At 48.9% G+C, this 127,232-nt stretch overlaps 1 protein-coding gene and 1 pseudogene across 2 annotated transcripts; both read left to right on the top strand.

Moving 5' to 3' along the window:
- Positions 1–28,816: 28,816 nt before the first annotated feature.
- sync (syncoilin, intermediate filament protein) lies at positions 28,817–120,203 on the top strand. Of its 2 annotated transcripts, none has more exons than XM_072500066.1 (4): positions 28,817–28,826; positions 84,651–85,424; positions 111,051–111,175; positions 117,774–120,203. In XM_072500066.1, exons 1-4 carry the CDS (start codon positions 28,824–28,826, stop codon positions 117,868–117,870), a joined length of 999 nt encoding a protein of 332 aa, XP_072356167.1. In that variant the 5' UTR covers positions 28,817–28,823; the 3' UTR covers positions 117,871–120,203. The 2 variants fall into 2 exon arrangements, with proteins under 2 accessions (XP_072356167.1, XP_072356175.1); XM_072500074.1 differs by lacking the exon at positions 28,817–28,826 and adding an exon at positions 70,338–70,434.
- Positions 39,393–39,868, top strand: LOC140429617 (small ribosomal subunit protein eS12 pseudogene; annotated as a pseudogene).
- Positions 120,204–127,232: the final 7,029 nt, after the last annotated feature.

Below are 127,232 nucleotides of genomic sequence, written 5' to 3'. Positions count from 1 at the left end.
AGTCCGGAATCGCCCCCAGTACCCTCTTTACAAACCCCGCATCGTCCCAGTTAGGCGCGCATACCGGTGACCCCTCCAGCACCCCATCACTATCGCATACCTTCCCCCCGGGTTCTGCACCTACCTGGTCCCCACAAACCCCGTTCTGTTGCTCAAGCAAATGTCTAACCCCCCCGACTTCGAATCAAACCCCGAGTGAAATACTTGCCCACCCATCCCTTCCTCAGCTTAACCTGATCCTCCACACGGAGATGTGTCCTGCAAGGAAGTCATCTCCGCTCTCAAACCTCTCAGGTGTGTAAAAACCCGGGACCTCTTGATTGGTCCATTTAGCCTCCGGACATTCCACATCACACCTCTTACAGAGGCTTACGCTTCCATCCCCCTCTATCGGCAGCACGGTAGCACATTGGGTAGCACTGTTACTTCACAGCACCAGGGTCCCAGGTTCGATTTCCGGCTTGGGTCACTGTCTATGCAGAGTCTGCAGATTCTCCCCGTGTCTGTGTGGATTTCCTACGGGTGCTCTGGTTTCCTCCCACAAGTTCCGAAATTAGGTGAATTGGATGCTCTGAATTCTCCCTCTGTGTACCCAAGCAGGCGTTGGAATGTGGTGACTAGGGGCTTTTCACAGTAACTTCATTGCAGTGTTAATGTAAGCCTACTTGTGACACTAATAAAGATTATTATAAAAAATTATTATATTGTCCGTCATTATCCCCCATCAGTTATGCCTCACCTAATCCCACTGTGAACTGGGTTCATCCAAGAAGGCCCCCCTCTCTGCCCATGGCCACATTCGGTTTCCAAACCTGCCACATTGCATTCCAACCAGCCCCCCATTTCCCTCCCATGTGGCCATCCCTCACGACCCCATCCCCCTCCTCACCGCCGTTCACTAGCATTGCTTGCTAGTGTCATGGGAGTGCCCCTTTAAGAAATGTTTTTGTCTTATCACATGGCTTCAATTATGTCATTGTGTGGGTGGAGCTAGGCTGTGGCTCTGTGAGTTTTCACTTCCGCTTTGAGTTTCGGACTGGTTTTGAACTGCACGTGTTGGAGGAAGTGTCTTTCTCTATCTTCATTTTAAAAGCTGTTTCCAGACTGCTTGGTAATTTAAAAGAGATAATTGCTTTCTGGCAGGAATACAAATCTGCTGTTTGAAAAGGGGAAAGAGTATGAATAACTAGTCTTATACCAGTGAGAATGCTGTGTGCTGGGCCACACCTTTGAAAAGGGGTTTCTGGTTTTACTTGGATTTTGTTATTGAATTGGAACAGTTAAGGGGGAATTCATTAAGTGTTATACATAGATTAATGTAGGTGTGTGGGGTTTTTATGTTTGTAGTTCATAAAAATTCTTACTGTGTGTGTTTATAAAAATATTAATTAAATTTGTAGAATTAAGCATGGTTTTTGATTAAAAGCACCTAAGAACTCAATTGAATAACACCTGAAAGGCAGGATCTTGTGCTTATCCTAGCCAAATTCAATAAATAGTTGTCGGTCAGGTGAACTCCATGATGTACTTTGGAGTTTTCTAAACCCTGGCCCTGAACACTAGCATGGCAACTCCCACCTGAAGGCACCCCTTGCACCACCACTGCCTCCCGCAACCATTCCCTCCTTCACCTTTGCTAACGGCCCTTAACCCCCCAGAACTACAGAAAATCTATCGACACCACCAAAGGGCCCTATTACATGGAAAACACACCAAAATTCACAAATAACCTCCTCCCAAAAACAAAACAAAATGTGGGAGGGTGTAGCGATTGCCCCCCTGACAAACATGCAGCTTTCAAAAATCCCCCCCTTTGGCAACACAGAACAGCCGTAACACCCACCTTTTGCGGGCCTAACTTATCCATCCCACACCACCCCTCATTTCTCCACACTCTATGGTCCCTTAGAAAGTCATTCGCTTCCCTCAGCATCTCAAAATACTACTCCCGGCCATCATGCGCTACCCAGAGTCTGGCCAGGTACAGCACCCCAAACAAATCCATCAACTGTACAACGCTGCCTTGGCCCTGATGAATACCGCTTGCCTCTTTGCCAGCTCCGCGCCAATGCCCTGGTAAATCCAAATTCAATTATCCTCCCATTCACAGACTCGCTTCACCCTGGCCCACCTCAGGATATCCTCCTTGTCCACAAACCTGTGCAACCATACAATCACCGCCTCAGTGGCTCCCATGCTTTCGACTTCTCCCTCAAGGACCTGTGGCCTGGCCCACCTCTGGGCCTTGTCCAGTACCTTCTCCTCCACCAACCCGGCCATCATCCCCGAAACGTACTTCGTGGCGCTCGTCCCATCGTCACCCTCTGGCAGACCCACAACCCGCAAATTCTGTCATCTGTTCTCCTGTTCCTCCACTTACACTCGCAGTGACTTGCATAGATCACCCAGGATCCCCACGTCAGCCTCCAACGTCACAATACAGACACTCTGGTCGTACAGTACCATTTCCCCCTCATAGATTGGCGGCCCTTGTGCTTCGAGGCACTTCTCCACCCGATCCTACAAATCTCGAAGAGTTGCCACTGCTCCCTCAGTCATTCTCGACAAGTCCCTGTGCATCTCCTTCCTCTGCTGTCAAAATTCCTCCTTGATGAAGCTCATTAATTGGTCCATCTGAGACTTTCCCCCGACGATGCCCCTTCCCCCTCCGCCATTCTCACAATTGGTGCTGTGCCACAGGCCTCCTCCAACTCCTTAGCCCGGTCCTTCACTGTCGTAGCCAGGTCCTGAACGGTCTTCTGCCAGGTCTGATAGCCAGAAGACATGCCAATCCAGGGTAGAACCTCTTCTCCTCCACCTTCCGCTTCACATTTCTGCTCAAACTACCCCGCTAACGGGTAAAATGTCTTCAATGCGGATCTGCCCTGTGCGACCACTAACTCCATGGCCGCCACCAGAAATCCGGGCTGTATTGCGCATTTTTGTCAGTTTTCCTGCCTCAGGTGAATGCACTTTCAACATGCCGAAGCAGGCAAAGAACGATCACCGTACAACAATGGTACAGGAATGTTTGAATGGTCTCGCCGTGCCTAATATCAACTGTGACGTTGCACAAAAGCTAGATTTTTCCTCAACAACTAGTGAATTTGCACAAAGAAATGGCTCGGAAAGTGTTTGTTATATTTTTAAAATTCAAATCAGGTCTCATTTTTTTTGGTGCTCTATTTTGTTTTCATGTGTCTTCATTTTTAAATTATGATTAGGGGCCTTTAAAGCTGAGAGCGGGCCGGACCTTTCTGGACCTCGAAGAGAGTCTGTCCATGAGGCTGTTTAAAATTATGAATAATTGATTAGTTAGTACATTGCCAACTTTGAATGCGGCCCAACTTGATGAAATGAAAATATCCAGCAGCTGTTTCCTTAGGAATAGGTTTTGGTTATTTTAAACGATCTGTCATAACCCATCAATACTGCCGACATATAAACATGTCCCAGGAGATTCCAGCACCCAACTTCAATATTTTCCATCAGAGGAGAGGAGGAATCAGCTACAAAAGTGAGAGCAATGATAGCTGGTATGTTACCATCAATTAAATCATTGCAGGAGGAATAATGAAAAGAACTGAGAAAAGTGGAAATGTGTTGATGATACTAGCATAAAAGTAATAAATAAAGGGCATGATTCAGCAACCCCTTTTCCCCTGGGAACTCGTACTCAGTGAGCCCCACAGAGGGATCAATGAATGATTCCTCATGATCCTCATGAAGGTTATCATACAAGACATCTTTAAAAAATACAAGGATGTTTTCCAAGATGAGTTAGGCAAGATTCAAGGCTGAAAGCAAAGATTTACAAGGATCTTGAGGCCACGGCCATGTTTTACAGAGCCCAACACATCCCTATGCCTTCCATGAGAAGGTTAAGTCTGAACTCAAGCTGCTAGAAGAAGTAGTCATCAAACCTGTACAATTTTCAGAGTGGGCGGCTCCCATCGTGTCAGTGGTTAAATCAGATGGAGAACGTGTGAGGATTAAAAATTAACTGTGAACCAGGTGACAAAATTGGACTGATATCCAATTCCAAGGATTGAAGGTTTATACGCTAAATCACCAGAAGGTTTAACTTACACTAAACTTGATATAAGCCATGCATACCAGCAATTAGAATTGGAGAAAGCTTTCAGAGAGTTTGTTATCATAAAGACCAACAAAGGCTTATACTAATATACCTGGTTACCCTTCGGAGTCTCATCGGCGTGCACAATTTTCCAATTACTACAGGACCTGCCCAAGGTGGATACACTGATAATGGGAGAGTCCAAAGCAGAGCACTTAGCAAATCTTGAAGAATTTTAAAAAAGATTTAAGAAGATCGAAGTAAGGTTGAAAAGAAAAAAAATGGAGTTTCTGAGCTCAGGAAGTGACCTACTTAGGATTGAAGGGAGTCGCCAAATGGTTGAACCCTATGGAGGGGAAGATAAAATAAATTAAGGAAGCATCGGCCCCAAAAAATGTTTCTGGAACCTTCCTCTTCATTCACCTGAGGAAGGAGCAGTGCTCCGAAAGCTAATGATTCGAAACAAACCTGCTGGATTTTAACCTGGTGTTGTAAGACTTCTTACTGTGCCCAAAAAATACATCAGAATTGAAATCCTTTTTAGGAATGGTGAATTATTACAGCAGATTTATTCCTAACCTTTTTATACTGTTGTCACCCCCTACACACACTGCTCAAGTAGCACCAGAACTGGTATTGGAGACAGCATTAGAAAGAGGCCTTCGAATAGGTCAAACTAGCTTTGTAGTCATCTAGTCTTTTGGTTCATTTTGACCCCTCAAAAGAGATCATTCTCACCTGCGACGCATCTCCTTACAGGATCAGAGCAGTTTTATCGCATAAGATGGAAGATGGCGCAGAAAAGTCCATCGCCTAATGCCTCGAGGACTCGACCCAAAAGTATATTGCGTCCACCAGTACCACAGGAAATCGTTCTTGCTTTAAACTTTCTTGATATGTTGTCAGAGTTGGCGCGACAGCTCCCGTTTTGGTTCTAAAACAAAACCAATATTATCCCACGTCAAACATATGGTCCTCCACAGCTGACCTCATGGTCTGAGCAGTTACCTCCATTTCTGATAAGAAAAGATGAGTTAAGTTGTTATTATCAGGAGCCAGGTGGTCATTCCCTCTGCCGCTAGACAACTATTATTGCAAGAGTTACACCTGCCCATCCTGGGATGATAGAGGTGAAGATGCTCACATGCAGTTATGTGTGGTGGCCAGGGATGGATGTTGATTTAGAGAATCTGGACATATATAGAAACATACAGAGAAAATGGAAGCAGGAAGCGGCCATTAGGCCCTTCGAGCCTGCTCCACCATGATCATGGCTGATCATCAAGTTCAATACCCTGATTCCTACTTCCCCCAATATCCCTTCAACCCCAAGAGCCAAATCTAATTCCTTCTTGAAATTACACAATGTTTTCACCTCAACTACTTTTTGTGGTAGTGAATTCCACAGATTTGTCAATCTCTGGGTGAATAAGTTTCTCCTCACCTGTCCTAAAAGGTCCCTTATCCTCAAACTATAATCCCTAGTTCTGGACTCCCCCACCATCGGGAACATTCTTTTTGAAGCTACCCTGCCTAATCCTGTTAGAATTTTATAAGTTTCTATAAGAACCCCTCATACTCTTCTAAACTCCAATGAATATAATCCTAACCAATTTAAACTCTCCTCATCTGACAGTCCCGCCATCCCAGGCATCAGCCTGGGTAACCATATCTGCAGTCCCTCCATAACAAGAACATCTTTCCAAACAATGTGAACCAGTGTTAAATGCAGTGAAACGTGGCATCTGCAGCCTTAATGCACCCTCAAAAGTGGCCAGGCTGACCATAGATGTGGCTACACGTCAATTTTGCAGGTCCATTCATGGGTTTCATGTTTTTGCTCTCCATAGATGCTCACTCCAAGTGATTGGACATACACAAAATGAAGTCCACGACCTCGTCAACAGTGGCATATAAATTTTGACAGATATTCGCCTCCCACAGGTTGCTCAAGATGTTGGTCTCAGACAATGGGACTGTTTTTACTCGTGGCGAATTCCAACATTTCATTCTGAAAATGGCGCACACCGACGAGACCCAAAAAACAACCGGGTATATTCTTAGAGGTCCTACAGTGTATTAAGTGCGACATATTGGCGAGAGGACCTGTATAGTTCTAGCTGTAAACATGCATTGCTCATGTCCAATTTGGTGACGACACACCCACCAGCCAGCTTGGCATACAGGTCCTCTATGCGAGGCATGGGATAGCAGTCCAGCCTCAAGGCGGTATTGACTGTCAGTTTGGTCAATACAGCAAAGGCAGACCATCCCGTCCATTTCAGGACAAGGACCACCGGCGCCACCCAGTCGGTGAAGCGCCAGGCCGAATGATGCCCAGACACTCCTATCAGTCAAGTTCAGCATCCACCTTGTCCACCAAAACAGAGGGAATGGGGTGTGTCCGGAAATAATGCGGCTGAGCCACCAGGTGTACCTGGATTTTAGCCACGGCATCTCTGATGGTCCCCGGAGCGGGTTGGAAAAAGTCCGGGAACATCCCGAGCACTTTGTACACGTCACTGGACCCTAGCTGCAGACCGAGTTGTCAGTCCAGGTGCAAGCGACGCAACCGATCGCACCCCAGTAGGCTGGGGCCACCCCCTCAAATCACAATAAAGGGTAGTTGGACTGACGGCCATAGACAACAGAGGCCAGCACCGTCCCCATGATCTGTAGTTGCTCTCCCATATATGTAGCTAAACGAGCCGCTGTGTCCATCAAATCCAAAGTCTGGACTCCCCATCAGGCGTGGTTGAAAGTGCTCTGGGTCACCACCGACACACCGCCCTAGTGTCCACCTTCATTTGCGGCATGGCCCCGTTCACCTGAACGAGGACATGAATGGGGGCAATGTGGGCTGCCACCAGGCAATGCAATTGCATTGCATTCTCTTCGTCTGGATCGTCCAAGTGAAAGTTACTATCTCTAGGCAGACGTCTATCCAGGCCAGGGTGCCTGGAATCCTCGTTACCTGTGGTCACGCTAGGGCTGTTGGCCGTACCTCTCGCACGGAGGCGAATCGCCCTCGACCAACTCCAGAGAGGGCTCCTGTTGCAGTGAACGGGCCTGTGCTCATGGGCCAGGGCCCCGCCGTCTCTCAGACTGGGAGGGGGGGGGAGGGTGCAGCATGGGAGGGACCTCATTCCAGGGTGTTTACCTCCATGCTCTGTATCTCCTGAACCCCATGCTCTGCGCTCCCTTGAGACAAGGAGATCTGTAGCACCTGTTGAATGTCAGGCAAGGCTTGTCCAGGAACCTCCATTATATCTCTGATGCTGCAGACGAGGCAATCGCGCAACATCTCGGATAGTGAAGTCCTGTCTTCGCAAATTTCGGCGAGTTTCTGCAACTGGCTCATGAACTCAGTGACTGACCCACGCAGGACTCGATCTGCCAGGTTAAATTGATACCGCTGGACGATTACGGACGGTGGTGGGCTAAAATGCTGACTGACGAGCTCCCAGAGTTAGTCAAATGTGCAGGTGACCCGGCACTGCTTGTTACGTGAGGCTCTGGATAATCCCATAAGTATGGTCCCCACAAGTGGTTAGCAAGATCACCGTTTGGTGCGCATCCTCCGTGATATTGTTGCTGCAAAAATATTAGTATATGCGCTCTATATACTCGGCCCAACCCTCGACCCCGGCATCAAAGGCGTCCAGCCGCCTGAAAAACGGTATGGCAAAGAAATGTGGGCTCCGACTTGTAACACGAGCATGAGGTGGTGGCTGAGGTGCAAGGCCTCAGTGTCGATAGTTGACCAAGTTTACTCCTCTTCGCCACTTTTGTATCTGCAAGAAGGGGGCATCCACACCGCATTGAGTGAAATAATAATGGTTCAATTTGGCGGCCGTCAAAATTTGGGGCGGCCCTCATAATTTGGGGGCAGTGGAGGCGGTATGGGGGGACGTTGGGGCCTCGGCGTGGACCCCATTATGGGGGAACCACCCGTTCGCCCCAGGAAGAACAGGTGGAGGGTTTTCGGGGTGGCACAGGGCAGGGATACGAAAGTTGGGGGACCTGTTTGTGGACGGGAAGTTCGCGAGCTTGGGTGAGCTGGAGGAGAAGCACGGAAGTTCCCCCCCCGGGCAACATCTTCAGGTACTTACAGGTAAGGGCGTTTGCCAGACGGCGGGTGGTGGAATTCCCGCGGCTACTGCCACACACAGTACAGGACAGGGTGCTCTCGGGGGGGGGGGTGGGAGTGGGGAATATCTCGGAAACCTACCAGGTGATGCAGGAGGAGGAGGAGGCCTCGGTGGTGGAGTTGAAAGGTAAGTGGGAGGAGGAGTTGGGAGAGGAGATCGAAGAGGGGACGTGGGCAGATGCCCTAGGGAGGGTGAACTCTTCCTCTTTGTGCGCGAGGCTCAGCCTCATACAGTTTAAGGTGCTGCACAGGACACACATGACCGGGACAAGGATGAGCCGGTTCTTTGGGGGTGAGGACAGGTGTGTTAGGTGCTCAGGGAGCCCAGCAAATCACACCCATATGTTCTGGGCATGCCCAGCGCTGGAGGAATTTTGGAAGGGCGTAGCAAGGACGGTGTCAAGGGTGGTAGGATCCAGGGTCAGACCGGGCTGGGGGCTCGCAATATTTGGGGTGGCAGAGGAGCCGGGAGTGCAGGAGGCAAAAGAGGCCGGAATTCTGGCCTTTGCCTCCCTGGTAGCTCGGCGAAGGATTCTCCTTCAGTGAAAAGATGCGAGGTCCCCAAGCGTGGAATCCTGGATCAGCGATATGGCAGGGTTCATTCAATTGGAGAGGGTGAAATTCGCCTTGAGAGTGTCGGTACAAGGGTTCTTTAGGCAGTGGCAACCGTTCTTAGACTTTCTGGCAGAACGATAGACATTTATCAATGGCAGCAGCAGCTCGGGGGGCGTGGGGGTTTACTTTATTTTTGTTTATGTTATTTACTCTGGAGGTTCTGAGGGGGTGTATACACCTGTTGTCTTAAGTCGGGGTATTAATGTTAATTTATTATTTATGTACGGGGGGGGGAGGGGTTTGGGGGGTTGCTTTTTTAGATTGTGTTTTGTACTTAACCCTGTTGGGTTCTTTTTTCTTTCTCATTTTGTTATTGATATTTTATGAAAACCTTTAATAAAAATTATTTTTTAAAAATAATGGTTCAGTTCAGGAGCCCTGGATAAACGGCACTCAGCACTACCCAACTGAGTGAGTGCCCAGTTGGCTTTATACCGGAAGTACTCAAGTTGCCCGCCCCCTTAGCGGGGAAGAGCGTATTCCCCCAAGGATTCTGGGAAACCGAGATCCCCAATGCCGGAGGTCTTGTATGAAAAAAGCTATGGCAGTTGTGATGTGTTAAGGAACTTAAAGAGGGAAGGTTGTGGTAAAGCATGGCCCTTTAAGTGAGCGAGTTCTTGGGAGGTCACATGACCTGTTGGCCCTATTAGGCCTGAGTACGTGAACCCTGGAACTGAGCACGGGTTTCACTGTTAGTTAGGGATTTGGAGTCGTGGAGTACAGTCGTCTTTATCACATCTTAACAGGAGAGCTATGTTGCTAGACCCCACGCCAGCGTGAAAACGGTGGCGTTTCACGGCGGAAAAATCATCTTGAAACAGCCATCAATTCCCCGTTCTGGGGTTGGGGGTGGGGCTAGCACCTGGCTCTAGCTGCCGATACGGCCTGGAGAATTGCCAGGTCCGTGGCCGCACATACGCACGGTGGCAGCCTGCAGCAGCTGCACTGTGTTTCAGGCGGATGCCGCTCGCCGGCCCGGCCCGTGAAATAGTCCCCCCCTTCGACTGGCCCGCGGACCCCGGACCGCACCACTACAGTGCCCCCAGCCCCGAATATGTCCAACTCTGTCCGCGGATCAGCCCTCCCCAACTGTGACGCCGTTGGACTGAGTCCGCAGCCGCCACGCCGAGTTTCCGACGGGTGAGACTACACTTGTCCACGCCATTGGGAACTCACCCGGTCAGGGGCAGAGCATCAGGGGGCAGGCCTGAGCCAATATACGAAGGCCGTGGATACGGCATGTGGCATACTCTGTGAGTGCGCTGCTTTTCAGGGGGCGGCGCAAAGCGAAAGCAGCACCGCCCCCGATTTCGCCGCCATCGGGGATTCTCCGTCCCCTGTGCGATTTAGGCGTTGGGGATCAGGGAATCCAATCAAACATCTGTACTGATGAAAAGGCTGATCCCGTGTAAGAATGGTGGGGCCCATGAGTGAGGAAGATGGCCTTTGCATTGTTTATATTTGTATGTACACTGTTTCTTCTGTTATTTTACAAAATCACAAATATCTCATTAAAATGTTTTGTAAAAAAAAAGAAAAGCCTGATCCCAATGATCCCAGCTTTGACAAAGAGTCACCTGGACTTGAAACGTTAGCTCTTTTCTCTCCCTACAGATGCTGCCAGATCTGCTGAGATTTTCCAGCATTTTCTCATCAAGAGGTTCCAGGTAGCAGTTAAGCAAATCCACACGATGCACTGAGGAATATAACCACTGTCCAAAACTGCACAGTTGAATGCCATCAAAATAAACATCACTGGATTGAAATCATCAGTGACAAACACAATTCCCTCGTGGCTTTCCCAATCATCATTTTCAGCCTTGGAATTCTCCGCTTCATGCATTATTTCAAAAACATTATTCTTTAGTTACGGGCAACACATCTCACAATGATGCTTGGAGTCACCATTCCCTGTGCATTTATCAGGTTTAAGCCTCTGTGGTCATCTTCTCAGACCCGCTTTTTGTCTGGACTCTCAAATTAGTTAAAAGTGCAGCCATCTTCAGACAGGCTCCTCAATAACTCCACAGTTGAACTGAAATCCGTGTCTCTTATTTTGACGATCTCTAAACTCGGCATCATTAAATTTTATTGCAGAGTTGTCTGTTTTCAAGAGGAAAGTAGCTGGAAATGACGGCCTTCCCAGAAATCTTTTTAAGGCAGCAACCATTTGGTCTAAAAGAGTCTTTGCTTCGAAATTGAACCCCCGTCAATATTAAAAGTCCATCAACATGAGAAATGCATGCACAATCAATTAACTTAAATGCCAGTACCAAATCCGGGATGTCATTCTCAAATTTCTTCAGTTTTTTATAGGATCTGCCAAAGTCCATGATATACCCCCCCCCACCCCCCTGTTTATTTAAAAAATCTATCAAAGGCTGACCAAGCTTCATATGCTTCCAATAAGTCACCCTTTTTATAGACCATATCCAAAAACTGTAACAGAAGGGCGAGCACCTCTTCATTATCCAAATCATTCACAATCCACCCTGAAAATACTTGATTCTTAATTTTACTCTTTGTTGGTAAAGCCATACTTTGCTTCTTTTTGGGTAATGAAGCTAACCTGAGTCCACATCTTAACTTCAGATTTCCATTGCTCATATGGCTCTGCTTCTGAGAAAATTGGATATTTTGCATCTTCCTTCTGCCATCCTGTAACTTAAATTTGTAAGCAAAATTACACTTTTTTTCCTTCAGAGATGAAGACAAAAACCTCATTTTGTAGCAATCAGTCACCAAGGCTTAATGTTTACCATCTGCCATCATGTTAATATCAAATGCTAGTATGTGATGGACGCATAATGTAGTAGCTTGTCTTTTACCTTCAGCAAGTTTATTCTAAATCCAGCTCAGTAGAGGTACAAACTCCTTGTGATACCCCCAACTCCAACTGCTCCAGCTGTGTCCATTTATAGTCTTTTAGAGGTTGAACCAATAATCATCACTTGTCTTTAATAAGGCAATTATCTTAGCAATGTAATTGCCAAAGCATGACACATTGACAGTGTCATCCTCAACATGCCAAGTTGGATTCAATACAGCCTGAACAACAGTAACTACAGATCCAATCAGTGTTTTTCAAAACCCCACATGTGGCTTATTCAAACCTGTTGGACTTTAACCTGGTGTTGTAAGACTTCTTACTATAGATTATAATTAGCTGAGGTCTCAATACTCCACTCGTCACAGCCTGACAACTTGCAATTGCCCCATTTATTCCTATTCCCTGCTTTCTGTCCATTAATCAATCCTCCATCCATGCTAATACATTATCTCCAATCCTATGCTCCGTGAACCTGCGGGCACCATATCGAATTCCTTTTGAAAATCCAAGTATACTACATCTACTGGTCCCCTTTAATCTAACTTGTCCGTTACATCCTCAAAATACCGCGAATAACTTTGCCAAACTCTTTTGTTGATCACATTATCTCTGGCTCTGTAAACTTTAACAAAGCTCGGAGGTTTAAATCAAATATTAAAGGCTTTTTTAAAAAAACAGTTCTATTTACAGGCATTTTTCCATAAAGTGAATCTTCTGTTATTCAACAGTGGTGCAGGAAAGTGTAAAATGTGACACCAAAGAAAGAGTAAGAATTCCTCTGAATCCCTAGTATCAATATCATCAATAGGTTGGTGAAATTTTCATCTATTCGGTCTTTCCAGCAAACCTGTATCAAGATTAGATGCATGATCTTTTAGAACATTTACACATTTTATTGTTAGAAAGAACCTATAATCTGACAGTCATGAGGCAGAATATAATACCTTCCTATGAGACGAGTTTGGAGATGAGGGGACAATAATCAGCAGGGAGTTGCCAGGTGGGGACCCCACTTCCTGATAAAGTATCACATGAAAGGTTAATACGCAAGACAAGGGGTCATAGGATTGGAGGTAACATATCACTTTTGTTTGCACTGAGTGCTGGTTTTGGGTGCATTTGAGTGCTATAGTCATAGTTTGGTGACTAAGGGAGTATAAAGGTTCATTTTTATCTGAAGTCTAGTCTTTCTTTTATTTAATTAATTAACTTAAAAGTTGCTGTTTGGTTTCGAAGAAGGTAAATTTTCAATCGGCTTTAAACAAAGGTTCTACTTGTAGGTGCTTGCAGCTGGAGCTTGTTAATTAGTTAATTGGATTAGGCCAGTTTTCAGAGGCTAGTTTCACAGTATAAAAGTGAGCCAGCTACAGTGCAGACTTTGTTTGCACTGAGTGCTGATTTTGGGTGCATTTGAGTGCTATAGTGAGAGTTTGGTGACTGAGGGAGTATAAAGGTTCATTTTTATCGAAAGTCTAGTCTTGCTTTTTTTAGTTAATTAACTTAAAAGTTGCTGTTTGGTTTAGAAGAAGGTAAATTTTCAATCAGCTTTAAACAAAGGTTCTACTTGTATTTGAGTGCTATAGTGAGAGAGAGTTTGGTGACTGAGGGAGTTAGGTGAGGAGGGAGCAAGGTGCTCCTTTCATTTTATTTCCTCAAAGAGTGAGAAGGGAGCCAGGAGTTTACAGAGAGTGCAGCTGACTGGGAACAGAGTCGGAGGGCGGAGTTCCAGTTGGTCCACAGGGCAGCTATAATCTGTAAGGTAAGAGGGGATGGAGGCTAGGGCAGTTGCATGCTCCTCCTGTAGGATGTGGGTGGTGAGCGATACCACCAGTGTCCCCACTGACTATACCTGCGGGAAGTGCACCCAACTCCAGTTCCTCAGAGACCATGTTAGAGAACTGGATCTGGAGCTGGATGAACTTCCGGGAGGCAGAGTGGGTTATGGAGAAGAGATAAAGGGAGGTAACCACACCCAAGGTACAGGACAAGAGTTACTGTCAGGGGAAAGAAAATGAACAGGCAGACAGTGCAGGGATCCCTCGTGGCCATTCCCCTTCTAAACAAGTACACCATTTTGGATGCTATTGGGGGGGATGACCTACCAGGGGAAGGCCCTAGCGGCCAGGTCTCTGGCACTGAATCTGGCTCTGGGGCTCAGAAGGGAAGGAGGGAGAATAGAAAAGCAATAGTAATAGGAGATTCAATGGTTAGGGGAATAGATAGGAGATTCTGTGGTCGCGAGCGAGACCCCCGGAAGGTATGTTGCCTCCCGGGTGTCAGGGCCAGGGATGACTCAGATCGTGTCTTCAGGATCATTAAGGGGGAGGGGGAGCAGCCAGAAGTCGTGGTGCATATTGGTACCAACGACGTAGGTAGGAAAAGGGGTGTGGAGGTAATAAACGAGTTTAGGGAGTTGGGCTGGAAGTTAAAAGCCAGGACAGACAGGGTTGTCATCTCTGGTTTGTTGCCAGTGCCACGTGATAGTGAGGCTTGGAACAGGGAGAGAGTACAGTTGAACACGTGGCTGCAGGAATGGTGTAGGAGGGAGGGCTTCAGGTATTTGGATAATTGGAGCACATTCTGGGGAAGGTGGGACCTGTACAAGCAGGAAGGGTTGCATCTGAACCAGAGGGGCACCAATAACCTGGGAGAGAAGTTTTCTAGTACTCTTCGGGAGGGTTTAAACTAATTTGGCTGGGGAATGGGAACCGTATTTGTAGTCCAGCAACTAAGGTAGCCGATATTCAGGACGCCAAAGCATGTAGTGAGGCAGTGGGGGAGGTAACACTGACAAAGGAGAGTACTTGCAGGCACAGAGATGGGTTGAAGTGTGTATACTTCAACGCAAGAAGCATCAGGAATAAGGTGGGTGAACTTAAGGCATGGATCGGTACTTGGGACTACGATGTGGTGGCCATCATGGAAACGTGGATAGAAGAGGGGCAGAAATGGTTGTTGGAGGTTCCTGGTTGTAGATGTTTCAATTAGATTAGGGAGGCTGGTAAAAGAGGTGGGGGGGGGGGGGTGGCATTGTTAATTAGAGATAGTATAACAGCTGCAGAAAGGCAGTTCGAAGAGGATCTGCCTACTGAGATAGTATGGGTTGAAGTCAGAAATAGGAAAGGAGCAGTCAGCTTGTTGGGAGTTTTCTATAGGCTCCCCAATAGCAGCAGAGATGTGGAGGAACAAATTGGGAAACAGATTTTGGAAAGGTGTAGAAGTCACAGGGTAGTAGTCATGGGTGACTTCAACTTCCCAAACATTGAGTGGAAACTCTTTAGATCAAATAGTTTGGATGGGGTGGTGTTTGTGCAGTGTGTCCAGGAAGCTTTTCTAACACAGTATGTAGATTGTCCGACCAGAGGGGAGGCCATATTGGATTTGGTACTTGGTAATGAACCAGGGCAAGTGACAGATTTGTTAGTGGGAGAGCATTTTGGAGATAGTGACCACAATTCTGTGACTTTCACTTTAGTAATGGAGAGGGATAGGTGCGCGCAACAGGGCAAGGTTTACAATTGGGGGAAGGGTAAATATGATGCTGTCAGACAAGAACTGAAGTGCATAAGTTGGGAACATAGGCTGTCAGGGAAGGACACAAGTGAAATGTGGAACTTGTTCAAGGAACAGATACTACGTGTCCTTGATATGTATGTCCCTGTCAGGCAGGGAAGAGATGGTCGAGTGAGGGAACCATGGTTGACAAGAGAGGTTGAATGTCTTGTTAAGAGAAAGAAGGAGACTTATGTATGGCTGAGGAAACAAGGTTCGGACAGGGCGCTGGAGGGATACAAGATAGCCAAGAGGGAACTGAAGAAAGGGATTAGGAGAGCTAAGAGAGGGCATGAAAAATCTTTGGCGGGTAGGATCAAGGAAAGCCCCAAGGCCTTTTACACATATGTGAGAAATATGAGAATGACTAGAGCGAGGGTGGGTCCGATCAAGGACAGTAGCGGGAGATTGTGTATTGAGTCTGAAGAGATAGGAGAGGTATTGAACGAGTACATTTCTTCAGTATTTACGAATGAAGATACATATTGTTGGAGCGGACAGTTTGAAACAGACTGGTAAGCTCGAGGAGATACTTGTTAGAAAGGAAGATGCGTTGGGCATTTTGAAAAACTTGAGGATAGACAAATCCCCCGGGCCTGACGGGATATATCCAAGGCTTCTGTGGGAACAAGAGATGAAATTGCAGAGCCATTGGCAATGATCTTTTCGTCCTCACTGTCAACAGAGGTGGTATCAGGGGATTGGAGAGTGGCAAATGTCGTGCCCCTGTTCAAAAAAGGGAATAGGGATAACCCTAGGAATTACAGGCCAGTTAGTCTTACTTCGGTGGTAGGTAAAGTAATGGAAAGGGTCCTGAAGGATAGGATTTCTGAGCATCTGGAAAGACACTGCTTGATTAGGGATAGTCAGCACGGATTTGTGAGGGGTAGGTCTTGCCTTACAAGTCTTATTGAATTCTTTGAGGAGGTGGCCAAGCATGTGGATGAAGGTAAAGCAGTGGATGTAGTGTACATGGATTTTAGTAAGACATTTGATAAGGTTCCCCATGGTAGGCTTATGCACAAAGTAAGGAGGCATGGGATAGTGGGAAATTTGGCCAGTTGGATAATGAACTGGCTAACCGATAGAAGTCAGAGAGTGGTGGTGGATGGCAAATATTCAGCCTGGATCCCAGTTACCAGTGGCCTATCGCAGGGATAAGTTCTGGGTCCTCTGCTGTTTGTGATTTTCATTAATGACTTGGATGAGGGAGTTGAAGGGTGTGTCAGTAAATTTGCAGACGATACGAAGACTGGGGGAGTTGTGAATGAAATGAAATGAAAATCGCTTATTGTCACAAGTAGGCTTCAAATTAAGTTACTGTGAAAAGCCCCTAGTCGCCACATTCCAGCGCCTGTTCAGGGAGGCTGGTACAGGAATTGAACTGCTGGCCTGCCTTGGTCTGCTTTAAAAGCCAGCGATTTAGCCCAGTGTGCTAAACCAGCCCCTTAGGGATAAATGTGGATAGTGAGGAGGGCTGTTGTTGGCTGCAAAGAGACATAGATAGGATGCAGAGCTGAGCTGATAAGTGGCAGATGGAGTTTAACCCTGAAAAGTGTGAGGTTGTCCATTTTGGAAGGACAAATATGAATGCGGAATACAGGGTTAACGGTAGGGTTCTTGGCAATGTGGAGGAGCACAGAGATCTTGGGGGTCTATGTTCATACATCTTTGAAAGTTGCCACTCAAGTGGATAGAGCTGTGAAGAAGGCCTTTGTTGTGCTAGCGTTCATTAGCAGAGGGATTGAATTTAAGAGCCGTGAGGTGATGATGCAACTGTACAAAACCTTGGTACGGCCACATTTGGAGTACTGCGTGCAGTTCTGGTCGCCTCATTTTAGGAAGGATGTGGAAGCTTTGGAAAAGGTGCAAAGGAGATTTACCAGGATGTTGCCTGGAATGGAGAGTAGGTCTTACGAGGAAAGGTTGAGGGTGCTAGGCCTTTTCTCATTAGAACGGAGAAGGATGACGGGCGACTTGATAGAGGTTTATAAGATCATCAGGGGAATAGATAGAGTAGACAGTCAGAGGCTTTTTCCCCGGGTGGAACACACCATTACAAGGGGACATAAATTTAAGGTGAAAGGTGGAAGATACAGGAGGGATATCAGAGGTAGGTTCTTTACCCAGAGAGTAGTGGGGGCATGGAATGCACTGCCTGTGGAAGTAGTTGAGTCAGAAACATTAGGGACCTTCAAGCGGCGATTGGATAGGTACATAGATTACGGTAGAATGATGGGGTGTAGATTAATTTGTTCTTAATCTCGGACAAAAGTTTGGCACAACATCGTGGGCCGAAGGGCCTGTTCTGTGCTGTATTTTTCTGTGTTCTATCAGCATAGATGGAGGATTGAATAATGGACAGAAAGCAGAGAAAAGGGATAAATGGGGCATTTTCAAGTTGGCAGCCTCTATAGTGCTATTGATTAAGGGAATGTACAATGTGGGATGAAATCTGTGTTATCATGCTAAACAGAGCTAAAGAGCTAGATTTTATGCAGCACATCGCCGCAGGAACCATGGCGACAGAGCCCAGTCAATCATGTCAGAAGCCCCATATCAATCTCCCAGTGACAGGAAACCACCGCCTGATTAAATCAGAGGGCAGAAGGAGCTGTAGCAAAGGGCGGGATTCTCTGATCCTGAGGCTAAGTGTTGACGCCGTTGTAAATGCCGTCGCGTTTCTCGACGGTGTCAACATGACCTCAGAAGCAGCAATTCTGACCCCTACAGGGGGCCAGCACGGCACTGGAGCGACTCACGCCGCTCCAGCTGCCAATCCCCGGCATCAGATGGGCGCCGCGGGTCTGCGCATGCGCAGTGGGACCGGCACCAAGGCGCGCATGCATAGTGGGACCAGCGCCAATGCGCGTTTGCGCAGTGGCTCCCTTCTTTGCACTGGCCTCGACGCAATATGGCGTAGGGCTACAGGGGCCGGTACGGAACAAAAGAGGCCCCCAGCCTGAGAGGCCAGCCCGCCAATCAGTAGGCCCTATCGCGGGCCACAGCTGAGGCCCCGCCCAGGGTTGGACCCCCTCCCCCCCCCCCACCAGGCCACCCCCGGATCCATGCACGCCGAGGTCCCAATGGGTAAGAGCAGGTGTGAACGGCGGCGGCGGCACTCGGGTATTTTTGCGTGGCCGCATAGCCCATCCCAGGCGGAGAATCGGCGCCCCAACCGGCACTGCACCAGCACCAATGGTGCCGATTCTCCGCTCTCCGGTGAATTTGCAGACCGGCGACGGGGCAGCATCACACGATTCGCGCCCATCCCGCCGATTCTCCGGCCCGGCCTGCGCTGAGAGAATCCCGCCCAAGGTTCCCGTAAACCAGCTGGGATGTTAATTAGATTCATTAATAAGTCAATGAATCCATATTCTCTGAACACACTGCAATTTAGCGGTGACTCAGGGATCAAATGCAGGCTACATGGGTCTCCTGAACCACCAAATTCGCCCAGCAAACCCTATCAGCAGCTTCTTGCGGTCCACTCTGTGTCTGATCGATGAACTTGACATCAAGAATTGGGATGGCTGCTGAAAGCCACTTCCTGCCCTTACCTCTGATGCCCTTCTTCCCCCTCTCCCACAACCCCTACCTCATAACCCCCATCCTGTCATCAGGCACACTTGACCTTAGGGATCTTAGGCCTCAGATGGTTGCAGTGCCGCCAGCAACCATTGTTCCCGTCTGCGGCAATGATGAGCTGCCTGTCTCTGACAGGGATCGGTAGGTGGAAATTCTTTGCCATGGGCCTCAATTGTGAGGAGGTCCGATGATGTCTGATTAAGTGCCTGAATAGCATTTGATTCTGTTGTGCCTCCCCCACAGAACTGATAGCGGGTTCAGTGGAGGTGACCCAGTCAGCCTGACAAAATCCTGCCTAGAGTTTCTATGGCTCCATGTGAAGATCAGCCGATAAATCAAAGAATAGAATCATACAGCGCCGAAGGAACACATCGGCCCCTTGTGTCAGCTCTTTGTAAGAGCTGTTAGTGAGAGGAAAACTGTTTCAAGTAGGCTGTTTTCATCTGATAAAAACCAACAAAATATTCTGGTTATTATTCATGGCATTTCCCATGTCCAGATTTATTTCTGATGCAAACAAATTAATTAATTGAACATGAAACAAGTAGCTTTACAAGCCTTTAAAGAGCACAGACATTAACCTTTTACAAAATGCAATGATTTCTAAGTTTCACACATGCAATCTTCACTTGAAAACACATTGATAATCCTGTTACAAAAACAGAAAATACTGGACAATCGCAGCAGGTCTGACAGCATCTGTGGAGAGAGAAGGGAGCTAACGTTTCGAGTCTGGATGATTCTTTCACTCCACAGATGCTGTCAGACCTGCCGAGATTGTCCAGTAGTTCCTGTTTTTGTTTCAGATTCCAGCATCTGCAGCTCATCTCCCATCAAGGTGAGCTCATTGCTGTGCCACAACATGGCCTCCTCCACTCCATTCATCTTCTCACTCTGTTCCCTCACCTCAGCCGATGCCTTTGCAACAGCTACCTTCACTGGAGCAATTGCATCCTCTACCAATACCTTCAGCGCCACTGCCATCTCCGTTCTCATCACCTCCATATGCTTTGCAAACTGCTTTTGGAGCTCTAGAGACACCATCTCAGTCACCATCTTCTCTGCTGTAAGCAGTGCGGCTCCACCCAGCGGCCCGGCCTCTGCCCTCGTGTCAGCCCTCGGGCTGGTCCTCACACTTGGTGGCGAGCTCTCATTCTCACCCACCTCATCCTCTGATTTTTGGACATCTTTCTCCTCTTTGCTGGTTGTTAGTCCATCATGAATTGCCCCCAGGACCGGGCATTACAAATTTCCAAAACGGGAAAAAAAACATATAAGCCTCAAGCAGGAGCCACTCAACGTGTTACGACCCCTCTACATGCTGCTTTTGGCTGCCTCGTGTACTGGGCCCTGCCCCACTGCTCCGGCTGCTTCAAGCACTGACCTCAGTCTCACTGCTCCTGCTGTTCCACACTTTATCTTCAGTCCCGCTGCTCCAGCTGCCTCACCCACTGCCACCATTTCGGCTGCCTCACTCCTGGATTCTATCTTGACCAACATTGTGCAAATGTTGAGGCACATTATAGTACTATTCCCATGATAAAAAGGTGCTTTATACATTCAAAATGTAGAAAATAAGGCTTGGGAACTTGTGTCATTATCTACATTGATTTAAATGTCCACAGCACTTTAACTTTGAAAAATAAATTGGCCTGCTACTTAAACTTAGAAAAACTGACAGCTACTTGCTCCTGGATTGCATTCAATGAAAGGCCACCTGGTGTAATTTGTTCTTTCAGTTTCAATAGACTCCATTGTCTAGAGGGTTGTTTTGAAAGCTGTGCCCCCTTATGAATGCTTGGCTGAGATTCAATGCTGTGGAAGCACTTAGCTCAGCAGGTGATTGTGTACAGTTCGATTGACAATTTTGAGAGGTTATTAAAGGATTATCTGTCTTTGATGTGGTTTCTGAATAGATGTGTTTGTTTTCAAAACTCATGACCAGCCTGGAGCCTCCCTGTGTGAGTGTGGAAACCCCTCCCATTGAATGGTAGGAGCTTCACATTCAGATTTCCTTCCTTCACAATCCTCCCACTGTATTCCTTGATCTCACTCTGTTTAGAAACATAGAGAAAGGAAAATAGGAGCAGGAGTAGGTCATTTGGGATTCAAGCCTGCTCTGCCATTCAACATGATCATGAATGATCATCCAACTCAGTAACCTGTTCCCACCTTCCCCTCATATCCTTTGATAACTTTAGCCCCTGTTGTTGAAAATTCACCACTATTCTTAGAAGTCCCCCTATACCAAAAAGGGCCGACATTCTAAATGGTGAACAGGGATTCTCATTCCCTGACTCCTATGCAGACTTAGATGGGTGCTATTCAGGTCAAATTATATTTTCAAGTGATCCCCCGGTATAACCCATATCTTCATAGAAGAATTTTACCTACTTCCCCTTAGTAGCATCGATGTCCTGAGTCCTGCGTTGCTAAGTAAGTAAAGTAGGCTTTGGAATCACCACTGTTTCAGGTTAAAACTTTTAAGTTATTTTATTATTATATTTTTTCTTTTAAAAGCTGCAATCACTGTCTTTATAGAAAGGTAAAAGGATCTTGCTTCTGGACCCTCCTGGTTGGTTGAAGGGACCTTCAGGCCCACCTTGACAATCAATCTTCTTTAAAGTCTGGTCTTCTTTAGATGTATTCGCTGGTTAGCTCGGTTGCTATGTCTTGTCAATCCCATGTACCGAGCTATGAGAGCTGACTCTGCTGACTCTACCCGCTGCCTCTGAGCTGACTCTGCCTCCTCTTTTTAACTTTTGGAGGTCTTTCTCAGTTGGATTCACTGTTCTGCTCGGCTGCTTTTCTCTGTCCCTTTCCCATGACCGAGCTATGAGAGCTGACTCTGAGCTGACTCTGATTCCTTCTCTGCTTCTCTGCCTACCGTCCCCTTTCTCTGGGTTTATATATATTTCTAACAATTATTAGGTTTTTATGACTTTATTGTAAAGTAACTTTTATTTCACTTGGATTGTAAAAGGTACCTTTAATCTAAATTTTTCTAACACAACCAAGTATTCGTTTTGGGCATGACGTTAGCCCATAGATCTGATTACATTGTGTCCTTTGTGATGTTCAAAATGCTTTTTTCAATAGGGGTATGAATTTTGGTTCCTGTCATTTCTATAATTTTATTATCGAATTGTGTCCCCAGCTCTTAATTTTGACTTTGATTTGGGTCTAATTTGCGTTCTTGTAGACAGGTTGTCTCCAGTTTTCTTTAATTTACGTGATGTCAGCAGAGCTTCACACCTATACATTATCACCTAATTCAACTGAAAACCTTATCTATTCTTTTCCATCTGCTTACTAAGATAGTTAACTTCAATGAATGTGCGAAACATTGCTTTTAGCTGTATGCTAAAATCCACTTGGTTATGACTTGAAAGTGACTGTGCTAGGGGGGCATCTTGCCTCAGGCAGGAGATGGGCTGCAGGACCAGACCTGCACTGGGGGCTACAAGTGCACTCAGGCACATGACTGGGGGGGGCGAGGGGTAGAGTGTGGTATCGGGTGGGGTAGCATCTTCAGAGCCATGATGTGGAGGCAGAATGTTCTAGATTTACATGAGCCACTTGGGGCCAGAATTGAAGGAGATCAGAGTGAAGAAGTGCTTCAGTTCACATTGTTCATAAAGAACAAAGAACAATCCAGCACAGGAACAGGCCCTTCTGACCTCCAAGCCTGTACCGGTCCTTTTCTCAGTCCAGGTAGAGGAAAGGGGGAAGGGGTGGAATATCAGGCCAGTCTCAATCCATTTTGTGAGAAAGGGGTGTCGTAAAATCAGTCCATGGGGTTTCTGGAATCATAATGGGCCACAGCTGGCACTCTCAGTCTCGGGAGGCATCTGCAGTTTGCAGATGGGAAAAGGCATTGTGGGGGTATTCAAGGGTGTTGTAGTGATGGTGGGGTGAGTGAGGGGTGTGGTATATGTTGAACTGTGCAAGTGGAGGGGTGCAGTCCAAGCGAAACATCAGCACATCCATTTCAAGATGTTTAGGAAGAAGTCTTACAACACCAGGTTAAAGTCCAACAGGTTTGTTTCGATATCACTAGCTTTCGGAGCGCTGCTCCTTCCTCAGGTGAATGAAGAGGTATGTTCCAGAAACATACATGTAGACAAATTCAAAGATGCCAGACAATGCTTGGAATGCAAGCATTAGCAGATCCAGAGATAGGGGTAACCCCAGGTTAAAGAGGTGTGAATTGTGTCAAGCCAGGACAGTTGGTAAGATTTCACAGACCAGGTGGTGGGGGATGAATGTAATGCGACATGAATCCCAGGTCCCGGTTGAGGCCGCACTCATGTGTGCGGAACTTGGCTATAAGTTTCTGCTCGGCGATTCTGCGTTGTCGCGCGACCTGAAGGATGCTTTGGAGAACGCTTACCCGGAGATCAGAGGCTGAATGCCTTTGACTGCTGAAGTGTTCCCCGACTGGAAGGGAACAATTCTGCCTGGTGATTGTCGCATGATGTCCGTTCATTCGTTGTCGCATTGTCTGCATGGTCTCGCCAATGTACCACGCTTCGGGACATCCTTTCCTGCAGCGTATGAGGTAGACAACGGTGGCCGAGTCGCACGAGTATGTACTGCGTACCTAGTGGGTGGTGTTCTCACGTGGAATGGTGGTATCCATGTCGATGATCTGGCACGCCTTGCAGAGATTGCCATGGCAGGGTTGTGTGGTGTCGTGGTCACTGTTCTGAAGGCTGGGTAGTTTGCTGCAAACAATGGTTTGTTTGAGGTTGCGCGGTTGTTTGAAGGCAAGTAGTGGGGGTGTGGGGATGACCTTGGCAAGATGGTCATCTTCATCGATGACGTGTTGAAGGCTGTGAAGAAGATGTCGTAGTTTCTCCGCTCCGGGAAAGTACTGGATAACGAAGGGTATTCTGTCAGTTGTGTCCCATGTTTTTCTTCTGAGGAGGTCGGTGCGGTTTTTTACTGTGGCGGGTTGGAACTGTCGATCGATGAGTCGAGCGCCATATCCCGTTCGTACGAGGGCATCTTTCAGTGTCTGTAGATGTCTGTTACGCTCCTCCTCGTCTGAGCAGATCCTGTGTATACGGAGGGTTTGTCCATAGGGGATGGCTTCTTTAATGCCATCTAGGATGGCAACTCTAGGATGGAAGCTGGAGAAGTGGAGCATCGTGAGGTTATCCGTGGGCTTGCGGTAAAGCGAAGTGCTGAGATGACCGTCCTTGATGGAGACGAGTATGTCCAAGAATGCAACTGATTTTGGAGAGTAGTCCATGGTGAGTCTGATGGTTGGATGGAACTTATTGATGTCATCGTGTAGTCGTTTCAGTGATTCTTCGCCGTGGGTCCAAAGGAAAAAAATGTCATCGATGTATCTGGTGTATAACGTCGGTTGAAGGTCCTGTGCGGTGAGTAGGTCTTGTTCAAACTTGTGCATGAAGATGTTGGTGTATTGGGGTGCAAATTTGGACCCCATGGCTGTTCCGTGCGTCTGGATGAAGAACTTGTTGTCGAAGCTGAAGACGTTGTGATCCAGAATGAAGCGGATGAGTTGCAGAATTGCATCTGGAGATTGGCAGTTGTCGGTGTTGAGTACTGAGGCTGTTGCAGCAATGCCGTCATCATGGGGGATGCTGGTGCAGAGTGCCGAGACGTCCATTGTGACGAGGAATGTTCCTGGTTCAACTGGTCCATGGGTGCTGAGTTTCTGTAGGAAGTCCGTCGTGTCGCGACAGAAGCTGGGCGTACCTTGTACGATGGGTTTCAAGGTGCCCTCGATGTAGCCAGAGAGGTTCTCACACGGGGGCCCATTGCCTGAAACGGTAGGACGGCCTGGTGTTATGGCCTTGTGTATTTTCGGGATCTCTCCAGCACAGGCCTAGCCCAGCAGCCCATGAGAAGCTATCCCCACCTCGTAGGTAGAGATTTGCCTGTGACAACCCCTTGAAAGTGCTGTGGTGTTGCGAAGCCTGGTGCTGATTCCCATGAGCGCTGCATGATGCAAGATAGATTAACAGACCACAATGTAAGGAGCAAAAGTCGGCAAGTGCATGTCGCTTGTGCACTGTTGTGAGATACGTGGTTCTAATTGCTTGTCGCTGTGCCCAGCTGGTCCAGTGAGGGGTGGGGGGGGGGGGGGGGGGGGGCGGCAGGGGGGGGGGGTTTGATCAAGCAAGGAGACCTAATAATGAGAAGCAAATGTGTTGAAATGATGTTCTCAACGTGGGGAAGTTGGAAATGGGTTAACAGACTGAACTTTTGTCCTATAGAAAGTGAGTCTGGGGAATTCATAAATCCCTAAAGTGGTCATTCAGGAGGCCATTCAGCCCATTGAGTCAGCACCGACCCTCCGAAACAGCACCCCACCCTGGGTCAGGCCCGCACTTAATCCCCATTACCGAATAACCCCACACCTGATCTTTGGACACCAAGGGGCAATTTATCATGGCCAATCCACTTAACCGCCACATCTTTGGACTGTGGGAGGAAACCGGAGCACCCGGAGGAAACCCACATAGACAGGGGGAGAACGTGCAAACTCCACACAGACAGTGACCCAAGGCCGGAATTGAACCTGGGTCCCTGGTGTGGTGATGCCGCAGTGCTAACCACTGTGACAACATGGAAAATTAAAGTTTGCAGATGAATTGAACATATATCTTGCATCTAAAAGTGAAATACTGCAGATGCTGGAAATCTGAAATAATAATAGAAAATGTTGGAAAATCTCAACCGGTCTGACTGCATCTATACACAGAGAAACGGAGTTAATGTTTCAAGTCTGTATGACTTCTCCAGGACTGAAGAACACCTCTTCACTTCTGGAGGGGAGTCATACAGACTCGAAACATTAACTCTGTTTCTCGACAAATGCCGTCAGATATTTTGCATTTGGCTTCAATACAGAGGCTACAAATAACATCCCAGCAATAGAACATAAGAACAAAAGAACTAGGAGCAGGATTAGGCCATCTGGCCCCTCGAGCCTGCTCCACCATTCAATGAGATCATGGCTGATCTTTTGTGGACTCAGCTCCACTTTCCGGCCCGAACACCATAACCCTTAATTCCTTTATTCTTCAAAAAACTATCTATCTTTATCTTAAAAACATTTAATGAAGGAGCCTCAACTGCTTCACTGGGCAAGGAATTCCATAGATTCACAACCATTTGGGTGAAGAAGTTCCTCCTAAACTCAGTCCTAAATCTACTTCCCCTTATTTTGAGGCTATGCCCCCTAGTTCTGCTTTTACCCGCCAGTTCATTCAACCTGCCCGCATCTATCCTATCTATTCCCTTCTTAATTTTATATGTTTCTATAAGATCCCCCCTCATCCTTCTAAATTCCAACAAGTACAGTCCCAGTCTACTCAACCTCTCCTCGTAATCCAACCCCTTCAGCTCTGGGATTAACCTAGTGAATCTCCTCTGCACACCCTCCAGTGCCAGTACGTCCTTTCTCAAGTCAGGAGACCAAAACTGAACACAATACTCCAGGTGTGGCCTCACTAACACCTTATACAATGGCTGTGGATCAGGAATTGGAAAGGAGCGAAGAACTCAAGAAAATTACAATTACCAGGAAATTGAGTCAGCACTCACCTGATGGAGGAGCTGCACTCCGAAAGCTAGTGATTCCAAACAAACCTCTTGGACTTTAACCTGGTGTTGTAAGACTTTAAAAATGTTATAATAGGGCACTTAGATAAATTCAACGCAATCAGGCAGAATATTCATAGGTTTGTGAAAGAGAAATCATGTTTAACCAATTTTCTGCAAATAAAGGGGAACCGGTGGATGTGCTGTATGTAGATTTTCATAAGGCTTTGATGAGGTGCCTTATCAAAGGTTATTGTGGAAAATAAAAGCTCATTGTGTAGGGGGTAACAAGTTTGGCATGGATAAAAGATTGGCTAACTAACAGGAAACAGAGAGCAGGCATAAATGGGCATTGGAAGTAGTTCTAAGAAGGTTTACTAAATTAATATAAAAGCAAAATACTCCGGATGCTGGAAATCTGAAATAAAAACAGAAAATGATGGATAGACTCAGCAGGTCTGGTAGTATCTGTGGAGAGATAGAGTCATATGGACTCAAAACATTAACTCTGTTTCTCTCCACAGATGCTGCCAGACCTGCTGAGTTTATCCAACATTTTCTGTTTTTATTACTCGATCAATACCTGAAATGAACAGGTTGGCTTATGAGGGAAAGTTGGACAGTCAGGGCTTGCATCCGCTGGAGTTTAGAAGAGTAAGAGGTGACTTGATTGAAATATATAAGAGCCTGAGGGGTATTGACAGGGTAGGCATGGATAAGGGGCGGGATTCTCTGGGAATTGGCGGGGCGGGCAGAAACGGCGCAGTGGAGTGGCGGGAACCACTCCGGCGTCGGCCTGCCCCAAAGGTGCGGAATCCTCCACACCCTCAGGGGCTAGGACGGCGCCGGAGTGGTTTGCGCCCCGTCGGCCTGCGTGGAAGGCATTTGGCGCCGCGCCAGCCGGGGCCGAAGGGACTCCACCGGCCGGTGCGCGTCCGCACATGCGCGGGAGCGTCAGTGGCTGCTGACTTCAATCCCGCGCATGCGCAGGGGGGTTCACCTTCGCGCCGGCCATTGTGGAGGCCTACACGGTGTAGGAATAGAGTGCCCCCACGGCACAGGCCCGCCCGCGGATCGGTGGGCCCCGACCGTGGGCCAGGCCAACGTGGGGGCACCTCCTGAGGCCAGATCCCCCCGCGACCCCCCAAGAACCCCGGAGCCCACCCGCGCCACCAGGTCCCGCTGGTAAGGGACCAATTCCAATTTACGCCGGCGGGACCGGCATAGAACGGGCGGGACTTCAGCCCATCGCGGGCCGGAGAATCCGGACAGCCCCGGGGCCCATTGAGTCGCGCCAGACCCCGCCATTCTCCGAGGCAGGCGGCACGACTCGCGCCACGCCGGTGTTTGGGGGGTGGGAGAATTGGGAGGACGGCGGGGTCGGGATTCACGCTTGGAGATTGGCAGGATTATGAAGTGAGGTTCATAGACTCCCTACAGTGTAGAAGGAGGCCATTTGACCCATCAAGTCTGCACCGACCCTCTGAAAGAGTACTCTACCTAGGCCCACTCCCCCGCCTTATCCCCATAGCTCTGCGCATTGATCATGACCAATCCACCAAACCTGCACATCTTTGAACTGTGGGAGGAAACCGGAGCACCCGGGAAGTATCTGGGTCCCAGGCACTGTGAGGCAGCAGTGTTAACCACTGTGCTGCCCAAAGTGCACCATCTGCTGTGGTGGGATTCGAACCTGGATCCCCAAAGCATTAACCTGAGGGATTGGATGACTAGTCCAGTGCCAAACGACTAAGCCACCACCTCCCTAAAATTAGGTTAGATTAAAATTAGATCAGCCATGATCTTATTGAATGATGCTCGGCGGGGTCTGTACAGTAATTACAGAAATTAGAAGAGGGTGTAAGTCTGGTTAATTAATGCTGGAAGACAACTGGAAAATCGGGATTCTCCGTCGGCGGGTTTCTCCACTCCGCCGGCAGCACACCCACGCCTGCGGGTTTCCCGACAGTGTGGGGTGGCCCACAATGGGAAACTCCATTGGTGGCTGCGGGAACGGAGAACCCCGCTGCCGGCGGGGCGCGCCGTGCCGGAAAACAGGCTGGCAGGACAGAGAATCCCATCCGGGAAGTTTGCAATTTAAATTGCTAACCTTACCTGGGAACAACAGTGGGGGGTTCCCCAGCGCCTCTTTGGGGTTTCCCCCGCTAGTTCGAAGCCCTAGAGCTCACAGGTGGTGGCCCATTCATTCAGCTATTTATTAAGTTAAATATTCGATCTGAAATTAGCGCGCAGAAATTATTTTGAGTTATGATCTAATCAAAGAGCTGTGGATGTGAAGTATCAGTTAGCAGCCGGTGGTGTAACTAATCTGTCTCTGAGGTCATCCTTCTTCCCTATTGGCTGTTCTTAAGAAGAGTCAACACTTTATTTTTGCACTTGCTCACTTGCACTTACACGAAGGCAAGACCATGGTGAGATCTCTATTTTGTCCTACTCTCTCCTTATGCAATAACATGGGAACAAATTTCAGCATAAAGTTTAAATTCACCCTTTTTATATTTACAGTGAATGACTTTGCACCATTTAAATGATGAAAGGCTAAGCATAACTAAGAATTGTAGCGGGCAAAGCAAACCAGAACAGAGTTTTAAAATACTACCTCCCCTTATATTATCTGTTTGTGTGGCACATGCAAATCTGCCAAATCTTAGAAACTCCCCAACCTGCGGAACCCTTGAAGGACTGCAGCAGTTTCTTCACAGTTCCCAAATCAGGACAAATCTACCTTTGGGATTTTGTATTTCTTTCCATATATTTTGTTGCATCTGTTATGTTTAAACAGATTTGCTTTGTTAAAAAGACGTAGCTAGAGATGTAAGAAGTTGAAAAATGCATTCGATTATAAAATGTGATAGTCATTGCAAACGTTACTTAAATTACTATTCATTTTATTTTGATCTAAATATTTGTACTCTTTCAAATGTCTTTAGCTAAATGTTTAACATATTTTGATTGCTATGGTACAACTGAGGTCCTAAAGAAAATGTTTAATCACCAGTGTTTAGTAATTCTGAAATATAATTGACTTGAACAATTAAAAGAATGACCTTGCGCTGTAAAAGCCAGTGCATGATAAATAAGCCATGGTAAGAGACAATAACTGCCTGAGGTCTGCCTGTGGTTCAATTGGTAACGCCACTTGGGTGGAATTCTCCACCTCGCGATGCCGCAAACTCGAACCGTGATCAGGCGGAGAATCGGGCGTGGGCCAAAACTGAGGGACCCACCCGGAGCCCATTGGGGCGCAATGCTGGTGCCGATAATGCCTTTTGCGCCCAGCGCCGTTATGGGCATGCAAAACCAGCATTTACATGCATTTAAATGTATTTAGTATGTTTGACCCACTATGCTCCGAGCCTCTGCAATGCTCCGCCCTCTCAGGCGGACGTCAGTCAGATGCCGTTCACCACAGGTATTTACAAACGGGGACTGGGCACCATGGCTGCTGAAGGAGAGACCGACGGTAAGCAAAGTTTGAAAGACTGTTTAAAAATAGTAGCACTTGCTTGGGGGGGGGGGGGGGGGGGGGGGGGAGCTGCGGTGGCCGGGGGGGGGGGGGGGAGTAGTGGGGGGCGAATTGGTCACAGCTCCGTGGATTTAGGGTGTCTCCCTCGGGCTCCGGCTGGCCTGGCTCAGGCTGCCATTGCTGCAGTATTTGTTTTAAACACATCCATTTGGTACAGGTTACAGGCCCCTGGCTGCTCACACTGCTGGCTGCTCATTGTGTCCTGTAAGTGTTCACAGAGCCTCCGGTCATTTGGGAGCCCACCCAGGCCGCCCCTCTGGAAACCCTCATACCCCAGCTAATCCATCATCAGGATGGGCGTGGCCCACCAGGTGGCCCACCAGGTGCTGCCACTCCTCAGTGGCCCACCAGGTGCTGCCACTCCTCAGTGCACTCATCAGAAACGCTGCCCCACTGCAGGGGGATCAGGGGAATAGCAGAGCTCACCCGAAACAAAGGACACATTCACCCTTGGCACTGCCCCATTCAAAGAAGAGGCCTCACCAGTGACACTCCACAGGACCACCAGCTGTCTCCCTGCCTGCCCACTGCCCCCATCCATCCTGCCCCCAGGCAGATTGTCACAAATTGCGTGTCACACCCAGGACCCAGATCACACTGCTGCCAAGCTCCCAGCAGACACACACTTTCCTGCCTCACCCCCATCTGTGGGACCTGCCCACACACAAGCCTCTCAGCATGGAGGTGATGTTAAGGAAAATCCCAAGGCTTTTTACACTTACATAAAAAGCAAGAGGGTAGCCAGGGAAAGGGTTGGCCCACTGAAGGATAGGCAAGGGAATCTATGTGTGGAGCCAGAGGAAATGGGCGAGGTACTAAATGAATACTTTGCATCAGTATTCACCAAAGAGAAGGAATTGGTAGATGTTGAGTCTGGAGAAGGGTGTGTAGATAGCCTGGGTCACATTGTGATCCAAAAAGACGAGGTGTTGGGTGTCTTAAAAAATATTAAGGTAGATAAGTCCCCAGGGCCGGATGGGATCTACCCCAGAATACTGAAGGAGGCTGGAGAGGAAATTGCTGAGGCCTTGACAGAAATCTTTGGATCCTCGCTGTCTTCAGGGGATGTCCCGGAGGACTGGAGAATAGCCAATGTTGTTCCTCTGTTTAAGAAGGGTGGCAGGGATAATCCCGGGAACTACAGGCCGGTGAGCCTTACTTCAGTGGTAGGGAAATTACTGGAGAGAATTCTTCGAGACAGGATCTACTCCCATTTGGAAGCAAATGGACGCATTAGTGAGAGGCAGCACGGTTTTGTGAAGGGGAGGTCGTGTCTCACTAACTTGATAGAGTTTTTCGAGGAGGTCACTAAGATGATTGATGCAGGTAGGGCAGTAGATGTTGTCTATATGGACTTCAGTAAGGCCTTTGACAAGGTCCCTCATGGTAGACTAGTACAAAAGGTGAAGTCACACGGGATCAGGGGTGAACTGGCAAGGTGGATACAGAACTGGCTAGGCCATAGAAGGCAGAGGGTAGCAATGGAGGGATGCTTTTCTAATTGGAGGGCTGTGACCAGTGGTGTTCCACAGGGATCAGTGCTGGGACCTTTGCTCTTTGTAGTATATATAAATGATTTGGAGGAAAATGTAACTGGTCTGATTAGTAAGTTTGCAGACGACACAAAGGTTGGTGGAATTGCGGATAGCGATGAGGACTGTCTGAGGATACAGCAGGATTTAGATTGTCTGGAGACTTGGGCGGAGAGATGGCAGATGGAGTTTAATCCGGACAAATGTGAGGTAATGCATTTTGGAAGGGCTAATGCAGGTAGGGAATATACAGTGAATGGTAGAACCCTCAAGAGTATTGAAAGTCAAAGAGATCTAGGAGTACAGGTCCACAGATCACTGAAAGGGGCTACACAGGTGGAGAAGGTAGTCAAGAAGGCATACGGCATGCTTGCCTTCATTGGCCGGGGCATTGAGTATAAGAATTGGCAAGTCATGTTGCAGCTGTATAGAACCTTAGTTAGGCCACACTTGGAGTATAGTGTTCAATTCTGGTCGCCACACTACCAGAAGGATGTGGAGGCTTTAGAGAGGGTGCAGAAGAGATTTACCAGAATGTTGCCTGGTATGGAGGGCATAAGCTATGAGGAGCGATTGAATAAACTCGGTTTGTTCTCACTGGAACGAAGGAGGTTGAGGGGCGACCTGATAGAGGTATACAAAATTATGAGGGGCATAGACAGAGTGGATAGTCAGAGGCTTTTCCCCAGGGTAGAGGGGTCAATTACTAGGGGGCATAGGTTTAAGGTGAGAGGGGCAAAGTTTAGAGTAGATGTACGAGGCAAGTTTTTTACGCAGAGGGTAGTGGGTGCCTGGAACTCACTACCGGAGGAGGTAGTGGAGGCAGGGACGATAGGGACATTTAAGGGGCATCTTGACAAATATATGAATAGGATGGGAATAGAAGGATACGGACCCAGGAAGTGTAGAAGATTGTAGTTTAGTCGGGCAGTATGGTCGGCACGGGCTTGGAGGGCCGAAGGGCCTGTTCCTGTGCTGTACATTTCTTTGTTCTTTGTTCTTTGTGATTGGTGATACACAGTAACCCTCTTCACCCTCAACCCGGTGCCACCCTGCTGGCGGGATAACACATGGCCCACCCAATGAGGACACCCACAGTAGACCCCACTGGAGAAGCAGGACAGGGACCGCAGAACCTATCGCTGACACGAGTTGTGGCATATCAGGGGAAAACGGCTAAGGGGTGGGTTTGGGGTGACATGTGGAGAGTGAAGCTGAAGTGTAACTCAGGGTCACCATGCAGCCTGTTGGATTTAGATGGTCAAGGGAATACACAACTTGCTAACACGTCTTCGCTTTTCCCACCCTGCAGAGAATGAATTTCATTGTGGAATGCTCACTGTTTACCTGGCCGCAGCTGCCGTTGTGGACACACAGAGGCTGGAGGCACTGGGCCTGCTCAGGGAGGGCCCTACACAAGAGGAGCCTGGCCTAGAGGCGGCTCGACTGCTGGCCGTCCAATAGGCCGAAGAGGAGATGCGAAGGAGGCGCTGCATCAGGTCAGGTGTATACTGTTAGCGCCTGACCTTCGAGGAGCTGCCAGACTGTCAGTGCCGCCGAAGACTGCGACTAACCAGGGAGGCGGTGCACCACCTGTGCCAGATGGTGGTGCACCAGGAACCATGGGGTATGGAGGTGGATACCTCCTCCAGGTGCCTGTCAAGGTGATGGTGACCCTGAACTTTTATGCCTCTGGATCTTTCCAGGGGCTGAGCAGGGACCCATCTGGGATTGCTCAGACATCCATACACAGATACATCCATGCTGTGATGGATGCCCGATGAGTCCGGGCAGCGGACAATGTAAGCTTCAGTCTGGACCAGGCACATCAGGAAGCCTGGGCAGCAGGATTGTCTGCCATTGCTTGCATGCCCCAGGTCCAAGGGGGGGATCGGTGGCACACAGGTCCCCCTTCTACTCCCGGAATGTGCAGTTTATGTGTGATCGCCAGCTGCACATCCTGCACATCTGCGCCTGATATCCAGGCAGCGTGTATGCCGCATACATCCTGGTCCACTCGTCGATTCCCAGCACCTTTGAGGAGCCCCCTCGGGTGAGGGGTTGGTTCTTGGGCAACAAGAGCTACCCGCTGAGGTCCTGGCTAATGGCGCCTGTCCAGAGGAGGCCCCAGACCGATGCGGAGAACAGCTGTAATGACACTCATGCAGCAATCATTGAGCGGTGCAACGGCGTCTTCAAAATGCACTTCCAAAGCAGTTCTCCAATATTGCCCCAGGAGGGTCACTAACATCATGCCGGCCTTCTGCATCCTGCACAACATTGCGCAGCAGAGGGTGGGACATTCTGCAGGAGGAGGAAGAACGCCAAGTCAAGGAGGATGGCCAGGAAGAGCCGGGCATGGAGCCCAGGCTGGTACGGCAGGTCACCTGGCACACCCTCTACACACAGCCCAGCCCATCCCTCTTAGCCTTGTTGGTGTGACCCCAGACAGCACATCAGATGTGGAGGTGTCCTGCTGCGGATCCTTCCCTCTGACCTTTGACAGCTGTCCTCTGGAGGCTCTGGAATTGGGCGGCCCGCCCGACATTCAGGTGTCACAGGTGGTGAAGTGCCACCCTGTTCTGCCCGCTGTCCATCAGATGCGCCAGTGTCAATTGGGGGGGGGGGGGTGGTCAGAAGTGCTGAGGTGTTCCAGCACCTCTCCTGTGGGAGGCTCTGACAGGGGCCCCATCACTTCCTCCTTCCTCGGGATGCTCGATGGCCCCCCGGGCTACTCCATGGGATGGAGGTGAGGCCAGAGTGAGGACCGGAGGCTCCACAGTCCCCTGGCACTGCCAGTCCTGGAGGCCCACCCTTTTCCCAACCAGGGTCACCTTGCCCTCAACCATGGAGGCTTGGCCATGTCCCTCAGCGAGTGAGCCATGTCTATTACTGCCTCGGTCATGTCCCTCTGTGACTGGCCCAGGTCAGTCATTACCCGGCCAACGCTCTTGGTGCCCTCAGCCAGACTGGGCCAAGCTCTAGAGCCGTGCAGCACTGTCCATGTGGGCCTGGTACATGGCTGTCTGTGATTGTGCTCCTCTGTCCTGAGTCTCAGCCATCGACCACCGTGGACCACCGTCTTGGCCCATGGCTGTGACTTTTTGACCCAAGGCTACCACCGTGGACGGCACCCGTTCAGTATTGGCCTGGGTACCAGCATTGTTAGTGCCATCCCCTCCACTTGAAGGCGGATGGAGTCCTCCAGCTACACCTTCAGGCACTGGAAAGTTGCTGACGCCCCCTCCTGTAGATCCTGGCTCTGTGTCTGCATCTCCACCAATGATGGGATCATACTTTCCAGAAGCACGACACCTGTCTGGACTACAGCTGTTTCTTGGGATTGGCCAACCCTCTCCAACTGTCCGCTCCCTGGGGAGACCCTGCCTCCACCTGATGTGCTGCAGCATGTGTGATGTGCGCACCAGAAGGTGACCCAGGAGCCTCTTCGTTAAAATGCCCCACCTGCGATGGTGGAGGGTTCAGATGCATGCAACGCCAAGAAGCCGACGTAATCCCCGGACTGGTCTCTGGGGTATGCTGAGGCTGCGGCTCAGGGTGAGGTGCCCCAGATGTGTCTGTCTGCTCGGATGGAGATCCTGCAAGACAAAAGACAAGACACTTTTATTTGACTGATTGATTTATTGTCACATGTACCGAAGCACAGTGAAAAGTATTTTTCTGCGGCCAAGGGGATGTGCACAGTACGTACACAGTAGACGAAAAGAATAATCAACAAAGTACATCAACAAATAAGTAATTGGTTACAGTGCGGAACAAGGGCCAAACAAAGCAACTACATGAGCAAGAGCAGCATAGGGCGTCGTGATAAGTGTCTTACAGGGAATAGATCAGTCCGAGGGAGAGTCGTTGAGGAGTGTAGTAGCTGTGGGGAAGAAGCTGTTCCTATGACTAGATGTGCAGGTCTTCTGGTAGCATCTGGAAGTAGGCCATGCCTGGGTGGGAGGGGGCTCTGATAATGCTGTCTGCCTTCCTGAGGCAGTGAGAGGTGTATACAGAATCAATGTGAGGGTGGCAAGCTTGTGCTTTGCGTTGGGCTGAGTTCACCACACTCTGCAGTTTCTTGGGATCTTGAACCAAGCAGTTGCCATACCAGGTTGTGATGCAGCCGGATAAGATGCTCTCTATCGCACATCTGTAGATGTTTGTGAGAGTCGATGCAGGCATGCCAAATTTCTTTAGCTTCTGCAGGAAGTAGAGATGTTGTTGGGCTTTCTTGACTGTTGCATCAACGTAAGTGGACCAGGACAGACTGTTGATGATGGTGACCCCCAGGAACTTAAAGCTATCGACCATCTCTACTTCGGAGCCATTGACGTAGATGGGAGTGTGTGTCATACTATGTTTCCTGAAGTCGATGGTCAGTTCCTTGGTCTTTCATCATTTAGAGAGAGGTTGTTTACACCATGCAACCAAGAGATCTGTCTCCCTTCCGTAGTCTGATTCGTCGTTGTTTGAGATACGACCCACCAATCGTATCATCCGCAAACGTATAGGTCGAATTGGAGTTAAATCTTGCCACACAGTCGTGTGTGTACAGGGAGTACACTAGAGGACTGAACACACATCCTTGCGGGGCCCCGGTGTTGAGGACTATTGTGGAGGAGGTGCTGTTGCCTATCCTGACAGATTGCGGTCTGTTGGTGAGTTAATCAAGGATCCAGCTGCACAGGGAGGGGTCAATTCCAAGATTATAGAGTTTGGTTATTAGTCTTGTCGGGATAATGATGTTGAAGGCGGAGCTGTAGTCTATGAACTGCAGTCTGACGTAGGTGGCCTTATCGTCGAGGTTTCATAGATTATCATAGAATTTACAGTGCAGAATGAGGCCATTCAGCCCATCGAGTCTGCACCGGCTCTTGGAAAGAGCTCCCTACCCAAGGTCAACACCTCCACCCTATCCCCATAACCCAGTAACCCCACCCAACACTAAGGGCAATTTTGGACACTAAGGACAATTTATCATGGCCAATCCACCTAACCTGCACATCTTTGGACTGTGGGAGGAAACCGGAGCACCCGGAGGAAACCCACGCACACACGGGGAGGATGTGCAGACTCCGCACAGACAGTGACCCAAGCCGGAATTGAACCTGGGACCCTGGAGCTGTGAAGCAATTGTGCTATCCACAATGCTACCGTGCTGCCCCCGAGGTGTTCGAGTGTTGATTGTAGGGCAAGGGAGATAGCATCTGCTGTGGACCGGTTGCGGCGATAGGCGAACTGCAGTGGATCGAGACCGTCTGGGAGGCTGGCATTGATCCATCTCATGACTAGCTGCTCGAAGCATTTCATGATAACAGACGTCAGGGCAACCGGTCAGTAGTCGTTGAGGCAGGGTACGTTGTTCTTCTCTGGTACTGGTATTATGGTGGTCTTCTTGAAGGAGGTGGGAACCTCGGAGCGGAGGAGTGAGGTGTTGAAGATGTCTGCAAATACACTCGCCATCCGGTCTGCGCAGGCTCTCCCAGGGACTCCGTCAGGACCTATCCCTTTCCGCGGGTTTACTTTCAAGAAGGGAACTCTTACCTCTGAGGCTGTAATAGTGGATATGGGTGTGTCCAGGGCTATTGGGGTGGGTGGCACTGATGTATTGGTTGTCTGTTCAAAGCGGGTACAGAACTTGTTCATCGGGGAGGGATGCTCCAGCACCAGAGATTCTGCCTAGCCTTGCTTTGTAGCCCGTAATCCCATGTAAGCCCTGCCATAGATGTCATGGGTTTGTGCCATAGGTCTGGAACTCTAGTTTGGTCCGGTATTGTCTTTTGGCGTTTCTGGTGGCTTTCCATACATCATACCTGGATTTCTTATATAGGCCAAGGTTGGCAGACTTGAGCACCTCTGTCCGGGGCTTCAGCAGGGAGTGAACCCTTCGGTTAAGCCAGAGTTTCCGATTGGGGAACACCCATATTGCCTCCTTTGGTACTCAGTCCTCGACACTTACTGATGAAGTCTGTGATAGTGGTTGCAAACTCGCCCCGGTTAGCTGCCACAGCCTTGAAAATGGACCAGTCCACAGGCTCCAAGCAGTCGCAGAGGATATCCTCCTGGCGAGATATTGGGAAGGAGTGGTCTGGGGGAGAGGGGTGACTCACTTACTATAAGGACATCATTTTGCATTAGGGGCTCACTGGGTTGTCACATGCCAATCTCTGCCTCAGAGATAGCCCTCTCCTGCACCTCCCCGGAAAATGCCATCGCTCTCTGCTTGGCAGAGTTGAGAAACCGGTGGCCCATGACGCCCCCTCCAGTCTTCTCCTGCTTTCATCTGTTATGGGCTGCCTTTTCCTAGGGGACACATAAAGGACACGGTGAGATGCACGGAGGCGAGTTACCTGGAGATCTGTGGCTAGTGGCATGTGTGTGCAAGACACCTGGCCAAAGAGGACAATATAGGTACAGGGGTTTGGTGCAGGTGGGATGTGAAGGAGATGCAAGCAGGCGAGTTTTGATTGGTCTCTATGGAAGTGAGGGTGTGATGTGAGGAGTGAGGGATCGGAGTAATGCCAGGGTAACAGAGGTAGTGGCTCACCCGAGCTACCTTAAGGTGGTGGTTCATCTTTTTCCAACACTGCGTGCCAGTTTTCCTGGTAAGGCTGACAGCACTGACCGCCTTGGCCACCTCCACCCAGGGCTGGTTATCGACCATGGGTGGGAACCAACTACCCACCCTGGGGAAGAGGGAGTCCTGCCTCTCCTCCGCCACATCCGACATTGCATCGAGCTTCAATTCAGTGAAGCGTGGTGTTGGTCTTCTCTGAACCATCTCCTTGGCTGTAATGAGAGTGTGTGGGGAGTAGAGTGCTTAAAAGCAGCTCCAGCTTGTCAAGCTCTCCAGTGCTAATTCCAGCCCCAGCGTATATGATGCCAGCGGGAATGAGAATTGCTCTAGATTCACGTGGGCAGAATGCTGGATCATTAAAATCTCCTGAATTGCTCCACAAATAGTGCCCCTAACGGGACGCAAACTGCACACAATGGGCAGCACGGTAGCACAGTGGTTAGGACTGTTGCTTCACAGCACCAGGGTCCCCGGTTCGATTCCCGGCTTGGGTCCCTGTTTGTGCGAAGCCTGCACGTTCTCCCTGTGTCTCCGTGGGTTTCCTCCGGGTGCTCCGCTTTCTTCCCAGAGGTCCGGAAAGACGTGCTTGTTAGGTGAATTGGCTATCCTGAATTCTCCCTCAGTGCACCCGAACCGGCTCCGGACTGTGGCGACTCGGGAATTTTCACAGTAACTTCATTGCAGTGTTGATGTAAGCCTACTTGCGACAATAATAAAGATTATTATTATTCAGTCCCAGCATCAACAGTCTCCCAAATGGAGAATTTCTCCCCTTGTCTCTTAAACGGAACGGGCAGGATTCCAGATCCAATTCCCCAGCCGCCTATTTCTCAGCCACACATTGTTCGCTGGCAGCTGGATTCTCTCTTCCTTCCTACTGTCAATGGGATTTCCCTTTGAAACCAACCCATGCCCCCACTGGTGGGGTCGCGCTGCTGACGGGAAAATTGAATTGCGACCAGAGAATTCTGGCAAACTCCTGGATTTGAGTCACACTGCAGGACTGGTTAACCATGGAAGGAATGTCCATGATGTTTTTTACTTTTTTTTATACTAGCTAGGCCAGCATTTATTGCTCAGCCCTTGTTTCCCTTGTGAAGGTGGTGGTGAACTACCTTTTGAGCCCCCGCAGTCCCTGAGGTGTAGGTCCACGCACAGGGCTCCAAGGGAGGGAGTTCCAGGATTTTCACCCAACAACAGTGAAGGAACAACGCTATATTTCCAAGTCAGGATGGTGAGTGACTTGGAGGGGAACTTCCATGTGGTGATGTTCCCATGTGTCTGCTGCCCTGAAAGCGGTGACATCACGGCGCGCGCCCTTACTCCGCCATCTTGTCGGCAGCTCGGGCGCACGCAGGAAACCGCCCTGATCCGGCATAGCAAGCAGCACAATGGCCGAGGAATGCATAACTGTAGGCGGTGTCATGGATGTTAACACAGCACTTCAGGAAGTGCTTAAAACTACATACATCCACGATGGCTTGTGCTGTGGTCTCCGGGAAGCTGTCAAGGTGCTGGACAAACGGCAAGCTCACTTGTGTGTCCTGGCAGGCAATTGTGATGAGGCACAGTATGTTAAGTTGGTAGAAGCACTCTGTGCAGAGCATCAGATCAACCTGATTACGGTTGATGACAACAAAAAACTTGGTGAATGGGTAGGCCTGTGCAAAATAGACCGAGAAGGAAAACTTTGCAAGGCTGTAGGCTGCAACTGTGTTGTTGTCAAGGATTATGGCAAAGACTCACAAGCCAAGGATGTCATTGACAACTATTTCAGAGGAAAGTGATGTGTTTCATAAATAAAAACAAAAACATGTCTGCTGCCCTTGTCCTTATAAATGGTAGCGGTTGTGGTTTTGAAGTTCCTGCAATGCATCTTGTAGATGGCACACATTCCTGCTACTGTTTGCTGGTAGTGGAGGGAGTGAATGTTTATGTAAAGGGTGTCAATCATGCACGTTGCTTTGTCCTGAATGGTGTTGAGCCTCTTGACTGTTGTGGGAGCTGCACTCATCCAGGCAAATTGAGAGTATTCCATCACACTCTTGACATGTGCCTTGTAGATGGTGGGCAGGCTTTGGGGAGTCAGGCGGTGAGTTACGTGGCACAGGATTCCTAGCTATTTACCTGCCCTGTTAGCCACAGTATTTATATGGCTAGTCCAGCTCAGTTTCCAGTCAATGGTAACCCCCAGGTTGTTGATAATGGGGGATTCAGCGAATGCAATGTCATTTAATGTAAAGGGGCGGTGGTTAGATTCTCTCTTGTTGGAGATGGTCATTGCCTGACACTTGTGTGAGTGAATGTAACTTGCCATTTGTCAGCCCAAGTCTGGATATTATCCAGGTCTTGCTGCATTTGGACATTGACTTCTTCAGTGTGTTGCTCTCATTAGCCTTAGTTTTATTAGCTCTAATTATGTCACCTTTGCTCACGAGTCGCCAGGTATCTTTCTGATACCGCCACGTGGTTCAAGCTCTAGTTATGATTAATAAGACTGCACACCGCTTAGTAAGATTAAAATCAACGATCATTTGTTATATGCAGCAATAAATACTTACACAATAATCCTACTTTCTATATCGCTACCTATCACTACTGGCCAATACTTAACTTTTGGGAATGGCCCACCAGGTCAGGGGAATGAATGGCTTATCGAATTGGGTCTGGCCTGCGGGATTCAAAGGCTGATACAGGTCGATGGCTAGGAGTCTCTATCAAGTAGCGATCGCTGGAGTCAAACTTACGGTTGCTGGTCGATGGTTCTTGCGAAGGTTGCGAGCAGGAGAAGAAGGGAGAGAAGGGTCGATCTGAACTTGGCCCCTATCTTTCAGGGGCTTCCCGCCTCTCGGGGCGGACCTTGACCCTGGTCCCAAGTGATTGGACTTGTTCCCAATCACTGGGTTCGATATGCTCCAATAATGGGGCGATTCCTTTGGTCAAATGCTGCCTTAATGCCAAGGGCAGTCATTCTCACATCACTTCTGGAATTCAGCTCTTTTGTCCATGTTTGAAGCAAGGCTGTAATGATATTAGATGCTGAATAATCTTGGAAGAACCCAAACTGAGCATCTGTGAGCAGATTATTGCTGAGTAAGTGCCGCCTGATAGCACTGTTGATGACATTGCCGGGTAGATGCCAGTATTGTAGCTGTACCGAATAGCTTGGCTAGGGGCGCAGCAATTTCTGGAGCACAAGTCTTCAGTACTATTGCCGGAATATTGTTAGGGCCCACAGTCTTTGCAGTATCCCACGACTTCAACCATTTCTTGACATCATGTAGAGTGAATTAGATTGGCTGAAGGCTGACATCTGCGATGCTGGGAACCTCTGGAGGAGGCCGAGATTAATCATCACTCGGCACTTCTGGCTGAAGATTATTGCAAATGCTTCAACATTATATTTTGCACAGATGTGCTGGACTCCACTATCATTGAGGATGGGAGTATTTGTGGAGCCTCCTCCTCCAGTAAGTTGTTTAATTGTCCTCCACCATTCATGGCTGGATGTGGCAGGTCTGCAGAGCTTAGATTTGATCCACTGTTCGTGGAATCACTTAGCTCTGTCGATTACTTGCTGCTTATGCTGTTTGGCACACACTTAGTCCACAGTTCGTCTCAGTTCCAGGACATCACAGTAGGAGTTCCTCAGGGTAGTGTCCTAGGCCCAACCATCTTCAGTTAGTCCTGTGTGGTAGCTTCGCCAGGTTTATGTCTGCCTGGTGTTGCTCCTAGAATGCCGTCATGAAATTTTCATTGGACCAGGGTTGATCCCCGGTCTTGATGGACACTAAGGGCAATTTATCATGGCCAATCCACCTAACCTGCACATCTTTGGACTGTGGGAGGAAACCGGAGCACCCGGAGGAAACCCACGCACACACGGGGAGGATGTGCAGACTCCGCACAGACAGTGACCCAAGCCGGAATCGAACCTGGGACCCTCTGGGTAAAGAACCTACCTCTGACATCCCCCCTATATCTTCCACCATTCACCTTAAATTTATGTCCCCATGTAATGGTTTGTTCCACCCGGGGAAAAAGTCTCTGACTGTCTACTCTATCTATTCCCCTGATCATCTTATAAACCTCTATCAAGTCGCACCCTCATCCTTCTCCGTTCTAATGAGAAAAGGCCCAGCACCCTCAACCTTTCTCGTAAGACCTACTCTCCATTCCAGGCAACATCCTGGTAAATCTCCTTTGCACCTTTTCCAAAGCTTCCACATCCTTCCTAAAAAGAGGCGACCAGAACTGTACACAGTACTCCAAATGTGGCTTTACCAAGGTTTTGTACAGCTGCATCATCACCTCACGGCTCTTAAATTCAATCCCTCTGTTAATGAACGCTAGCACACCGTAGGCCTTCTTCACAGCTCTATCCACTTGAGTGGCAACTTTCAAAGATGTATGAACATAGATCTCTCTGCTCCTCCACATTGCCAAGAACCCTACCGTTAACCCTGTATTCCGTATTCATATTTGTCCTTCCAAAATGGACAACTTCACACTTTTCAGGGTTAAACTCCATCTGCCACTTCTCAGCCCAGCTCTGCATCCTATCTATGTCTCTTTGCAGCCGACAACAGCCCTCCTCACTATCCACAATTGCACCAATCTTCGTATCGTCTGCAAAGTTACTGACCCACCCTTCAGCTCCCTCATCCAAGTCATTAATGAAAACCACAAACAGCAGAAGACCTAGAACTTATCCCTGCGGTACGTCACTGGTAACTGGGATCCAGGCTGAATATTTGCCATCCACCACCACTCTCTGACTTCTATCGGTTAGCCAGTTCGTTATCCAACTGGCCAAATTCCCCACTATCCCATGCCTCCTTACTTTCTGCATAAGCCTACCATGGGGAACCTTATCATATGCCTTACTAAAATCCATGTACACTACATCCACTGCTTTACCTTCATCCACATGCTTGGTCATCTTCTCAAAGAATTCAATAAGACTTGTGAGGCAAGAGCTACCCGTCACAAATCGGTGCTGATTATCCCTAATCAAGCAGTGTCTTTCCAGATGCTCAGAATTCCCATCCCTCAGTACCCTTTCCATTACTTTGCCTACCACCGAAGTAAGACTAACTGGCCTGTAATTCCCAGCGTTATCCCTATTCACTTTTTTGAACAGGGGCACGACATTCACCACTCTCCAATCCCCTGGTACCACCCCTGTTGACAGTGAGGACAAAAAGATCATTGCCAATGGCTCTGCAATTTCATCTCTTGCTTCCCGTAGAATCCTTGGATATATCCCGTCAGGCCCGGGGGACTTGTCTATCCTCAAGTTTTTCAAAATACCCAACACATCTTCCTTCCTAACAAGTATTTCCTCGAGTTTACCAGTCTGTTTCACAAAGAACAAAGAAAAGTACAGCACAGGAACAGGCCCTTCGGCCCTCCAAGCCCGTGCCGACCATGCTGCCCGACTAAACTACAATTTTCTACACTTCCTGGGTCCGTATCCCTCTATTCCCATCCTATTCATGTATTTGTCAAGATGCCCCTTAAATGTCACTATCGTCCCTGCTTCCACCACCTCCTCCGGTAGCGAGTTCCAGGCACCCACTACCCTCTGTGTAAAAAACTTGCCTCGTACATCTACTCTAAACCTTGCCCCTCGCACCTTAAACCTATGCCCCCTAGTAATTGACCCCTCTACCCTGGGGAAAAGCCTCTGACTATCCACTCTGTCTATGCCCCTCATAATTTTGTAGACCTCTATCAGGTCGCCCCTCAACCTCCGTCGTTCCATGAGAACAAACCGAGTTTATTCAACCGCTCCTCATAGCTAATGCCCTCCATACCAGGCAACATTCTGGTAAATCTCTTCTGCACCCTCTCTAAAGCCTCCACATCCTTCTGGTAGTATGACGACCAGCATTGAACACTATACTCCAAGTGTGGCCTAACTAAGGTTCTATACAGCTGCAACATGACTTGCCAATTCTTATATTCAATGCCCCGGCCAATGAAGGCAAGCATGCCGTATGCCTTCTTGACTACCTTCTCCACCTGTGTTGCCCCTTTCAGTGACCTGTGGACTTGTACATCTAGATATCTCTGACTTTCAATACTCTTGAGGGTTCTACCATTCACTGTATATTCCATACCTGCATTAGACCTTCCAAAATGCATTACCTCACATTTGTCCGGATTAAACTCCATCTGCCATCTCTCCGCCCAAGTCTCCAAACAATCTAAATCCTGCTCTATCCTCTGACAGTCCTCATCGCTATCCGCAATTCCACCAACCTTTGTGTCGTCTGCAAACTTACTAATCAGACCAGTTACATTTTCCTCCAAATCATTTATATATACTACAAACAGCAAAGGTCCCAGCACTGATCCCTGCAGAACACAACTAGTCACAGCCCTCCAATTAGAAAAGCATCCTTCCATTGCTACTCTCTGCCTTCTATGACCTAGCCAGTTCTGTATCCACCTTGCCAGCTCACCCCTGATCCGTGTGATCCCAGACTGTCCTCTCCAACAATATGGCCCCTCTCATTTGTAAATACTGAAGAAAAGTACTTGTTCAAGACCTCTCCTATCTCTTCAGACTCAATACACAAACTCCTGCTACTGTCCTTGATCGGATCTACCATCGCTCTAGTCATTCTCATATTTCTCACATATGTGTAAAAGGCCTTGGGGTTTTCCTTGATCCTACCCGCCAAAGATTTTTCATGCCCTCTCTTAGCTCTCCTAATCCCTTTCTTCAGTTCCTTCCTGGCTATCTTGTATCCCTCCAGCCAATGTCTGAACCTTGTTTCCTCAGCCTTACATAAGTCTCCTTCTTACTCTTAACAAGACATTCAACCTCTCTTGTCAACCATGGTTCCCTCACTCGACCATCTCTTCCCTGTCTGACAGGGACATACATATCAAGGACACGTAGTACCTGTTCCTTGAACAAGTTCCACATTTCACTTGTGTCCTTCCCTGACAGCCTATGTTCCCAACTTATGCACTTCAACTCTTGTCTGACAACATCGTATTTATCCTTCCCCCAATTGTAAACCTTGCCCTGTTGCACACACCTATCCCTCTCCATTACTAAAGTGAAAGTCACAGAATTGTGGCCACTATCTCCAAAATGATCCCCCACTAACAAATCTATCACTTGCCCTGGTTCATTATCAAGTACCAAATCCAATATAGCCTCCCCTCTGGTCGGACAATCTACATACATAGAACATAGAACATAGAACATAGAACATTACAGCACAGTACAGACCCTTCGGCCCTCGATGTTGCGCCGACCTGTGAAACCACTCTAAAGCCCATCTACACTATTCCCTTATCGTCCATATGTCTATCCAATGACCATTTGAATGCCCTTAGTGTTGGCGTGTCCACTACTGTTGCTGGCAGGGCATTCTACGCCCTTACTACTCTCTGAGTAAAGAACCTACCTCTGACATCTGTCCTATATCTATCTCCCCTCAATTTAAAGCTATGTCCCCCCATGCTAGACATCGCCATCCGAGGAAAAAGGCTCTCACTGTCCACCCTATCCAATCCTCTGATCATCTTGTAATGCTCAATTAAGTCATCTCTTAACCTTCTTCTCTCTAACGAAGACAGCCTCAAGTCCTTCAGCCTTTCCTCATAAGATCTTCCCTCCATACCAGGCAACATTCTGATAAATCTCCTCCTCACCCTTTCCAATGATTCCACATCTTTCTTGTAATGCGGCGATCAGAATTGCACGCAATACTCCAAATGCGGCCGCACCAGAGTTTTGTACAGCTGCAACATGACCTCATGGCTCCGAATCCCTCTACCAATAAAAGCTAACACACCGTACGCCTACTTAACGACCCTTTCAACCTGGGTGGCAACTTTCAGGGATCTATGTACATGGACACCGAGATCTCTCTGCTCATCCACACTGCCAAGAATCTTACCATTAGCCCAGTACTCTGTCTTCCTGTTATTCCTTCCAAAATGAATCACCTCACACCTTTCAGCATTAACTCCATTTGCCACCTCTTAGCCCAGCGCTGTAGCTTATCTATGTCTCTCTGTAACTTGTAACATCCTTCCGCACTGTCCACAACTCCACCAACTTTAGTGTCATCTGCAAATTTACTCACCCATCCTTCTATGCCCTCCTCCAGGTCATTTAAAAAATGACAAACAGCAGTGGCCCCAAAACAGATCCTTGTGGTACACCACTAGTAACTGGACTCCAGTCTGAACATTTCCCATCAACCACCACCCTTTGTCTTCTTCCAGCTAGCCAATTTCTGATCCAAACCGCTAAATCACCCTGAATCCCATGCCTCCATATTTTCTGCAGTAGCCTACCGTGGGGAACCTTATCAAATGCTTTACTGAAATCCATATACACCACATCAACTGCTTTACCCTCATCCACCTGTTTGGTCACCTTCTCAAAGAACTCAATAAGGTTTGTGAGGCACGACCTACCCTTCACAAAACCATGTTGACTATCTCTAATAAAATTATTCTTTTCCAGATGATTATACATCCTATCTCTTATAAACCTTTCCAAGATTTTGCCCACAACAGAAGTAAGGCTCACTGGTCTATAGTTACCCGGGTTGTCTCTAACCCCCTTCTTGAACAAGGGGACAACATTTGCTATCCTCCAGTCTTCTGGCACTATTCCTGTAGACAAAGATGGCTTAAAGATCAAAGCCAAAGGATCAGCAATCTCTTCCCTAGCTTTCCAGTGAATCCTAGGATAAATCCCATCCAGCCCAGGGGACTTATCTATTTTCACACTTTCCAGAATTGCTAACACCTCCTCCTTATGAACCTCAAGCCCTTCTAGTCTAGTAGCCTGAATCTCAGTATTCTCCTCGACAACATTGTCTTTTTCCTGTGTGAATACTGACAAAAAATATTCATTTAGCACCTCTCCTATCTCCTCGGACTCCACGCACAACTTCCCACTACTGTCCTTGACTGGCCCTACTCTTACCCTAGTCACTCTTTTATTCCTGACATATCTATAGAAAGCTTTAGGGTTATCCTTGATCCTACCTGCCAAAGACTTCTCATGTCCCCTCCTGGCTCTTCTTAGCTCTCTCTTTAGGTCCTTCCTAGCTAACTTGTAACTCTCAAGCGCCCTAACTGAACCTTCATGTCTCATCTTTACATAAGCCTCCTTCTTCCTCTTGACAAGTGTTTCGACTGCTTTAGTAAACCACGGTTCCCTTGCTCGACCACTTCCTCCCTGCCTGACAGGTACATACTAATCAAGGACACGCAGTAGCTGTTCCTTGAACAAGCTCCACATTTCCATTGTGCCCATCCCCTGCAGTTTTCCTCTCCATCCGATGCATCCTAAGTCTTGCCTCATCGCATCATAATTGCCTTTCCCCCATATATAACTCTTGCCCTGCGGTATATACCTATCCCTTTCCATCACTAAAGCAAACATAATCGAATTGTGGTCACTATCACCAAAGTGCTCACCTACCTCCAAATCTAACACCTGTCCTGGTTCATTACCCAGTACCAAATCCAATATGGTCTCGCCTCTCATTGGCCTATCGACATACTGTGTAAGGAAACCCTCTTGCACACATTGGACAAAAACGGACCCATCTAAAGTACTCGAACTATAGCATTTCCAGTCAATATTTGGAAAGTTAAAGTCCCCCATAACAATTTTTAAAAATTTTTTAAAATAATTTTTATTAAAGGTTTTCATAAAATATCAATAACAAAATGAGAAAGAAAAAAGAACCCAACAGGGTTAAGTACAAAACACAATCTAAAAAAGCAATCCCCCAAACCCCTCCCCCCCCGTACCTAAATAATAAATTAACATTAACACCCCGACTTATGACAACAGGTGTATACACCCCCTCAGACCCTCCAGTGTAAATAACATAAACAAAAATAAAGTAAACCACCCCCCCCCCCCCACCCCCCGAGCTGCTGCTGCCATTGACCAATGTCTATCGTTCTGCCAGAAAGTCTAAGAACGGTTGCCACCGCCTAAAGAACCCTTGTACCGACCCTCTCAAGGCGAATTTCACCCTCTCCAATTTAATGAACACTGCCATACCGCTGATCCAGGATTCCACGCTTGGGGGCCTCGTATCTTTCCACTGAAGGAGAATCCTTCGCCGGGCTACCAGGGACGCAAAGGCCAGAATTCCGGCCTCTTTCGTCTCCTGCACTCCCGGCTCCTCTGCCACTCCAAATATTGCGAGCCCCCAGCCCGGTTTGACCCTGGATCCTACCACCCTCGACACCGTCCTCGCTACGCCCTTCCAAAATTCCTCCAGCGCTGGGCATGCCCAGAACATATGGGTGTGATTTGCTGGGCTCCCTGAGCACCTAACACACCTGTCCTCACCCCCAAAGAACTTGCTCATCCTTGTCCCGGTTATGTGTGCCCTGTGCAGCACCTTAAACTGTATGAGGCTGAGCCTCGCGCATGAAGAGGAAGAGTTCACCCTCCCTAGGGCATCTGCCCACATCCCCTCTTCGATCTCCTCTCCCAACTCCTCCTCCCACTTACCTTTCAACTCCACCACCGAGGCCTCCTCCTCCTCCTGCATCACCTGGTAAGGTTCCGAGATCTTCCCCACTCCCACCCACCTCCCCCGAGAGCACCCTGTCCTGTACTGTGTGTGGCAGTAGCCGTGGGAATTCCATCACCTGCCGTCTGGCAAACGCCCTTACCTGTAAGTACCTGAAGGTGTTCCCCGAGGGGAGCCCGTACTTCTCCTCCAGCTCACCCAAGCTTGCGAACTTCCCATCCACAAACAGCTCCACCAACTTTTGTACCCCTGCCCTGTGCCACCCCGAAAACCCTCCACCTGTTCCCGTAATGGGGTCAACGCCGAGGCCCTAACTTCCCCCCTATGCCGCCTCCACTGTCCCCAAATTTTGATGGCTCGTGGTATACCTCCTTGGAGGGAGTGGCAGCGTCGCCGTTGCCAGCGCCCCCAGACTCGTACCCACACAGGACGCCATCTCCAGCCTCTTCCATGCAGCCCCCTCCCCCTCCATCACCCACTTGCGCACCATTGTCGCATTGGTGGCCCAGTAGTACCCACAGAGGTTGGGCAGCGCCAGCCCCCCCCCTATCTCTACTCCGCTCCAGGAACACCCTTCTCACCCTCGGAGTCCCTCGCGCCCACACAAACCCCATTATACTCCTGTTAACCCGCCTGAAAAACGCCTTTGGGATAAACACGGGGAGGCACTGGAACAGGAACAAAAACCTTGGGAGCACCGTCATTTTGATTGACTGCACCCTAACCGCCAGGGACAGCGGCAACGCGTCCCACCTCTAGAACTCCTCCTCCATTTGCTCCACCAGCCTTGTAAAGTTAAGCCTATGCAGGGCCCCCCAGCTCCTGGCCACCTGGACCCCAAATATCTGAAACTCCTCTCCGCCCTTTTTAGTGGGAGCTCGCCAATCCCCCTCTCCTGGTCCCCTAGCTGAACTACGAACAGCTCGCTCTTCCCCATATTGAGCTTGTACCCCGAAAAGTCCCCGAATTCCCTAAGCATCCTCATCCCCGCCGACTAGCCATGACCCCTCCTCGGCCAGCCACGCGTCCGCACCTCACACCCGGCCCGTTCCCCACAGCGGCATACCCCCGTCTCGACCCACCCCACTCGCTCCAGCTCCTCCTTGATCTTAGCAGCAGCAACTCGATTCCCCCCCCCCCCCCCCCCCCACACTCCCCACCCCTCATACCCCCTCCGGCTAGGACCCATCCTAGCTGGTTTACTCCCCCCATTGCACTTCCGCAAGTCAGCTGACTCCTGCTGACCCCGGCCACTCCCGCCTCCCCTTCGACTCCTCCCATTGTGTGGCACACCCTCCTCTCCCGCTCCCCATTCACAGGCTCTCCCCCTCCATTCTAAGCGCGGGAAACAATCCTCGCTTCCCCGCCCCGGTCCGCCCCCCCCCCCCCCCAGTCTTCGGCGTGGGAAGAACTCCCGCGTTCTCCACCTACCAGGCCCCGCCACCAACCAAAACAGTGCCCAACCCGCCCCATCCACCCTCCCCAACCCGAAAGAGAAAAACACAGAAAAAGAAACCCAAAACAATGCAAAGGGCCCCCCCCGAACCAAAAATAGGCATAACATATCCACCGCAGTCCCCAATCGCCCATCCCGACCCTCAGTCTGTGTCCAGCCTCTCGGCCTGAACAAAGGCCCACACCTCCTCCGGAGACTCAAAATAATGGTGCCGGTCCTTGTCGGTAACCCACAGTCGCGCCGGCTGCAACATGCCAAACTTCACCCCCTGCCTGTGCAGCACCGCCTTCGCTCGATTGTACCCGGCCCTCCTCTTTGCCACCTCCGCACTCCAGTCCTGATATATCCGAACCTCCGTGTTCTCCCACCTGCTGCTCCTCTCCTTCTTGGACCACCTGAGCACAGACTCCCGATCGACAAACCGATGGAACCGCACCAGCACCGCCTGCGGAGGCTCGTTAGCCTTGGGCCTCCTCGCCAACACTCTATGGGCCCCTTCCAGCTCCAGGGGCCCCTGGAAGGACCCTGCTCCCATCAGCGAGTTTAACATGGTGACCACATAGGCCCCCACGTCCGGCCCCTCCAGCCCCTCCGGGAGGCCCAGAATCCGCAGATTCTTCCGCCTCGACCGATTCTCCATCTCCTCGAACCGCTCCTGTCATTTCTTGTGGAGCGCCTCATGCGCCTCCACCTTTACCGCCAGGCCTAAGATCTCTTCCTCATTGTCAAAGATCTTTTGTTGAGCCTCTCGGATCGCCACCCCCTGGGCCGTCTGTGTCTCCAGCAGCTTATCAATAGAAGCCTTCATCGGCTCTTGCAGGTCCATTTTAATCTCTCTGAGGCAGCGCTGGATACCCTCCTGTTGCTCCTCCGCCCACTGCCTTCACGCTGCCTGGTCTCCGCCCGCCGCCATTTTGTCCTTCTTCCCTCCCTTCTTCTGGTCCACCACCACCTTTTTTGTCACCCCGCTCCTAGTTAAAGCCATATACTGACGGGGAGCTATTATTAACTCCTTCCCACACCGGGAAACGTCGAAAAAGTGCCCTTGGGGGCCCTGAAAAGAGCCCAAAAGTCTCGAGAGGGAATCCTTTTGGCAGTGTTCGCTTCACCAATCTGCCCCAAAATGTCTGTGGAAACTCCTGAAAAAGGTCTAAGAGTCTGTTCCAGACGGGAATGCGCGACCTACTCCTCCATGGCCGCCACCGGAAGCCTCGTCCCCGCTTCTTCAGTGGCCTTGGTGAGATCGTTTCACAGTTGTTCCCTCTGCTGTTAGAATTCACTTTTAATAAAGGCCCTCAGGTCAGTTTGCAGCTTTAAGCTTGCCCTTCCCCCGCCTGCATGCTGGAAGAGGCCCTGTTTATCCTGTTGCAGCCAAATCTTTTACTGTTTCTGCCGGGTCTGGTAGCCAAAAGACATAACATTCCTGGGGCACACTGTCAGGGGAATGTTGCAGTCTTCCTGCCACACCGGGAAATGTCAAACAAATGCCGTGGGGGCCCTGTAAAAGAGCCCAAAAGTCCGTTCCAAGCGGGAGCTACCGAATATGCGACCTAGCTCTGCATAGCCGCACCCAGAAGTGTCCCCATAACAATTACCCTGTTGCTTTCGCTCCTATCCAGAATCATCTTTGCAATCCTTTCCTCTACATCTCTGGAACTTTTCGGAGTCCTATAGAAAACCCCGAACAGGGTGACCTCTCCTTTCCTGTTTCTAACCTCAGCTCATACTACCTCAGTAAACGAGTCCTCATCAAACGTCCTTTCTGCCACCATAATACTGTCCTTGACTAGCAATGCCACCCCTCCCCCTCTTTTACCACCTTCACTGAGCTTACTGAAATATCTAAACCCCGGCACCTGCAACAACCATTCCTGTCCCTGCTCTATCCATGTCTCCGAAATGGTCACAACATCGAAGTCCCAGGTACCAACCCATGCCGCAAGTTCACCCACCTTATTCCGGATGCTCCTGGCATTGAAGAAGACACACTTTAAACCACCTTCCTGCCTGCCGGTACACTCCTGCAACTGTGCACTACTGTGTTAGAAAAGCTTCCTGGACACACTGCACAAACACCACCCCATCCAAACTATTTGATCTAAAGAGTTTCCACTCAATGTTTGGGAAGTTGAAGTCACCCATGACTACTACCCTGTGACTTCTGCACCTTTCCAAAATCTGTTTCCCAATCTGTTCCTCCACATCTCTGATACTATTGGGGGGCCTATAGAAAACTCCCAACAAGGTGACTGCTCCTTTCCTATTTCTGACTTCAACCCATACTACCTCAGTAGGCAGATACTCCTCAAACTGACTTTCTGCAGCTGTTATACTATCTCTAATTAACAATGCCACCCCCACCTCTTTTACCACCCTCCCTACTCTTATTGAAACACCTATAACCAGGGACCTCCAACAACCATTTCAGCCCCTCTTCTATCCAAGTTTCCGTGATGGCCACCATGGATCACAAGTACCGATCCATAAATTCACCCACCTTAATCCTGATGCTTCTTGCGTTGATGTATACACACGTCAACCCATCTCCGTGCCTGCAAGTACTCTCCTTTGTCAGTGTTCCCTTCCCCACTGCCTCATTATACGCTTTGGTGTCCTGAATATCGGCTACCTTAATTGCTGGACTACAAATACGGTTCCCATTCCCCTGCCAAATTAGTTTAAACCCTCCCGAAGAGTACTAGAAAACCTGTTGCCCATTTATGTATCTTCTTTTATTCGATTTTCTTCTCATGTACTTAATGATCTGTTGAGCTGCTCGCAGAAAAATACTTTTCACTGTACCTCGGTACACGTGACAATAAACAAATCCAATCCAATCCAATCCAATCCAACCTCCCTCCCAGGATATTGGTGCCCCTCTGGTTCAGATGCAACCCGTCCTGCTTGTACAGGTCCCACCTTCCCCAGAATGCGCTCCAATTATCCAAATACCTGAAGCCCTCCCTCCTGCACCATTCCTGTAGCCACGTGCTCAGCTGCACTCTCTCCCTATTCCTAGCCTCGCTATCACGTGGCACCAGCAACAAACCAGAGATGACAACTCTGTCTGTCCTGGCTTTTAACTTCCAGCCTAACTCCTTAAACTCATTTATTACCTCCACACCCCTTTTCCTACCTACGTCGTTGGTACCAATGTGCAGCACGACTTCTGGCTGCTCCCCCTTCCCCTTAAGGATCCTGAAGACATAATCCGAAACATCCCTGGCCCTGGCACCGGGAGGCAACATACCTTCCGGGAGTCTCGCTCGCGACCACAGAATCTCCTATCTATTCCCCTAACCATTGAATCTCCTATTACTATTGCTTTTCTATTCTCCCCCCTTCCCTTCTGAGCCTCAGAGCCAGACTCAGTGCCAGAGACCTGGCCGCTAGGGCCTTCCCCCGGCAGGTCATCCCTCCCAACAGCATCCAAAACGGTATATTTGTTTTGAAGGGGAACGGCCACGAGGGATCCCTGCACTGTCTGTCTGTTTGTTTTTTTCCCCCTGACTGTAACCCAGCTCTTCTTGTCCTGTACCTTGGGTGTGGTTACCTCCCTGTAACTCTTCTCAATCACCCCCTCTGCCTCCCGGATGATCCGAAGTTCATCCAGCTCCAGCTCCAGTTCCCTAACACGGTCTCTGAGGAGCTGGAGTTGGGTGCACTTCCCGCAGGTATAGTCAGCGGGGACACCGGTGGTATCCCTCACCATCCACATCCTACAGGAGGAGCATGCAACTGGCCTAGCCTCCATCCCCTCTTACCTTACAGAATATAGCTGCCCTGTGAACCAACTGGACCTCCGCCCTCCGACTCTGCTCCCAGTCAGCTGCACTCTCTGTAAACTCCTGGCTCCCTTCTCGTTCTTTGCGGAAATGTAGGAAACGGAATGAAAGGAGCACCTTACTACCTCCTCATCTAACTCCCTCAGTCACCAAACTCTCACTATAGCACTCAAATGCACCAGATTCAGCACTCAGTGCAAACTGAGGATCATTATTATCTGTAAAACAGGTTTTGAGAGTTGGAACTAAAATCAAGTCAACTGCTCCCCAAACTCTTCGAATCAGGGTTCTAGAACATTCCTGATGGAAGGAGTCTTTCACCCGAGGAACAAGAGCGAAAAATAAACAACATAAACTAAAATAACATCCATTAAAATAGCCCCCTTGGCCTAGAATCCAGTTGGTTTATTTCTGGACCAAAGTCTGCTTGAGACTTTACTTGGGAATTTAGTGTATAACCACAGCTTCATAATATAGGATTTTGCACTGTTCTTAAATTATTTATAAACACATTATTATTTTATTCACTTTGATTTTCCTGCGATATGGTGTTATATTGTGCCAGAAAGTTTTGCTTATTTCCCCAGAACATTGAGTTAATGGACAATCGCTGATTTGTTAATTGATTGTGTTTGCCCTGTCGAGATTTGCAGCTTCAGCTCTTACCCAAATATCCTTTAAAGATCATGAAAATGTAGGAAAGCCTCTGAATCTTAAACCTGCTACTCCAACACAAGGTCGTGTGAGATCATTGAGGTAGAAATTAGTCTGGGCATGGTGATGCAGAATGGAAACATAAAAAATAGGAGCAGCAGTAGGCCATTCAGCCCCTCGAATACTCAACACCATTTTCCTGCACTATCCCTACATCCCTTGATACCTTAAATATCTACAAATCTATTGTCATGTGAGAGTACCTTTAAGACATGGATGTTTAAGCAATGTACCTTTAAGAAAACAGTGATGTCAGAGAGTGGGTGGAGCTGGGCTTTAGATCAGCCATGTTGCAGTTTTTAGTTTGAGTTTGAAAAAGAGCTTGTGTGTGTCTGTGTGTTTCCAGAGAGCTGCAGTTTGGAGGAAAAGAGCTGTGTGTGTGTCTGTGTTTTGCAGTGAGCTGGATTTGCTGTGATATCTGCCATGAAAGACTATCTCTGGATCATTTGGGTGATTTAAACTCATGATAGTAAAGCCTTTAACATGATCTGATTCTGTTTAAAGGTGTTAAGTCTCTTGGAAGTTTGAAGGAACATGTTGAGGAATTATTTACTGTTGCAATATTTTCAGAGTTATCTTTGAAGTAAGGGGTGTTAAGAGATCCAATGTTTATTTAAGATGTTAAGTTGAGTTCATGGAATAAACAGTGTTTTGTGTTTAAAAGCCCACTTGTCCATAATTGTAATCTCACACCTAGGGAACAAGCCGTGTGCGAGGAAAAGCAACAAATACATTAAAGGGGAGGTTGGTTGAACTCCATGATACATTTTGGGGTTCTGAAAACGCCTCACCCATAACAATTGGGGGCTCGTCCTGGATAAAAGTCTATCTATTGGATTGGCTTTTGTGAACTGAAAGACAGTGAAGGATTGTTGCTTTTCTGGTGTGGAAATTTAGTTTAAGTGGGGAGTGTGTTGTGAACAATGGCTCTTTCAGAGGCTCAGAAGTTTTTGGGGGTGGAGACTGTCACACGCAGTACTTTACGGACAGAGATGAAAAGCAGACTGTTGGGTCTGGCAAAAACATTGCAGTTAACATTACCTGACAAAATGCGAAAAGATGAGGTAATTATGGCGGTGGTTAAGCATTCAAAGTTGCCTAAGATAGAGTTTGACTCATGGGAAATGGCAAAAATTCAGTTGCTAATTAAACAAATGGAACATGAGAAAGAATTAAAGCAGCTGGAATACGAAAGAGATAGAGAGGAAAAAGAAAAGGAGAGAGAAGAAAGAAACAAAGAACGAGATAGAGAGGAAAGGAAAAGAGAGAGAGAGTTTGAACTTCGGAAAATGGCTCTGAAACATGAAAATCTGTTAAAATTGGCAGACGCAAAGGGGCAAGTACAGCTGGAGGAGATGGATGAGGATAATGAGACAGAGCATCATAGTCGAAGACGTGGTGGGGATCTATTCAAATATGTCCAAGCATTGCCAAGGTTTGACGAGGAGGAGGTAGAAGCCTTTTTCATTTCATTTGTGAAGGTAGCTAAACAAATGCAATGGCCACAGGACATGTGGGTATTACTGATTCAAACAAAGCTGGTAGGTAGGGCTAGTGAAGTGTTTGCATCACTACCGGAGGAGGTATCTGGAACGTATGAGGAGGTGAAGAAATCCATCTTAAGTGCATATGAGTTAGTGCCTGAAGTTTACAGACAAAGGTTTAGAAATTTAAGGAAAGAATTTGGTCAAAACATACATGGAATTTGAAAGGCTCAAACAGAGTAATTTGACAGATGGACAAGGGCTTTGAAAATAGACCACATATATGAAGCTCTCAGAGAAATTATACTTTTGGAGGAGTTTAAAAATTCAATTCCTGATGTAGTGAGAACTCATGTGGAAGAACAGAGGGTTAAAACTGCGCGATTAGCAGCGGAAATGGCAGATGATTATGAATTAGTTCATAAATCAAAGATTGGTTTCTGACATAAGTTTCAGCCGGTGACGGATAGAAACTAGGCACAAGAGAAATACTCAAGTGGTAAAGGTAAAGGTGATCTGATGGGAGACAATAAAGTGAGTGTACCTCAGATTAAAAAAGAAATCCAGGAGGGTGGAAAATAAATGAAAAGTTTCAGATGTTTTCACTGTAATAAACTAGGCCATGTAAAGTCACAGTGTTGGTGATTGAAGAAAAGCACTGGGAAGGCTGATGTGGTAAAACAGGATAAGACAGTGGGGTTTGTTAGAGCGGGAAAGGAAGACCCAAGGGAAGCGAAGAAGGTGCAAATGATTGTATAGCCTGTTCAAGAAGTAATTGTTAAGAAGGTGCCAGATGTCTTTAAAGAATTTACTTGAGTGGGTAAAGTTTACTCATGTGTATCAGGAGGAGCAGGTAAAGAAGTCACAATTTTAAGAGATACCGGGGCTAGTCAATCTTTAATGGGAAGAGATGAGGAATTATGTAGTTTGGGAAGAATGTTGCCAGAAAAGGTGGTGATATGTGGAATTCAGGGTGAGAGGAGTAGCATTCCATTATATAAGGTAAGGTTGGAAAGTCCAGTGAAGAGTGGTGAAGTGGTAGTAGGAGTAATAGATAAACTATCTTGTCCAGGAATACAGTTTATCTTGGATAATGATATAGCTGGATCACAGGTGGGAGTGATGCCTACTGTGGTTGATAAGCCAGTGGAAAATCAAACGACTGAAGGGTTGAAGGACGAGTACCCTGGGATTTTTCCGGATTGTGTAGTAACAAGGTCGCAAAGTCACAGGTTAAGACAAGAGGAGAAATCAAAGAGTGAAGATGAAGTTGAAGTGCAATTATCAGAAACGATTTTTGATCAGATGGTTGAAAAAGAACAAGAACAAGTGGGGGATGAGGCGGATATTTTTAGTTCAGGAAAATTGGCGGAGTTACAACAGAAAGATATAGAAATAAAACGGATATATCAGAAAGCATATACGGAAGAGGAATCTGAGAGTATACCAGAGTGTTATTACCGTAAAAATGGTGTCTTGATGAGAAAATGGAGACCTGTACATATGCAGGCGGATGAAAAGTGGGCAGAAGTTCATCACGTAGTATTGCCGGTAGGGTATAGAAAGGAGGTGTTGCGAGTTGAACATGAGGTACCAGTGGGAGGTCATTTGGGAATAAGGAAAACTCAAACTAAAATCCAGAAACATTTTTATTGGCCTGGACTACATAAAGATGTAGTTAAATTTTGTCAATCTTGTCACACAAGTCAAGTGATATGGAAACCTCAAGCAGTGATAAAACCAGCGCCCTTAATACCCATTCCAGCATTTGAGGAACCTTTTTCAAGGGTCCTAATTGATTGCATAGGACCGCTTCCTAAAACAAAAAGTGGGAATCAATATCTTTTGACTATAATGGATGTGTCTACTAGGTTTCCAGAGGCCATTCCAGTATGTAATATTACAGCTAAAAGGATTGTGGATGAGTTACTTAAATTCTTTACGAGATATGGACAACCCACAGAAATTCAAACGGATCAAGGATCAAATTTTACTTTAAAGTTATTCAAAGAAGTTATGGATAGCTTAGGAATAAAACAATTTAAATCAACTGCGTACCATCCAGAATCGCAGGGAGCGTTAGAAAAGTGGCATCAAACATTAAAGACAATGTTTTGTTTTTTTAAAATATATTCATTAAAGTTTTAAACACAGTTTTTCTCCCTTACAAACAATAACCCCCCCCCCATAACAAAAAAAAAAGAAACGAGAAATCGCACGGAGCAAGATATATACATGGCAAAATAGTATATTTACATAGCTTTGTACACTGGCTCTCTCCCAAACGTGCCAGTTTCCCCGACTCTTCATGTTATCTCTTGCTCATCCACCCCCCCCCCCAGGCAGCTCCCCCTCCCCGGACCCCCCCCCCCCCCCCCAGGTCGCTGCTGCTGCTGACCGACCTCCCTCTAACGCTCCGCGAGATAGTCTAGGAACGGTTGCCACCGCCTGTAGAACCCCTGCGCAGACCCTCTCAAGGCGAACTTAATCCTCTCCAGCTTTATGAACCCAGCCATGTCGTTTATCCAGGCCTCCAGGCTAGGGGGCTTCGCCTCCTTCCACAATAGCAAGATCCTTCGCCGGGCTACTAGGGACGCAAAGGCCAGAATTCCGGTCTCTTTCGCCTCCTGCACTCCCGGCTCATCCACTACTCCGAATATTGCTAGCCCCCAGCTTGGCTTGACCCGGACTTTCACCACCTGAGATATTGCTCCCGCCACTCCTCTCCAGAACCCCTCCAGTGCCGGGCATGACCAAAACATATGGACATGGTTCGCCGGGCTCCCTGAGCACCTTCCACACCTGTCCTCTACCCCAAAGAACCTGCTCAACCTCGCCCCAGTCAAGTGAGCTCTGTGAACCACCTTAAATTGTATCAGGCTGAGCCTGGCACACGAGGAGGAGGAATTAACCCTACCCAGGCCATCAGCCCACAGACCTTCCTCAATCTCCTCCCCCAGCTCCTCCTCCCATTTACCCTTCAACTCTTCTACCAGCGCTTCCCCCTCTTCTTTCATCTCCTGGTGTATTGCCGACACCTTGCCCTCCCCGACCCATGCACCCGAGATCACCCTGTCTTGAATTTCTGGTGCCGGGAGCAACGGGAATTCCCTCACCTGTCTCCTCACAAAAGCCCTCACCTGCCTATATCTAAAGGCATTTCCCGGGGGTAACTCGAACTTCTCCTCCAGTGCCCCTAAGCTCGCAAACATCCCGTCAATGAACAGGTCCCCCATTCTTCTAATCCCCGCCCGATGCCAGCTCTGGAACCCCCCGTCCATCTTCCCCGGGACAAACCGGTGGTTACCTCTGGTATGGGACCATAACGATGCTCCCATTGCGCCCCAGTGCCGTCTCCACTGGCCCCAGATCCTTAACGTTGCCACCACCACCGGGCTCGTGGTATACTTTGTCGGCGAGAGCGGCAGCGGTGCCGTCACCAACGCCCCCAGGCTCGTTCCTTTGCAGGACGCCCCCTCTCCCTCCATAACCCACTTGCGGATCGTCGCCACATTTGCTGCCCAGTAGTAGCTCCCTAGATTTGGCAGCGCCAGCCCTCCTCGGTCCCTACTGCGTTCCAGGACCCTCTCCTTACCTTCGGGGTCTTATTTGCCCACACAAACCCCATAATACTCCTACCTACTCTCTTAAAAAAGGCCTTGCTGATCACGATGGGGAGGCACTGAAACACAAACAGAAACCTCGGGAGGACCACCATTTTCACCGACTGCACTCTACCCGCCAGCGAGAGCGGTAACATGTCCCATCTTTTGAAGTCCCCCTCCATTTGCTCCACCAATCTCGTCAGGTTCAGTTTATGTAGGGCCCCCCAACTCCTGGCTATCTGGATCCCCAGGTACCGAAAGCTCCCCTCCGCCCTCCTCAGCGGTAGGTCCCCTATCCCTCTTTCCTGGTCCCCTGCCTGTGATACGAAGAGCTCACTCTTCCCTACATTGAGCTTATAGCCAGAAAACTCCCCAAACTCCCTCAGAGTCTGCATGACCTCCACCATCCCCTTCATTGGGACCGCCACGTACAGCAACAGGTCATCCGCATATAGCGACACCCGATGCTCTTCTCCCCCTCGGACCACGCCCCTCCATTTATTAGACAACCTCAATGACATGGCCAATGGTTCGATCGCCAATGCGAACAGCAGTGGGGACAGGGGGCACCCCTGTCTCGTCCCTCGGAACAGTCGAAAGTACTCCGACCGCCGCCGGTTCATCACTACACTCGCCACCGGGGCTCTGTAAAGGAGCTTAGGAACCCTCCCCCGAACCCAAACCTACGCAGCACCTCCCAGAGGTATTCCCACTCTACTCGGTCAAAGTCCTTCTCCGCGTCCATAGCTGCCATTATCTCCGCCTCTCCCTCCTCCGATGGCATCATCATCACGTTTTAAAAGCCGCCGCACGTTTGTGTTTAATTGCCTGCCCTTTACAAATCCCGTCTGGTCTTCATGGATCACCCCCGGGACACAGTCCTCGATCCTTGTGGCCAGCACTTTGCCAGCAACTTTGCATCCACATTGAGGAGCGAGAGCGAGATCGGCCTGTACGATCCACATTGCAGTGGGTCCTTGTCCCGCTTTAAGATCAACGAAATTGCAGTGGGTCCCCTCCTCTCTTGCCTCGTTAAAGGTCCTCACTAGTAACGGGGCCAACAGGTCTACATACTTCCTGTAGAACTCCACCGGGAACCCGTCCGGTCCCGGGGCCTTCCCCGCCTGCATAATCCCCAAACCCTTGCTCAGCTCCTCCAACCCAATTGGTGCCCCCAAGCCAGCCACCTCCTGCTCTTCCACCCTCGGGAATCTCAGTTGGTCTAGGAATCGTCTCATCCCCTCTTCCCCCGCTGGGGGCTGGGATCTGTACAGCTCTTCATAGAAAGCCTTAAATACCTTGTTTATTTTCGTCGCACTCCGAACCGTGGCTCCCCTTCCATCCTTGACTCCCCCTATTTCCCTCGCTGCCATCCTCTTACGGAGCTGGTGTGCCAGCATCCGACTAGCCTTTTCCCCATGCTCGTAGATCGCCCCCTGCGCTTTCCTCCACTGTGCCTCCGCCTTCCCTGTGGTCAACAGGTCAAACTCTGTCTGGAGCCGTCGTCTTTCCCCACGTAATCTTTCCTCCGGGGCCTCTGCGTATCTCCTGTCCACTCTCAAAATCTCCCCCACTAACCTCTCCCTTTCCATGCCCTCGGTCTTCTCCCTATGAGCCCTAATGGAGATTAGCTCTCCCCTGATCACCGCCTTCAATGCCTCCCATACCACCCCCACCCGCACCTCCCCGTTGTCATTGGCCTCCAAGTACCTTTCGATACACCCCCTCACCTACCCACACACCACCTCGTCCGCCAGCAGTCCCACATCCAGCCGCCACAGCGGGCGTTGGTCCCTCTCCTCTCCCACCGCCAGTTCCACCCAGTGCGGGGCATGGTCCGAAACGGCTATGGCCGAATACTCCATCCCCTCCACCCTCGGGATGAGCGCCCTGCCCAGAACAAAAAAATCTATCCGGGAGTAGGCTTTGTGTACATGGGAGAAGAAAGAAAATTCCCTGGCCTGCGGCCTTGCAAACCGCCATGGGTCCACTCCCCCCATCTGATCCATAAACCCCCTGAGCACCTTGGCCGCCGCCGGCCTCTTTCCAGTCCTTGATTTGGAGCGGTCCAGTGCTGGATCCAACACTGTATTGAAGTCCCCTCCCATTATCAGGCCTCCTATCTCCAGGTCCGGAATGCGCCCCAACATGCGCTTCATGAATCCTGCATCATCCCAGTTCGGGGCGTATATGTTTACCAACACCACCCGCGTCCCTTGCAACCTACCGCTCACCATTACATATCGCCCTCCATTGTCCACTACAATAGTCTTGGCCTCAAATAACACCCGTTTTCCCACCAATATTGCCACCCCTCCATTCTTCGCGTCCAGTCCCGAGTGGAATATCTGTCCTACCCATCCCTTTCTTAACCTGACCTGGTCCGCCACCTTCAGGTGTGTCTCTTGGAGCATGACCATGTCTGCCTTCAGTCCCTTTAAGTGCACGAACACTCGAGCCCTCTTCACCGGCCCATTCAGGCCCCTCACATTCCACGTTATCAGCCGGATTGGAGGGGCTCTATCTCCTTTTCTGGGACAGTCCCGTGTCCACGCCTCCCTCACCCTCCAGTCCCCCAGACGGGGACCCCCGTCCCGACCACCTCTTCTATGTCCCATTCCCTTTCGGCCAGTGCAGCAGCAACCCTCCCCCCACCCCCCCCCCCCCACCTTCCCTCCCCCCGCTAGACCCTTGTCTAGCTTTTTTGCTCCCCCATGTCACTCCCGTAAGTCAGCTGACACCTGCTGACCCCGGCTACCCCCGCTATTCCTTTGACCTCCCCGTGTGGGAGTTCCCCCTCCCACCTTTCATCCTGCGCGCGGGAAAAACAAGAAACCCCGCGCTTTCCAAAGTCCGCTCCGCCCCCTCTGGCGCAGCTCCTGTCGTGGACTTGTCTCTCTCCCCCAGCCCATGTAACATTTCCTGCGCGTGATTGACCCCCTATATACAACAACCATCACACATCAAACCTCAAATATCCCCCCCACCCTCACAAACCCTCAGTTAGAGTCCAACTTTTCGGTTTGTACAAAGGTCCACGCCTCTTCAGGCGTTTCAAAGTAATAGTGTTGGCCCTTGTATGTGACCCACAGTCGCGCTGGCTGCAGCATTCCGAATTTCACTTCTTTCCGGTACAATGCTGCTTTGGCCCGGTTGAAACCCGCTCTCCGCTTTGCAACCTCCGTGCTCCAGTCCGGGTATATTCGGATCTCTGCATTGTCCCACTTACTGCTCCACTCCTTCTTGGCCCATTTCAGGACCCACTCTACCGGTGGAACCTCACCACCATCGCCCTGTGTGGCCCATTTGCCCGGGGCCTCCTCACCAGCACCTGGTGTGCCCCGTCCAACCCCAGCGGCCTCGAAGGGGCTTCCTTGCCCATCATCGCCCCGAGCATCGTGCTCGCGTATGCCCCGGCATCGGCCCCCCTCCGCTCCTTCTAACTTCTCGAGCAAGGCGTAAGGCACCGGGCGCGCCCGGAAATAGCGGGGCGTGGCTCCTGGTTCGACTTGGATACGAGCTATGGCCCCTTTTATTTCCCCAAACCGGGCTGGAATACATCTGGGTATCATCCTAGAACCTCAGTCAACCCTCCAGATCCTGTTTGGAGGATGTGCTGCCATTGCAACCGCAAATGGCGCAACCAGTCCCGACCCAACAGGCTGGGCCCATGGCCGCACACCACGATAAGTGGGAAACGCCCCTCCTGGCGTCCATAAACGACAGGGGTCATTGTAGTTCCTGCAATATCCAATGGTTCCCCCGTGTAGGTGGCCAACCAGGCCTGTGAGTCGGTTAATGTAAGGGTCTGTATACCCTGCTTGATGCGGCCAAATGTCCTCTGGGCGATCACGGAGACCACTGCGCCAGTGTCCAACTCCATTTCAAGCGGGTGACCATTGACCCGTACTGTCACCTTAATGGGGGCCACACGGGGAGCTGCCACACAATGCAGCTGCAGGCAGTCGTCCTCCGTCTCCATGTCCTCAGGAGTAGTCGCCGCAGGTTCATCCACATGGAAGGTACGACCCCTGGGCTGGCCCCAGTTTCGGTCAGAATGACGGCACCTCTGGCGCCCCCAGGACCGGCGTCCGCGACGGGGTCGGCGCCTACAAGTCTGACACGGACATGGCTCCTCATCCATTGGTTCTGGAGAAGGCTCCCTTCGGGGAGGAATGTCCGACGGCCACTGGTGTCGATCCGGACGACGCCTCGCCCAAGGTACCGCAGGAGTGCGGGGGGACGTTTTCGGACAGAAGGGGTTGCGCCCCAAGGCATGCATCTCCATTCCCTGTTGCTCCTGCACTCCTCGTTCTGCGCTCTCTCGGGACAATACTATTTCAATGGCCTGTTGAAAAGTCAATGTTGGCTCAGCTAACAACTTTCTCTGGGTGGCCACATTGTTAATACCGCAAACCAAATGGTCGCGTAACATTTCTGACAAGGTCTCACCATCGTCACAGTACTCCGCAATCCTGCGTAGCCTGGATAGAAAATCGGCAAGGGATTCTCCAGGGGTCCTCTCAGCGGTATTAAACCGGTAACGTTGGACTATCGTGGATGGGGTTGGGTTAAAATGTTGCCCCACTAAGTTCACAAGTTCATCAAACGTTTTGGTGTCCGGCGCAGCTGGGTACGTAAGGCTCCTAATCACCCCAAACTTATGCGGGCCGCAGGCGGTGAGCAATATGACCACCTGGCGCTCGTTTTCGGTGATGTTGTTTGCCCGAAGTAGTAACGCATCTGTTGTGCGTACTGGTTCCAGCTTTCCAGCGCAGCATCAAAAACATCCAAACGTCCGTACAGAGGCATGGTATAATAGAAAACAACTTCCAACCTGTATCCAACAAAAATCCAGGGAGGTGGCTTCAGCAGTGTAGACAGCTATTCACTTTAACCCTCGTCGCCAGTTTTGTGAGGGCCACGAAGAATCCAGCACAAGTTTTAAGGATACAAAGAAATAACATTTATTTACAATAACATATATATATACAACAGCAGCAGCAACTTCGCTTGCTGCTCTCTCCTTTCTGGCTGGTTCCAAACTGGCCAGCTTTATTTATACAGGGAGTCTGCTAATGATTTCTCTGCCCCCCTCATTGGGGAAGCTCATACTCCCACAGGATTGTGGGATTGTCATTAGTCCCCAGCCAATGGTAAGCAGGCAGGTTATAACAATTATCCTTCCCAATGCTTGCAGCACCTGCATACTAGCTTTTAGTCACTCATGAACAAGGACATTCAGGTCTTTTTAGACATCACTTCCCAATCACTTACCATTTAAGAAATAATTTTCTTACCAAAGTAAATACGTCACATTTTTCACATTATATTCCATCTACCATGTTCTTGCCCACTCACTTTGTCTGTCTAAATCCCTTTGAAACCTCTTTGCATCCTCCTCCCAACTCACATTACCACCTAGTTTTGTGTCATCAGCAAATTTGGAAATATTACCACAACAGAAAATGCTGGAAAATCTCAACCGGTCTGGCAGCACCTGTGGAGAAAAGCAGAGTTAACATTTCGAGTCCTTATGACTCTACTTCAGAGCGAAGGAGAGGGAGTAAAATGAAGGATAGGGTACTGTATGAGAGGAGATGGAGCAGAGTAAAAGGTCAGTGGCAGTGGGAGCTGGGGGAGATGGCAACAAAGGCGTGTAAGACACAAGATAGAGGAAACATTAATGGCTGCGTGAAGGGTTATAGAAGGTACTGATTGTGGCAAAATGGTAAGATTGCAGAATGGTGTTAATGGGAGAACTAAGGGCAGTGCTCAGTGAAAAGAAAAGTTAAAGAACAAGTGATAGATGGCCCAGTTGTGTGTGTGTGGAGGGGGGGGCTTTGTGTTGGGACAGAAAATGTTTGGGATTAATAGAGAAGGTTAAGATGAAGGAGAAAGGTCACAGTCAAAAATAGTTGAATTTAATGTTGAGTCATGAGGGCTGTCACATGCCTAATTGAAAGATGAGGGGCGGGATTCTCCGTTCCTGAGACTAGAGTGTTGAGGCCGGGGCAGGGTTTGTGGACTTTCATGACAGCAAAACTGGTGCCGCTCCTGGACCGATTCAGTGACAGTCAAGGGACTAGCACTGCCACCACACGGAACACAATTGATTCCAATGAGAAATGGTGTGGGATTCGCCAAGTCCGTGGTGACACTCAGGAGGCTGACAAGCTGCATCCCCGCATACACCATCCCAGCCAACAAGATGGCAATGGTTGCGCTGGAGCGCGCCCATTCCGCTGATGGGTTGGCAGGGGTCAGGGCACATAGAGGGTGCCCTGGGTGGGGGCACCCATACAACATGTGGCCCTAAATTCATAGTGGGCAGTCAGTGGGGTGTGCAGCTGCATGGCTGGTTTGCCGGCTACGGCAATGGTGTTCCATGCCCGTCCACCCTAACCTCACAGCCCATCTCCTGCCTACCCCCCGCTACTCCCCCAGCCCTGGAAGAAGCTCCCCTGCCAGCGGCATAACTGTCAGCAAACTATGGCCTGTGCCCTATCTCCCCCTCATCGGCCCCGACTCCGGTTTCACGATTTTTAAAAGCCCAACTGATCCTCACCGTCAGGAATTTGGCCCATCGGAGGTGGAGATCCCGGAGGCCCCGGAGAATACCGGGATGGGCCCGCTAATGATATGCAAATAGTGTATATTGTACATGCGCTCTGGGACGCTTTAACGCCACTGTCAAGGCGACCGAGAATTGCGATTTGGTGCGAAATTGGCACAGGCCCCGATTTCAGCATCGGAACCGATTCTCTGCCCAATCGCGATTCGGCCGATGGAGAATCCCGCCCAATGTGCTTCTCCCAGCTTCACTGGTGCATTTCAACAGGCCAAGAGAGCAAGATGCTGCATTGAAATGGCAAGCGACAGGAAGGTTGGATTCATGCTTGCGGACTGAATAAAAGTGTTCTGCAAAGCGGTTCTCCAGTCTGCATTTGGTCTTCACAATATAGAGGAGATTGCATTGGGAGCAGTGAATACAGGAGGCCAACTTGAAGGGGGTGCAAGTGAAATGCGGCTTAACCTGGAAGGACTGTTTGGGGCCTTAGAAAGTGAGGAGGCAAAGGGACAGGTGTTGCATCTTCTGCATTTGCCTGGGAAGGTGCCGTGGGAAGGGGATAAGGAGTTCGGGATGATGGAGAAAAGGGCCACAGTGTCACGAAGCTAGCGGTGCTTGCACAATGCTGATGGGAGCAGTGGGGTGAGAGGAAGATGTGTTTGGTGGTGGCATCATGCTGGTGTTGGCAGAAATGGTGGAGGATGATCCTTTGAATGCAGAGGCTGTTGGGGTGAAAAGTGGGTATCATGGTTCTGGGATGGAGGGGAAGGGGTGAGGGCAGAGGTGAGGGAATTGAATTGTATCTGGTTGAGCGCCCTGACAACCACAGGAAACCACAGTTAAGGATGATGTAGACATGCCAGAAGCACCATTTTCTGGCATCATCAGAATAGGTTCGATGGAGGCAGAGAAACTGGGAGAATGGGAAAGAGTCCTTACAGGGAGCAGGGTGTGAGGAGCTGTAGTTTTTAAAAATATAGATTTAGAGTACACAATTCTTTTTTTTCCAATTAAGGGGCAATTTAGCATGGCCAATCCACCTACCCTGCACATCTTTGGGTTGTGAGGCTGAGATCCATCAGACACTGGGAGAAAGTGCAAACTCCACACCGACAGTGACTCGGGGCCAGGATCGAACCCAGGCCCTCGGCTAACTGCTGCGCCACCGTGCTGCCCATTATAATAATAATCTTTATTGTCACAAGAAGACTTACATTAACACTGCAATTAAGCTACTGTGAAAAGTCCCTAGTCGCCACATTCCGGCGCCTGTTCGAGTACATAGATACATAGATACATAGAAGATAGGAGCCTGCTCCACCATTCATCACGATCATGGCTGATCATCCAACTCAATAGCCTAATCCTGCTTTCTCCCCATAGCCTTTGATCCCATTCTCCCCAAGTGCTATATCCAGCTGCCTCTTGAATGTATTCAAAGTTTTGGCATCAACTACTTCCTGTGGGAATGAATTCCACAGGCTCACCACTCTTTGTGTGAAGAAATGTCTCCTTATCTCTGTCTGAAATGGTTTACCCTGAATCCTCAGACTGTGAGCCCTGGTTCTGGACACACCCATCACATCTGGGCACACAGGGAGAAATCAGAGTGTCCAAATTACCTAATAGCATGGGCGGGATTCTCCCCTACCCGGCGGGGCGGGAAGTCCCGGCACCGAGGAGTGGCGTGACCCACTCCGGCGTCGGGCCGCACCTTCAGGGTCTAGGCCGGCGCTGGCAGGGTTGGGACGGAAGGGGCTTGGCACTGCGCCAACCGGCGCCGAAGGGCCGCCGCCAGCTGGCGCGAGTTGCCGCATGCGCAGGAGCGCCCGCATGGGCTGGCGTCATCCCAGCGCATGCGCAGGGGTGTTCATCTCCGCACCGGCCATGGCGGAAGTCCACAGCAGCCGGTGCGGAGGAAAAGAGTGCCCCCACGGCACAGGCCCACCCGCGGATCGGTGGGCCCCGATCGCGGGCCAGGCCACCTTGGGGGCACCCCCCAGGGCCAGATCCGCCCGCGCCCCCCAAGGACCCTGGCGGCCGCCCGCAGAGCCAGGTCCCGCCGGTAAGTACGAGGTCTAATTTGCGCTGGCGGGACCGGCCTAAAACGGGCAGCCGCTTGGCCCATCGCGGCCCGGAGAGTCACCGGGCGCGATTCCCGCCCCCGTCAAAACCCCGGCACCGGAGAATTCGGCATCCGGCGGGGGCGGGATTCATGCCCCCTCCCCCCTCCCTTGTCATGAATATTGGTGGTCAGTGTCACTGGAAATGGAGACAGAGAGGTCAAGGAAGGGAAAAGTCAAAAGATAGACCATGTGAAGGTGAACGAGCGGCAGAACTTGGAAAAAATATCGATAATTTTTTCGAGGTCCAGACGAGAGCATGAAGCAGCACCAATGCAGTAATTGATGTAAGAAATAAGAGTTGCGGGAGGAGGTTGGAGTAGGACTGGAATAAGGAATGTTCGGGTTTCTGCTCAAGGAAGAAGTGGAAAACCTTCAGACCATCCTGGAGGCGGATGGAGGTGTAAAGGGATTGGATGTCCGTAGTTGGAGCCAGGAAACTCTAAATTGTTGATATGACGTCGAGCTTCAGAGTAATCGCAAATGTCGGTGCTCAAGGGGAGCGAGGATGGAGTCAAGCTAGGAAGAAATGAGTTCCATGGGGCATGAACAGGCTGATACAATGAGTCTACCAGGACAGTCCTGTTTGTGAATTTGGGGGAGGAGATAGAAGTGGGCTGTCTGGGGTTGGGGGACTATGAGGTTGGAAGCTGTGGAGGGAAGATCAACAGAGGAGATGAGGAGACAGTCTTGGAAACAATAACTTGATGTTTGTGGTGGGGTCATGGTCCAGGGTGGAGGTAGGAGGAAGTGTCTGAGAGTTGGCATTCAATTCCCACGGCTGGATGAGGAAAAGAGGCAGGCACTGGAGGAGCCATTAGGGTAGATGGAGGTGATGGGTAGCATAAAAGGGATGGAGTCAGTGGAATATTCGCAGGCCCCCACCCTGGAGGGATTGGCGCAGAGAAAGACGTTACAGGGGCAGTTTGACAGGCTGATGACGGGAAAGGCTGTTGGGCAGCATTCCGGGGGTGGTTACAAAGGACCACACAGGCTTCGTGAAGGATAGGCTATTTTCCTTAAATATTAGGCAGTTATTTAATGTGATCATGACCCCATGGAAGGGATGTGTATCATAGAATCATAGAATTTACAGTGCAGAAGGGAGCCATTCGGCCCATTGAGTCTGCACCGGCCCTTGGATTGAGCACCCCACTTAAGCCCACACTTCCAACCTATCCCAGTAACCCCACCTAACCTCTTTGGACACTAAGGGCAATTTTATCATGGCCAATCCACCTAACTTGCACATCTTTGGACTGTGGGAGGAAACCGGAGCACCCGGAGGAAACCCACGCAGACACGGGGAGAACGTGCAGACTCCGCACAGACAGTGACCCAAGCCGGGAATCGAACCTGGGACCCTGGAGCTGTGAAGCAACTGTGCTAACCACTGTGCTGCCCATGGTACTGAGAGGTGCACTGGAGGTACTGATCTCCACAAATGCAGAGAAGACTTTCTACCAGGTGGGGTGGCAGTACCGGTTCAAGGTTGTGGGAACGTTTGGGTTGTGGACGAATTTTGTGGCATGTCTGCTGTACATGTCTCCAGTGGCAAGTGTACAGACAGATGAGATGAGTTCACAGTGCTTCGGGTTTCAGAGGGGAACGAGGCGGGGTGTCCGCTGTCGTCGCTGCTGTTCGCGCTGACGATAGAGCCCTTGGCAATGGCCCTTAGGGGATCAACAGAGTAGCAGGGCATTATGAGAGGGAGTAGGGAGTAGGGAACACAGCGTGGCGTTTTATGCTGATGACCTGCTACTGTTCGTGTCGACACACTGGAGTGTGGGGAAATTTAGGGGTGTTGACATTTAGGGTGGCCAGGGATAGGTTCAGGTATCTGTCGGTCCAGATGACAGGGGAGTGATCAACTTTGCCCAAATGGAATTTTTTTTTTTCTTGTTTGAAAATCTTTTTATTGGCGTTTCTCATATTTATAAACAGTTGTTACTTATATACATTACATTTTTCTTGCCCGCGCTAATTTGCTTTATTTTACAGAACAGGCCGACGAACTGCCCCCAAGTATCCAGGAAGCCTAACTCTGACCCTCGGATGGCGAAATTAATCTTCACCAGGTGGAGAAATTCCAAGAGGTCAGGGAGCCAGTCTGCAGCTGTGGGCGGTGCTGCCGATCGCCAGCCGAGCAGGATTCTCCGGCGAGCGATTAGGGAAGCAAAAGCAAGGGTGTTGGCCCCCTTCCCCATGTGTGGCTCTGGCTGCTCCGATACCCCAAAGTTGCCAGTATTGGGCATGGCTTCACCCTCACCCCCACAACCTTGGACATTGCCTCGGAGAAGGCTGTCCAGAACCCAGCAAGTTTGGGACAAGCCCAAACCATGCGGGTATGGTTGGCCGGGCCCCTCTGGCACCGCTCACATTTGTCCTCCACCTCCGGGAAGAACCTGCTCATTCGGGTTCTGGTCAGGTGCGCTCTGTGCACCACTTTGAGCTGCATTAGGCTTAGCCTTGCTCATGCTGCTCAGTGCTTCGCTCCAGAGTCCCCATCCTACCTCTGTCCCCAGTTCGTCCTCCCATTTTTGTCTGATCCCGTCCAGTGGAGTCCGGGCTCTGTCCATTAGCTGTCCTTCTATTTTCCCACATAGCCCCCCCTTCTCGCTGCTTGTGCCTATCAGGTCCTCTAGTAGTGTGCTTTCTGGGGCCCCGGGGTACCCTACTGTTTCTTTGCGGAGGAAGTGCTTTATTCGAAGGTGTCTCAATTCCTGTCCTTTTGCTGGTTTCCACTTCCTCGTCAGTTCGTCCAGCATCGCCAGTCTGTGCCCTACGCAGAAGTCCCCGACCGTCAGTGTGCCCCCGTCCCGCCTCCATCTTTTGAAGGTGGTATCTAGCATGGCTGGGGGGGGGAATCTGTGATTGCCGCAGATGGGGGCCATGGGGGACATTTTTGTTATCCCGAAGTGTTGCCTGAGCTGGGTCCACGTTCTCAGCATGGCCACTACCACTGGGCTTGTTGTGTATCTTGTTGAGGAGGATGGGAGTGCTGCTGTGGCCAGGGCCCGGAGGGCCGTTCCTTTACAGGATGCCTCCTCCATTTGTACCCAATCTGTGTCGGGTTCTTGTACCCATCACCTCACTTTTTCTGCCTTTGCTGCCTAGTGGTAGTATTGTAGATTCGGTATAGCTAAGCTCCCTCTGACCTTCCCTCTTTGCAGTGTCGGTTTGGGAATTCTCGTATTCTTACCCACCCCACACAAACACTATGATTAGACTGTCTACGTTTTGGAAAAAGGCCTTGGGGATGAAGATCGGGATGGATCTAAACAGGAAGAGGAACCTTGGCAGTACGTTCAACTTGATCATCTGCACTCTCCCCGCCAAAGAGTGGGAGTGAGCCCCACCTTTGAAGGTCTCTTCTTACTTCCTCCACCAGGCTGGTCAGGTTCCACTTGTGGGTCTGTGTCCAGTCTCTGGCTATCTGGATCCCCAGGTAGCGGAATCTGTTCGGGGCTGTTTTGAACGGGAGCACCTCCAGCTCTCTCCCTCCCCCGTTTGGGTTCATTGGGAATGCCTCGCTTTTGCCCAGGTTAAGTTTGTATCCCGAGAAGGTTCCAAACTCTTTCAGCATTTGCAGTATTACCTTCAGTCCCTCCTGTGGCTTCGCGACATAGAGGAGCAGGTCATCTGCATAGAGTGAGACTCTGTGCTCTCTGTCTCCTCTCCGGATTCCCTTCCAAATTTTCGCGTCCCGCTGGGCTATCGCCAGGGGTTGGATGGCTAGCGTGAACAATAGTGGGGACAGGGGGCAGCCCTGTCTTGTTCCTCTCTGCAGCTGGAAGTATTCAGAGCTGGTGGTGTTTGTTCAGACACTCGCTTTGGGAGCATTGTACAAGAGCCTCACCCAGGCGGTGAACCTCGCTCCTAGCCCAAACCGTTCCAGTACCTCGAGGAGGTACTTCCATTCGACTCTGTCAAAAGCCTTTTCTGCGTCCAGGGAGACGATCACCTCTGGTGTTCTCTCCCCGGGTGGGGTCATTATCACATTCAGCAGCTGCCTGATGTTCGCTGTGAGCTGACAAAGCCCATTTGGTCCTCTGCGACCACCTCTGGTACACAGCCCTCCAGCCTTTTGGCCAGGAATTTTACGAGTATTTCCGCATCCACGTTCAGCAGTGAAATGGGTCTGTATGATCCGCATTCCGTCAGGTGCACAAATGGAATTTAACAACGTTGGTGGACGAAGTAAAGGTGGACTTTCGGAGATGGGATATACTACACCTCACACTGGCAGGAGGGCCCAAGTGGTGAAAATGAACGTCCTGCCAGGGTTCCTATTCATATTCTGGACCCACCCAATCTTCATTCAGAGAGCCTTTTTCTAGAAGCTGGACACAGTGATTTTGGAGTTTATACGGGTGGGGAAGGTGCCAAGGGTAAAGAGGACCCTGTTACAGAGGCAGAAAGGGGGGTTGGCGTTACCGAATCTGCTGCACTATTACTGAGTGGAGAAAGTGAGGCGGTGGTGGGAAGGAGAGGGGTTAGAATGGGTTAGGGTGGAGGAGGAGCCCTGTAGAGGGTCCAGCCTGAGCCATGGTGACGGCGCGCTACCGCTGACAATGAGGAGATATACTGAGAGCCCGGTCGGACAGTCCACAATTAGGGTGTGGTAACAGCTGAGGAGATACTTTAGGATGGAGGGTGTCATGATATGCAGACACACACATAATGATATACAGACAAGCAACTATTGGACACAGAGAACAGGACATGACCAATAAGCAGGCAGGACACTCAGGGGTGGGATCTGACTATAAAAGACACGAGGCGCTCACACTCCGCCTCTTTCCACTGTTGAACATCTAGAGAGTCGTCAAGGGTGTTGTTACAATCGCCCACCTCCACCACGTGGCTAAGAGCTAGTCTGGTTCAGTCAAACAGAGTAACCACACTTCAGTTAGCAGAGAGTCGAACTCACAGAGAACTGTGCTAACTGTGCTATTAGTTCAATAAACCTGATTGAACTAACTTCAAGGTCTGGAGTATCTTTCTGATCTAAGCTGCATCCAGTTGCAGCCAGTGTTATAGCAGTGTACCTAACACAACATGATACCAGGAGACTACTAATTTAAGGTGGTTTACCACAGTCCGTTCCGTGACGACCAGTAAATGTATCCCGGCACCATGGAGAAGATTCAGGCTCCTCACCAGCTCAGGACCTCCGGCAATCTCAGTGCCAACTGGCGGATGTTCAAGCAAAAGTTTCTGCTGTACATCGAAACCTCAGACCTCGAGGGTGCGACTGATGCAAGAAAGATCGCGCTTCTCCTCTCAACAGCGGTTGATCAAGCCATCGAACTCTTCAACTCGTTTAACATCACCGAAGGCCAGGACAAGACAAAGTTTCAGACCATCCTGGACAAGTTTGATAGTCACTGTGAAGTGGACACCAATGAAATCTTCGAGCACTACATATTCAAACAACGTCTTCAAGGTAAAGATGAATCTTTCAATGGCTTCTTAACTAGCCTCCGCCTGCTAGTGCTGTCCTGCAACTTTGGTGATATTGCTGACTCCATGATCAGAGACCAAATCGTGTTTGGAGTTCACTCTGATCCTCTGAAAGAGCAGTTCTTAAAAATCAAATATATGACCCTGCCAGTCGCGATTAAAACATGGACAGTGCATGAGCACGCAAAAAATCGGTATTCCCAATACAAATCGGCTGAAAATGATAAACTTGCCTCCCATGAGGCAGAGAGTGTGCAGGCCATCGCCCGGATGCAGCGCCTCAGCATTGAAGACAGCGGCCATTTTGCACGCTTTTCCCGGGGCCCCACGCATGCGCGATGTGAATGGGATAACGAAGCGGCCGACACCCACACTGCGCAGGTGCAGACGTCTGCCGACCGCACTGCACATGTGCGACGACGTACACCGCGTCACGACGCCGACGTCATGACGTGCCCAAACTGTGGCAATGCCCACTTAAAGGAACACTGCCCTGCAAGAGACAAGCGATGTTTAAACTGCGGGAAGCCTGGACGCTATGCAGTCTTGTGCAGGTCTGCACCACCAGTCAGAGGCCAGTGCTCCCAATTCCGTCGACGGCGCGTCCAGAATGTGCAACGACGATTACAGGATCCTGATCCTGGCAGTACTTGGACGATCCAGAGGACGAATACCTGGAGTCCGCCTACCGAGTGGGCATCATTACCACATGTGAACATGCCACACCTAACTCATCTCACATTCAGTCCGTCCTCGCTGTGGATTCTGCGGACGAATGGCGTGCGGTGATGCAGGTCAACCGCTGCTCCATCAAGTTCAAGCTGGACACAGGTGTTTCTGCCAACCTCCTCTCACAGGCAGACTTCAAACGCATCAAGAATCCCCCCAAGGTCCTTCCAGCAGCCTGCCAGCTCCTGGACTATAACGGTAATGCCATCATGGCACTGGGGTCCTGCCATCTACTCGTCTCCAACCGGAGTACCCATGCACCACTGTTAAGGTTTGAAATTGTCAAGCCAGACAGGGCATCCCTACTGGGCGCGCATGCCTGCAAAAAGCTAGACCTGGTGCAGCGTGTTTATTCAACGACATCCTCCAACGTGGATCTTCAAGCTGGCATTGATGACATCCTCGTTCAGTATCCAGATGTGTTTGACGGGATGGGCACTTTGCCATATTGGCACAAGATCCTACTGCGACCTGATGCCAAGCCAGTTGGTCCATGCACCAGTCAGTCGGGTCCCAGCTCTGCTGAAGGAGCGCCTGAAGGAACAGCTCAAGGGCTCATTTCCAGAGTAACCGAACTGAACCGACTGACTGGGTCAGCTCGATGGTGGTGGTTAAAAAAACCTCTGGCGACCGGCGCATCTGCAATGATCCCAAGGATCTCAACCAGAATATAATGCATGAACACTACCCCATCCCGAAGCGGGAGGAGCTCACCAGTGAGATGGCACATGCACGGTTTTTCACGAAGTTAGATGCGTCACATGGATTCTGGCAAACCCAGCTGGATGAGTCCAGCAGAAGGCTCTGCACCTTCAACACACCGTTTGGCAGGTACTGCTATAACCGTATGCCATTCGGCATCGTCTCGGCATCGGAGATATTTCATCGCATCATGGAGCAGGTGATGGAGGGCATCGAAGGGGTTCATGTGTACGTGGACGACGTCATCATATGGTCCACGACCCCTGAGGAGTATGTTTCCCGTCACCAGCAGGTATTCTGCCGTGTCCACGCCAATGGCCTGAAGCTGAACAGGGCCAAATGTTGCTTTGACATGTCGACACTCAAGTTCCTAGGAGACCAGATCTCTCAGCAGGGCGTGTGCCCCGACACAGACAAGGTCAAGGCTACCGCAGCCATGAAGGTCCCGGGAGACAAGAAGGCGGTATTACGCTTCCTGGGCATGGTCAATTTTCTGGGCAAGTTCACCCCAAACATGGCTTCATACACCACGCCCTACGAAACCTAGTGAAGAAGTCCACTGCCTTCGAGTGGAAGGCGGCCCATCAGGCAGAGTGGTTGGAGCTGAAAGCCAAGCTCACCACTGCACCCGTATTGGCATTCTTTGACCCAGACAGGGAAACAAAATCTCGACAGATGCGAGCCAGGATGGCATCGGTAAGGTCCTACTGCAATGCGATGACACTTCATCTTGGGCACCGGTTGCCTACGCATCAAAGACAATGACGCCCACTGAACAAATCGAGAAGGAATGCCTGGGCCTTCTCACTGGCATTCTCAAGTTTCACGACTATGTCTACGGCTCGCCGACATTCATAGCCGAGACGGATCACAGGCCCCTGGTCCACATTATCCACAAGGACCTTAATGACATGACGCCTCGGTTACAGCGCATCCTCCTCAAACTCAGGTGGTACGACTTTGACCTGGTCTACATGCCTGGCAAGGAGCTCATCATTGCCGATACACTGTCACGCTCCATCACCGTGCCTAGTGAACCACTGAACGTCATCCAGCAAATTGAGTCACAGGTTGAGTCACAGGTGCAGCTGTGTGCTACCACACTCCCGGCATCTGAGGAGAAGGTGATTCGTATCCGTGAGGAGACAGCCAAAGACCCCCTCTTGCAGCGTGTTATGCAACACCTAGCCAATGGCTGGCAAAAAAGGCAGTGCCCTCAATTTTTCAATGTAAAGGGCGACCTGATGGTGGTTGATGGCATCCTCCTCAAACTGGACCGGATTGTAATTCCACACAGTCTCCAGAGCTTGGTTCTCCGTCAAATCCATGAGGGCCATCTGGGTGTGGAAAAGTGCAGACGCGGAGCCAGACAGGCTGTCTACTGGCCCGGGATCAGCCAGGACATCACAAACATGGTCCTTAACTGTGCGACCTGTCAACGCTTCCAGCCAGCGCAGAGTAAGGAGACACTTCAGCAGCATGCAATCGAAACCGCTCCGTGGTCCAAGGTTGGCATTGACCTCTTTCATGCAAATGGTCGTGATTACGTGTTAATCATCGATTACTTTTCCAATTACCCTGAAGTCGTGAAGCTCTCAGGCCTCACATCTCGGACCGTCATCAAGGCCTGTAAGGAGACGTTCTCCAGGCACGGTATCCCACTCACTGTCATGAGTGACAATGGCCCGTGCTTCAACAGCCATGAATGGTCTCTGTTTGCCCAGTCGTATCAGTTCAAACACGTTACTTCCAGCCCACACGATCCGCAGTCAAATGGAAAAGTTGAGAAAGGGGTGCACATAGTGAAGCAGCTCATCTGCAAGGCCGCGGATTCTGCGTCTGACATTCACCTTGCGCTGCTTGCGTATGGGGCGACCCCACTGTCCACTGGCATGTCGCCGGCTCAACTCCTGATGAACAAGGACCTGCGAACGACACTTCCAGCCATACACATGCCCAACCTGGATCACCTCCCGGTGCTGCAGAAGGTGCAGCAACTCCGAGACCGGCAAAAACAGGCTATGATGCTCATGCCACCGATTTGCCCGTGTTATCCCCGTCAGACACTGTTCGGGTCAAGATCCCTGATGGAGGCTGGTCAGCTCCAGCTGTCGTTGTTCGACAGGCTGCCCCCCGCTCGTATGTTGTGCGTCTGGCTGATGGTTCTGTTGTGCGACGGAACAGACGGGCACTGCGCAAAGTTGCCTGCCCGCAACCACATTCATCTCCGTTTCCTTCTGTTGTTTTGTCACCTCCTGATACCTCGACTCACGAGGCCACCAGTCAGGCTTCAATACCGTCCATCAAGGCGCTGTCGCCCCCACCACCACCTCTCCGGCGGTCGACCAGGATCAGACGCAAGCAACAGAGACTGGACTTATGAACATTTGTTCTGTTTGCTATGTTCTGTGTTCTCGCATTAGACAGCTGTTTTCCATGTACATATGTTCACATCCACTGCATGTATATATGTTAATATTGGCCTATTCTTGTAAATACGTTCACATATGTCATCCAAACATTAAAAAAAGGGTAGATGTCATGATATGCAGCCACACACATAATGATATACAGACAAGCAGCTAATGGACGCAGAGAACAGGACATGACCAATAACCAATGAACATCTAGAGAGTCAGTCAAGGGTGTTGTTACAATCTCCCACCTCCACCACGTGGCTAAGAGCTAGTCTGGTTCAGTCAGACAGAGTAACCACACTTAAGTTAGCAGAGAGTCGAACTCACAGAGAACTGTGCTAACTGTGCTATTAGTTCAATAAACCTGATTGAACTAACTTCAAGGTCTGGAGTATCTTTCTGATCTAAGCTGCATCTAGTTGCAGCCAGTGTTAGACCAGTGTACCTAACACGACAGAGGTGATGTCGGTGTCAACACCATTGTGTGAGAACCACAGGTTCAATCTGGGGGAGACAGATGGTATGTACAGGAGGTAGAGAGAGGTGGGGCTAGAGGGCAAGAGATTTATATCTAGAGGAAATATTTGCAAGTCTGGAAGAGCTCCCGAAGGGAAGTGAATTTAGGTATATGCAAGTGAGGGACTTTGCACGGAAGATATGTAGATGGTTTCCCAAGCTGCCGAAATGTGCCCTATTGGAACAGTTGCTGCTTCCAGACATGGAAGGAAAGGGTAGGATTGGGGACATATATGGGTGGCTGGGGGAACACAAGTAGTGAGGATTAAGGAGAAGTGGGAGGAGTTGGGGAGGGAGATAGGATGAGGAGTGCAAAGTGAGGTGCTGCGCAGGGTTAATTTGACCTCCTCGTGTGCGAGGATGAGTTTGATACAGTTTAAGATGGCACACAGGGCGTACATGACTCGGGCGAGGATGAGTGGGTTCTTCCAGGAGGTGGCAGACGAGTGAGAGGAGTGTGGGCGAGAACCAGCGAACCACAGGCATATGTTCTGGGGGTGTGAGAGGTTGGAGAGACATTGGGAGGGGGTGTTCGGGACGCTAGCAAAGATAGGAGTGGGGGTAGAGGCCGGGCCGGACCCTATGGTGGCGATCTTTAGGGTATCGGAAAAGGCAGAGCTATTGGAGGGGAGGAAGGCCGACGTCGTAGCCTTCGCCTCTCTAGTTGCCCGCCGAAGGATTTTGCTGGCACGATGGTCGACAACGCCGCCAGGGCTGGCAGCCTGGCAAGGGGACCTGTACGACTTCCTCCGGTTGGAGAAGATTAAGTTTGAATTGAGGGATCAGCGGAGGGCTTTGAGACACGGTGGGGACTGTTCACAACCATGTTTGAGGAATTGTTCGTCACAGGGCAGGAGGGGGGAGGGGGTGGCAAGGGGGGAAAACTTGTCCAAACTGTAAATCGTGAGATGCGGAGAATGCTGTCCGGTATCTTTATGTTCTTGTACTTTTGAGTTTTAAAAAAAATGTAATATGTTAGATCTCGCGAGGTATGGCAAGCCGGGTAAATCGCGTGAGACGCCTCGCGTGTGATTTACCAGCCACGTGTGCCCAGGTTCAGGAACTGCCCGGTTGTTAAATTTCAACCTTAGTGTCCAGTTTACATTTTAGCTGTCCTGATGCTGTCCTTACAATAACCCAAAGATTAAACTGTCCAATCCAAATTAGTTGGGGTTTTCCTTTAAAAAGATTTCAACGAACTGTCGGTTTGTTTCTTCAAAATAAAAGTTCTATTTTTAGCACATTCGCATGGCAACTGTCAACAATGTTTTTATTTTTACAGCGGTATTCACAGTTGTTATGGTCTCACATTACGACAGTGGCTACACTTCAAAAGAAGTAAGAGACGTCCAGAGGCCATGGAAAGTGCTAGATCAATACAAATCTTTCTTTTTTAATGTCACGTCTATATGTGACAACCAGGTTAATTATCCTTTTTAAATTTAGAGTACCCATTTCTTCCAATTAAGGGGCAATTTTAGTGTGGCCAAACCACCTATCCTGCGCATATTTTTGGGTTGTGTGGCTGAGACCCACACAGACACGGGGAAAATGTGCAAACTCCACACGGACAGTGACCCGGGTCCGGGATAGAACCCGGTTCCTCGGTGCCGCGAGGCAGCAGTGCTAATCACTGCGTCACCGTGCTGCCTTATCTGATGAAATAACCACTGACCACTTCACACATAAGTTCCCTCATGGTCATAATTTTTAAAATAAATTTAGAGTATCCAATTCTTTTGTTCCAATTAAGGAGCAATTTAGCAGGGCCAATCCACCTACCCAACACATCTTTTGGGGCTGTGGGGGTGAGACCCATGCAGACACGGGGGTAATGTGCAAACTCCACACAGACAGTGACCTGGGGCCGGGATTGAACCGATCCTTGGCGCCATGAGGCAGCAGTGCTAACCACTGCGTCACTGTGCCGCCCCTCATGGTCACAATTGGCTGTGCCCAGAATCCAACACAACATCCCAGCATTCTACCTGAATATTACACTGCGTTCCAGTCGCTTATTCAGACACAGCATTCAGGCCTCACTTTACCTGAGTGTCCCATTTGGGCACACTGAGCATCACTCCATGCTAAAAGGCTGCTAACAATGAGCATGACTGCCTCCCTGTGCCACCAGCCAGAGGCCATTCAGCCTATCAGATCTGCATAGGTGAAATGGAGCTAATGAAAAGCAAGCCTTTGTATTTTAATAAAAAGAGAAATGACAAATATTCTCTTCAATATTCTTTTCTCAGGACCACAAACATTACATACCTCATCTGTCTTAATACCAAGACCAGAAATTCCATGAATTCCACCAACAATGGTGAAACAATTGTACCCTCAAGTGTGGACCCTGTTGAAATTGATGTGCAGTGGAAGGGGCAGGTTGGTACAAATATCACATTGGGCACACCTCCGGTGCCCATCTTCCCACCCTTGCCACAATCTCTCATGTCAATCCAGCTGTGGGGAAAGTTGACTAACCAGGTCTCCCCTCAGTCTCTAAGCCCTTATGGAGACTAAATGCCTGCACTCAATCAGTTAACCAGTCTTAACTGGGATCCTAATCCTGCCTGGTGTATGTGTTCTATAAGGTCTACTCCTGCTCCCATTTCCGATCTTCTTGTCTGTTCTCTCCTTTTCCATTACGAGACCAAGGGAACTCCGGAGGAATTCAAGTCTTTAACTGTAGAATTAAGTGCAAGGCCAAGAGGAATGAAAATTAATTTCAGTTGGACTCACTAACTTAAATTCATTTTGAAAAAGGCAAAAACTTTGTAATGCCTTGACTAGAGCAAACAATACATACCTAGTTATTAATCTACATGATGGCCCATCAAGCTAGCAGTTCAAAGAACTGAGCTTGAATTTTAATATAGAAAGGTAAAGAATTTAAAAGGAAAGGTTTCCAGATCAGGAAGGTTCTGGTCTCTTTCAATACCACCTAATTTTTATAATTTTGTCATAATTACCCAGAAACTATAGAAAGATAGAATGATTCCGGCACAGAAGGAGACCATTCAGCCCATTGTGATTGGGCTAGCCCGCTGACATGCAGCATGCTGATCTGGGAAATAAATCCAACAATATCTACATACAGAGGTCACAGACCAGGCACAGAGCTTTGACAAAGGGTCATCTGGACTCGAAACATCAGCTCTTTTCTCTCCTTACAGATGCTGCCAGACCTGCTGAGATTTTCCAGCATTTTCTCTTTTGGTCACAGACCAGATTGATAGTGATTAATCTGCTCTGTTTTATCACCCACCAGCCTGCTCTTGCCAAGACTGCTAGAGCTCCGGACAGATTGTGAGATAAGACTAATGAGAGGTCAATAAATTTGTTTTGAAGCACTGGCTGTAATACTACTCAGTAGAGAAGATGTGTGAAGATATCAGTTCAGTCCATAAAAGGGTCATTCAGGAGTCTGGTGACAGCAAGGAAGAAGCTGTTTTTGAACCTGTTAGTGCGTGTTCTCAGACTTTTGTATCTCCTGGAAGAGATTGGAAGAGAGAATAACCTGGGTGGGAGGGGCCTTTGATTATGCTGCTCGCTTTCCCAAGGCAGCGGGAGGTGCAGACAGGGTCAATAAATGAGAGGCGGTTCGCATGATGGACTGGGCTGTGTTCACGACTCTCTGAAGTTTCCTGCAGTCTTGGGCTGAGCAGTTGCCATTCCAGGCTGTGATGTAGCCAGATAGGATGCTTTCTCTGCTGCATCTGTAAAAACTGGTAAGAGTCAATGAGGACATGTCAAATTTCCTTAGTTTCCTGAGGAAGTATAGGCACTGTTGTGCTTTCTTGGTCGTATCGTCGTCATGGGTGAACCAGAACAGATTGTAGGTGCTCTCATCCCACGAACTCCCCGCATTGGAGATCTCTACTGCCTCCCGAAAATACACAAGGCCAACACACCAGGCCGTCCTATCGTTTCAGGCAATGGGACCCTGTGTGAGAACCTCTCTGGCTACATCGAGGGCATCTTGAAACCCATCGTACAAGGTACGCCCAGCTTCTGTCGTGACACGACGGACTTCCTACAGAAACTCAGCACCCATGGACCAGTTGAACCAGGAACATTCCTCGTCACAATGGACGTCTCGGCACTCTACACCAGCATCCCCCATGACGACGGCATTGCTGCAACAGCCTCAGTACTCAACACCGACAACTGCCAATCTCCAGACGCAATTCTGCAACTCATCCGCTTCATTCTGGATCACAACGTCTTCAGCTTCGACAACAAGTTCTTCATCCAGACGCACGGAACAGCCATGGGGACCAAATTTGCACCTCAATATGCCAACATCTTCATGCACAAGTTTGAACAAGACATCCTCACCGCACAGGACCTTCAACCGACGTTATACACCAGATACATCGATGACATTTTTTTCCTTTGGACCCACGGCGAAGAATCACTGAAACGACTACACGATGACATCAATAAGTTCCATCCCACCATCAGAATCACCATGGACTACTCTCCAAAATCAGTTGCATTCTTGGACACACTCATCTCCATCAAGGACAGTCACCTCAGCACTTCGTTTTACCGCAAGCCCACGGATAACCTCACGATGCTCCACTTCTCCAGCTTCCACCCTAAACACATTAAAGAAACCATCCCCTATGGACAAACCCTCCGTATACACAGGATCTGCTCAGATGAGGAGGAGCATAACAGACATCTACAGACACTGAAAGATGCCCTCGTACGAACGAGATTTGGCGCTCGACTCATCGATCAACTTGGAACTGTTCCAACGCGCCACTGCGAAAAACCGCACCGACCTCCTCAGAAGACAAACACGGGACACAACCGACAGAGTACCCTTCGTTGTCCAGTACTTTCCCGGAGCAGAGAAACTACGACAGCTTCTTCACAGCCTTCAACACGTCATCGATGAAGATGAACATCTTGCCAAGGTCATCCCGACACCCCCACTACTTGCCTTCAAACAACCGAGCAACCTCAAACAAACCATTGTTTGCAGCAAACTACCCAGCCTTCAGAACAGTGACCACGACACCACACAACCCTGCCATGGCAATCTCTGCAAGACGTGCCAGATCATCGACATGGATACCACTATTACACGTGAGAACACCACCCACCAAGTACACGGTACATACCCGTGCGACTCGGCCAACGTTGTCTACCTCATACGCTGCAGGAAAGGATGTCCCGAAGCGTGGTACATTGGCGAGACCATGCAGACGCTGCGACAACGAATGAACGGACATCGTGCGACAATCACCAGGCAGGAATGTTCCCTTCCAGTCGGGGAACACTTCAGCAGTCAAGGACATTCAGCCTCTGATCTCCGGGTAAGCGTTCTCCAAGGCGGCCTTCAGGACGCGTGACAACGCAGAATCGCCGAGCAGAAACTTATAGCCAAGTTTCGCACACATGAGTGCGGCCTCAACCGGGACCTGGGGTTCATGTCGCATTACATTCACCCCCCACCATCTGGCCTGGGCTTGCAAAATCCTACCAACTGTCCTGGCTTGAGACAATTCACACCTCTTTAACCTGGGGTTACCCCATCTCTGGATCTGTAAACACTTAATTAACTGCAAATGCTCGCATTCTAAGCATTGTCTTGCATCTTTGAATTTGTCTATATATATGATTATGGAACATACCTCTTCATTCACCTCAGGAAGGAGCAGTGCTCTGAAAGCTAGTGTTTGAAACAAACATGGTGGACTTTAACCTGGTGTTGTAAGACTTCTTACTGTGCTCACCTCAGTCCAATGCCGGCATCTCCACATCTGATTGTAGGCGATATGCACACCTAGGAATTTCAAGCTGTCAACCATCTTCACCTCGGCACCATTGATGCAGGCAGGGGTGTGTATGATACTTCCCCTCCTGAAGCCAATGACCAGCTCTTTAGTTTTGCTGATATTGAGGGAGAGATTGTTGTTGTTACACCACGCCACTAGGTTACATACATAGATACATAGAAGATAGGCCATGGACCTGGCAATTCTCCAGGGGTTAATATCGGGAAGGCCGTGCATTTTACGCGGCTGCTAGCCCCTCACCGGTCGGAGCATCGGTGTGGGGGTGGCGCCAACGTTTTCATCGTAAAGCTAGACTCTTCCTCCGGACATAGCCTCAAAATCGGAGAATCAAGCCCATGGGGTTTAAGGTGGAGGTTGATGCCTCAAAGGAGGTGGGATGTGGAGAGCTTTTGTCCATAGTCCTCAGATTGGTGAATCCGCTGATTGGAAGGCAAATCCACTCACATGCATGTTGGTGATCTGAGGTTTTACTACATTGAAAGGCACTTTATAAATGCAAGTTTTGTTATATTTAATAGGAATTGTACTCTTTTAATGAACAATCACATCAAACTAAATAATGGTATATATTTTGGATGGAATACTTTCAATATCAAATGATTAATAAATTATTAACTATATAGACCTTAATCAGCATAAGTTAATAATTTGATATTTCTCTGATCCCAGGATACATTGAGTGAGTTTCAAGAGGACCCTCCCATGGAGATCATTAGGATTGTCGATTCATTGCAAGTGGTTGGAAAACATTTCCAGGAATGTATACAGAGTGTGGAAGAACTCCTGGAAGAAAGGGAGAATCTTATCAAAGAATTAATCTTCATGAAGGAACCAATGCATAACGAAATTGATGTCCTGAGGGGAGAACTCTTGAAGCTTCATCAAACTAAATCAAAGACAGCGATTGAATGTGACAACTTCAAGGAAGAAATAACATGCGCAAAAAAAAACCTGTTTGAGATCATTAAAGCCCAAATGACTTGTAACTATAAGCTGCATGTCAACAAACAAGCCCTTCCCCAAATGACATTACAACAGGAAGCGCTGGAATCCAAAGCTCAGGTACTTTCTGATGAACTGACTCGACTTAAAAATCATTGTCACCAAGAGAAAAACCAAATGATCTATCAGCTGGAAAATATTACAAAGAATATTCAAAGCTCGTCAAAACATCACCAAACAAGTGGGGAATTTCAAAGCGTTTTAGATGAACCTTGGCAATGGTTGGAGAAATACTATGAACCTAAACTGGGAAATCTCTTGAAATGGAACAAGAGCAGAACTGAATCACTACAACAAACGCAGCAGGAAATCCAAGATTTCATAAAACAATTGCAACCACTGCAGGAAGAGGCGACAAAGTTAAGCATCCAGCGACAATGCCTTGAACAACAGCTACAACTTATGCAGAGAAAATGGGCTGAGGACATTCTGCAATGTCAGGTAAGGAGACAGAATGGCACTCCACCTCGTGTGCGAGGTTGGGGCTGATACAACTGAAGGTGGTGTATGGAGCACACCTTACAAGGGCGAGGATGAGCCGGCTTTTTGAGGGGGTAGAAGATGTGTGTGAACATTGCGGGCGGGGGGCCCTGCGAATCACATACATATGTTTTGGCCCTGTCCAAAGCTAGAGGATTACTGGGAGGAGGTTTTTAGCGTAATCTCTAAAGTGGTGTACGTGAAACTGGACCCGGGCCCTCGGGAGGCCATATTTGGGGTGTCGGAAACGGTTGCAGAGGCAACTTTTGTAGCCTTCGCCTCGTTGATCGCCCGGAGGTGGATCCTGTTAAGGTGGAGATCAACCTCTCCACCCTGTGCCCTGGTGTGGTGGGGGGGACCTGCTGGAATTCTTGATGCTAGAAAAGGTCAAATTTGAACTGAGGGGAAGGATAGAGGGATTCTACAATTCATGGGCGTTATTCATTATGCACTTTTGAGAACTGGATTACATCGAACATTTGGGGGGGGGGGGGGTGGGGAGGTGCTGGGAGGGTTGGGGGGGGGCTTGTGTGTGTTAATGGTGACTATGGGTGATTTCTGATTCCTTTTTGTCATTTGTTTATGTTAACATGCGGGCTAATGTCTGGGGTTTGGTGGAAGGATGGGATCGTTATTGTTGATATGGGGATTGACATTACATTTGTTACTGATTATTGTTTATTGTTGGATGTCAGTTTGGGAGAAAATGTGAAAAAGGAGGAGAATAAAAATATTTTTTTTTAAAAAGGAGACAGAATGGCCGTAACAGTGGCTCCGTGGCAGTGTAACTGGTAGGTACCCCAAAGATGTGCTGGGGAATCTCCCCTCCCAGATGTTCCCAGGTAAGGTTTGCAAGGCAATTGCCCAAGAAGTGCAAACTTCCTCTGGACAATTGCCGTGGGGACCATTTTAAAATCAGAAATATCAGACTGTGTTAAATCAATAGCTACCCAGAAAACGTAGAGGAATTAAAACTATTTTGAGCTTCTGGGTAGCTATTTTACAGGCCCCACCGCCCTCCCACGGATCTCTCTCCACATCTCTGAGTCTGCACAGGAACACCCCACCCCTACTACCCTCTTTCTACAAGGGCACTCCGCCCCCCTCCCCCATGGGAATTCCCCCCCGCACAGAACTCCCCATCACTACACGAGTCTCCCACCTCCAAAGGCTTGACTTGTTACTTCCATAAATGCCATACAATCCCTACAATGCAGAATGAGACCATTCGGCCCATCAAGTCTACACAAACCTGGTGAAAGAGCACCCACCTAGGCCCACACCCATATCTCCGTAGACCCACAGCGCCACCCAATCTGCACATGTTTGGACACTAATCGTGCGATCTACCAGCCACGTCATGCCCGAGCAGGAGCACGACATGGCTGGTAGATGCTGGATGAGGCCTCAAGCAGGCTTCCCAGCAGTCACTATGCCTCCCGGGATCTACCCAAGTTCCGCGAGGCGGGAGACCAAGCTGTGCTCGCTTTAGTAGGTTTTAAACCTACTAAGGCCTGCTCACCTGGGATCTGCCGGCCTCCTGGCATCTGACAGCCTCCCCAGGGAGTCCCCAGCTGGGCGCCGTTCAGTACTGGTATACACAAGCGTGGGGCATAGTCAATCAGCCAAATTGCGCCAGGCGCGAGAGAACAAGCGGGCTGGTTAGATAGCAGGAGAAGCCGAAATCAGGAAATACGTTGGGGCGGCGTTCCGATCTAACCGACCCTCTCCTGTTGGTGAGATTTAGATCCTGCCACTGCGTTGCGGGAAACCAATAATCACCAATTATAACCAATCTCCATCCCATTAATGGGAAGGACCCCCCTATCAAACGGCCTCCCGTGATCTAACCGCCTCCCCAGCGAGCAGTCACTTGGGTGCCGTTTGTGAAGCTGACAGATTAGCTGTTGTGAGGATCAGAGGAGGTGAGTAGCCATCTTGGAAATTGGGTGGTCAGCCCGGGGGAACTGAGGCCACTACCCAGTGCGTGGCGAGGGAGTCTCCAGGAGAGGACGGGATAGTTCATGGGGACCGGCCATCATCAGTAGGGGGGTCACTATGGACTGGAGGGGTAGGTGGTCCACCGCCCATGGGCCTGGCATGCCCCACCCCCCTCGGATAATGTATACTCATAACGGGGGCAGCTCCAGCTGCTGCCTGTCCGTCTCACCGAACACAAGCGTATGCCTTGTTTGCCCGAGCAGCCGACTGCATAAACGTTGACCTGGCCCAAGCACAACAAGATGCGTGGCAGCAGGATTCTCCGCCACCGCGAGGCTGCTCCAGGTCCAGGGGGTAATAGATGGCACGCATGTTGCCTTGCACGCACCGGGTGGTCCGAGAATGGCCCCCATTAATAGAAGAGGTTCCAGCCCTGAACCTCCAGCTTGTGTGCAACCACCATCTGAAGATCATGCACATGTGTGCACGCTTTTCAGGGAGTGTGCATGACACTACATCCTGGGGCAGTCGGAGATCACTGGTGTCTTCAAGGGACACCCCAGGGTGACCGGTTGGCTCTTGGGGGATAAGGGTACCCGCTTATGAACTGAGTGATGACGTCAGTACGGAAGCCGGTGACTGATGCAGAGACCCGATATAACAAGGTCCATGTGGCGTTGTCATTGAGCGGGTATCGGACTGCTGAAAATGCGGTGCCAAACCCAGACCGCTCTGTTGCTGCACTGCAGTACATCCCCCGGAGGGACACCCACTTTGTGGTCGTCTGCTGTGCCCTCCACAACCTGGCGCAGCAGCGGGGCGATGTGCTGGAGGTGAAGGAACATGTGTCCACCTCTGAGGAAGATGAGGAGGTGCCAGACCAGGAAGAGCTGGAGGACAAGTTCGGGGAAGACCCGCTGGACCAGCCAGAGAATGGACGACCGGCGACAGCGGCAAGGGCGGCATGCCTAGAGGACCAGGGAGGCCTTCATCCATGCCCGCTTCACATTGGTCATGGCTTCGTCCGTCACCTCACCCCTTCTCCCCTTCCCACCCACTGTTCTACCACCACTCCCGCAAACCGGTCTACTTCACCCTCCCCCCCCTTCCCCGTCCCCTGACCCCCCCCCATCCCCCGTCCCCCTCGTCCCCCCCCACCTACCCACCCCCAGCAACACCCCCACCCAGACAGCAATCACTCACCTTCTTCTCCCGCCAACCTGCGACTGGGACATGCTCCACAGTGCCTTGACAAAACCCGCCAGCGACTGGGAAATGCTCTACAGCACCCAGAATGGTCCACCTGCATCTGGGAAACATTACCCAGCGACCAGGACATGCTGTCGAGGCACTCAGGCATGGTCGTCGCTGACTGAGCTATGTCATGGTGCTAACGTTGTGCTCCAGGCTCTGCACTGCGGTCGCCACCCTAGCAGTGTTGGCCTAAGTGCCAACCATTGCCGGCGCTACCTCCTGCGCCCGGAGCCTTTGGGACTCCTCCAATCGGTTATGGACCCGCTGGAGTGTCGCTGGCATCCCTCTCTGAATCTGTCAGCTGCTCCTATTGAATGCATCAGCTCTGCGATAATCTGGTCCAGAGGCTTGTCAACTCAGCTTAGCAGGGCTCTATATAAGAGAGAGGCATAAAGCGCACACGCAGTAAGCTTGCGCACGTGAAGTTGGAGACAGCCTGAGTGAGAAAGCCCGAAGTGAGGAGGTGCTTTTTCCCTTTCATTTTGTTTTCTTTCTTCTGGCTTTGTAACTGTTAATCTGCAGGGAGAGATCCAGAGAACATTTTGGGAAGGTAAGTGATATCAAGACCTTTTCAAATTGTGTGTGTGTGTGGGGGGGGGGGGGGGGGGCAAAATGACATCACAGTAAAGCTGTGACCTGATTGGCTGTTCGGGAATCTGTTAAATTTGAAAAAAAAATAACATTGAAAAAACTAATTAAACCTAATTAATTAAATAGGTAGAGGAGTAATTAAACCTGAGGGCAGAGATGAGTATTTAGCATTTGATTTTACAGTAAAAAGTTAGCGCCAGGGCCATTTAGTTAATTGTAACTTAATCTAATTACAATTTAAGTATTTATTTTGAATTAATTAACTAGTGCATAACTGTCACTCAGCGGGGTGCAGTGCTTTAACTGTGAGATATGGGAGGTCTGTGATGCTTTCAGCGTTCCAGTCAACTACGTCTGCAGCAAGTGAAACCACTGGCAGCTCCTCACAGACCACGTGGATTCAGGAGGAGGAGCAATCGGATGCACTTAGGAGCATGCAGGTGGCGGAATGCATCACAGATAGGAGTTACAGAGACGTGGTCACACCCAAGGTGCAGGCAGAAAGACAGGTGACCACTAGAAAGGGCAGGCAGTGAGTGCAGGAATCCCCTGTGGCAGTCCCCCTCTCTAACAGGTATACAGCTTTGGATACTGTTGGGAGGTATAGCCTATCAGGGGAAAACAACAGCAACCAGAACAGTGGCACCTCAACTGACTCTGTTGCTCAGCAGGGAAGGGCAAAGTGCAGGAGAGCAATAGCTACTGGGGACACTATCGTGACGGTCACAGATAGATGCTTCTGTGAGGACGTGAAAGAGACTCCAGGATGGTGTGTTGCCTTCCTGGTGCCAGGGTCCAGGATGTCTCTGAACCAACACAGGACATCCTGAAGGGGGAGGGTGAACAGTGTTGCCCTATAATGTTGTTGGTGAACCACAAGCCTTCCCTTATATCGACCAAATGACCACACAACCAGTTAGTTGTGTTCAAAAGATGGTTTATTTACATACACAAGAGTTATCAGCTACAATAACCTATACTTAACTTCAGGGTGACCTGCACTGTGCAAATGGATAAGGCCTTTATCCGGAATTCACTTGGCTGGTTCGAAGAAAGTGGCTCTGTCTGCTGGGCTCATCCGTCAGGTAGCGATTGTTGGTCTTGAACTTGGCTGGCTGTTCCTGCTGCAATTGGGTTGGCACAGGCCGGATCCAAAAGAGACAGAACACATGGCTGCGCTCTCTTTTATCCCCTTGGGATTTTGCACTCTTTGGAGCGGTCCTTAACCTTGGACCCAATAGTTCGACAGGGCTCTGATCACTGTCTTCGATTTCGGCCAATAAAGGGGCGGGTGCCTTGGTGGCTGGGCGGGTCCTTAGCGGTCATTGACCTTGGCAGTTCGGCTTTCTGAGTAAGGGGAGTGGCGCCGATCAGTCTGTGGCTGTACCGGTTGATTGATTGGAGTTCTATTGGCCTGGGAAAATGGGCCATTAAAATGCAAACGAGTGGGGGATTCAATCAGGTCTGGTTACCTGTATTTCAGATATACATAGGCTCTGTATCTGCCTGAGTCCTGGGTTGGCCATAATTCCCATGGTCCTTTGCAGGTGGCCATCTTAGATGGCTACATTCCGTCCTCTTGATCCTGAACACGAAGCGTGGTGGATCAAACTATCGATCCCTGTTCATCCTTGGTGGACCGGTCACCCTTGGTCAAGGCAAGGTTCTACTCTACTCTATCTACATTTACCTAATATTGCATTAATACATTCATAAATTAGTTCATCTCTAACAGTCACTATAATTTAGGTCACCATAAAACATTTAATTTATCCGCACAGTTGATCTCTAGCTAACGCTATCTAACCTACTCTCATGCTGCTGGTGGATATCAAAAAACCTATATACAGTACAAATTTTAAAACAGCAGCATCACATTTCTACTTAATCCTAATAAAGTTAAAGAGGCACATGGTTTATTGTTGGCAGCGATTGTTACGTGAGTTCATTTTGTTGAATTCCAAAGAAGGGGGATCGGACTGTATATATCGGGGAGCGGGAGGCTTTTGCTCGCCATTTACGGAGTCGGAGTGTCTGAATGACACTGCAGATTATTGCAATTACTAGAAGGGCCTCTACTATGTATGAAAGGGGGTTCCATTTGGCAATGTTTTTGCACCAGGTGGGGGTTTCGATGTCTGTCTTTATGTGTGGTGTAGTGTCCGGGCTGGGGGTGGTCTGTTGTGTGGTAGTGTTCGGGGCTGGTGTGGGGTTTGTAACAAGAGTCCGTTGCGTGCGCAGTTGCAGGAGTCCAGCGATGATCCAAACACATGTCAGCAGTCCTTGCTTCATCCTGTGTTTTCTGTTTTCCGTGTAATCCTGGGGGTGCAAGCATAGTATCTGTTATTATCTTTGGTTAATATCTCGTTTTATTAGTCTTTCTCTCCTTACGCCAATTACCCGTTATGATTGTCACCATGTGTGACTTCCTCATTTTCTTTTTCAAAATAACATTTTGGAGAGACAAGAAATGCAAAAAACTATATATTTTTTAAAGTACAGAGACTCTCGCAGCTTGTGGTCGATGCGGGGAGTGGTCGGACAATTTCTTCGACCAGTCTTTCTTTACTTGCAACCAGTGGTGGTTGAGGCTTATCTTAACCAGCCGAATTTCAGGGCGGCCAGTTTTATAGAGTTTTGTCCCAGGGCTCAGAGGTAGTTCATGTGTAGCAGCGTGTATAGCAGCAGTGATCAGCAACCAGTTGTGTCATACGTGTAAATAGCATGTGGGGAGCAACCAGGGGGTCGTGGGAGGTAAAGGAAAGAAGGGAGTACGGAACGTGGCAAAATGCAATCTTTATACCACAACCAAAGAGAGAGTAGAGAAGGTGAAACTAAGGCCTGCCAAAGGCAATGCAGAGTGTAGAGAACCATTCCAGAGTGTATGAAGTGAAGGGAACATGAGGTGTGTGTGTGGGTCGCTGCAGGATAAGAATAGATGGAATCCCCGGGTAGGGCGGGGGTTAGTGCCGTTACTCCACTACCCAAGCTTAACTGACCGGATGAATTTGGGGTCCTCAGGTAAGGTGTGGATCAGTGCCGTTACTCCCTACCTGGGTGACCTGGGTGGATGGTAAGAGTTTGTAGTTATGTGGAAACTTGTCATAAAGACTGGGAGAACAGTGATCTGTTTCTCAACAAACGTGTGCCTTTAACTGACATTGGGTATCGTACCCTCGAATCAGAAGAGTAATTTTGTGTTGGGCGACATGAATTAAAACCATGTAGTAGGAAAAAGAAGAAGGAAAAAGGCGGGCAGAACTTTGGACACCTTAATACTTAGACGGTGTCTCTTTCTCATCATCTGAACACCTCAGGGTTCTGTACCAAACAGTGTTGTAAAAGCATTACCGAAATGAGAGTCAGTATCTGAATCATCACCATCTCCCGGTTGCCAGACTTGCGTCTGCCGTTTCTGTGCCTTGGCCGCTTGGGTCGTCGGATAATCCGAATCATCGTGCCTTACTAGTCTGCAAGAGTTGTCGCGGTGCCAAAGAGGGGCTTGTTTTGCGTGAGGCGTAGGGGCGGTGGGAGTGGAGGGCAAGTTACTGTGGTCGGGCGGTGGCTGTGGCGGTGGCTGGAGGAGGGCATATGGGGGGTCAAAGATATCTAAGTCATGGTTCTGGGGGCTGGGGTGACTGGTGGCAGAGAGATCGTGCCAGTGTTCAGGGATAGTAATCAAATCCGGGAGGCTCTCGCTGTCGTCGGAGTCAAGTTCAAGGTGAAAGTCTGTACTTGTGGGTGGAGACAAGTTCAGGTCTGTGGGCGTGGACGAGGGATAAATGCTGACATGGTTGGGGAGGGTTGGCGTAGGGGTTTGACTAGGTTGTCGATGGGCGGGGCGTGATCGTCTCCTATTGCCAGAGAGATGTGGTGGCAGTGGTTACATTGTGATCCATAGACTTTGAGTTGGTTGATGTGGAACCAACCAGTTTTACCGTTGGGGTACGTTATCTTGTACACGGAGGGGCTCACTTTGTCGGAAATGGAGTAGGGTCCTGCAAATTTGGGGGAGAGGAAGGAACTGGGGTTGTAAAATTAAACCATTACTTGCTGCCCGACTGTGTGCTCTACGGGATGGATGGTTTTGTCAAAGCAGGCTTTACTCTGCTTCCTTCTAGCGCCTAATTGGACAGCTGCAGTGAGTTGTGCCGCTTTAATGTTATCTGTAACCTGTTGGACTGCTTTTTCGTGGGTGAAGGTGGTTACTGTGGGGCTTGCCAGATCGAGGCCTAATAAATATTCAATACCCTTCATGGGCCGTCCGGTCATGGGAGTGTGGGGGGTGAAACCTGTGGAACTGGAAACGGTGTTCCGAATAAACATGAGAGCAAATGGGAGGACTATGTCCCACATGGTATTGTACTGTTGCACCATCTTCCTAATGGTCGCTTTTAAAGTTTGATTCATTCTCTCAACAATGCTGCTGGATTGGGGGTGATGTGCTATATGGAATTTCTGCCTGATTCCAAAAATTGTTAAAACATTTTGCATGACTGCCGGTGAAGTGGGAACCTTGGTCTGTCTTAATGCTGCGGGGGAGACCCCAGCGTGTAAATACCTGTTGGGTCAAAATATTAGCGGTGGCCTTTGCTGCGTTTGTCCATGAGGGAAATGCTTCTACCCATTTAGTAAAGGTGTCGATTACAGCCGGCACGTACTTGAAACCATTTTTGCAAGGGGGAAGGGGCCAATGTAATCATAGATCATAGAATTTACAGTGCAGAAGGAGGCCATTCGGCCCATCGAGTCTGCACCGGCTCCTGGAAAGAGCACCCTACCCAAGGTCAACACCTCCACCCTATCCCCATAAACCAGTAACCCCACCCAACACTAAGGGCAGTTTTGGACACTAAGGGCAATTTATCATGGCGAATCTACCTAACCTGCACATCTTTGGACTGTGGGAGGAAACCGGAGCACCCGGAGGAAACCCACGCACACACAGGGAGGATGTGCAGACTCCGCACAGACAGCGACCCAAGCCGGAATCGAACCTGGGATCCTGGAGCTGTGAAGCAATTGTGCTATCCACAATGCTACTGTGCTGCCGATTTGCAAATTTGTCCAAGGGCCATTCACAGGTCGGGTGTGACGTAATTGTCCTTTCTTTGAGTAATGTTCAGGATTGTTTTGAGCACAGATAAGGCAATTCTCGACATAAGGGCTTACATCGCTTTTTAAATCGGGCCACCAACACAAAGGTCTTAAATGGGCAATGGTATTGTCTATCCCCTGATGTCCGTGTCCGTCATGAAATTGGTAAATGAGCTGGTTTCTGTCCTGGGTGGGGACCACATAAATTCCGTTTTTTTAAACTATGCAGTCCTGTACAGTCAGTGCGTCTTTCCATTTATCATAGAGGGCTGGAAAGGTGCCGTCTAAAACCTGTTTGAGGGTGTTGTATGCTTTTGGGGCTTGAGATAGATCCTCAATATTGGTCTGGGAAACCTGGACTAAGTTTATCGGTTCACTTTCGGGTGGCTGCCAGAAGTGACCATGGCGTGATCCTGCTTTGGCTAAGGCGTCTGCCTTCACATTACCGGGTGGGGACGAGCGATGATGGCTTCTTACTTTAATGACACCGTTTGTGCGATCTGAGGCTGTCTTGAGAATGTGCTTTAACAACGGGGCAGAGGGTAGGGCTTTTCCATCGGCTGAATCAAAACCAGGGGCAGGAATTCTGTTAAGCTGTTGCACACGTACAGGCTGTCCGAGTGTATGTCTGTGGGGGTTGGAAAAGAGTCGGGGTGCTGAATTACATAGGCTATGGCCGCGAGTTCTGCTGCTTGTGAACCTAGGTGGTCGGGCAATTTTAAAGAGATCTATTCTAGTGGGTGTCCCTGTGCGTCTTCCACGTAAATTCCACAACCAGTAATTCTAACTCCATTTTCGATTGTGGGCGAACTGTCTACATCAATTTTTTAAGCATCCCCTGTGGTTTGGGAATCCTGTGTCTTACTGCCTGCTCGTGGGTGTAATGACTTTGGGATAAAGGGTCCTGTGTGTTGTTGGGCTGCTATGATCTGGCACTCATGTGGGGTCCCTGCATATTGGAGATTATCGGCCAGGAATGTGTGGGTTTTGGTGCATTTCACCATAATGTCCCTGCCTTGTAATAGTAGTGTCGAGCAAGCTGCTCTGATTTGGCTGACTGAACCGTCCTTTAATCTACCATCTAGTAATAGTGACGTGGGGGTGTGCTCAGTCAAGATCGTGACTGGGTTGAAGCCTGTGATGTACGCAAAGTACTGTACTGCCCAAAAGACTGCAAGCAAGTGCCGTTCGCAGGCTGAGAGTCCTTGCTCTATGGGGTCTAACAATCTTGAGGCATAGGCTACGGGTCCTAAGTGATCGTGTCATTCTTGCAGGAGCACTGCTGATGGGGTTCGGTCCGTGGTTGCTACTTCTATGGCATAGGGCATGTCTGGGTCTGGAACATGTAAAGCGGGGGCTGTGTCTAGGGCACGTTTTAAATCATCAATGGCGTCTGTGTGCTGCGGAAGCCATTCCCATGGGGCGTTCTTTTTAAGGAGCTCTGAGAGTGGGGCTGCTTTGGTGGCAAAACCATCTATGTAATTTCTGCAATATCCTACCTAACCTAGGAATGACTGGAGTGCAGTGACATTTTGGGGCAGGGGCAATTTAACGATGGACTCGATCCGTTTTTGCTCAATTTCTCTCTTCCCGTGGGTGATGATGGTGCCTAAATAAAGAACCTTTTCCTTTAAAATCTGGGCCTTTTTGGGGTTTACCTTAAATCCGATTGATTGCAGTAGGCCTAGTAATTCCGATAAGAGCTCTACGTGTTCCTCTTTTGTGTCCGCTTGCAAGAGCAGATCGTCTACATACTGTATGAGGCATTCAGGTCGAGAAAATGTAGAAAGTCCGTTGGGCAATTGTCGGTGGAAAATGGAGGGGGAGTTGTGGAATCCTTGTGGGAGGCACGTCCACGTGTACTGCTGCCCTTGAAACGTAAATGCGAATTTACACTGGCAGGCCCTGTCTACCGGGATGGACCAAAAGCCATTGCTGATGTCCAGCACTGTGAAATATTTTGCTTGTACTCCCTGTTTGAGCATGGTCGCAGGACTCATGGCAACAGTGGGGGCAGTCAAAGGGGTTACCTTATTAAGTTCTCAGTAGTCGATTGTTAGTCGCCATGAACCATCGGGCTTTTTTACAGGCCAAATTGGGGCATTATTTGTGGATGCTGCGGGTCGAATAACTCCTTGGTCTAACAAACTATTAATAACCTTCTAAATCTCACCCTCAGCTTGCTGTGGGAAACAGTATTGCTTTTGCGGCATTGCATCGGGACCTGAAATCTTTACTGTACCTGGGATCTTCCCACAATCGTGTTTGTGTTGTGCAAACGAAGCTTTGTGTTTTATGGGGACCTCTCTAATCATCTGGTCTGCACTAATTGTTTGCAGATTAAACCAATAGTCCCCTACTGAGCAAGACCTGTTTTCATAATCCCCTACTGTGAGCGTAGCGGGAAACCTAGCTGTTTTAGCCATTCGTCATACACATTTGTTTACTGGGTCAAACAAAAGGTTATGGGTGCTCATAAAATCAATGCCTAAAATGTGCTCTGCGGTTTGAGGTAAGTCAACTAAAATGACGGGGTGTTTGGTGCTAATGTTCCCTATCTAAATGGGTACAGGAGCTGTGATATATCCTTGCTGTATGTGGCCGGTGAATTCACTCAGGGTGACGGTGTCTGTGGTGGGCCATTTGTCCTGTTGAAACATGGTGGAGGAGTTCAAAGTGGTGCGGGATCCTCCTGAGCCTCAAAGAAAATTGACTGTATGTCCCCGCACTGTGCCTGTAGCTACTGGTCTGCCTGATTTGTCCCAGCGTGTGTCACAGACCCAAGTTGGGGAGTCTGAGCACTGTCAATCTGTGGAGTTAAATGCTAAGTCGTCTGAATGGGTGCTAACATTAAGCATGGGCCTAACTTTGTTCCTAGGTGGGGGGTTTGGTTGTTGGTATCTTTGCTGGTTCAGGGGGTTTTGTCGGCAATCGCGGGCGTAATGTCCCATGTGGCCACAATTGTAACAACCTTGTGGTGCCTGTACTCTGGGGTGCTGTCCTTCATGTCTATCCTCGTTTATCCATGCTGGGTCCTGGCTAGTCCTAACTGGGTGCATGGTTGCTTCTATCTCATCCTGATCTGTCTGTCGGTGTAGTTTGTTCCCATGCTCTAGAAAGTTGTTTCAATACCCAAATTTCATTGTGTGTGTGGTCTGCGGGGTCGTAGTTTACACAAGCCTTTTGACCTGCGTCTGTGGCATGCGAGACTAAGGTGCGGGACATTTAGTGGTGTCCTCCTCATTTAGATGTGCGCAGTTCAATTGTCCGTAGACTGCCATGAAATGAATCCATAGACAACCAGCAAATGCGGTTGGATGCTCTCCCTTCTTTTGCCTGCAGTGATTTAAACCCTCGACTGGATCTCCTTTGTTATACCCGATGGCATCTAATATGGCTATTTTCATTTCCGGTAGGGTTCCTCCTGCTGCATTTTGGGGTTCGGTCAAAGCTGACCTTATGGTCTGGCTAAGGCTCATAACTATTAGGTTTACTTCCTCACTCTCATCTAGGCTGTACATAACCTTTTGTTTGCGCACTTCCCCAAAGAAGCAGCACGGGTCTGCGGTGGGCTAATGGACTAATTTTCATGCAAGCCTCTCTTAATTGGGTTCTGGATAGTGGGGTGGTGTAAACAATATCAGGCTCATCCTGATCCGATGACTTGCGTTGTGTGGTAACCGGATTCATGGGGGTCGAATTGTGAGTGGGGGGGTGTGCTGCCTGTGCAGTCGGTGGTGCGGGTGCTTTTCTTTTTGGGGCATGGGGGGCTCGATTTGGATTTCCTGTGTCCTCTACGTATCGTTGGGCATTTTCGTTTAACTCTTGCCAATCGGGAGCATCTTCTTTATCTAAATCCTGCCCTAAAGTGTACCTGAAGCCATTCTGTACTGAGAGTAGCAACTGTAACTTTTCTATCTCCTGTCGGCATTTAGCATCGTCAAAGGTACTCTGCCTCTGTTCCTTAGTGGAGCTGTGGAGCGCTCTCAAAGCTGCTTTTAAATCTGCGCATTTGCTGGTTCGCTGGGCGACCTGTTGTTCTGTTTTCTCTCTTACCTTGGAAGGCTTTATCGTACTGAGTCTGGAAGCTACTAAAGTGAACTAGACAAGATTGATGTGCACGGTCATTTCCTTATCCTTAGCTGCTAACTGTTCCCGGAGTTGCTCGATTATCTTCTCGCTTTTGTTACTGTTTCCCTCGTTCTTTTCTTCCTTCTCAATTAGCTGCCTACGGAGCGTCTTCACAACCTCCTCTGTGCCTCACAACTGTGCCAAACAGGACACTATTGCCATCGGCTTTCTGACTTTCCCTACATTTTTCTGTGGACCTCGTTTAGGTTCTCCCACCAAATCTGTCCAATCGTTCCTGGAACTGACTCATCATTAGCGCAAAAATTTGACCAAAGGGGCCATCCTTTCCCCTTTAAGTATTTTCTAAACTCTTCCTCCCATATGGGGCATTGCTCTGCTCTGTTGGTCGCTGCGACCTCGGGTTCCTGTGGATTCATCAATCTTTCCATTGCTTTAGTGGCCATTACTTCTCTTATCTCTTTCTCTACTTTAAATTTGGGACAGGGGAATAAAGTGGCGATTTGAACAGCGGGTATGGCTTAAGCTATTTTCCGGCTCACAATCCCTCGATAGTTGTACACAATTCTAACGAGTTTAACGTACTCTTCCTGTTAGGTTAGTGCACACTTCCGAAATTCAGTTATTTGGTCAATATGGGACTTGCACTTGTGGTTCTTTCTCTTTCTCGCAATTGGATTCAAAGTTTGGGGGTTCTCTCGGAGTGATAAAGTCACTTCTAATCGATTCCAATCTGGGTCGCCAATAATGTTGCTCTATAATGTTGTTGGTGAACCACAAGCCTTCCCTTATATCGATCAAATGACCACACAACCAGTTAGTTGGTTCAAAAGATGGTTTATTTACATACACAAGAGTTATCTCGGCATGCAAACACAATATTTATTATGAGTTAAACTACACCTATCAGCTACAATAACCTATACATAACTTCAGGGCAACCCGCACTGTGCAAATGGATAAGGCTTTTATCCGGATTTCACTTGGCTGGTTCGAAGAAAGTGGCTCTGTCTCTGCTGGGCTCATCCGTCAGGTAGCGATCGTTGGTCTTGAACTTGGCTGGCTGTTCCTGCTACGATTGGGTTGGCACAGGCCAGATCCAAAAGAGGCAGAATACATGGCTGTGCTCTCTTTTATTCCCCTGGGATTTCGCGCTCGTTGGGGCGGTCCTTAACCTTGGACCCAATAGTTCGACACTGATCACTGTCTTCGATTTCGGCCAATAAAGGGGCGGGTGCCTTGGTGGCTGGACGGGTCCTTAGCGGTCATTGACCTTGGCAGTTGTGCTTTCTGAGTAAGGGGAGTGGCGCTGATCAGTCTGTGGCTGTACCGGTTGCTTGATTGGAGTTCTATTGTTCTGGGGAAATGGACCATTAAAATGCAAACGAGTGGGCTTTCGATCAGGTCTGGTTACCTGTGTTTCAGACACACATAGGCTCTGTATCTCTCTGAGTCCTGGGTTGGCCATAATTCCCATGGTCCTTTGCAGGTGGCCATCTTAGATGGCTACAACAGCCAGAGGTTGCAGTACACATAGGTACTAACGACATAAGCAGGAAGAGTGATGAGGTCCTGCAGAAGGAGTTCAGGGAGTTAGGCAGTAAGCTAAAAAGCAGGACCTCTAGGGTTGCAATCTCCCCGTGCCACATGCCAATGAGGCTAGAAATAGGAGGATAGTGCAGCTAATTACATGGCTAAACAGCTGGTGTAGGAGGGAGGGTTTCCGATTTCTGGACCATTGGGATCTCTTCACGGGCAGGTGGGGCCTGTACATGAAAGACGGGTTGCATCTAAACTGGAGGGGCTCCAATATCCTGGCAGGGAGGTTTGGCAGGGTGATGGGAACCAGAGTGTTAGCTTAGAAGTTGTAATAACTGAAGAGGAAATCGAGAACAAAAATTAGAGAACAACATCACCCTCAGGCAGAGCAGCAAAGATAACAAGTGTGAGAGGGAGGTGGCCAATGCCGGACTGAGGGTGTTGTACGTAAATGCACACAGTATACGGAACAAGGTAAATGAGCTTGTTGCGCACATTGAAATTGGCCGGTATGATGTTGTGGGCATCAGAGACGTGACTGCAAGGGGATCAGGGATGGGCTCTAAATAGACAAGGATGTGTGTTCTATCGAAAGGACAGGCAGATGGGCAAAGGGGGCGGGGTTGCATTGTTAGTAAGGATTGAAGTTAAATCGATAGCCAGGAGCGATAAAGGATCAGAAGGCATAGAATCTCTGTGGGTAGAGTTGAGGAATCACAAAGGTAAAAAGACCCTGATGGGAGTTATGTACAGGTCCCCGAGTAGTAGTCAGGAAGTGGGGCAGAAAATAAATCAGGAGATAGAAACAACATGTAAAAAAGGCAATATTACAATAATCATGGGGGTCTTCAATATGCAGATGGATGGGGAAAATCAGGTTGGTAGTGAATCCCAAGAGAAGGAATTTGTGGAATGTCGCGTAATTGTTTTTTGGAGCAGCTTGTGACAGAGCTCACTAGAGACAGGCAATTCTGGATTTGGTGATGTGTAATGAACCCTCAGGGAGCAGTGACCACAATATGGTAGAATTTGCCCTGCAGTTTGAGAGGGAGAAGCTGGAATCAAATGTAACGGTATTACAATTAAATAAGGGTAACTACAAAGGCATGAAGGAGGAGCTGGCCTGAGTTGATTGGAAAAGAAACCTAGCAGGGAAGACAGTGAAACAGCAATGGCAGGCTAAGGGAAGGACAAGGCATCCATGGCTGACGAGGGATGTCAAGGACAGCATAAAAGCTAAAGAAAAAGCATCAAAGTGGCGAGGATTAGTGGGAAGCCAGAGGATTTGGAAGCCTTTAAAAGCGAGCAGAGGACAACTAAAAAAGCAATCAGGGGAGAAGATGAAATATGAGTGCAAGCTAGCTAGTAAAATAAAAGAAGATAGGAAGAGTTTTTTCAATATATAAAAGGTAAGAGAGAGGCAAAAATAGACATTGGACCACTGGAAAATTTGGCTGGAGAAGTAATAATAGGAAACAAAGAAATGTTAGGGGAACTGAATAGTTACTTTGCATCAGTCTTCACGGTGGAAGACACCAGTGGGATGCCAGAGCTCCAGGAGAAACAGAGGGCAGAGGTGAGTGCAGTGACCATCACTAAGAAGGTTCTGGGGAAACTGAAAGGTCTGAAGGTGGATAAATCACCTGTACCGGATGGACTACCTCAGGGTTCTAAAAGAGATAGCTGAGGAGATTGTGGAGGCATTGGTGGTGATCTTTCAAGAATCACTGGAGGCCGGAAGGGTCCCAGAGGACTGGAAAGTGGTTAATGTAACACCCTGTTTAAGAAGGGAGGGAGGCAGAAAACAGGAAATTATAGGCCGGTTAACCTGACTTCGGTCATTAGTAAGATTTTAGAGTCCATTATTAAAGATGAGATCGCGGAGCACTTGGAAGTGCATGATAAAATAGGATCGAGTCAGCACGCCTTCATCAACGGGGGATCATGTCTGACAAATTTGTTAGAGTTATTTGAGGAGGTAACAAGGAAGTTAGACAAAGGAGAACCAGTGGACGTGATTTATTTAGATTTCCAGAAGGCCTTTGACAATGTGCTGCATAGGAGACTGTTAAATAAATTAAGAGCCCATGGTGTTTTAAAAATATATATTTTTATTTGGGTATTTGCAAGTTTTTATAATAATAATAACAGCGACAGAAACATGATACAATAAACATTTCCACCCCCATCACAATCTTCACACACCCCAACCATAAAACAATAATCCGGCCCTTTCCCCCCTCCCCCCTTTGGAATCCTACTTCTGCTGACATTTTAATTTTCCCCGAGAAAGTCGTCGAACGGCTGTCACCTCCGGGTGAACCCAACCATTGACCCTTTTAAGGCAAACTTTATTTTCTTGAGACTGAGAAATCCAGCCATGTCACTAACCCAGGTCTCTACACTTTGAGTCCCTCCACAGTAATAAGATCCGTCTCCGAGCTACCAGGGAGGCAAAGGTCAAGACGTTGGCCTCTTTTGCCCCCTGAACTTCCGGCTCTTCCGACACTCCAAAGATCGCCACCTCCGGACTCGGCACCACCCGTGTTTTTAGTGCCATGGACATTGCCTTAGCGAAACCCTGCCAAAACCCTCTAAGCTTCGGGAATGCCCAAAACATGTGGACATGATTTGCTGGGCTTCCCGCGCACCTCGCACACCTATCCTCAACCCAAAAAAAACTTGCTCATCCGGGCCACCGTCATGTGTGTCCGGTGGACTACCTTGAATTGTATCAGGCTAAGTACTGGACTGTACTTTAAATTCTGCACTGTAAATTCTATGATAATCTATGATAAGCCTGGTACATGATGAGATGTATTAACCCTGCTTAGGGCATCCACCCACAGAGACCCCCCTCTATCTCTCCTCCTAGCTCTCTTCCCACTTGCCCTTAAGCTCCTCCACCTGAGTTTCATCCAATTCCAGAAGTTCCTGGTAAATATCTGATACCTTCCCCTATCCCTCCCAGATATTGGGGACTACTCTGTCCTGTATCCCCCGTGGCGGCAGCAGTGGGAAGGCTGGAACCTGCCTTCTCAAGATGTGTCGCAACTGCAGATATCCAAACCCGTTCCCTGCTGGCAATTTAGCCACCAAGGCTTTCAAGCTGGGGAAGCTCTCATCTATAAATAGGTCCCCCATCCTCCTAATTCCTGCCCTTTGCCATCTCCGGAACCCACCATCCAGCCTACCCAGTACAAACCGATGATTATTATAAATCGGGGTCCAAACCGATGCTCCCTCCACTCACTTATTTTGCCTCCACTGCCCCCAGATTCTCAGAGCCGCCACCACCACCGGACTTGTGGCGTAACGGGCCGGCGAGAGCGGAAGAGGTGCCGTTATCAGTGCTCCCAAACTTGTGTCTTTACATGACGCCGCCTTCATCCGCTCCCACATCGACCCCTCCCCCACTACCCACTTCCTAATCATGACTATATTAGCCGCCCAGTAGAATTGCAAAAGTTCGGCAGCGCCAATCCACCCTCCCCCCGACTGTGCTCCAGCAACACTTTCTTCACTCGCGGGGTTTTACTCGCCCCCCACACAAAGCCCGAAATAATCTTATTCACCCGCTTGAAAAAGGCCCTTGGGATGAAGATGGGGAGGCACTGAAAGACAAACAGAAATCTGGGGAGGACCGTCATTTTCACGGTCTGTACCCTCCCCGCCAGTGATAGCGGGAACATGTCCCATCTCTTAAAGTCCCCTTCCATTTGTTCTACCAACCGGGATAGTTTAACTTGTGCAGTGCCTGCCATTCCGGGGCCACCTGGATTCCCAGGTATCAAAAGCTCCTTCCTACCATTCTAAGCGGCAGCTCTCCCAGTCTCTTCTCCTGACCTCTTGCCTGTATCGCGAATATCTCACTTTACCCAATGTTCAATTTATACCCCGAAAAATTACCAAATTCCCCGAGGATCCACATAACTTCTCCCACCCCCTCCAACGGGTCTGAAATATTCAAGAGCAGCTCATCTGCGTAGAGCGAGACCCGGAGCTCCTCCCCCCCCCCCCCCCGCCACCCCACCCCCCCGAACCAGCCCTTTACAGTTCTTAGAGACTCTTAACGCCATGGCCAATGGCTCTATGGCCAGAGGAAACAGTAGCGGGGAGAAGAGGCACCCTTGCCTCATCCCTCGGTGTAGTTTAAAATACCCCAACCTCAGCCGGTTCGTTCGCACACTCGCTTCTGGTGCCTGATAGAGCAACCGCACCCAGTCAATAAAGCCCTCACCAAACCCAAACCTTCCCAGTGCCTCCCACAGGTAATTCCACTCCACCCGATCAAAAGCCTTCTCCGCATTCATCGTTACCACACCTCCGCCTCCTCTCCTTCTGAGGGCATCATAACAACATTTAGAAGCCTTCGAACATTGGCCTTGAGTTGCCTGCCCTTTACAAATCCTGTATGGTCTTCCCCATCACCCCCGGGACACAATCCTCTATCCTTGTGACCAGTATCGTAGCCAGCAGTTTGGAGTCCACATTCAGTAGAGAAATTGGCCTGTATGACCCGCAATGCTCCGGATCCTTGTCCCGTTTCAGTATCAATGAAATCGAGGCCTGCGACATTGGTGGGGGGAGGACCCCCTTCTCTCTTGCTTCATTAAATGTCCTCACCAGCAGTGGGCTCAATATCTCTGAAAATGTCTTATAGAATTCCACCGGGTAGCCGTCCGGCCCCGGGGCCTTGCCCGACTGCATGCCCTCCAGCCCCTCAATTATTTCCTCAATTTCAATTGGGGCTCCCAGCCCTTCCACCAGACCCTCGTCCACCCTCGGGAACCTCAACTGACCCGAAAACTGCATTATCCCCTTCAGGGGATTCTGACTCATTTAATTTGCTATAAAAGTCCTTAAACACCTCATTCACCCCAATTGGGTCCAGGACCATAATCCCACCTCTGTTCTTTATTCTCCCTATCTCCCTGGCCACCTCCCTTTTTCTGAGCTGGTGCACTAACATTCTGCTTGCCTTTTCCCCATACTCATAAATCGCCCCCCTTGCCTTCCTCAACTGTTCCACCGCTTTCCCTGTAGTCAACAGCCCAAACTCCACCTGTAACCTCCGCCGCTCCCTCAGTAGCCCCGTATCCGGGGTCTCCGAGTACCTCCTGTCCACCTGGAGTATCTCCTCCACTAACCTATCCCTCTCAGCCCGTTCCGCCTTTTCTCTGTGGGCCCGTATCGAGATTAATTCCCCTCTGACCACTGCCTTCAAAGCTGCCCAAACCGTTGCTGCAGAGACCTCCCCCGTATCATTTGTTTCCAGGTAGTTCTGGATGGACTTGTTCACCCACCCACAGATCGTTTCGTCCGCTAGCAACCCCACATCCAGCCTCCATAGCGGACATTGCCCTCTCTCCACACTAACCCGTAGATCCACCCAATGTGGGGCATGATCCGACACTGCGATTGTCGAGTACTCAGTATCCACCACCCCAGGTATTGTTTTATTATGCTCTTGACGTAGCATAAGCTGCTTCCTTGATGTGCACTCTGACAAAGGAAGGTTCAGACTTGGAGATAGCTTTAACACTTTTATTAAACTATTAACAATTCTCCTACTTGATTCGACTCTACTGTTAATCCTTCTATAGCTACTCAGACTGATGAACCAGTCTGCAACAATCCACGTGGTGGGTGTGATGTGTTTCAAATCAACCCTGTGTACACACTGAGTGTCTCCACTGGAAAGAGACTGAGCATGTGTGCTGTGTCCTTATATATGGGTTGGTGTAATGCCCCCTATGGTAGTGTTACCTCTGTGTGTATCTTGAATGCCCATTGGTCGTGTCCTATCTTACTGACCTATTGGTTGACTGTCTGTGTGTCATGTCTCTGGTGTTCCCTCTAGTGTCTAGCTAGATGTAGTGTATGTACATTAACCCTTTGTGTACTTACAGTGATGTATATCACCACAGGTATTAGAGCCCTGCTCCGAACAAAAAAGTCGATGCAAGAGTATACCTTGTGGACATGGGAGAAAAAAATAAAACTCCTTCGCCCTTGGCCGTGCAAACCTCCATGGGTCTACGCCCCCCATCTGTTCAATAAACCCCTTCAATTCCTTTGCCGCAGCCGGCTTCCTCCTTGTCCTAGATTTTGACCGGTCCAATTCCGGATCAATGACTGTGTTAAAATCTCCCCCCACAATCAAGTTATGTGACTATAAGTCTGGGATCTTACCTAACACTCACCTCATAAATTCCACATCATCCCAATTAGGAGCATATACGTTCACGAGTACCACCCGCACCCCCTCCATCTTCCCACTCACCATTCTGATACGATTCTCCCTGCCTCGAATGCCACTCGTTTATTGATCAAGATCGCGACCCCCCCTGGTCTTTGAGTCCAGCCCTGAGTGGAATACTTGGCCAAACCTTTCTCAATCTAGTCTGGTCTATAGCCTTTAGGTGTGTCTCTTATAACATCCGCCTTCAGCCCCCTCAAATGCGCAAACACACAAGCACTCTTGACCGGCCCATTCAACCCTCTAACGTTCCATGTAATCAGTCTGGTCGGGGGGCTTCCCGTCCCCCCCCCCGCCCCTGCCGACTAGCCATCACCCTTTTTAGGCCAGCCTCCAGCTTGCGCCCCCGGCCTCCTCGAGCCCCCCCTCGGGCATTCACGATCCCCGACCTCCCCTTTGTCCCCTAGTAGGCTGTGTCCCCTAGTAGGCCCCTAGTAGACTAGGGGCTTTTCACAGTTACTTCATTGAAGCCTACTTGTGACAATAAGCGATTATTATTAGTAACAGTTCCTCCCCTGCCAGCAAAGCATCTCCCCCCCTCCCGCTGCCTCCCCCCTGGGTAACAGCACCAGAAACCCAACCCCACATATCAAGCTCCAGCTTAACACCTGCTCGCCCCCCACTATGCTTCCACTATGCTTCCAGGAGTCAGCTGACCAAGCTGACTTGATAGCTCCCACCTATGGCACCAAACAGTCTGTCTCCCCATTGTTCTCTCCTCACACTTGGACAAACATATTCAAAGCATCACATTCCCCAGTAAACAAACATCAGGAAAAACTGTGGAAAAACAACCACAGAAACCACCCCCCCTCCAACCAGCTACCAGTAAGACAAAGTTAATTTTAGCCATCGAAACAGTCCCTTATTGCACATAACACTTCATATTCAAACCAGCACAAAAGTGATTGTCAACAAATCACCACTACAATACTCTCCAAGGATTCAGTGTCTTTAGTTTACATCCAGGCTTTCTTCCTTGATGAACATCAATGCATCGTCTGGTGTTTCGAAGTAAAACTCCCGTTCCTCATATGTGGCCCACAGACAGGCTGGGCACAACATCCCGAACTTCACCCCCTTGTTAAAGAGGGGCTTGCACAATTCTCCCACCTGCTGCTCCGTTCTTTCTTGGCCCACCACAGAACGGAATCGGTGCAAACGTACCACCATCGCCCTCAGCGGCTCGTTCTCTCAGGGCTTCTTCGCGAGGGCTCTGTGCACTCTGTCCACTTCCAGGGGCTGAGGGAACACCTCAGCCCCCATCAACTTCTCCAGCGTGTTCGTCACATAAGCCCTCGCATCCGATCCCTCACTGCCCCCAGGGAGGCCGACGATTCTCAGGTTCTGTCTCCTGGACCTGTTCTCCAGGTCCTCCAGCTTCTCCTGCATTCTTTTCTGGCGGTGATTCATCATCTCCACCTTGGTCTCTAGCACGGTGAGGTATTCCTCGTGCTTGGACACCTTTTTCTCCACCACCTGGATCGCACGTCCGTGGGTTTCTTGATTCTGCACCACCTGATCAATCGAAGCCTTGATCGGGTCCAGCGTGTCCTTCTTAAGCTTGGCGCAGCAATCTTCAAAAAGTTTCACCAGCTGCTCCGTCGACCACTGTGCCGTCTCCCCGCAGCCCTGCTTCTCTGCCATGCTTTCCCGTATTGCCAGCTCTGCTCGTGTCTTCCTTGTAGAGGTTTGTCTTCTCACACAGCCACTTCTGGTCCAATTCTCCATACACTGAAGGGTGATTCCTCCTCACTGTCTCACTCTTCACCGATTTATCCCATAAAATCCGGAAAAAAACAGGGGGAAAAGGTCCAAAAGTCCATCACAGGAGGGAGCTATCAAATGTGCGACCTACGCCTCCATGGCTGCTACCGGAAGTCTAAGAGCCCATGGTGTTGAGGGTAAGATCCTGGACTGGATACAGAATTAGCTGACTGGCAGGAGGCAGAGAGTGGGGATAAAGGGGTCTTTTTCAGGATGGCAGCCAGTGATTAGTGGTGTGTCTCAAGGTTCTGTGCTGGGACCACAACTTTTCACAATATACATTAATGATCTGGAGGAAGGAACTGAAGGCACTGTTGTTAAATTTGCAGATGGTACAAAGATCTGTAGAGGGACAGGTAGTATTGAGGAAGCATGGGGGCTGCAGAAGGATTTGGACAGGCACAAAGAAGTGGCAGACGGAATACAATGTGGAAAAGTGTGAGGTTATGCACTTTGAAAGGAGGAATTTAGGCATAGACTATTTTCTAAATGGGGAAATGCTTAGGAAACCAGAAGCACAAAGGGACTTGGGAGTCCTTGTTCACGATTCTCTTAAGGTTAACGTGCAGGTTCAGTTAGGAAGGCAAATGCAGTGTTTGCATTCATGTCAAGAAGGCTAGAATACAAGACCAGCGATGTACTTCTGAGGCTGTGTAAGGCTCTGGTCAGACCCCATTTGGAATATTGTGAGCAGTTTTGGGCCCCGTATCTAAGGAAGGATGTGCTGGCCTCGGAAAGGGTCCAGAGAAGGTTCACAAGAATGATCCCTGGAATGAAGAGTTTGTCGTATGAGGAATGGTTGAGGACTCTGGGTCTGTACTCGTTAGGGTTTAGAAGGATGAGGGGGGATCTTATTGAAACTTACTGGATACAGCGATGCCTGGATAGAGTGGACGATATTCCTCAATAGAGTGCTTTATTTCACCTCATGAAATGCAAATTTTATTCCACTCATCTGAAATATTGGATAAGGAAAGAATAGCAAGGCCGCATTGTACAGTTTTGATGCTGGAAAGACTCAACAGGTCTGGCAGCATCTGTGGACAGAGGAACAGATTTTATGTTTCGAGCCCGTGTGGCTCTTCCACAGACCTGCAGAAAAGGTAGCGAAAAACAAACCCAAAATTGTGATAGTTGCAAATACTGAAAGCAACACTACAACTTCAAGTGGGGTGCTTCATCTTGGATTGTGTTGAACTTCTTGAGTGTTGTCGGAGTTCCATGGAGTCCATTTTACAGTATACCAGTTTTACACAGGTTTACCATGGCAGTGGAGGAAACCATTGACATTTTTAACAAAGCTCACACACTCCAACATCTCAAGCATCCACTAATGCTCGGTGGGAAAAATACCAGGCACCATTTTCCTGACATAAACACCAACTCTTTTGCCTTAGGCTGAAACAATCATGTGCTCAGTGTAGGAATGCAGAAACTGTTCCCTACAGCACCATTTGTGACTGCAGATATTGAAGCAGTCTGTGTCCATATGCAGCAAGACCTGGACAACATTCAGGCTTGGGCTGATAAATGGCAAGTAACATTTGTGCCACACAAGTGCAATGACCATTTCCAACAACAGAGAATCTAATCATTTCCCCTTGACATTCATTGGCATAATCATCGCTGATTCCCCCACTATCAACATCTTGGCAGGTTACCATTGACCAGAAACTAAACTGGATCAGCCATATAAATACTGTGGCTATAATGGCAGATCAGAAGCTGGGAATTCTGTAGCGAGTAACTCGCCTCCTGACTACCAATAACCTCTCTACCATCTTCAAGGCACATGTCAGGAGTGTGATAAAATATTCTCCACTTGCCCAAATGACTGCAGGTCAAGAATCTCAACATAATCCATGACATAGCAGCCTGCTTGATTGGCAGATCAACCACCAATTTAAACATTCACTCCCAATGCACAGTGGCAGCAGAGTGTGCCATCTACAAGAAACTTAGCAAGGCTCCTTTGACAGCGCCTTCCAAACATTCAACCTCTACCACCTACAAAGGAAAGGACAGCAGGCACATGGGAACACCAGCACATTCCATCCTATCTTGGAGCTCTACTTACCTTTCCTTCACTGTCGCTGGGTCGAAATCCTGGCACTTTCTTCCTAACAGCCCTGCGGGTGTACCTACACCACAGGGGCTGCAGGATTCAAGAAGGTGGCTCACCACCCCCTTCACGAGGGAAATTAGGGATGGTCAACAAATCCTGACACTCACGCCTCATTCAAGAGCAATTTTTTAAAATTGGCAACTCATATGGGAACATACCTGTTCTGGATCTCAAAAACTTCCAAGCTGAAGGAAACCATAGCCAGAGCGAAATAATCTAAATAGAATATTATGAATGGAAAGATTACTAAACTTTGTTACTGACTTCAACATTTTTGTTCTCATCTAACCAAGGGTTAGATTCCCCAATCTTTGCAATTTTTTCCAGTTCTACCAATAAATTTCTCTCTCAGATTTTCTGAATATTTTCTCGTCCTGCTTCTAAAACCAGTTTGCCATGAAATAGCTTTCCTCACTTTCCTTCTCAGGTGTTTACAACGCAGTCAAACAGGTTGACTGTCAGCCTGAAAATCTTTCCAAACACAGCAGTGGCCGGCAGTAAGAGCGGGAGAGACGCCTGGTCAACAGGCTTACTGTGGAATGGCGTCCCTCAAGCTAACAGCCTCTGGCGGCAGACGAGCGACCTGTTCCAGCAATTACTAGCTATGGAAACGGACAAAAGGTCTGCCTCAGTGCACCATTACGTGTGGGAAGAGAATTGGAATTGGAACTTTCCTTCTCAAAACCGCCTCGCCATCTCTGCCTTTAACCATCTCTCCATATTACATTCCCCCTGCAGCTTTGAAGCATCTAGGTTTATTGCTACTTTGAAGTCCTACACATTTTGTTCGTTGAAAAGACATTTTTCTTGAACTGCACCTTTTCTATGGAGTCCAACTTCTGTATTCTGTAGCATTACTGTATGAATATGTTGCAAAAATGTTTAAAGATTATTTTTCAATGGACATTTATGATTATAACAGAAGGAAAAAAGTGAGCTGCAAGAAAAAGTCCGTATGTTGAAAACTGAGCTGGCACTGCAGAAGCAAAAGAACAACGACATCAGGTGTTTGACAGAAAGCCTATCTGAGGAATTATTTGTTTACAAGTAAGTTTCTAATCTCTATTTAAAAGTAGTTGCAGTTTGAAAGAAGGACAATGCCTACTGTAAGAGCTCTGAAAGACCATGGGCTGGATTCTCCGGTCGCCGACGCCAAAATCGTGTTTTCCGATCGGCCGGAGAATCACAGTTCCCGACCAAATCGGGGCGGGCGCCGCTCTCGCGATACTCCGCCCCCTCCAAATCAGCACCTCCCGTCCTGGTTGAGCCCCACCCGTGGACCAAGCCCGCATGCATGCCACCAAGTAGTGAGGTCGGGGCATCCGCCCGGGACTGGGGAGTCCAGGCTTGGACAGTCATTGACGTGGCCTGCAAGGCACCCATCCGACTGCACACCCTACTGACTACCCACTGTGTCCCATAAATGTGTAGAGCATCATCGGCTCTGTGGGTGCCCGATGTGCGCACCCCCCCCCCCCCGCCCCCCCCCCCCCCCGCCCCCCCCCCCCCCCGCATCCCACCACCACCACCCAGGCCACCACCCTAGGAGCCGGCAGGCCCTAGCCGACCCATCAACGGGATGGACATGGCCCAGCGCAACCCGTCGCACACCCCAGTGCACCCATCCAAGGTGCTGTCTCACTGCAGAGGCAGCAGGGAACCCGCAGAGCATCTGCAGACCGGTGGACGCATGTACCATGGCCGTCGGCACCCGCCTTGGTACACTGCCCCTCACAAGGCAGACGTCCCGTTAGTTACACCCTCAGCTAGCCCACCACATATCGACAGCCTCAGGACGTTGCCTGAGGCCTGTCCCCTGATGCTCCTCCCCCGACCGCCCGAGTTCCCGACGGCGTAGGTTGTCTGTGGTCACATCTGTCGGGAACTCGCCGTGGCGGCTGCAGACTCAGTCCAGCACCTCCACAATCGGGGTTGGGCATGGGAGTACTCACCATGCTAACTTGCCTACCCTTTATCTCCTGCAGAAAATGGAGTTCGGTATCGAGTCAGGAGTGGTTGGCATCTGCTTGGCCACCGCAGCTCTAGCCGAAGGGCTGAGGCTGCATCAACAGGAGCTGCTCAGGGAGGGCCCTGCAGAACTGGAGCCTGCCCCAGAGGAGCAGGAGTCAGCTGGTGAGGATGGAGAGCAGCCACCCAAGAGACCGAGGAGGAGGTGGGGAGGAGGGGTTACATCAGGCCTCGTGTATCTCAACAACGCCTATCATACAAGGCCTGCCAGACCGAACATGCCGCTGACGCCTGCAGCTGAGTAGGAAGACCGTGAGACATCTGTGCAGGATCATGGCGCATCAGAACCGTGGGGGTATGGGGAGGGGGCGGGACCCGCTCCCGGTGGCAGTCAAGGTGACGATTACCCTGAACATCTTTGCAACGGGGTCCTTCCAGACGCCGAGTGGGGGCTTGTCTGCGATCTCCCAGATCTCCATGCACAGGTGCGTTTGCGCTGTTACAGAGGCATTGTATGCCCAGGCACCACAATACATCCACCTGGACATGGACCAAGCCCACCAGGTTGCCCGGGCAGTGGGATTTGCTGCCATCGGCAGGATGCCCCAGGTCCAGGGAGTGATCGACGTGACATATGTCCCCTTAGAAGCACTGCCCTTCACAAACCGAAAGGACTTCCATTCCATCAACGTACAGTTTGTATGTGACCACTGGCTGCACATCATGCACGCCTGCGCCCGATACCCGGGCAGCATGCTTTCATCCTGGCGCACTCAACGGTGCCCAACACACATTTGATGTACTCCCCATGAATGAGGGGTTGGTTCCTAGGCGATAGGGGGTATATGCTGCAGTCGTGGCTGATGGCACCCATCCGGAGGTCACAGACTAACGTGGACCCGCTATAACGATGCCCATGCTGCGACTAGGATTACGATCGAGCGATGCATCGGCGTGCTGAAGATGCAGTTCAGTTGCCAGATTGCTCTGGTGGTGCCCTCCAATGCTGCCTTAGGAAGGTCTCCCACATCATCGTGGCCTGCTGCGTCCTCCACACCATCACACAGGAGAGGAGAGCCATGCTGGAAGAAGAGGAGGATGAACGCCAGGCCTGGACGAGGAGGACGCAGAGAGCCAGGATGGGCAGGAAATGAAGCCCGGTGGCACACGGGACAAACAGATTGCCTCGAGGTTCGCCGACTAGGGGCCTGGCCACCGACAGCTCAAACGTCCCGTCCCACCTCCCCTGCACCCCCTCACTGCACCTGCACCCCACCCTATGCTTCCCACTTGCTACATTACAGGGTGCCGGGCCTGGGCTGGCAGTATCAGTGGGTCTGATCCTTCAGAGGGAGGATGATAATGACCCACTCAGCGATGAGCTCTGGGGATCTGTATCATTTGACAAAGTCTGACTCCTGCCCTCAGTAGCACATTCCACCATCCACCCGGGTGATCCATGCATGTGTGCTGGCCATTCCACCCCGTTGAACCCAAACCGCGGGGTGGTGAGGGTATGGACAGGGCCCAGGGAGTGGGAGGAGGAGAGACCAGGGTGGGGGGGGCGGGGTTGTGTACTGGGGCGGTGTACGGTGGTGGGTCATGAGCGGTTAGGCCCTGCCACATGGTGCCCCCACATATCTGGCCCTGTCCCCTGCTTCTTCCAAGGGCAACCCCGAGAGTTGCCGCCGGCTACCAAGGGGGCCCTGGCCCGTGTTCACCTCCAACACCCATGCCCCACACCACCAGCCCAGCCCATCCCTCACACACATCAGACAGAGGACCGAGGCAGTTTGGAACAGGTGTTTATTGTGATATATACCTGTATTGTGCCCTCGCCTCTATCACTAACCTATGTGCATCACCCACTTATCTGGTGTCTAACTTTCTAGCTTTACGTGTCCTAACGCTCCTTCTAGGGCGTCCCCCGGGTGGTACATCAGAAGTGGAGGTAGTCTGCTGTGTATCCGCCCTGCGACCTGGGTCTACTTTGGCAATCGTCCTTTGGAGCAACCGGTGAGATGGGCCCGGCAGCCTTGCATGTGTCACAGGTGGTGTGGTGCCACTCTGTTCTGCCTGCTGCCCTCAGATGTGCCGAGGACAGGTGGGGGAGATTCAGAGGTGCTGTGGTGTTCTGCAACCTCCCTTACGGGGATCACCGGCACAGGCCCCATCACCTCCTCCTCCCTCAGGGTACTCGATGGCCCCCAGGCTACTTCTAGGGATGGGTGTGCAGCCGGAGTGAACTCCGAGGGCTCCCCCGCCACCTGGTGCTGTCAGTCCTGGAGGCCCACTCTCGTCTTGACCAGGGTCTCCATGCTCGCTGCCATGGAGCATAGGGACTGGGCCACCTCCCTCTGGGAATGTGGTACATCACTCTGTGACCATGCCAGGTTTATATGGAACTGGCTCAGGTCAGCCAGCACCAGGCCAAAGCCTTTGACATTCCAAGCCATGACCTGTTGTGACTGGGCCAAGCTCTGGAGCGCCGCTGCACAGTCCATGTTGCTCTGGTACATGACAGCCTGTGGCATGGCTGCCCTGTCCTGTGCCTCAGCCACCACCTGCACAGAGTGCCCTAGGCGTTGGACGTCTTGACCCATGGCCAATACCTTTGCACCCAAGGTGTCCACTGTGGATGCCACCTGTGTGGTGTTTGCCTGGGTCGGCACTGCCTACTGCCCCTGCCGGCAGTAGGACTCCTCCAACTGCACCTGTAGGCGCTGGATAAGTGCCTTCAGTTCCTTCTTCCAGATCATTAATGTATATTGTGAAAAGTTGCAGTCCCAGCACCGCCCCCTGAGTCACACCACGAGTCACCTGCTGCCATCCTGAAAAAGACCCCTTTATCCCCACTCTCTGCCTTCTGCCAGTCAGCCAATCCTCTATCCATGCCAAGATCTTACCCTTAACTCCATGGGCTTTTAACTTATTTACCAGTCTCCTATGCGATACCTTGTCAAAGGCCTTCTGGAAATCTAAATAAATCACGTCCACTGGTTCTCCTTTGTCTAACTTCCTTGTTACCTCCTCAAAGAATTCTAACAGATTTGTCAGACACGATCTCCCTTTGACAAAGTCGTGCTGACTCAGTCCTATTTTATCATGCAGTTCCAAGTACTTCACGATCTCATCTTGAATAACAGACTCTACAATCTTACCAATGACTGAAGTCAGGCTAACCGGCCTGTAATTTCCCATCTTCTGCCTTCCTCCCTTCTTAAGCAGCGGTGTTACATTTGCCACTTTCCAGTCGTCTGGGGCCCTTCCTGCCTCCAGTGATTCCTGAAAGATCATCACCAATGCCGCCACAATTTCCTCAGCATTCTCTTTTAGGATCCTCGGGTGTAGTCCATCCGGTCCAGGTGACTTATCCACCTTCAGACCTTTCAGTTTCCCCAGAACATTCTCCTTAGTAATGGTCACTGCACTCAACTCTGCCCCCTGGTTCCCCTGGAGCTCTGGCATCCCACTGGTGTCTTCCACCGTGAAAACTGATGCAAAGTAACTATTCAGTTTGTCTGTTTCTTTGTTTCCTATTATTACTTCTCCAGCCACATTTTCCAATGGTCCAATGTCTATTTTTGCCTCTGTTTTACCTTTTATACATTGAAAAACCTCTTCCCATCTTCCTTTTTACTAACTAGCTTGCACTCATACTTCATCTTCTCCCCCCTTATTGCTTTTTTATATGTCCTCTGCTCGTTTTTAAAGGCTTCCCAATCCTCTGGCTTCCCACTAATCCTCGCCACTTTGATTCTTTTTCTTTAGCTTTTATGCTGTCCTTGACTTCCCTCGTCAGCCATGGATGCCTTGTCCTCCCCATTGCATGTTTCCTCCTCCTTGGGATGAACTTCTGTTATGCCTCCCTAATAACCCCCAAAAACTCCTGCCATTGCTGTTCCATTGTCTTCCCTGCTAGGCTCCTTTTCCAATCTACTCTGGCCAGCTCCTCCCTCATGTCTTTGTAGTTACCCTTATTTAATTGCAATACCGTTACATCTGATTGCAGCTTCTCCCTCTCAAACTGAGGGGCTGGTTTAGCACAGGGCTAAAGAGCTGGCTTTTAAAGCAGACCAAGGCAGGCCAGCAACATGGTTCAATCGCCGTACCAGTCTCCCCGAACAGGTGCCGGAATGTGGCGACAAGGGGCTTTTCACAGTAACTTCATTTGAAGCCTACTTGTGACAATAAGCAATTTTCATTTTCAGGGTAAATTCTATAATATTGTGGTCACTGCTCCCTGAGGGTTCCTTCACCTTAAGTTCCCTAATCAAGTCTGCCTCATTACACACCACCAAATCCAAAATTGCCTGTTCCCTAGTAGGCTCTACCACAAGCTGCTCCAAAAAACCATCTCTTCGACATTCCACAAATTCCTTTTCTTGGGATCCACTACCAACCTAATTTTCCCAGTCCACCTGCATATTGAAATCCCTCATAATTATTATAATATTGCCTTTTTACATGCCTTTTCTATCTCCTGATTTATTTTCTGCCCCACATCCTGATTACTGCTAGAGGGCCTGTACATAACTCCCATGACGGTGTTTTCACCATTGCGATTCCTCAACTCTACCCACAGAGATTCTATGCCTTCTTATCCTATATTGCTCCTTCCTATCAATTTAACTTCATTCCTTACTCACAATGCAACCCCGTCCCCTTTGCCCATCTGCCTGTCCTTTCGATAGGACCTGGTAAACAGACACTCGATATACAGGCACCTGGTATGCAAACACCCAATATACAGTCACCTGGAATACAGACACCAGGAATACAGGCACCTGGTAGACAGCACCCTGTACACAGACACCCAGTATACAGGCACCCAGTATACAGGCATCTGGAATACAGGTACCCGGTATACAGCACCCAGTATACAGGCCTTTGGTATCCAGTCACCTGGTATCTAGGCACCCAGTATACAGTCACTCAGTTTCCAGGTTTAGCTTGCCACCCCACCCCCCATAATCCTTTACCCCCTTGTAGATCAAAAATCTGTTCTAATAATCTTGATTACTCCATAGTGAATCTCACTGGAAAGTCCATAGGGGGGAGAAACATGAAATCAGGTGTAAGGCAAAAAACGCTTATCAAAATTAGTTTTGCTAAAATCTTATTACAGTAGCCAATTTTATTCAAGAGGCAAATATTTGGCTGATCATTAATTTCAACAGCTTCACAATTCATCAGAGAAAACTTCACAAGTTGTAAATACTCTTTTTGAAAACACAGGGTCAGAACTTTCCAACAATTCACAAGGGGAATTGCCCAGGGACCAGACAGTCAATCCAAGATCTTTAATCAATTGGATACACTCAACAGTAGCAGCAATGGAGGTACTGCAATTGGAGAGGGAGGAATAGTAACCAGTGAATTCTGATAGGAAATGTCAGGGGTTACATGTTAAACTGAACTCGGTTGTGAACTAATCTCTAATTTCCTTGAGAAGGAACAAGGGAGGAAAGAAATAATGAAAGGAAATGAAATGAAAATCGCTTATTGTCACAAGTAGGCTTCAATGAAGTTACTGTGAAAAGCCCCTAGTCGCCATATTCCGGCGCCTGTTCGGGGAGGCTGTTACGGGAATACGGGAAATAATATGATTCTATGAAAGTTACTTTAGTTCTATTTCCATTTGAAATGTTTCTTGACAATGCGTTTTCCTTTGCAGGCAAAGTGTAACAGCTTACGGAAATCTTATTGAATCTTCAAACAAGTTAACTGGAAGAATCACGAGTGAATCTGATGGCATTGAGACAGTTCTTTAAATAATAGTGACCAGTGCATTTTTTCCTATTAAAGTGAAAAATGTATTTGTTTAAAATCCATCTTCACCAAGTACTTAATACATAATAAGTATTTATATAGCACCTTGTAGTAATAAAAACATCCCAAGGTGCTTCACAAGAGCAGTATAAAACAAAATCTGATACCGAGTCAGAAAAGGAGATATTGGGCGAAGTGACCAAATGCTCAGTCAAAGGGGTAGGTTGTAGGCAGGGTATTAAAGGAGGGTATAATAGTAGAGCAGCAAACAGGTGTAGGTTTTCCATTATTTATGTTCTTTCAGATTTCAATATTTTCAGCATGATTGAATATAAAAAGAGCAGTCGATATTTCTGACTCACTGGCAAAGTCCTCCCTCAGAGGGAATATATTATCTTGTAGGGCATGCAACTCAGATTTAAATTAATGAAGACCAATTGCATATACTGGGTTTGTAGTCTCTTGATTATAGAAGATTAAGGGCTGATCTAATTGAGTTTTTTCAGATAATTAAATTAGTTGACAAGATAGTGCTAGGAAGATAAAGGTAGTTTTAAGGGATTTATTTTTATATTGGTAAACATTAGAAATAAGGTATAGTTTTAAGTGGATTTAATTTCATGCTTCTGTGCCTGGAAGGGTAAAACCTATAGTTAGATTTATGATGGATAAAGGTATTTGTATCTGTGGCGGTTGGTTTCAACTCCAACTGTGATCCTATTGTTCTTAGAGAGGGCTGCGGCACGAAGAGTAAATAAACCAGCAGTGGTTGCTTAGCAACTGGATGCTTGTAAGGTAGAGAAGCTTTAGTTTAGCTAATTTGATTGCAGTTGGAGATAGGTAGTGAGAGAGAAGGCAGCTCTCACAGCTCTGCTATAAAACAGTTGGTTTGAGAAGGCTAAAGAGGGAATATTTCTCTCAGCTTTGCGAGAAGAAAAGTCATACTATGGAATAATGGTTAAGACAACAGATGCCGGAAACCTGAAGTCCAGCTAGTTAAGGAAATGAGAGCAATGAAGAGAGGTTTCTAAGAGGTCTGGAGTTAACGGAACAGAGCAAACTGGGAACAGATCGTGAGAGGCCAGAAAGATATCTGCAAGTGCTAAGGTTTTTGAGAAAGTTTGGGAGACATTATTTGAAATAATTGGGGAAATCGGTATCTGAACGTCAAAGTTTGTGTAAAAGACTTTAAGACAAAGGAAACCTGACGGGAGAGGTTTAAAACCTGAAAGTGAAACATTGATGGAAGCAACGGAGGAGAAGCATAATTTAAAAGAAGATTTGAAAGTGTGACTTTTGAAAGCGGAATTTGAAATCCCTCGTGCGGAAGCCAGAGTTCTTTGAGACAAGAAGGTGGCTCACGGTATAAGAATCATTTGGAGAGATTCTGAGGAGAAAAGCACGGACACTAATTTGGGTTCAGAGCAGAGTGTGTATTTGACCACAGCTAATCTGTGTGCTTAAAAGGGGCTTTGTGTTAATGGGACCATTGTAGCTTAAGATGTACTTTATCATCCATGTTAATCTTAAAATCTATGTGTCTTTGTTAAGCTAAGGGGGGAGTAAAGGAGTAATAATCCAACTTTTCATGTTTAATAAATGTCTTTTTCCTTGTTGTTAAGACTAATTAGCAGTCCTCTGGCTCTTCCTCCACGTTTTATTAAAAAAAGTAAACATTAAGATCTTTTAAGCCAGGGTTCCATTCTGGGATCTTCCTGTCCAGTTATAACACCAACTGGGATCGTAACAATACATAAAGAGAATTTATTTTCTCTGGCAAGCTGAATCCAGAAAACAGGTGGCATAACATTCAAATTAGAGCTGGCAGAAGTCAGAAATCAGTCCTTTTGACAAAAGTTAGTGTAAATCTGGAAATTGTTCCCCAAAAGCTGAGAAGATCAAGTCAATTGAAAATGTCAAGACTGTGATTGATAAGATTTTTGCTAGACAAGGGTATTAAGGTTTCAGATACAGTTCACCTGTGGTCTAATTGGCTGAATAGCGTCCTCCTATTCTCATGAGAGGAACTTGAATCCTTTATGGAACAATCTTAGTTTATTTTAATAGAGTCCCAGTAGACACAAGCCTAGCGGTCAGGAACTGCTTCTTACACTACAGTAATAAGTTGTATCTGCTAGTTTAAAATCAGGTGAAAATATTCTATAGCGAATCTTTACAAGCTACAAGAGCCAAATATGATCTGTTTTTTGACTTGTTAAAGCAATCTAACTTCCCTTCTGGAGTGATGCTTGAATTGTGAATTTAATTTGGTGTGGATCGATTCATGTAAGAAGTTTTGCAAATTTGTTGTAACATTATATATTCTGAACCACTATTTTGTCTAAATATTGAAACAAGTGTTGTACTTGCAGGCCAGTGCTGAATATCATCTTATAACCTGTTATAACCTGCCTGCTTACCATTGGCTGGGGACTAATGACAATCCCACAATCCTGTGGGAGTATGAGCTTCCCCAACGAGGGGGGCGGATAAATCATTAGCAGACTCCCTGTATAAATAAAGCTGGCCAGTTTGGAACCAGCAGAAAGGAGTGAGCAGCAAGCGAAGTTGCTGCTGATGTTGTATATACATATATATATATATATATATTTCTTTGTATCCTTAAAACCCGTGCTGGATTCTTCGTGGCCCTCACAAAATAACCCTAAATGTATGCAGGTCAGTTGAAGCAACTATATGTAACTGTTCAGAATTGAAATCTGAATCTAAACATTTAGAAGCACAGCACATTGGGGCTCCAGTTCATTAATCCATTTCTTTCTCCAGCACAACAACTTTATAGTCGGGATCAATAATTTATGATGGAGTAACTAATCTCATTTGAAGTAAAGATTACTGGTTACATTGTTTGGACATATGTGCCTTGTATCAGTGGATGGTAGATTTCTGATTGAATTGAGCTTGACTGTCATACCTTGCAATCAGATAACCCACTCTAAGGGCGTGATTCTCCACCCTGGGCGCCCGGATTGTGTTCCCCGAGACAGGAGACTCCGAGCCGAACGCTATGCTCCAAGCTCCTGCTGGCAGCAATAATGAGCTCAACATCGCACACCAATGGCCTAAGAAAGGTAAGTGCAGTAAAATCACACACTTGAGTGATTGGAATGCACTTAGTGTTTCGAATGCACTTACCTTTTTTTGATGTGGTCAATGTTTACAAATATTAAGATTTCACCACTTAAGCGACTGAAACGTGAAAGGATATGATTGGATCAAAGCTGCAGATGGTTTCTGCAAGCTGTCAGTCACAGCCCGCTACTGCAAAGCCATGAATGGCTTGCAGATAGTGGATATGTGGGAACCAGGCGTAGGCACAGCTATTCTCCGAGGAATGGGCACATGAAGCTGCAAGGTAACTACTACAGCTACAATGCTTCCCACTGCCCCGGTCTGGACTGCTCTCTAGCTTCCAGACAGGGATCTCTTTTCTAGGTGGGGGGGGGGGGTGTTCTCTTACTCAGGGGTTCCCTGGATGTTCCCTTTAGTCAGGGGGGCCCCGGGGGGTCCATTTAGTTAGGGGGTCCCTGGGGGTCCTCCTATTACAGGGGTCCCTGGGGGGTCCCCTACTACAGGGCTCCCTGGAGGGAGTCCCTCTATTACAGGGGTTCCTGTGGATTCCCCCTATTACAGAGGTCCCGTGGGGGGTCGGATCACCCCCCGTACTTGAGGATAGGGGGCACCCAGGCAATTTGGGGGGCTGCTAGGCAGTGGGGGGGAGGGTTCAGGGCCAATTTGCAGTGGGGGGAGTCGGAGCCGATGTGCAGTGTGGGGAACCGTGCTGACCGCGGGACCTCACCAAGGGGCCGTCCGCTCAAGATGGTGACCCGATTCGGCATTCCACGGCATGCGGAAATTTACATGCCGTGGAACATTGAATTGCATCCCGCTTTACGATCGCAAGAGGATTGTAAAATTGCATCAATTCAGTGCCGGTGGGAAAACATAGGGCTGGATTCTCCGAGTTTGAGGCTATGTCCGGAGGAAGTGTCTAATTTTACGATGAAAAGGTCGGCTCTGCCCCCACACAGATGCCTCACCCGGTGGAGGGCTAGTAGCCGCGCCAGATAAAACCCACGGAGTTTCACATAAACGGCCAGAGAATTGCCGAGTCCGTGGTTATGCATGCGCACAGTGATAACCTGCAGTGGTCGCACCGTACAACATGCGCCGGCAGAGCGCGGACCCGGCATGCCAGATAGTGCCCCCCTGTATCCCCCCCCTTCGCCACCCCGGACCACACCCCACCAGTCCCGCCAGCCCCCGCCAGGGCCCCCCCAGCCAGCGGAACGGCTCCCCCCCCCCGACTGGCGGCGCTGGATACAGTCCGCAGCCACCATGCAAGGTTGATGAAAACTCAGAGCACACGTGTCCCACACCATCGGGAAGTCGGCCCATTGGGCAGAGCATGGGGGAGGGGCTACAGGTGACATCCCAAGGCCGTCCCAATGGCCTGCTGCGTATTCACCAATGACGCCATTTTAGAGGGAGCGGAACATCCGAAAACAGGTGCTGCCCCCGATTTTGGTATCAAAAGGGATTCTCTGTGTCGTGGCCTTTGCGTCCCTAGTAGCCCGGCGTAGGATTTTACTCATGTGGAAGGAAGCGAAACCCCCCGGACTGGAGGCCTGGATAAACGATATGGCGGGGTTCATAAAACTGGAGCAGATGAAGTTTGCGCTGAGAGGATCGGCTCAAGGGTTCACCAGACGGTGGCAACCGTTCCTCAACTACCTAGCGGAATGTTAGAGGGAAGATAGATGACCAGCAGCAGCAAACCAGGGGGAGGGGGGGGGGGGGGGGGGGGGGAGGGAGGGAGGGGGGGTAAATTGTTTGGGTTTTTGGATGGGGAGAGGGGACGGGGGGGGGAGTATTACTTTGTGTTATTTGGTTAGTTTACCATGTTAGTTACATAATGTTATATTGTAGTTATCATGTTATTTGTATTTTTATTTTTTTGATTTGTAAGGGAAAAAATAGTGTTTGTAAACTTTAATAAAATATATATTTTTTTAAAAAAGGGATTCTCTGCCCGATTGCCGAATATGATTGGGCAACAGAGAATCCTACCATAGTTTCCCAAACGGAGAATCCAGCCCATTGTTGGTAAGTGAGCTTGTGTGTGTAACCATTATGGCAACGTATTAAGGAACTGCCAGCATCTTGGAACAATATAGTGGAATCGTGGGATGAGCATGAGAATGAGGAAAGGAACTGATCCATATTTAGACCAATGCTTTAAAAGTTTTTTTCTTCAAATCCATTTTATAAGGTTGCAGTTGGATGCAGAGGCATTAGACCATACAAATGAGCAAAAGTAGTCTGGAGACTAGACTGGTGGAGAACAAATTCAAGGGATGTGTTTGAGAGAGTTTCCTGGAACAATATCTTGAAGGCCAACCTGGGATAAGGCTATTTAAGATCTTGTATTGTGTAAAAGAAGGTTATCAAGGAATCGCATCGTAAAGGATCCAGATATTTGCAATAAGTTTTGGAGTGACATGTTTAAAACAGAAACCGTAAACTTAAGTCATGAAATTATAGAATAGTACAGTACAGGAGGGGGCCATTCAGCCCATTGACTCTGCACAATCCAATTAGCCCCACTTCCCTACTCTTTCCCTATAGTCTTGCAATGCTTCTCCAAGTATTTATTCTTTAGAAGACTTACTATTGAATGTGTTTACACTACCGTACAAGACAGCGCATTCTAAATCTTAACCACTCATTGTATTGCATAGAATCTGAGAATAGTACAACACAGAAGGAGGCCATTTGGCCCATTAAGTCTGCGTCAGCTCTTTCGAAGAGAAGTCCAATTGGTCCCATTCAGTCACTCTTGCCGCCTAATTTTTTTCTCATTTAAGTATTTATCGCAATCCATTTTGAAAGATACATTGGAACCTGTATCCACCACCCTATCATTCCAAATCCCAACCAATTATTGCAAAGAAACGTTGTTCCCTATGTTTCCTCTGGTTGTTTTGCAAATCACCTTAAAACTATGCCTTCTTCACTGTCCATGTGGAGTTTGCACATTCTCCCTGTGATTGTGTGGGTTTCGCCCACACAACCCAAAGATGTGCAGGCTAGGTGGATTGGCCACGCTAAATTGCCCATTAATTGGAAAAAGAAATTAATTAGGTACACTAAATTTATTTTTTAAAAGTATGCCTTCTGTCTATCAACTCTTTAACCACTGGAAAAATGTAGCAACTCCCACTAAACCTTCCACAATATTTGCGATCCTGTAAGTCTGGCCATCCTTTATTTCAGTCACTTCATCATTCGTGGCTGTGCCATCAGCTGCCCAGGGCCTTTCTTCTGGAATTTCATGCTGTTAAGAACCCCGTTGATGTTACCTGCAAGAGTGTCTCAACACCCCGAAGGATAACTTTAAACAGTGGTTCGGAGTGGTGTATATTTGTTTGGAATAATGTAAGGAACATCCCAGTGCGGAACCAGTCTGCTCATTGTGTGAACAACTAATAAAGAATATTTATTGACGGGAAAGAAAAGAAAAAGACACGCAACAAAAGATTAATATACACTATGATACTTAGGTATACGAATAACCAAACACACCGTTTTACCTGAAGTTACCTCTTGCTCCCAAAATATACCCATGTTCCCTGAACTCACTGAGACACCCCTTTTCCCAAGCAACATCTAATTTTTGTAACTCTATAGGTCAAATCCAGTTAACAGTTACCACACAATACAGCTTAGGTGGCCAAGTCTGGGAAAATGTCTCCCCTAGTTCAGGGAAGGCACATATTAGCGGAGAATATCTGCAATCTGCCATTGCTCTAAGTGTTAGATGGAGAACATCTCCATGGCTCGAATCATAGAAGGAACTGGCCTGTCTGACTGTTGGATGGAGAATGCGTCTCCTTCCCCAATGAGAGTTCTAAGAGTTATACTGTTCAGTCTCTTTGATATTCCACCTTGTGGATTCGGCTGTCTACATCTCACAAATTCCTTGCCTTTAGAAGTAATCATTTGTAAAACCCCACTAATCTCTGGTAAATGTTTCTGATATGACTACTTGCACCTCAATGTCTCTAGATGTTTGTTTTGGGTAAATTGCATCACATTATTCCTCTAGATACCTGTTAGTCTTGTTCCTTGTTATTTTGTTTTCATCTCAAGTTCACTGTTAACCGGATTAATTTCCTAAATTCCTAACATGTCCCTTCATTTTACTTTTTACAAATATTTTTATTCAGAAAATTTTCAATTATAACATTGAATATTTCATTAGCATCTCGATACGACACACTCTGTGATTTATGTCTATTTTGTGTGCGTACTGTGGTGATATGCATATGCATAGTAATGTATATAATTAGATAGACAATCTCCAACCAGCAGGTGGCGACAGATATCCACCATGTGACTCTATAGATCGGGCGGTTGGTAGTAAGTTGTACTAGAGGACAGTCGCATTAGAAGTAGCTCCAGGAGAATTCACTTCTTCGTTACCGTTTGTATTATAGTTCATTAGTTATCTTTCCATGTGTTCATTTTGTTAATAAACTATCTTACCAGTCAAAGAACTGGTAAGTTCTAAGTGTGTCTTTACCACGGCCACAACACAGAAGAAAACATGCACCAGATAATTTACCTCAGTCAACTTTCTTTCAATTTGATACGGCCCACTAAATCTGACATGGATAATTACACTAATAATAATAATCTTTATTAGTGTCACAAGTAAGCTTACATTAACACTGCAATGAAATTATTGTGAAATTCTGCTAGTCGCCACATTACGGCGCCTGTTCGGGTACACTGACGGAGAATTCAGAATGTCCAATTCACCTAACAAGCAAGTCTTTCGGAACTTGTGGGAGGAAACTGGAGCACCCAGAGGAAACCCACGCAGACCCGGGAGAACGTGCAGACTCCGCACAGACAGTTACCCAAGCCGGGAATCGAACCCAGGGCCCTGGCGCTGTGAAGCAACAATACTGACCACTGTGCTACCGTGCCACCCATGAGCACTTTTCCGCTGCTACAAAACTACGAGTCTATGCTTTCCTATCAGCCATTGCTTTCATTCCCTGCTGTGCTGACTTTAAATGTTTCCTTGGCACCTTACAAGCTCATCCATTCTTTCTCTAAAATTCAAGATGTAATCTGAAGTGTAGTCTCTGATTTCTTGCTTAATAATTTTTCTTGGATTAATTTCAGTGGTCCTCTAACTTCATGTTGATACTAATTCAGAAGTCCTAAATCTGGTAGAATCATTCAGTGCATCCCTAATGGCAAATAATAAAAATTATTATGAGGGTAATGAACAATTATGAGGGTAATCTTGTCTATATGCTCTCATCATTGTTTTCAAAGTTTGGTGCCACCTCTCGAATTCTCCCTGTGATTCTGGATGATACACTGATGATTTATGTTGTATCATCTCCAGGCTACTCATAACCTCTTTAAATAATCTTGACATGAAATTTGATCCTTGATCTGATTGTATTTACTTCGATAAGCCACACCTGGTAAAGAATTCTAGAATCCCTATAGTGCAGAAGGAGACCATACAACCCATCGAGTCTGCACCAACCCTTTGAAAGAGCACCCTGCCCAGGCTCACTCCCCCACCATATCCCCATAACCCCACCTAACCTTAGGACACTATGGGGCAATTTAGCATGGCCAATCAAGCTAACCTGCACTGTGGGAGAATACTGGAGCACCCGGAGGAAACCCACACAGACACGGGAGAACTTGCAAGCTCCAAAACGTCACCCAAGGCCAGAACTGAACCTGGGTCCCTGCCGCTGTGAGGCAGCAGTGTTAACCAGTGAGCCACCGTGCCGCCCTACTTAGTCCCTCGACCACACTCCTGGTTGTAATGTTTCGGCTTCAGGAAATCTAGTGGCTTTATCCATAATAGTTAACAAGTACCGATTTCCACCTCGTGTTTTCAACAACGGTCCTACACAGTTGATTAAAACGCTTGTAAAAGGTTCTTCAAAAGCTGGAAAATGGATCAAGGATTCTGGTTGTCTTGTGGTTTCCCTAGTACTTGACAAGTGTGACAGGTTTGACAGAAGTTACCTAATCTTTATGTAGTCTGGGCCAAAAAATAATGTTTTTGGATCTTTGTTTGGGTTTTCTTTATTCCAAGATGTTCCCTAAGAGGATTTCATGAGCTATCCTGAGGATCACCTTCCTATACTAGGAGAGAATACAATTTGGAGTCTTTCTGCCCATTCGTCCTCTGCAATAACATGCAACAGAACCATTTTCTCATTAGCATTTGTTCCTTGACACAACAACTGTCAGGAATACACTGAGCTTCCAATGCTGAGTAAGTTGTCTGAAAGACTTG

This window comes from Scyliorhinus torazame, chromosome 1, assembly GCF_047496885.1.
Source record: "Scyliorhinus torazame isolate Kashiwa2021f chromosome 1, sScyTor2.1, whole genome shotgun sequence".
NCBI classification, from domain to species: Eukaryota; Metazoa; Chordata; class Chondrichthyes; order Carcharhiniformes; family Scyliorhinidae; genus Scyliorhinus; species Scyliorhinus torazame.
The sequence above is the reverse complement of the archived record's forward strand: the minus strand, read 5'-3'. Positions and strand labels throughout refer to the sequence as shown.

Bases quoted from the DNA above. Each gene is read 5' to 3' on its own strand.
- sync (XM_072500066.1), top strand. The intron at 85,425-111,050 runs GTAAGGAGACAG...TGATTATAACAG, and splicing joins AGGACATTCTGCAATGTCAG to AAGGAAAAAAGTGAGCTGCA. The intron at 111,176-117,773 runs GTAAGTTTCTAA...TTTCCTTTGCAG, and splicing joins GAGGAATTATTTGTTTACAA to GCAAAGTGTAACAGCTTACG.